This window comes from Sylvia atricapilla, chromosome 1 (assembly GCF_009819655.1).
Source record: "Sylvia atricapilla isolate bSylAtr1 chromosome 1, bSylAtr1.pri, whole genome shotgun sequence".
In the NCBI taxonomy this organism is placed as follows: domain Eukaryota; kingdom Metazoa; phylum Chordata; class Aves; order Passeriformes; family Sylviidae; genus Sylvia; species Sylvia atricapilla.
The window spans coordinates 47067411-47208615 of NC_089140.1; the positions used below are offsets into that span (position 1 = coordinate 47067411).

The 141205-nt window shown below is 40.6% G+C and overlaps 1 protein-coding gene across 2 annotated transcripts; it reads left to right on the forward strand.

Moving 5' to 3' along the window:
• The first annotated feature begins 41011 nt into the window (after window positions 1-41011).
• SEPTIN7 (septin 7) lies at window positions 41012-102163 on the forward strand. 2 transcript variants are annotated; one of them, XM_066321867.1, is made up of 13 exons: window positions 41012-41114; window positions 74425-74531; window positions 81231-81331; window positions 81961-82095; window positions 85063-85180; window positions 86897-86989; window positions 88222-88318; window positions 90338-90389; window positions 91302-91427; window positions 95555-95575; window positions 97844-97979; window positions 100455-100594; window positions 101141-102163. In XM_066321867.1, exons 1-13 carry the CDS (start codon window positions 41105-41107, stop codon window positions 101178-101180), a joined length of 1176 nt encoding a protein of 391 aa, XP_066177964.1. In that variant the 5' UTR covers window positions 41012-41104; the 3' UTR covers window positions 101181-102163. The 2 variants fall into 2 exon arrangements, with proteins under 2 accessions (XP_066177964.1, XP_066177974.1); XM_066321877.1 differs by lacking the exon at window positions 95555-95575.
• The last annotated feature ends 39042 nt before the right edge of the window (window positions 102164-141205 follow it).

Sequence of the window (141205 nt, forward strand, 5' to 3'; positions counted from 1 at the left end):
TAAATACAAATTGAACTAAACGTTTTTTTTAGTGTGTACTGTGATTTCCAGAAATTACTAGATTTCCAGAAATTGCCTTTTATACCAACTTCAATTAAGAATAACTCAGGTAGTAAAATTGTACAGCCACTTTACCATCTTATAGCTTGCAAACTTGTCTTCCCAACAATTTATAGTTCATGCCCTCCACAAACATGACAAGGGTCAATCCCCAGAAGTTAAATGAACTACATCCTCTGTGAATATACCAGCCCCCAACCATCTGCAGAAGGTCTGAGAAAATAGAGCAAGTAGTGTAACCCAGAAGGTCAATAAACTGATTCTTTCAGATCTGCACTATTTTGGATTTGGAGACAAAAGCCAGGATGTGAGCTTTCTGAGGCTGATGCTTCTATATGTAGAGTGTGTTCACAAACTTTCTGAAGACAATTCAGAGCTATGTTAGTCTTCAGGTTTTCACACTTATTGGATATTTCCTAATTACAATTCCCCTTGACGATTGGGATGATTGAAATTCCTATGATTCCTGTTGTAGCTATTTTGCAGGCTTCTTTTATCTACATAAACATTTCCTGTTCTGCTTTTTCATCCTCCCCCACTGTCCTATAATGGCTTCCTATTGTCATCTTTTTACTCTTTCTTTCACTTGAGTCCAAATTGGTTTTCACTGGTGACAACTCTGTGTATGATATTTCTTGGCTTAGAAATACATCACAGCTTCTCCCTATGTGAAGAGTTTTTATGTGCGCTACTAAATGCTTTAGATAAAATGTGTAGTGTAGTGTTTAAAATTCTTGACTACATCTTAATTTGACCAGAGCTACAGCACAACTGGGTCAAGTTCTACACCTTACCCTTTTGTAAGGGTACTCCTGGGTAGTTTATTATTTTTACTACTGGACAGTTTATTATTTATAGGACACCATAGGTGTAATTTAGCTACTGCACAGGTGCTGTATTTCTCTGTGATTTATACTTTAGCACTATAATTATTTACTACAGAGCCTGCAGTCTGACTGCAGACCACACAGCAAAAAACAAGGGAAAGACCAATGCTGAACAGCACCAGTGTTCATTAAAGTCAAGTCAAAGTCAAGCCAAAAAAGAGGAGTCTTAAGGAGATTCTTAAGTCTTTGTTAAGTGGAATAAGGGATGCACCTGAGGAAAGTCTGGGAAACCAGCCTGAATGATATTTGTGTATCCTCACCCCCACTGCTGTGCTCTGACCAAAAATACATGCCTCCAGTGACTGTTTCACCCCTCTCCTACTGGAGACCCTTAAATCACATTAGTCACGTTTACAGCCTTTGCTTCTCATCATCTTCCTTTCTAGCCATAAAACTTATGAAAATCCCCAGATACCACCACTGGCCCTGTCCCCTTACTAGCTTTACTAGTCCCGTGTTTTTTCTCTGCCTCTCACTCTGGATATCACCCTCATGTGCACTTAATCTGCAGCACATTTTGCTGCCAAGTCACTCAAACCTGACCCACTCTACAGCCCAAGGGATTCTCCCACTAACACTTAAGGGTGCTTTGGGCTCTCGTTGGTGCTTTTCATTTCAAAAATATAGAAGCTTGGTTCTTTCGCTTTCCCTGAAGGCCCTTCATGAAATACAAGTTTTCTTCTCTGAGATGGTGAGTGACTCCATCCTGTACACCTGGAGATCCTGTTTCATTAGTGGGTCTCAGTTCTCAAGTAAGAGTGCTCCTCATTAACTTGTATGAATTCCCTCATAATTGTCATCATTGTGTATGGCCACCACATAAAATATTCTGCTTTACTCCAACAGGTGGGCCATTTTTTAGGGTTCTGCATGTTGTTTAAGAGGAAGATGTTGTAAACATGGCTTCTCTTACATCCAAGAATTTTGCCAGTTTGTCCTCAGCTGGAATGTCTCTCCGATAGCTTTTGTTCTTTGAGAAATTAGTAGATATAAGGTAGTTAAGAGAAGAGACAAGGGAGATAATTTAGTAGGAAATATATCCCTGCTTCTGTTGAAGGAAGGTTTAGACCAGAATATAGAATATTTGATATAGAATATGTAGAAGATAGAACAGAACAGAACAGAACAGAACAGAATAGAATAGAATGGAATAGAATAGTTCAGCTGGATAGGACATAAAATTGTCATCTTGTCCAACTGCCTGATCACTTCAGGGCTCACCAAGTTAAAACTTGTTATTAAGGGCTTTGTCCAAATAAATGCCTCTTGAACACTGTCAGTGGTTGCACATCAACCATCTCTAGAAAGCCTATTCCAATTTTGACCACCTTCTTGGTAAAGAACTGCTTCCCAATGTCCAGACTGAACCTTCCCTGGTGCAACTTTGAACCATTCCCATGCGTCCTATCACTGGATCCCAAGGAGAAGAGATCAGCAATTCAAAGGATATGCCTTCCTCCCCTTTCACCATCTTTTGTGTCCTCTGGACTCATCCAAGGATCTTCACATCCTTTTTAAGTTTTGGGGCCTAGAACTACACAATATACTCAAAATTAGATTGCACCAGCTCAATACAGTGGGATAATTATTCCTCTTGCCTAGTCATTCGTGCTGTGTTTGATGCATCCCAGGATGAGGTTTGCCCTCTTGGCTGCCAGGGCACACACTGCTGACTCCTTTTGAGCCTCCTGTCAATTGACACCCCCAGACCCCTTTCCATGGGGCTGCTCTCCAGCCACTCCTCTACTAGTTTATACTTGCATCCAGCAGGATTCTCTCCCAGGTGCAGAATCTGGTATCTCAGGTGGCTAAATTTCATCCCATTAATCATAATCCAATGTTTCTGTCTGTTCTGTCTTCAAGGCCACTTGTCCTTCAAAACAATCAACAACACTTTCCTGTATCCTTATCATTAGCAAACTTGCTGATGGTGCATTCAACTCTTGCACCCAAATAATTGATAAATATATTGAATAGATCTGTCCCCAGGATTAAGCCCTGAGGAGCACTGCTGGTGACTCATCTCTATCCAGATGTAGCCTCATTCCCTACAACACTTTCAGTTCTACCCTCCAGTCACTCCAGTCAGTTAAAGCTTGAGTAAACAATATGAACCTTGCCATCTTTTTTTAAAAAAACAAGCAATGATCTGCCTTTTTTTTTTTTCTTTTCCAGATGAATTTCTGGAGCAAGTGTGTGTTCTTCATACTCTGTATCCTCAACTGATTTGAAGTGCATTTCAGTCAAGACAATTACACCATTCCCTTTGAGCCAAGTACCCCTGGAGTGGTAAGGAGGGAAATACAGTCAAAAATAGGGTTAAACCCTATCCTGCAGAAGGCCAAGAAGAAAAAGATCACTGCTCTGATTTAAAGCAGTGGCTGAATGGGGAATCACTAAGCTGCAGCGACATATGTTCTGAGCTGTATGTATTTGCCTTTGCAGCTCAAGAGATGCATAGCTGTACAGTGGACTGGTTAATGCTTCTGAACAGCTTTCTGGACATTTCAAAAGATAGAACATTCCCATCTTCCATTTTAGAAATAGATACAGGGATAGATGCCCCAGCCCCAAGAAGCAGGTTGGATTAAAACAGAAGGTGTGTAAGATGGCTTCCTGGGTGTTCAAACACTTATCAGAATTAAGTCTTACCTGGGTGCTGACATTCTTGATACTCTCTTATATATAATCTCTCCTTAGCAACTGATGGAGGAAGGGGAAAGTCGTGATTTCCTTGAAGTGCTGTACCATCTGTCAGCTCTACTCATCTTTTCTTGAAACTTATTTTGAGATAGCTTCTTTTCTCCTTCTGACAATCTCTATTCCCAGGCTTGTCTATAGTTGGATGATTGTTTTGTTCAGTTACAGATTATGAGATACACACAACTGTTCACTTTAGAAACCTAAGGTATCTCATCAAGTGACATCCCATTGACACAAATGTTGACAACCAGTTTTCCTTGAGCAGATGTGAAGCAAGAAGATAACCAGTATGATTTTCTCAGATATTTCTGCAGAGAGTGTAGATATAGCATGACCCCATTGATCCTAGATAGCTTCTGTACAAAAGCTGCCAGATCTGAAGTTCATTTGTGTTGAGAACTGATTATAAGCCTTGCAGACTTTTACCACAGATAAGAGGATCATATTCTGCGATGGCCATAAACCATGCTAAGAAAGGTTTGTATTCCAGTGAAAACTGTGAATTACTGAACATGGCTTTTTCATATTTTTCTTGAACTTAAAAAATACAGTGATTATGCAACACAATAAATAGATTCTTTTATATTTAAATGTGATTCGTTTATTGAGTAACATCTGGATCATGTATGTGGGAAGAAATCATGCATATTTTAAAAATCTGTTCTGATAATTTTAACCTTGCAAGGACTGGTTTTTGGCTTTGAAATTTTCTTCTTGCTGTTAGTAGGACTTTATTTTAGGGTTTTAATTATTTTTACTTGCCCTCTGCAGTCTCTCCAACAGAGCATTAAAGCAGAAGAGGATAAAATTACAAAGGAAGACACATCCTCATACAATCAGGATCCTAAATTCAGCTGAGCAAAGCAATCAGAGTGCAGATGCAAAACAAAAATAAAATATGCAGCAAACTCTGGAGTGAAAGAATAAAGAAGTCAGTATGGCAGACAGTGAGAAACTAAGCAAACACACTGAAAACACAGCCCACGAGAGAAGCAAACACACACCACGTATAATGAGGAAGGAAAAGTCAGGCTCAGGCCATCCCCACTCATTGGCAACACATGAAGAGAGTCAGCAAATGCAGGCTGTATGGGTTTCTCTAAAAACAAAGGCTTGATTTTCAGAAATGGAATTTTCTTCTTCCCATGAAACAGCAGATCACTTTGTAAAAGTCAGTCCCTCCAAAAAGTCATTGCAAATACCAGAATGTGGTTTAGGGTTTTGTCTTCTGGGGAAATGTTTATCCACATTAACTGGGGGTAATTGGAAAGGAATCATTATAAATTATCTGTGTAACTTTGAAATTTATCTCTTGCATTGTGTCATGTTTTGGCAGTAAAGCAAAAGTAAGTTAATGCTGGCAGTTCAGGAAAAAGCTGGAGCAGGAAACATCAGGAAAAGCAAAGGCAGTGAGTAGCTATTCACAGTATCATTTACAACACATGCATGTTACACACACACCTGGAGCAAGATGTGCACATGTACTCACGTGTGTATACAAACACACACACTTTGCAGACCAGGAGGCAGGAGGCAGAAAGACTGAAGCAGAAAGCAGCTTAAGTACTCCAAGCCCATGTTCACACATGTTAGACCTCTGTCCCAAGGCCACCCACACTGAGCCCTTTTTGTTCATTTTGCTAGTCTTGAAAAATGTGACGAAGAGCCCTGGCATGTGGGCAAAAGCTAGTGGTTTGCTAAAGCTCTTTTGGGTTGGTCTGCTTTTTTAATCCTTTGTTAAATGTGATTGCAGCTCAGAATTCGTCCTTTTTATGTTTTGCAAATTGAATCAAAAATAAATAAATTGCTAAAAGGAGCTTGCTGGCAATTTTATTTTATCTGTGTATTGTTATAATCCAGATAGAAAACACTAAGTTTTTCAGAGAACATCCAGGGCTCATAGCTTAAAAGATCAAAAAATCAGAAACAAAGCAGCAAGGAGCTACATCCTTTGCCACCAGCCCAACATCCATTACTAAGATTTTTATTACTCAGTCATATAAAGGTAGCAGTGACAAATTATGAGCTCAGGAAGATCTCATATATCACATAGATGGAACCAACAGAATTTTAAAATATGTGTCGTTTTAAAGGGTAACGAACAAAGATAAATGTTTCTTGCTCCGTACTCCAGAAATAAGCAGCTATTCAGAATGGGGAACTGAATAAACCTATAGTTTCACATCACTTTCAATTCTTCTACCATAATTTTCACAGACAGAATAACTTAATGGGAAAGTGACACAGGTCACCGATGTAATAAAAAGCTGAATGTCAGATGGTGAGAAAAGATCCTCAGTGGTTTTAACACTATCAAGAGTATCGGAGGCTTGGCTTTCCTGAAGCCACGGCTATCTACAACCAGCTCTCACAGCATTTGGACTGGGGGAACTGCTGGTGCAAACCAGGCAAAGCAAAATGAAGCTCAAGTAAAGACCTGTTTCTGAAAGGTGGCAAGGTCTAAGCATGACAGACGCCTCAGCTTCACAACATGAATTCTGTAAGGGCTCAAACAGAAAGGGGCAATTACCGCCTTATGCTTGAGCTCTAATCTTAAATTATAGGATAGTTTCCTAATGAGGGGGAACATTGTCGGAGACAGCTGTGGTGGATGGAAGGGAACACTGCTGTAATTACAGATCCTTACACATCAGTGACAGAAGTTCCCAAACTCCAAGGGGAAACACCTTCATAATGTTTGTTTTTGCAGAATCAAATATTCTCAGTTTGCAGTGGAATGGAAACATTCAAGTATGGGAGCCTTAAAACTGGATTTGAGCCCTACATGATGCATGTTAGGAGCTGGACTGCATTGGCAGAGGTGAGTTAGTGTGCTGAGATCTTAACTTAAGCTTGGGTATGAAACAATAGCCAATTAGAGAAATGCAAGGTTTGTCAGTGGCACTGGAGAGGGAGAAAAAATCCCCAAAACCAGCAGACAAGTCTTAGGCAGAACATTTGATATGGCATAATCAGAACAAACTTGTTCATTTCTTTCAAGATGACTGCTAGCAGCAAGGGTGTTGAATGTTTCATACGCTTTCTTGTGACACAGAGCATGTTACTGGATAGACTGAAAATGTGACTCGTGGTTTAACACTTTTTTTTGCCTTTGTGAGCTATACAGTCAGACAGCAGTCTAAAACGTGGTCTGCAGACTCCCAGGGTTCCACAGATTACTTCCAAGGGCTGCAGCAGAAATAACTAGAGAACAAGCTGTTGTCTAGTCACCATTCAAGGATCTGCATCTCTCTAGTAACGTTTACAGGGATCTACAGATAAAGAAAGCTTAATATCTTTGCATTTACTCTATTACTATAACATGAGAAGAAATGGATGATATTTTTCCAATTAGTACTTCCATTAATGACTCAGCTCCTACTAGCATGATACACAGCTATATTTTCAGAGTATCTTTGCTTCAGCCAGTACACAGAACAAGACCTGATTATGTAACTAGCAACTGTTCAATGATTTGTGTTCTACTGGTTGTTTATTGGGGCTTCAGACTTTACTTTGCTGTATTCTTTTGTAATGACAGAAGGATTTTTTTGTTCCCCAAGATGCTTGTTTATTGGCATTTAACAGTATAACATCTGAGATTTTTCACAAATATTTTTTTAAGAAAACCTGTGAGGTGAGTGGAAAAAAAATGGGGGGGGGGGGGGATAAAATAACATTGGCAACCAGTGCGAGATATTAAAACCTGATCCTTTTAGGCACTTAATGTTTGGGATTTTCTTTTTTCATATATGAAAAACATAGCTCCCATTGACTTTAGTTACAGCTCTGAATACAGCACTTTCTCACATCAGGAGTCACACTGACCACCAGGGAAATTAGGAGCTTCCGGGTAAACATATACAAAGTTCGCCTGGAATGCAAGGAGTTCTGGAGCAGTGGGACAGAGTCCAAGGCAGCATTTAAACCCCAGGGGCCATTTATCCATACCACATCTTCTCTTTGCCCTCAGCTTTAAGTCCCTGTACGTCGGATTGATCCAGTCTTTACCTCTGCTCTCTAAACTTCCCACCCAATCCTAATCTTACACAGCAAAACCTAGGCCTTAGTAAATCCAAGATTAATGGACCACAGACATCAGGCCCATGTACAGCTTGTTTCTTAGACCAGCACTGTTCTCCCTCTCCTTGTCTCAGCATCAGTGTTCCCATTGCCCTCTCCTTTTCTACTGTGTCACCTCAGCCAGGTTCAAACACGAGTCCTTTTTGTGGGTATTCCCAAGCTCTGATGGTCCCTTCCAGCTTCTGCCTTGCACTTTACTTCATCATCAGTGTTCTTCCTCTATCTTTGATTCTGGTTTAAAACTTTCATCTTTCTTCCTGCCAATTTTCACTATTCTGAGGCTTCTGCTGTGCAGCAGCTTCCCCTTTCCTCCGTAGTGCTAGTCAGAGGAAGCTGGCTGAAAACTAGGCTGTGCCCCTCTCTCAGTTCAGATCTCAACATTAGGTGTGACCTGCCACAGAGTCAGCCTTGTAACAACTGTACAGGGGGAAAAGTTACCTTAAATTTGGATAGGAGCATGCTCAAGGAAGACAAGTCATCAGGGAGGTTAGCTGCTAAACGTGTGAAGGTTTCTGTTGAACATTTGTGAGTGACAAACCTTCAAGGGCCTCTCTCTGACTGAGCAACCCGTGGCTGCGTTTGCTGAAGGAGTGTAAAAGAGAGTTCTTTCAGGAAGACCACCTCTCCTCCTCCCCCCAGCCCTCCTGACTGCAAAGCCCAAATCTCCACTCCAAATGCCTTTGACCTCAACAAGCCTTTTAGGCTGTATCTGAAAATTACAGACACACTTCCGTAGGTGTACCTAGTAGAGCCAGACAGCTCTGAACAGCTCAGTTCTAGGAGCTGAATTCAGAAGAAATTATAACTGGCTGCAAACAGGGCTTTGTGAGATGTGCAGACAATTTTAATAATACCTGGAGCCACCAGCCTCACCTACAATGACTGATTTCATTTGGAGAAATCTATACAAAAACTGTTTTGGTACAGCCTACAGTAAACAAGCTTTTGTTTTATCCTCCTCCTCCCCATGTTAATTGTGACAGATACAGCCTGACATCATTGTAATCTGGGAAACAGATAGTTAGGAAAGGAATTGCAGCCACACCAGCACCTAGCTTTCATCTGACTTCTTTCTGCTCTTTGATCTCTTAGCTGGCTAATTAAGAAGCTTGAATCAGGACCCTACCAAAAGAGGTTGTGCCTGTTTTCCATACCTGTGACCCTCAGAAAGAACAATCAGAGTACTCACGTTCAGTGAAAGAGGCATTGCTTATGAGTCTTTCAGCTCTGTTCATTTAGGTGACCATATAAATGTGTGCTGTGTTCTACTGTGGACCCTCCTCTTTCTGCATTTCCTATTTTAAGGTGAACTGAGAGGGGAAAAAATATAAGCTTTGACATCACATTTTGCAAAGGAAGCAAATGTGCTCCTCCCTAAATCTAAATGAATGGCCTTTTAAGGTGACTGCTGAATTAAATTCCTGTATGATTAAATCAACAGGCATGAGAAAGTTCTTATTTCCGAAAAAGAAAAATGCTGCAGAGAGAAAAAAAGCAACCCACCAACAAAAAAATCAGCCAGTATGTGATTGCAGGGCTGAGAGCTGAATAGGAGCTGTTTACACTGGCTCAATAAAGATACTTTAACTCAGCTTTGGTAGTAAGGCAGCTTCACAGGCTGAAGAGAAATGGGGATATACATATTCTGAGCCTGCTAAGCTTCTCTAATGCAAGACATGTGCATTTTGCTAAAGTCCTGAAATACCTCATCTAGAAGAAAGATGATTGAAACCCCAAGAACATCTTTCTGTTTATCATACATTACATATTTCTGACATACTTTGATTAGTACTTTATGCAGCCAACATCAGTCTTTATATATATATATATATATATGCCTGTAAGGCATGCAGCTAAAACCTAATTTCTGTGAAGACCTAAAATACCCTTAAGACAGAGTAAAAATAATCTCATTAGGGGAATGGGGCACGTCTGGACATTCTCAGGATAAAAACTCTACCCAAGCACAAGTCTGTCGCTTTACCCTCACAGGCGGAAATCACAGGGAACCAAACCACCATGAAATGCAAAAATTAAACAGTCTCCCTGCAAACTTGAAAAAAAGAGCCAGAGACCTCCATGAAGGCCACAAATTTTGTAGAGCTCAGGAGGTCACCAGTGGTTGACTAACACTACTGAAGCGCTTTTCTCTCATTTTTTACAGTGATATTGCAGAAACGTGAGGATACAATGGACATAAATCTGGCTCCAGTTTTTACCTCTCCTTACCTGCCTCAATGTAACCCTAAAACCTAGGTCCTTCCTCCACTTCTTCCATTGTTGGGACTTCTCCTGTGGCTGAATTGTTGATAGAAATAATAGCTTTAGGGCAGGAGAGGTCCTTTAAGATGTTGGTATTTTTATTATTATTCCATCACCCAGAATTGCATTAATTAAGGTTAGACCAAACAGTGATAAAACACTGATGTCTTATCTTAACCGTTCTCAGTGTTGCTACAGGCAATGGTGCTACACCAGAGATAACTGAATGTTAGGGAAGGGTGGCTATTTTAGACAAGACTACGTGTGCAGGAAGGAAGGGAATGTGACACCTTGTTATGGATTTAGTTTTAAGATAAATTAAGCAAAAAGCAATGATTTTCCTTTTTCAAACATAATTCCTCCTATCACAGATTTACAGGCAGTAAATTAATCACTTGGGCAGTACAAATAAGGAATGGAGAAGAAGCTGAATGATGGCTTGAAGTTACTCAGAGGCGAGTGACTTCTATCACTACAGGCAGGGGAACACTGCAGTCAAAGCTACTTTCTGTGTCATAATCTGGAGCTAACCCTGAAATGGATGTCTCAGCAGGGGACATGACAGCACTACACCCTTTTAATTTCTCCTGTATTCTTTGGTGTCTCTCTACTAAAAGAATGAATTCTGAGTTTTGGACCCTACATGTATCTTATCCATAGCAACCACAACACTTCCCTCAGGTTTGCTAAAATGCAGGTCTGAAATTTAGATGAAAGAAGATGGATCTTCCCCCAATACTCTTAGTTCTGAGCTTGACTGAAATTCAGAAGTAAACATCTTTGTCAGCATCAGGGCTTCCTGATGGCCCTTCCCATCTTACAGCCTCCAGACTCTGGCTTGGCAACCCATGACCTTTGCTAGCAATCAGTGGGAAAGCACTGAAGAAAAATTGCTGAGTGATGACTCACTCTACCAGAGCTTGGTTGCTCTATCATTTTCTAATGCTGCTGATGGGAAGATATTTTCTATTGTGAGAGGCTTGTTTTCCTGCTCCATAGGAACAATGATCCATAAGGATTTCCTGAGGAGCTACTTCTTAGAGTAAGCCTTCTTGTCTCTTAGAGCCTGGAAGACTAACTGAATTACCCCATTACCCAGTTACTTAAAACCTTCCTGCATTTTCAACACCTACTTTAATGCAGAAGACTCCTCACTGGATATAGGCACTTGGGAACAGGGAGCTAATGAAAAACTTGCATAAATCGGCAGAGGAGGTGCAAAAATGTAGGACCGACCAGAGGAATCAGGGGACCCATGTGGAATACTGCATGGGGGATTGCACTTGGAGTTGAGCAACACAGTCCTGGCAATGCTGCAGTGTGAACTCTGGCTTGGAACAGCTGACCCCGATGACGGTCGTGGCAGAGGACTTCTTTCTTCTCTGATCAGAAATAGCACTTGGGGTTTCTTAAGAAAGCAAAGGCACAACAGCAGTTAAGGTTTATCTGTTTGGGCAGAAATCCCAAAGCCACTACATTCTTCTCCTTTTATTTACAGCCTTTGGTGATGACTCCTCTCCTCTGATGGCTGCAGACTGTAATGTTTCACTGCAAGCACAGCTGGCTGTTTGGGGTGGCTGACACGCAGAGCTGCACCTGCTAGAATAGATGCAAAGAAAAGAGATGTGTTCTGAGAGATACAAAGGCATTGTCTGACCCATGAGGGACTGCATAGGCAAAAGAGTTTGTTAAGAGCATCCTGTGTGACCTCCTGCATTGACCATCAGCTGGCTCCTGGTTGGGTGACAGAAAGCCTTTCAGGACACTACAAAACCAATAGAAATTACTCTGATCTGATGGTGAGTATTGGTAAATATGTGTGTGTGCGGCTTTAGATTGGTGGTGTGGAAGAGATGTCAGTCACACTGCATAGCTCACTATTGTCCCTTTTTCTATTCCCAGGAGGCTGGGAGAAGCAGCTGTACTGCAGAGATGCCAGCCATCAGCAAAATACAGCAATTGTTTTATGAGTTTAATGCTATTTATCTTCTTATTTATTTACCAGAGATACATGTAATGCTCAATGAAAGCCAGTAAGCCAGTTTGCTGAGGAGAGAAGTCTTTAAAACACCCTTCCATTCGCTAATGTATTTTTCTTTTTAAATAGATTTTTTTGTTTGTTTTAGAATATATAAGCTTCATTAAAAAAAAAATAAAAAAAAAAAAAAGAAGAAACAGGCAAGTGAGGGTGGAGAGCTCAAGCTGAGAGAAGATGGGAGCAGGCAATGGAAAGCAGGCCAGCCAGGTGGGTCTCATCTTGTTTCTAATTACTTGCCCTGCCAAGGACAGGGGCCCCGTTGCCCTGGAAGCATATGGTTCCTGCTCGAAAGACTCACATGCTGAGGGGTGAATGGTCACTTTGTGTAACTGTGTCCGAAGGAGTTCAGTCTGATCTCCAGACCAATGTGAGAAAGTCGCTGGCTTGGTATTTGCCTGCACAGGTACTGCAATCTCCTCTGTGTTTGCTACAGGCATTTGTAATGGCTGGGACCCCATGGCAAGCACTGCCGACCTCTGTACCAAGAGGAATTAATTGCAGGATAGAGGCCCACTGTGGAACAGATAAGAGGGATCTAGAAAAATGATGGAGGCCAGACAGCATTAGATAAATGGTGGTGAGAAAGCCTGCATTAACAGCAGTAATGTAGCTGTGTTTCCTGAAAAGGGAGCAAGAAATGTCCCTAGTGTGGACATACTTCTTGCTGGCCAAAACGCATTCTGAATTCCTCAACTATCAAGCAGGAAGTGGAAAAATCCATCAGACAAAATGAACAATATGTTATTTTTTCCAACATTAAAAATATATTTTAGGTCATAACTATTACAGAAAAAAACCATCTTATGGCCAATCAGAATCATTTTTTCTGCCATACTGAATTTTTCAGTGATGTATAGTAAGTGGAATTTCTATACACAAAGATATGTTTTAGAAGCTGTTTCCATACAGATCAGTACTTTACCTAATATTTGCATTATTAAAAAATACTCACTGCTCTTTCAAAGATTTGTTCAAATAGAAATTAAATTTTAGTAGCTTCCCAGTCAAGTAACCAGAGAGAAAAGCATAATAGCCATGAGTTTTGTGCTTTGTGTAAACAGCTGGAGTTAGGTAATTTCTGATTTATTTTTGTCACTTGGTGTGATTTTGTCTACTTTGCACCATGAGTGAAGTCACTGTCGACTCTGTACGACAACAGGCCTACAGCCTTGTACCTGCCTTGCCTTGGCTGGCTGTTCTGAGACCCTCCTACCAAGATTTTCTGTTGCCTCCATTTTAGAGCAGTTCTGTCTTTTCCCTGACGACTGGAAGTTAGTAAGACCAAGAAGATGCTGCTGCCTGAGCTCAGTCAGCAGAGTAACACTATGATTCCTTCCAGCTTCTTTGCTTGTACATCAAGAGGAAGGAGGATGCTAACTTTATAACTTCTCCCCATTGTGCCCCAGAGGTTAGGCACCTTGCCATATACAGATGTTATCAAAAATTGAATCATTTTATAAATAAACTGTGAATTAACAACAGTCTACATAAATGTATGCTTTGGTTCAAGACTGATGTATTCCATTCTTTGAGAACATTCTCTAAATAAACTGAATGTTTTCATTTTATACTTCGTTATGATTTATCACATTGTGGTTTATTTAAGGCTTTCAGTGCTCTCTCTTCCATTTGCTGAACTTTAGACATGGAATTAAAATATGCTTGACTGCACAGTCTTCCTTTTTATTCAAAGAAGAAGCCATGTAGCTATCACAATGGATTCAGACATCCTACATTAAAACCATGTCACTTTTGCAACTGCATTTATGCAGTTGGACAACAGTAGCTAATGGGTCCATCTAAGACATTGAGTTGAATGGACAATCTTTTCGTAGCTGTGGTAATTATGAATAGTCTGAAAAAGGCTGCTTTGCCAGTGGTATCCCAAGAAAATTGGATACTGTTCCGTTGCAAAAAATGCTCTGCAAGTATTCAGCCATCTTATTCCATTACATGCCATTACAAAAAACAGTGACTTGTTTATTCATTGGAAGTTCATACACATACACTACATCTTTTGACAGTCCATAAATACTGCTTTAGCCTGCTTTCTGTCACAGAAAGGCACAGGCTCAAGCTAAGAACCTTTCTTAAGGATTATTGCTCCATTTGTCCACTATGGACAAACCATAGCACTAATAGACACACGATTCCGAATTTAAGTGATCCCCATTCTTTCATACAGTCCAGCCACCTTTGCTGTCTGGACTCAGACACAACAGAGTTATGGGGTGATCCACGCATCTGCAGGAAAAGCTTTTCTTTTGTGGGACATCTCCCAAAACATCAGGATCAAATTTTTAAGTCGGTCCAAACCAACTTTTTCAAGAAGTAGGGGTTTCCAGGAAGAAATATTAATGGCATTGAGGTATCTTCACAATAAAATCTTTCTATTGTTACCAAACCTATCAACTTCCATTTGGTATTTAGTTATGCCTTAAATAATTTAATTACTGTCTTGTAATGATTCATATAACTATATAGTGCTGCCAAGTGAATTCCATTACCATGGGGACATTTGCAGACATTTTAAATAGTTGAGATAAATACAATAAATTAGAAGAAACCACCAAGAAATTAATTGATATGAAATAGGAGTTTATTGGCTCATGAACTGGCATGAAATACACTGTATTTTTGAACCAGCTAGTCAACTCAACAGTAACTGCACAAGTTGCTAAATGATTTACTAGAGGTAGAAAAATACTACATTCTTTCTGCAATAAAATAGCAAAAAACCCACTTTTTAAAGAAAGGTAATATGGACATGTATTTGCTTCCTACAAAACTGAACCCTCTTTTGATAACATTCAATCTTCCAGCTAGGCATTTCAAGGAAATAAAGAACTGGTATGTAAGTGTCATGTCCAATAGACTCTTTCTATCACAGTATCTTTGGCAAAGATGAGTAATATCTGAAGACAGTAGTATTACAAATACTACTAAATTAATAAAACATGAAGTCATATATCTAAGCATTTCAGGTCTATCTATCTATCTATCTATCTTTTATTTAGTATATTATGTAACAGAGGTATTCCCATGCACTCCATGAGCACAAGATTAACTATCAGAAAGTGCTATCAATATAAAACCAAATAGTAGATGCTTCCCATATATTTGACCACAGTTTTTTACCATGGTTTTCACAGGACTTTGGGTATTACATTGTATTGCTAAGGAAAAAAAAAAAAAAAAGTATTGGCAAGGAGTTTAGAAACATCCTGTGTAGGAAGAGTCCATGCTGCCAGTTTATTCAAGGAGGACACTTAATGAGCTCATGACACAGCAGTTGTTTCAAAAAATACATTTATGATATTATGCAAATAACTCCAACCCTTATTTTTCCACACTTCCAGGCAGATTCTGTGTTTTGCATTAAAATTTACACACTGTAAGGATTGTGTCTGAAATCTGGCTCTGTAACAAGCACATAATTTCTTCAAAAACTCTGTAACACTCTAACTTTCTGTTATTACAACAACAGAAGAACTTTCCCTATCTGGAAACTAAGGATAAGTTTTGAGTTATGCTAATGGATCTACTTTGAAACAAGCTCTTGAAATATTCTTGGCTTATATAGGGGATTCATCATCAAAAAGACCATTATCTCATGTTATGAATTCCAAATGTCTATATAACTGATTCTTTCAGAACTGTGCTCTATTTCTAGTATTGCTCAGTCATCATAGCAAAATCACTAAGTACTTTTCTCCTTATGCAAAATAGAAGTTCAGAATATTGCAATTCAGAATATAAATACAAAGAAGTAATCTGAATTAAGTTTCAGCAATTTCTTTGTTCTATGTTTCTAGGGTTTTTTTTCCCCACATTATGCGTCAACAATTTAAGTGGATTGAACCATGATGCATTTTGAGTATTTCTATACTGTTATATTCATATTTTAGCAGTTTATGGTTCTCTTACAAAATATAGTTTTGAGATTTTTTTTTCTTTAATAGAGAGCTTTGACTGTTCAAGATTGTATAACCCTTAAATTGCAAAATTCCCACTCTCACCAATGGCAGTAGCATTCAGTCAGACCTATGTGACCTATGTGTAATCAGGTTCCACTTGTCACACATAGTTTAAGTAAAAAAAAAAAAAAAAAGAGTTTGCATTTTACTTACTGATAAGTATTTCATGTCACCTTTTGTTGCAAAAGACAAGTGAGTCGCTGTACTGGATTAACTGGAGCTGTATGCATAGGTGTGTTCAGCTTAATGACTGCCACTACATAAACTATCAGCAAAGCCCAAAAGACAGGGACAAGCAAGACATCCTCTGACAAAAGCAGGCAGTGAACTATAAAAGCTTCTATTCATTGATTCTAGCCCAGGAGTTCAACGGCTGGTTTAGGCTGGAACCTAGAGATCAAATGCATAAGGAGTACCTGAAACTGAAATTTGCAACTGAGTGTCTGAAAAGTGACTCTCAGGAGGTTTTGTAGGGGTGATGCTCTGGTGCCGAGACACCGATAATTTTGTTCATACAGAGCAGCTACTCAGAAATACCAGGAAGGATGGTCTGACTACCTTGGACAAATTACACGTTTGTGTGGTAGATTAGACAGCAGTGGTGGTACAAGTCCTTTTCTGTGTGAAATCCTTTGCTCCTAAAGGTCATGCCAAGCAATTAGTTTTGGTTTATCAATTCATTTAAGTGCCAGGTGCAGCCTCCAAGGGCAGATCTGGGAGCCAAGTCACGTGCTGAGTAAGCACAGTGGCACAAAGGGTAAGTGCACTGGTGGACTCAGGACCTGCCTACTGAGAGGGAGCAAAGTCCGGGCTGGTCCGACTTGAGTCACTTTGGAATGAGTTTGGAGAGGGTTCCAGATTGCAGGCATGCCAGTAAATATAACAGAAGCTACAGTCACATTTTTACAGGTAAAGGAAACATAATGAAGTAACAAAGTGATTAGAATGCCAGAAAGTGGCACGATCTGCAACACTTGGCTTCAGCTGTTCAGCGTTTGTACCCGAGTCCTTGATGTGCACACTGCTACCTCAAGTCTAATGTCAAGTACTAGATGTACTGCTGCTTTAGTATGTGAAAAGACAAAGCCTGATTCAGTGCTCCTAGGCTGATGTAGATGTCCTTTAATCAAAAAGGAACAACTGCAAAATACAAAAGCAGACTGCTGGGGCCACAATGGCACAGGATACACAGTACTTGTTTTCCATCAGAGCCTGTCATTCACTTTACCTCTTATAGAAACAATGTCCTGGTATGAGTAAAGAGAATAAAGAGCTGACTACTGTATATACAGAACTGATGTTTTAATTAATTCTGTAATATTTGATTTATTCTCTAATTTTTTCCTTCTGGAATTTAAAAACCCCCACTGTCTAGCATTTATGCAAGAAATTAGTTTTTATCTCATTAATTAATTCTAAAAAATATATTTTTCTTTGGGAAAGCATAACTCCTTTCCCGAAATTTAAAAAAACAAAAAGGCAATAAAATGTCACATTGCATTACATGCCTAAGTGGTTTTTTTTCCCTAATCTAATATGCAAAGTATGACAGCAGTACCTTATTCTAGGCTAGGAAACGCTTGCTAATGTGAAAAGGCAGTGAGCCCAGTTGCCCAAAGGCCTCGCTCTTGCAGCAGTGACAGCCTGAGCAGCCCCTCGGTGCCCTGCTCAGACACTACAACCGCACTGCTCACTGATGATTACACATCTGGCTATAGGGAAGCTCGTAAGGATCTACTGAGACCTGCCCAACCCCAGTGGGGTTTACTTATTAACAAATAATCAAACGGAGAACTGGAATTACAGGACACGTGGCACACACGATCGCCTTGCTCCTGGTCATACCAGCAGTTGCTGCTACTGCCTGCAAGTGGAGGGGTGGAAGGGCAAGAGGGGCCTTTGCTCACAGCTCTGATCCTTTGCTCAAGGCTCTGATTCCCTGGCGTAGGAAATGTATTTTTCAATCTGTCAGCTCACCAGCTTGCATTTGTACAAACAATGCATTAGATGGTGCATTTTTCGAATAGTTAACGCTACTGGAAACCTCCTACATCTCCCAAGACACGAGTGTTTCACATGGATGAAGGAAACTGCCATGAAGGTTGTACCTCACCTCAATTAAGGAACTAATCGTTATTGGCGTGAGTGTGGGGCTAAGGGTTAGGCTGCCTTCCTGCTTCCACTGAGCTATATTCCCTGCTACACCACTATAGCTGCACAAAGCAACCATTTTCTACCTTAAACAATAAGTGCATGTGTGTGCCTCTCACAAGGATCACATCATTGGGTCGTAATCTATCAAAGCCTCTTTCTTTAGATAATTGAAGTAATGGATGTATACCAGGACGATACAGTAAACACACTACAAAACAAGAGATGCTGTATTTTTCCTGTAGCAATTGTTCAATAGAAGCCTGTGCTCATAACTTTTATAGCATTCACTTGCTGGTGAATGTGGCTTTCTTATTGCTGCAGAGCACTTTTTAAAAAAACCAAATGGCAAAACTTAAAAGGGGGCCGAGAGGCGAACATTTTATCTTGCTTCATTTGCATATCTGCAGAATAATCTTGTCAGTGACAGCCAAAGACAACAGTCATGACGCTGAAGTAGTGATAGTTAGGATAGAATAATAGAATGGCCTGGGTTAGAAGAGGCTTTTAAAGATCATCTAGTCCTAAACTGCCTGCCATGAGCAGGGGCATCCTCCACTAGACTGGGTTGCTCAGAACCTCATCCAATATGACTTTGAACCCTTCCAGGATGGGGCAGCCACAACTTCCCTGGGCAGCCTGTTTCAGTACCTCACCACCCTCACTGTAAATAATTTTTCCCATATATCTAATCTAAACCTAGTTTCAATTTTAAGCCATTCCCCCTTGTCATGTCACTACATGCTCCAGCCTCTTCCTTGTAGGCACCTTTCAAGTACTGAAGGCTGCAATCAGGTCACCCTGAAGCCTTCTCTTATCCAAACTGAAAAAAAACTAATTCTCTCAGCCTTTCCTCACAGGATAGGTGCTCTATCCCTCTAGCTGGTTACTGTGCTGTTTTTTGCAAGGGTTGTTTCATGACAGCCCGTCTCCTTTGAAAACAGAAAAGTGCCATAAATACAGGCCTCACTCTGGAAACATTTATTCAGGCAAATGACTGTACTGACTTGGTACATCCCCCAAAGGACAGGGTTGACGAACAAGACATATGTGACACCTGATTCCTCACATTACTGTCAGCATTTGTATTACTCCTGTTTCTTGCAAAATGGCAGTACTTACAAAGAGATCATCCAATATAAGGGGTGACAAGTGTCCAAGAGGCAATACAGTACAAGGACAAAAGACACTTCTGGTCAACATGACAAGCAGGGGTCAAAGATTGGTCAAGATGCTGGTAGGCATTATTACAAATTTGAAACTTAAGGATTGGTTTGAAGAAGGATGCTCATTATTCCTCACTGAGCATCCTCAGACTCCTATCTTGCAAGAGCTAGACTGTAGAGAGGAATTTAGGGCTTCACCCAGTTCATACCAAGTGGGTTGATACCAACAACAAACCTGGTTGTTTCGGCAAGGCATTGCTTGGTGCACAGAGATCTGTCACACTTGCACTGCAGCTCCAAAGGACGGTGCATACTTTGGACTGTCTGAGCAAGCATGATTCAGTCTGGAGATGCACCATATGTGCTACAAACCCAGAAGGAATTGGAGTTGCCGTGCAGGAGCAAGTCAGCAGACTACAAGCACAGTAATTCCACCACATCTCATGCTGGAGCTAACACTGTGTGCAAATTCACCTAGTGAGTCAGTCTGCTTCCATTAAAAGAAATACACAAACAAAATAGTCTTCCTATGTCTCACTGGCAAGGAGAAACTGAAACTGGCTAGGCTGGTTGGAAACCAACCTGGAGGCAACCCTAGTTAGCAGATTTTCTAAATAAGGTGAGTGGTTTTTGTTTCTGTATCTGAAGACAAGAGGGACGGAGATGGGGGTTGAGTTATGGCAGGTAGTGTCCTACATTTAAGTTTGCAAAGCTTTTTATTAATTTCACAAAAAAGAAGTCACAAAATTGTATCTTCCATATTTGAATCAAATAAATAGAATCTACAGAATCCTGAAATTTACTTGCTGAGTTCATTTTTTTTAAAGTTCAATGACATATTTAACGAAGCCTTTGCTTTTGAAGAGGAGAAGCAGATCACTACAGAAATGAAAAAGGTTTAGATTTATTATATTGTACACAGAACAGAGTATTTTTCAAACCTCAGGGATCCATTTGCATTTGCTTTATTTCTCAAAAGGAATACAATTTTGCAGAATCTTCAGAAGCCTGTGAATTGCTGTATGAAAAGAAACATCCCCCCTACACTGCTATTCACAACCCAGAAAAATGGGACATTAACCTCACATAAAACTCATTGGCTTGCGCCTTGCTTCCTCATTAAGCCTGTGCTGGTTTTGCAGTAGGTTTCAAAGGTGCAAGCTCACTTTTGTTTTTCCAACAATCAATCCACAAAGTAGTGTTTTACTTAAAATGGAGTTCCCCAAAATCATGATTTCCTACTTGAATATATCCTCATTTTCTCTATTTTCTCAACATTACATATCTGAAAACCAAGATAAATGTTTTTAAGCAATGTGAAGCCCTTACTACAAGAAAGAAAACAAGTACTATCAAGTACTATTCGTGCTGTTTGTTTTCCCACAATGTATTTTTATGGGAGAACTGTGGGGACCATATTTTGCATTCAGTGAACAACTTCTGTGGTGTAGAATGTCTCTCTTTGTTGTTCAAATAACCACAAAAGCATCTCATTGCCATGGACATCACCACCTAAACCAACCAGAATGAAAAAAAGGTTATTTCTTACCTCATCCATTGTGAAAGACATGAATTTATGAGATAACATTTGGCAGTCCTGTGACCAATGATAACAAAAATCTCTTTCCCTTGGGCACCCAAGAACCACAATATATTGTAACACTTCCAGCTCTTAAACAGTGCTGAACCACATTGTGAAGGGCTGCATACCTTTCTGAAAATATTATGCATTTTCCTTGTCGTCACAAAAAGTATTTGTTTATCAAATGCACAAAAAAAAAAAAAAAAAAAAAAAAAAAAAAAAAAAAAAGGAAGTACATTAGACATGAACTCTGTGAGAAACAAAGGCAAACTCAGTGTCTTCATTGTTGCTCCTGCCCACCTGGCTGTGACTGCCTACAGAAATATTGCATTATTGAAAAATTTCCTTTTGCTGCCGAAATGAGAATTGCTATTTTTCATCCTCCCAGTACCAGGGCAGGATGTTAAGATGTACTTTTAATAATGGCAGCAACAAATGACATAATAAACAGTAAATTAATGCATTTTTACCTTTTTGCTAACCACCTTTCCCTATTAGAGAAATGCACTGTGCCGCATGTGAAAGAACAGGCCAGGAAAGGACCATACTTGAAAATCCCTGACACGAAAGAAAGTATGCTAAGTTTCAAATCACACATCATAAATACAGGTCTCCAGTATTCCAGTTTGGGCATAAAATATCCCAGAATTTAAAAGGCTCTTGGAGCTTTTGGACAGATACCTATCCAAAATGTAAAATGGAAATACAACATTGAGCACCCGGTTGGAACACGAAAGGCATAAGACATGTTTCCGCCTCTCTTGGAATCCATGTTATCCCATGGCACTTCTGTACTGCAGGGGACGTTTATCTCGGCTGGCGGCAGCTTTTCCGAGGAGCCAGTTCAGGGTCTCAGGGATGTACTGGACCAGCCCAGGCAACAGGGTTTGGCAGTGGGATTCTTAGGGCACCCAAGCATCCCTTCGGCCCGCTAGAAGGATTTCACCTAGTGCCTGCCAACAGCTGCCTTCAAATGGTTCGGCTGTGTTTTGGTTAGGTTTTCTTTCCACTGAATGCTCATTCATTACGGGCACCCGATGGTGGCTATGTGGGGGGAGCAGCGAGCCGAGCACCGCAGTGCCGCAGCCCGAGGCTCCCCGGGGATAAGGGGGGCTGAGGGCCTCGCTCGCTCTGCCCATCCCGGTGCCGTTCTCCAGCCACCTTCTCCCAGCGGCCGGCGTGGGCGGCCGCAGAGGCCCCGTCCCGCCCCGGGCCCCTCCGGGCGCGCAGGGAGCGGCGCCGCACCGAGCCGGCCCCGGCAGCAGGCGGGCCCGCCTCGGCCCGCGCGTCAAGCCCGGCGGCCATCTTTGCTCCGGGCAGGGCCGGGCCCGCCCGCCGTGCGGCCTTGGCGCCCTGCGGCGTGCGCCCGGTTCCAAAATGGCCGCCGAGCGGTCCCTCTGCTCGCCGTCGCGGCGCGGGAGGAAATAACAGCGAGCCCGAGCCCGAGCTGGGAGTGGCGGGGGAGAGACGTGGGGACCGCGCCGGGCGGAGGGGCTGAGCCGGAAGCCGCTGCGTGCTCGGAGAGGCGGGCGGGGAGCGTGTGAGGAGCTGGGCGGAGGCGGCGAGGGAGAAGGAGGAGGAGCAGGCGGAGGCGGCGGCGGGAGCCGAGCCGCTAAGTCCGTCCGGCCGCGGGAGCGCGTAGGCGCCGTGTGCGGAAGGGCCGCGGCCCCTCGGCGGAATCGGCGTAGGGGGCGTTGGAGAATCGCCGCCGGGTTGGCTGGCGGGAGGCGCTCGGGAAGGAGGGGGCGGCCCGCTCGGTGCCGCCGCGGCTGAGGGAGGCAGGGCGGGAGGACGAGCAGCCAGCCGGAGCCCAGCGTCAGCAGCGGCAGCCGCACCGCCGCCGGCCAGCGCCATGGGTGAGTCTCCAGCCCGGGGCCGAGGCGCGGCGGGGGGGGCCGTGACAGTGCGAGCCTGCGGCCGTGGGGTCTCCGCGATGGGTGGGCTGAGAGGCGGCGGGGGAGGGGGGTACAGCGGGCACCGCCGAGGCTCCCATCCCGGCGGCCCTGCCGCGGGGCCCCCCGTCCCTTTGGCCGACCCCCGCCTTCCCCGTCCTCCCCCTCAGATGCGGCTCCAGCTCCCCTCGCCGCCGCCTCTCCCCCCCGCCCCCCCTCAGTCACTTCCTGCCTCGCCGAAATTGTATAATGCCTGCGCGGGGCTTGGGGAGCCGGGCGGCGAGAATGCCGAAGATATTTCTTCTCCCTCGCTTTTCTCCCCTTCCCCCTCCACCCCGCTCCCTCCTCCCCTTTTTCTCCTTTTGCGCCCAAATTTGGGAGGGAGGAATTTGCTGCTGCAGGAATTAAAGCAGCCTTTCAAATATGCGGGAGAGGAGCGGGTGGGACTGGATTCGCGGGAGGAGGGGGAAGGAAGGAAGGGGGCGCCCGTGCGCGGGTGGGAGCGTGTGCGGCAGCGGGAGCCCGCCAGCCGCCTCGCTTGCTGCCTTCTCCTGCTTTTTTCCTTTTTTTCTTTTTTTTTTTTTTTTTTTTCTTTTTTTTCCTTTTTTTTTCCTCCCTTCCTCTTTAGGGCTTTTTGGAGGGATATATCTCGCTTGAGTCTGGCTTTTATTGGCTCCTGCACGGGTGCCCGTCCGCGCTGCCTCACCGGCCCGGCCCGTGCCCCTGCAGCCCGAGGTGGCCTCGGCCGGTCATTTGTAGAAATAGAAAGTAGAATTTTCAGTTTTCGAGCAGCTGCCCCGGCAGTCTGTATGAAACGCCTTTTTGAGCAGTTTCTGTCGGATCCGCTCGTTTAGCGAACCAGTCTTGCAGAATAAATTGGAGGGTGCCTGGGAAAAGGGGAGATCATGCACAAAGATTTTTTTTTTTTAAAATGGGTGACTTAAGGAAAAGCAGCTAAGCTTATTTTAGCGTGAAGTTGTTGGCTTCACGCTGAACCAGTTATGTGCAAATATAATTCCAAGAAAAGACAGCGTTCAGGAATCTTCTGCGTGCAGTTTGTGTGCCGCCTCCTGCAGATGTAATATCGCTGTACAGAAGACTGTCAGAACTACCCATTCACTGAACGTTTTTTTCTGGCCATTGTGATCTCCCTCTGAGTGACAGTTGCTTCAGGTTGTGCTCAGTGAAAGAAACGCTTATGTGCGCAGAAATACCTGTGGTCTGTATTAATATCATGTCAATTTGTGTAAAATATGCGGGTTTAATTCCCGTGAAAGTTAGGTGGGCCACTGCTGTATATCTGAGCTTAAAAGGTAGACTATACCTTCTTACAGCAGTGAGGTTTTTTTGTAGCAGTAGCTTCTCAGTGCTAAATGATAATTTCATTTATGACTAAGACTTTCGCTGAGATACTGAACTAAAATTATTCTTTATAATTATATATATATAAAATAAAGTTTACCTGCTGAAATGATAGGAAATAAGGGAAGATGTATTTTTGTGTAATGGTTGCTATCTTTCACTTGATACCTGCTTAGTTTGTAGGATTACTAGCATCTTTATCTGTTCATTTGTGAACGTAAGAACAGTAATTCAATCTGACTTTGGATGACTGCATTTTTTTAAGCTGCCTTGAGAATAAAAAAACCCCCAATAAATAGAATTTTTTAACCTTAGAAGAGTGGGTTTCAGGAAGCCATTGCTTTAATGGTTAATTACTGTCTTGTCTGTGTTGAAACCTGAATTGGAATCCAAGAGTGTCACCTGTTCTGTGTTTGCTACTATGGAAGAAACGGGCTGTTACTGAAGTCATTTTGAAACTGAAGCAGCTGTAACAAGAACAGTGCATATCATCCATACACTGGTAGTAACTCACAGCATTTCCTTCTGTTTACCCATAAGGACAAGTAACTAACTGGTCGCAGTTGAAACAGTGTTTCAGATACATACTCAGTGCATGTGTGTTTATGTGGATAAAAATTAGATTGTTTATCTTGTGCAGAAATGAAAGGTCAGATTTGTCTGCTTTGGAAGCTAAAATACAAGAGGTTTTGCTTTTTTTCTTGCATAGAGATGTCTAAATGTGTAGATCAGGTTGTTGTTTTTTTTTTTTTTTTTTTTTTTTCTTTTACTGGCTGTCAACTTAGTGGTATTTAGTCTCTTCCATGGGGCAGGCTCATACTTCGTGTGCTTTATTTTCTTCAGTTCTAGTAGCTCATTGCTGCTGCGGTGGTGTTTTTATTACTACTTTAAAATACCCATTAAGATGACAAATAGTTACAAAATACAATGGCTGCAGATTCAAAACCTCATTTTAAACGTAAAGTCAGTGGAGGAAAGTTTGCCTCAGAGAAGGTGTAGGAGAGAGGACTAGCATGACACACATTTTTAGCTTCAGTTTATTGCCAGACTATTCACTTAACCTGTCTAGACCAGAGATGTCTATGTATGAGCGACGTTCTGTTTTCTGTAAGTTGGTGCTCCAGCTCCTGAAATGATCTAGTTAATTGCAAATGTGCGCTCTGTAATTAGAATGGCATTTAGTCACCATTTAAGTAGTTTAGTTAAGCCTCGTTTAAATTACTAATTCAAATTTGGGGTAGTGTTAAGCTGTAGGCAGTCACAAACTACTCCCTAGGAGGGTTTGAACGTCTTGAGCTGATGTTTGTGGCATACATGTCCTGCAGAAGTGGGGATGGTGGCACAATGAGGTAAAGGCATTTCTCAACTGCAAGGGCCAGGAACTCAGGTCACAGAAACCAGTGATTTCCTGTTCACCTTGCCAGAGTGAGTTTCATGTATGTCAGGGATGAGTCACATTTTTTTGCAGCCCTGGTTTAATGGCTGCATACTGATAACTCTGTAATGCATCAGATAGCTCTTTTCTATTCTGTGAGGTTTTAAAATAGGAAAGAATCAAGTCAGTACTTACCTTCATGACTTAAGTTCAATGTGGCAGCCCTGTAAAACCAGATATTGGCTTCATTGCGTGGATGCAGCTGTGGAATTCCTGTAAGCCATGGCATCCCTACTCTACATTAAAAATCATAAAGTAGCCAGTAGGTTCATAAGTACTGCAGAAGCCAATATGTATCCACTTTCCTTCTGACAGAGTTTGAGTTAGAGCAGTGTAAAACACACGCCTGACTAAACCTTGTTCTGATCTATGTCCTGGACTTCCTTCCCCCAAAAGCCACTTAATCTTCTGCTTTTTGTGCATCGGTGCTATTCCGTGCTTCAGATGCGCCTTACAGGAACCTGCTGCTTGCATGGGCTGGCAGGGCTGCTGCTCAGAGTCACTGCCCGGCAGCCCTTCTTAAAGCCACTCATGGGGAAGAGAACACTTCTGTATCTTACTTTTAAATGTCTCTTTGTGTGGCTGTTTTCACGCCACATTTCTGTCATTTAACACAGTGATAGTTCAGTATGCATTTGAAAATAGTTCTGGAAGCAGAATTGCTGAACAGTGTCACTCTGGGTGTTACATTCAGAAGCACTTAAACTAAAATAGAACTGAATTATTTCTTAGTCTCACAGAATATTTAGATTTTCTTTTTTTTTTTTTTTTTTTTTGTCAACATTGAAAATAATACCTCCAGCTTTCCTTAATTGCCTTTTTTTTTTTCTTTAGTATTATTACTCTTATTACTTAAAGCTCATAATAGTTGTGTGCTTCTTATTTTTATTTTTTAATCTTAATACTTATGGTGTTGACTTACAATCAGTGGGAGAATTGATTAAAACATCAGGTAGATTGTTTCCTCCCATGACCCACTGTAGCTCTAGGAGGATCAATATTGAGATGTAGAAGATAGTTTTAGTCTCACACTTTTAAAATAGAGCTTTTTAAAAGGTTTTTTGAAAGGTTGCTTTATACTCACAAAAGATGTGAGACTTGGAAAAAAAAATCAGTTTAGACTGCTCTTTTGTTTGATGAAAAAGAGAAAATTATTACAGCAGTCTTTAGAAGTGTACTCTTAAAGCAGAGAATACCCCAAGTGAGCCTTCTTTGCAGTGCTGTGGGGTAAAGCCTGACAGGAGAATGACCAGAAAAATAGAAATACAAACTAGGTATGTGATGTGTGCTCTTCAACATGGTTGGTCAATGTTCAGCTATGAAGTAGTAGTTAATCAAATTCCGATCAAAACGGTCTCAAATATACAGAAATCATATATTATCATACACATCACTATCATACAGTGATGTTATTACAGAGAAACCTTTCAGAAAGGCAGCTGAAGTCCTTGATGGCTTGATGGAATTTCTGGAGTGATATTAGTCTGAAAAAGCATTTTAGGTCATCGGAGTTGATGCTGAGAAAAATGTAAGATGGCATGATGGTTGGTACTGCTGCCATTGATTGTCACTGAATTATGGGCAGGTAGATTCTTAGAAGAGTAATGCATTCAATATTGCCTATTTTTTTATCTTGTACATTTAAATTAATTAATTTTAAAATTCATGTAATGATTCATACTGAACTTTAAATAAAATGAAACTTGATCTAATGAGGTGGTCAGAATTGCCAAGAATATTTAACATTAGCATTAACATAAAAGTTAAATTAAACCTTCAGTGTTGACCAGTTGCAATGTTTTGATTTCATTTATGTGTATAATTCTATCGCAGTGTACAGGAATTTCTAGTGTTCAGTGTCCTCTGCTTTCGTATTTGTTCTTTCGTGAGAACCTTGCCATGTGATTTTATAGCCTAGCCAATATGTAACTGGACTGCAGTTGGGAAATCCTGTCTTGATTGAATATTTTTTCTATGCACAGTGTAGAAAAACTTCCAGTGTTCATATGGTGGTATGATTAGATGAGCTTGCTGATGTAATGGAAAGTTAACCTTACATTAGAGTAGTTTTCAGCTGGGCGCGTGAGCTAATCTCACTTGTTTGATATGCAGTTATCAGGACTGATAGGAGGGCAGCCTGAGCTCACCCTGGTGGTGCAGCTCCTGGGTGGATATATTGGCCAGCTGCTTAAAAGGAGGCAATTCTGCTCTGCCCACCCTGGTGCCTCTTTAGCACAATAGTGAGTCAGTTCGTGGAGCTCAGCTCTCTGGGTCTGCCTGGTTTTTCTTCCTCAAGATGACTTTTCTTTCTATTAGCTGAGCTCCCTGAACCTTTCATACCATGTGATCACAGAAGTGTTTGGAGTGGAAAAAGAAATGCAAGTGGGCTGGAGGCAAGAGATGGAACGTCAGCTGACCATTTGGGCAGTAGAGAGGTACATGCAGCCTTGGTTTAGTGTGTGCTGTAGACTGGTAACACAGCACTGCTGCAAAGAGAAGAGAGCTTGATTTTCTGTTCCCACCCAAATACTGAATCTTAACGCAGGCTGGCAGTTGCTGTGTTAGCGTGCCCAAGGCAGCAGAGATACGTGGTAGTTGGTCTAGTTGTACAACTTGTTTATTTGCCCTCTACCAGAGGTTGAGATAGGGAAGGAAGAAGACTGTATCCTGTTGGAAGAATTAGTGCTAGTGGTTGAGAATGTAGTACTCTCCCCTTGCTGAGAGCTTGTGACTTATCTGAGGATAAACACAAGTGGGCAAAGTTTAATGGCTTTTGTTTCAGGTCCTGTCGCTTACTCCTTGATCACTGAATGGGTGAGGTAAGGCTTTTTATTACAGGCTGTTGAATAATTGCCTGTGACGTTTATGGGAATATTATATTAGCATTAGGACTTTTCTAGAGTGATTTGCAAAACCAAGGCCCTCATTAATGATGGCTGCAGACATCTCACAGTGCAGAGGGTCTTGTAGCCAGATCCTGACTGTGGTGGTATCTTGAGATACCAGTTTTAGCTGACTTCCTGTTAAAAAAAAAAAAAAAAAAAAAAAGAAAAAAAAAAAAAAAGGCAGTTTTGAGGCATTAAAAGCTGTTGCTGGAGAAATGTAGTTCTCTGGAAGCTTTCTGACAGCAGAGGCTTTTCTGAATGTGTGATCTTACCAATATGCACTGTAGTAAAATTCCAGATGCTGGCTTAAATGTAATTTAATGCTTTCACATTTGGGACAGTTAAAAATTTCAAAGTAGACCGATGCCAAGAAACCAATCCTCTTATTTCTCCCCATCCCTTGCTTCTGGGAACAACATGTCTTAATTGTAGTTAGTAAAGGTGTATTAACAAACCAAGAGATTCAAGATTATCTTTTTTTCTTCGTGGGAGGCTTTGCCAGATGGTGTGAAATCAAGGTCTGAGTAATCCCTTGATGATGGGTAAAGGGAAGCCATCCTGTTGCCTTCTGTGTTCTTCATTTTTGTAGCGCTTAGTTGAGGGAGAGCTTGGAGAAGAGCAGACTGCAAACTGCTGCAGTATGGCACTGAAGTTCACAGTCACCTCCTACTGTTAGCTGTGCCAAGTATTGACCTTCAGTGCTCTTATTTGCAATTCTGTGGGTATCTGCAAACCAGTAAGTTCTCAGAGCAGTGGAAAGAACCTGCAGTTTCTGTGTGAGAGACTGAAACAATGAGGAACAAGATCTTAAAAGAGAATGAGGCAAAAACCATAGTACGTGATTGGTTGTTGTACAGTTGAGGATTGTGAATAAAAGGAATCTCCTTTTCAATCAGTTAGAGAAAAAGACGGCTAAATGTTACAAAAGTTCAAAACATTGCTGAAGACTAGATGCTTGAAGGGAGGAGAAGGTAGGGGTAATGAGCCCCCGTCCCATAAAAATTTGGCAAGGAAAACTGAGAATTTCAGCAGGGAGTTTTTCCTTACCAGCAGTTTCAAATTTAGCAAGTTAATTTTTGAGCTGGGTGGTGGTGTTCCTGTTCATGTCTTTAATAACAGGGACTCTGTAGAAGGTCTTTTGAGGTTTGTTGTGTTCAGAATTCTTGAACAGTTGAAATTTTCAGCTGGGAAGTTAAGTATTTTATGCAGACCAAGTTAAGTTATTTGAATGTCAGTATGTTAGGAATGAAGGGTTACTGGTGTTGTTTGTCCAAACACATGCAAGGGTTGATTTGGAGAAGACTTTGACAGTGATTAAGACACACCTTCTGCAAGGAAGTGTTAATGGTTGGCCTCTAACCTTGTCGCTGAATGATTTTCACTTGCCTCTGGCTTTGTGAGCTGCCTGCAGGGCATCCAGTGTCCCCCTAAGTAAACTTGACTCTCTTTTGGTATGTTCCGTTCTTTGTCACTGTGGGCATCAACAATGATCCTGGGTTTCCTGTTGCTTTGAATTGTGTTTCTGGTCGTGAATCTTGCCTGCTGAGTATTCCGGTGTGGCAGCAAGGTGTGGAGAGGATTTAACTCCCACTTGAAAATTTGGCAGGGCTAATCATGCAGGATAGCTGCTCAGCTGGTGTACATGTTGGACCATGTAATGCATGCTCTTCACAGCCAGCTTCCTCACTAAAGCAAAAAACAAAAGGATTTGGGAAGTTGAGAAACCAACAGCTTTGGTGCTGTTAATCACTGGGATGGTTTGCAATCGAGCTGCGGCTTCACTCCTTACAGTCTTCAGTTTTGTCATCCAAAGCAGTTTGACTGCTGGTAATTTGGCTGCTCTCAGATGTATTACCCTTCCTCTTTGAAAAACGCACACTAAACACCAAGTTAAAAATTAAATCTTTGACGTAGAGTAAATGAAATAAAACTTTAGGATTTCTACATGCCAGTCTATTTTACCAATGAATGGTAGTTTTACCAACTCTGTATTGTAATAGTCTCGATATTGAACCTGGATTATAAATTCTGCTGTAGATGTGGACCATTTTTTGTATCAGGTGCCATTGCATCTCACAAGAAAACAATGTCTTCTTAACTTTTGTCTTCCTTACATAGTAGTTATAATGGGTGCTATCTTTCTGTGATGTCTCTAGCTTAAAAGTAAAGATAATTAAAAACAATGCAGCCAGCCAGCTGTGTTTCATAACAAATAAATTTAACACATGGAGTAGTTTTTAATACTTGACTTGGCATAATTCTTTGAAATAACACCTGGGTCTTTTTAAAATCATTTTGGTCTCATTAGAATTCTTTGTATTCTAAATAGAGACCTCAGTGTGGAAACAGTAAAAAGGGGAAATTATTTGAGTATTAGTAATGTAAAAATAACCCTACGGACCTCTCTCAAGTTTTGATGAACCTGGTAGTAGAGGTATTGAAACACAAAAATATGATATCGGTATATCATGAAAATTAGAATTAAAATGCCTAAATTCTGTGGTTTTATATCATTAAAATATGCACTTACAGGGCAAGACAGGAGCATGTGCCTTAAAATTTTAGCTCAAAATGTCTGCTGGTGAAACCAGCAGGACTTCTGAAAGCTTCTCTATGGCAGAGGGTGAGGCGTTCAGCATAGAAACCAGTATAGGAAAATACGAATATACAGAAAACCAGATGACTTCCATATTGGAATGAGTTGCATCCACCATACAAAAATGTGTGGTAGAAGCCCTTCACTCACCCTAGTTACTTCTCAAATGAGAACTGTCCACATTAACAGAAGAATCAGGATGAAATACTGTAATTTCTATCTTTAAGGGGAACACACTTTGTTTAGACTATGTTGAATGTACTTGAGTATTTTTTGCATGGATGATTCACCTCTCATTAGCATTTCTGCACCTACATGTTCAAGAAATTTTACTAGATCTCATAGTAACCTTTTGGGCTAGAACTGTAATAATGCTATTTCTTTTCCTGCCATCCTTTCAGCTGCTTGATGAGGAGGGAGAATGGGATGTGCTGCTGGGGAGTTCACTTCTGTGGGAATTTCAGGCGTTGAACAAAAGGAAGTTCAGGCGCTGAACAAAACCTGCAAATGCCTTTTTTGGAGTCCCTTGGTTGAAATACTGCCAGTTGGATTGCAGCAATCTGTTCTTCCTGAGAAACTCACTTCTGCGTTTGAGATGTATGAGATGCCTGTGCTGTGTCTGTCCCACACCAGAAATTTGGTGTGGGAATCAGTTGGTTTGGGTTTGGTTTTGGGTTGATTTTTTTTCCCCCTCCATTTTCTGTTTTTGATCATTGCCTGCTGAATCTTTCAGTTAACTGATCAATCTGTATGCAAATTTTGAAGGAAAATGCAATGTTAGGGTGAACCTGAAGGAACTGAAAAAGGGTATGACAAAGGATCTGAATGATACATTGCAGCATGACATATTAGTTTGTTTCTTAATACTTACTGTGCTTTGTCACTTATTTCCTTATGTGTTTCCAGTGCTGAGTGAGACTCTTGAAATGGTCTCTGTGTAGAGGCACTGAGCTACAGTGCCTTGGGTGAGAATTCTCACCTTGAGTGAGAATTTCCATTTCTTTAAAAATGTCTCAAAACCATAGCTTAGTTGTTGCTGTAGGAGATGAAAATAGTGTAAGACAAAACTGTCTGAAAGATGCTGCCATTTTGGTATCAGTTGGTAAGGTTTTTTGGGGGAGTTCTAAAATTATTTTAAATTTTTTTCTTTGATTATTTTAAAATCTTTTATTTATGCGTCTTGGGAAATACCTGTATGCTCAATAGACAATGAAATGTGTTAAATGGGAAGTGTAATAACAGATTGTTTTCATTCTTGTTGGAGTTGCTTATTTGTGTTTAGTGTGGTTTTTTTCCTTCGAGGCTTTGTATCTTCCATGGTTAGGTTTGGTTTTTGGGGTGTTTTTTAATACTTTCTTTTTTCTTTTGCATCTTTCATCTTCAGCCCTTGGTTCAGTGTTTGTGTTGAAATAAACATTCAAGGACAGCCAAACTGGGGAGGAGGCGTTAGGGACGTTAATGGTGGTGATCGACTCACCGAGTGATGTGTGGTTGATGCTGCGTGATCTGATGCTGTTCTTGGCACGAGGTCCCAGCTGCCATTTCATTTCGACCCTGACTTTATAGAGTGGAAGATAATCGGTCACTTCACTGTCAAATGTGATTTTAAGTTAGTCGTTTCAGTTGGATGCAAGTTGATGTGTGGTGGTGGTTTGTGTGCTGCTCTCTGCAGGGAGACTAAGGGTTTTTTGTTAAGCCAGAATAAAGGGGGAAATGCACAGTCAAAAGGCTTTAAGATAGTATTCTTGTACTTCAGAATTCCATCTAAAATTCAAAAAAAGTTTCCTTTATTTTCAAGGAATTGATTGCCTAGCTAATTCTAGTAGAGGTTGAACTATTACAAAAATATTGTCAACCTGTGTGGCTAGTCTGAATTATTCTGTAGACTCATCATGGGTAGGGCTTTTTAATATTGTATGTTTTAGTTTTACAGGCCTGCTTTTATAGTTTGACAGCCTTCCTCCCTCTCTGCCTCTTCACTCCCCTCATTTATCTATAATTAGTTTCGTTTTTCTGAATACTTAACTGGCTTCATTTTCCCGTAGCAGTCTGCCTTCCTGCACTTTGGCTGCTCAAAGAAGTGTAGCACTGTGTGTGTTGGCTGTAGCTGCTGTGCATATTTATTGTACACTGGCTCTGAAGTCTCTCAGATTTCTTTTTATTAGACAACTCAAGGTTTAGTGGTGTATCTTCTACATCCTGTTTGTTTTTCTTCAGGGTTTTCTGCTTTCCTGCTGGACATGCTGCCTGTAGCTCAACAGCCAGATTATACTGTCTGGTCTTCACAATGCAGAGTCCTTTTGCTCTTAGACATCACACATATTTCAGCACTATTTTTAATGAGCCGGATACTAGTGTCTGGTATGGGAAAAAAGAGGGAAGCCTCAAGTTCGTTCTTCACCTATACTCACTCACTAGTGAGATTTTGAGGAACAGCTGAATTAGTGCATTCAGTGGATCAGTGCTTGAAATTATTACTTGCTAACTTATTCAGCTTGCTACTAGAGGCTGAAAGAGATCCTCATTTATTAATTGTGGTTATGCATTGAAAGGATTTTCTTTTTTTAATCCTTTTTGAAAATAGTTTTTATTTTTTCTAATATAGGCCATACCCTCAGATCACACTTGGAAATCAAGTTGTTGCCTTGCAAAGAAAGGCTGCAGCTGATGTATGTTTGAGGGACCAGAAGTGCTCATTTCCTTTCCATCAGTGGTAGACTTCTGCCGTGCAGATTACAGCAGATGTTACTGACCCAGCAAATACTTTTACTTTACTTTGAATAGTGAAAGGACAAACGTGTTCATAGATGTTCGGCTTAAGTTTAACTTTGCAAATAGATCTGATGAGTTTCTCTTTTGTATTGTTATTTCCACACTTTGTTCTTTTGTTTTTTGGATTTTTTTTCTGTTGTTTTTTTCTTTAATATGGTTTGTGTTTATCTTAAGGGGTTTTGCAGAGAAAAAAAGTCAATGCTGAGGTACTACATATTATCTTAACAAGTGCTCATGGGTTGTAGAAGCGTTATTGCGTTAAATACTGCTACCTGAAGCCTCTGTTTTAAGAATGCAGTAACAAAAACGGTAAGTTGCAAGATGTGCAGTTGCTGCCTGAGATGTAGGAGGACAATATGGGGAGGTGTCCTACTTGTTTTCTTTATGTATTGCCTCCATATTGACAAGTTGGAAAAAAAGTGCAAAATTTGATAAACTGTAGAAAATTTAGAGGCGTTTTGAAGATGTTTGTAAGGCCTTCTTGCAAGTTTTGGAGGCTTCTCTGTATTGATGTGGAGACTTCAAGTAACTAGCAGTGTTAGAAAGAAGATAAAAAGTTATGTTAGGGGTAGTGGAGGAAAAGTAAACAGTGTTTATAAACCAGTCTTTATGCATAGAACCAGAGACTGTCAAACTGGTCATACTCACAGCATGACGGTAGGATATTGCATAGAAATACTGTGGCTAAAGAGTTTTCAGAAATTCAGCTAAAAGTTCTAAAAATACTACTTTCATTTTTGAAATCATTGTTAGAGCAGGTGTAAATTCTTGTGTTTTAGCAGCACTGATACTTTTTCAAAGTAAATTGTGTGTAAAGAGAGTAAATTGTGTGCCCTATGTCTAGTTATGTTACCGAAATAAATTGACACCATAGGAAATGCAGACTAGAAAAAAAATACTGTGTTCAGAGGGTGCTCCTGGTTCCAGCTGTGTGAAATGCGTGAAGAATGATCAGCTTTTCTTTTCATTGTTGATGACAGCAAACATTGCTATCATATGCCAAATGCAGAGGGTATGTGCCCTTTCTGATATCACTTTGTATTGTGGTCAGATTTCAACAATTTTTGGGTTTTCTGTGTGCTTTTAAAAGCAGTATTTCCTAGGAGGTGACTAGAGGAAAAATAAGTATTTCTTTCTCTTAGAGTAGGTTTGATTGAGAAGCACTAAAGCAAACTTTGATTGGAAAGGACAGTGACTCCTCAATGTCACACTGCTTTTCTGTTTGCTCTTCTATTTTCTCTTCAGCTGTCTTCATTAATATTTGCTGCTAGTTTGGCTATGTCACAAATCCTCCAAGAGTTTTCATAACATCGTATTACAGGCTGTTGGTTGCTACCAGTGCATAGCAGCTCCACTTACCCATGTTGAGTGTGAGCTGAACTTCCAGGTTGCACATCATAAGGTAAAAAATGGCTTTAGCTTGGACTTCGATCTCCTTTTGATCAGAGGAATAAGGTATGCTTTTTTGTCAGGTGCTGGACCTTAGGCCAGAGACTCATTTTTTTGGTCCAGATGGTAATACGTGAAGAATGGCTTTAAATTTATCATTCATGAACGCAGTCATCCCAGAATAAAGGAGAAATGAGAAGTGTCTGGACAAGAACAAAGATGATAGAGATTTCAAAAGAAGGGATTTTTTTTTTTTTTTAAATCAGTGATCTCCCTTAGATCCTTGATGTCTTGTTTCTCTTTTCACTCATTTGCATTGTTAGAGCAGTTTGCTGCTGGCTATTGATTCATTGAATCAGATGATGGATCCAAAAACACCAGCTCTGCAGCTGGTTTATGTGGGCTGTGACATTTTGCTTGAGGGAGATGTACATTAAAGCAACATTGAGTACAGAGTGGATGCACTGGAAGTCATCTAAGGCCAAATTTATAATTGTATGGCTTGCCTTCATTTGTGCTAAGTTAAATTGGAGATGGCTGACAAATACAAGAGCATGAAAATATTAGAAGACTATATAAAATGATAGCTGGAATGCATCGGGGTGAACATAAAGTGGCACACGTGGACTGCTGTGCTGTATGCTCAGTGACAAGCTGTGAACATTCTTTAAAGCTCAGGAGTGAGGTCTTGTGTACAGTTGGCAGTGTCTTCAGTTCAGTGCTTGGAAGGAATCGAATAAGTTACATGTTGGGAGTTGGTAAACAGGTCAGAGAGTAAGAGAGAGCACATGATCTGACTTTGGATCTATGTTTTACCCCTTGGATACTGTGTGTAGCTCTTGCCCTGGCCTCTTCAGAAGAGTACTGATCTAGAGTAGAGTTACATAAGAGCAGCAGGAGCAGTCAGAGACATGAAATGGCTTCTTTTGAACACAGTATGTTAGATCATTAGGACCATTTTCCAATGAAGATAATACTTTGCAACAGTTAAGCTAACAGGATGTAATTTTGAAGTGATAGAGTCCTTCTTTCAACAATGTACAGAGGGAGTCCTTGCTACAGGGACTTTTGTGGATGCTGTTTTTGTGATTATAAGAAGAATGTGTGTGGAAGAGAAATTGGACAAATGCTAAGGAAGAAATACCCCCATGCTAAATGTTTGCAAGGTAGATCTTTGGTGAGTGTGGAGGTGTTAAGAAAGACACTGCTCTGTTTGTTCTGCTGTATGTGCTACCTTAGATGTATGTTAGATGTATGTTTCTGGCCACTGTTGAAGGCAGGAATTTTGGTGTGACCCATGTGGCTGTTCTTGCTGGATGATAGATTTTGAAATAGTATTGCTTTTGTCCAGGGAAGAAGGCCCTCGTGTGCACTTGGTGAACTTGTGCTTGATGATACTACCTTGTTTCTCAGTTGAAAGTAGTGATGTGCAACATGATACCTGATAGTAATATGGTACTTATGGTGGTTGATACTAAAATCTTTGAGTACTGGGACTGCTGTGGGATCTGTAGTATTAGTTGTATTCCAGCCTGTGCAGCTTGCTGCAGTTCTGCTGCATATACATCTGTCTTCCATCCCAGAGCATGTTGTGCCACCTTTCTGCAAGGCACAGAGAAGGACTGGCATTGATCAGCAGTACTTTGCTTTTTTTGTTCTCTCAGAAGAGTACAGCAGCAGTGTACCCAATGTGCTGAGCTGTTACGGCTCTAGATGCTGAAAGAACATGAAGGGGGCTCTAATAACAGAAAGCTTATATTGCATTAGGTAGAAAGGCGAAAGGGGTCTTAAGTGCCACTTTGAACTGCAGTTTTCATCACAGTGTAAAGTTTCTAAAATGGATTCAGTGGGATTGATTAAAATTTAGATATTAAGGTGCAGAAGCATCTTAGCTGCTGGCCTAGAATTTGTTATTAAGGGGTTTTTTTATTTATTTTTTTGGTATCAGTGTCTTGAAATACTGAAGCATGGGAAGATGTTTCGTGACAAACTTAAAGGATCTTTGTGGTACAGCTTTGTATTTAAGGTATTATAAGTGGTGTGTTGGAGAACCGTTGTAGACCTCTTGTCATGCACAGAGTTAGATGTTGTTGAACAGACACTTAACTTGTGCTCCCTACCTTGTTCTTTGTTTTCTGGCTGTTGAACCATGACAATTGTGCCCAAGGTTGCAGCAGTGCTCTGATGCTCAGTGTTGCAAATGAAGTGAATTGACGCTGTTCACTGAATGTATAAAGTGGCTTAGAAATACAGAATCCTGGGAGACATTTGCTGTGATGATAACTTTGATCTTTGTACCTTTTCCACGCTGAAAGATACTATGCAGTAGTGTGGTGAAATGAGATTGCATATTCTAGTGAACACTTCAGAAGAAGAAACACCCTGAACACATTACAGGTTCAGGTAGCATATGGCAAACAAAAAACATGCTGAATAACTGAAGTAAAAGAGTTACTGTGTAACTGTTTGTATTGATCATTGGCCAGAGTTCATGTAGTGTATTATCATAAAATTCAGTTTTTATGTATAATCTGAACTGATTTATAGTTAGCAACAAAGTAAATTAAGGAAGCCTACAAGTAAGCTGAAGAGGGAATTTTAATGATGGGATGAAGTGAGAGGGTATGGGGAAATGGCATTAAACTGACAGAGGATTGGTTCAGATTAGCTATTAGAAAGAAATTCTTTATTTTGAGGGTGGTGAGGCACCACAACTGATTGTCCAGACAAGTTGTGGATGCCCCATCCCTGGAAGTGTTCAAGGCCAGGTTTGATGGGGCTTAGGGCACACTGACCTTGTGGAAGATGTCTGTGACAGGGGGTTTAGAAGTCGAGGATCCTCAAGTTCCCTTCTATTGCAAACTATTCTGTGATTCTGATTAAAGTGCTGCACACTAGATGGGAAATACTGTGGGTTACTTTGATCAAATGTAAGTAACTTTTTCTTCTTTTCCTTTCTTTCTCACACTGCCCGTTCCTCTCTCTGGATTGCGGCTGCACGTATATGGACTCACTGCAATGGTTCAAATTCATCATTCTACTGGTCTACTTCTGGATGTTTTCTCTTGGTATCTTCAATCCCGAAAATGATGGAAACGTGTTGTTTACAAAGTAGCTGTAAGTATTGCTTTGATGCAGGTGTTTTTCAGATAGTGTGGGAATTAGTAATGGACTAAAATTGTGCTTAGGTAGCAGCTGGTTGAAATTCAAAAAAGGATAAAAGTTAAGGGGAAGGTATTGTAAGTATTAAAATCATGAGGTCTCATTTGGCACCATGTTCAAGACAGTGGAAGTCAATTCTTTTACCAAAAAAGTACTAAGTTCTTTTAAAAACTGTTACAGGAATTAAAATCAGTTCCTAATTTGTTTTGGTCTCTTTAGAAGTAGCAAGTTAGGAACAAAGGCAGCCATTTAAAAAACAGTATGTTGAAATCTTCAGTTTTAATTGGTATACCAGAAATCTGAATCTGGCATCCAGCTGCAATTTTTAGAAAGCTCTTTCCTATTGATGGCAAATGCTCACATTAAACACAGCATTAATGGCCAGTGTGACATTTCATATATCTTCATCTTTCTGGTTATTGCCATATATATTTTATTACCTAAAATTGTGGGTGTGATTAATGTAGACCCACTTAATAGAGTAAACAACCCAAAAAATGCCATCTATTATTTTTTAGCATTTCACACTCAGTGATCTAAAAGTTCATAGGAGTAAAACTATCCTAAGTGTGGAGCTCTTTATGAAAGGGAAGGGAAAAGAAATAACTTTAGTTCAAAACAAGAATTATATGGAAACCCATTCTTTTAAGCAAAAGAATTAGCTAATCAGGGGGCGAACTGTTTCTGGTAAGCATGACACACATTGAAAGGTATGTAGACACTAAAAAATGCAGGTGGTTGACAAGTAGAACTATTAGGAGCGTCTGACTGTGATTAGATATTTCATATCTGGTAGGATGAATAGGAGTTCCACATCCTTAATGGTTATTAAGGACCTGCACTGTTAAGGAGCTCTTTTATCTTAAAAAGCACTGACCTGCATGTCATGTAATATCTCTAAAGCATTGGCTCCTGCTCAGAGTTTTAGATTATGATAAATTCCATTCCTTGCATGTAGTAATGGACTGGGAAATTAAAACAAATATTTGGATTTTGAACTCCTGGCTGATTTTTAAAATATTTTAAAATCTTTAAGATGAGATTATAGCTGCACCAAGGGCTATATTGAAACAAAAAGCTTCTTTAAAAAAGTTCCTTGATGACTTGACACAGAGATTCCTACATTTAGGGAAGTAATAACATTTGTTGCATTATGGGTATTTAAAGTTGAGCCTCTAACTTAGTCTTTGCAATGGTATAACTTTGAGATTAATAGTTCATTTGCCAAATAGAGAAATCATTTTGGTGACTAAAAGCAGAGTCTGTTTATTGACTAGTGATGTTGGACTGTCAAGAGGTTAGTTCTTGCATTCAATGCTTTAAAGTGATAGTGGTTTTATATCCTTGCTTTAATTAAAGAAATATTTTTAATGTAAAAATTCTGTGAGTTATTACTGCATTGAACCTATTCTGTCAATTTTAGAAAAAATTTCAAGATAAATAAGTCAGCCTCATAACAAACCGTACTGTATGATACAGATAATTTCTCAGGCAAGAGTGCCTGTAGCAGAACATTTTTTTACAAATTATTTTTTAGAATTCCTCTGTGCCCTTGAAGATAATTTTAGGGAGTGGGATTTAAACTTGTAGACAGCACTTGAACTGTTTAGATGTGTACCTAACCTCTTAAATTCTGGAACTGAGGCAGTACCTCCCTCACATGACATCCTCTCAGCTTTGCATGGACATAAACCCTAAAGGCTGAAATCATTGCTCCATGACAAGCAGTTTCTTGTATTGCTTTAAGCAGACAGTTGTCTCAAGACAGTTTTCAGTTTTTCAAATATATTTGTAAAATAACTAAACTGTCCTGTCTCATAAGACAATCTTCAGTTCTGCTACATTAATAAACAGTTGTAGGATTGTGCTGGAAGAGCAGTGTCAAGGTAGCACAGTTGAGCTTTGAAAGATTGCTGGGTCCTTGTACCGTAAGGAGAAGGTGTTTTAAGCATCTGCAGCGTTTTCATTAATGTGGTAAGAAGTGATGACTAACACCCAGAATTCTTCTCTTGTTTCCCAGTAGGCGCTATTTTGGGTAAGTTTTTTAGAGTACAAGGCAACTGAAGTTTTGCCTGTATGGAGAGTTTGTTGCAAGGCATGCTGCAGTAGTGTAAGTCTGGGTTTAACAAGAATGCCTCTGGTTGTGTGACAGAAGCAGAGGTGTCAGATTTGTTCCCATCATGTTGAGGCAGTACCACCATGACTTGGAAGTACAGGATAGGAGCATTCATACTGCTGGCCTGTGTTTCAAATGGGCATTGGTACCAAGTTGTTTATGTTTTAATTTGTTTGCACTTGCACACCCTTGTGCTTGTACAAACAGTCATAATATGGCAATTGTATTTGCTCAAAATACTTTTAGTCTAGCTGAGTTGCTGTGCCAGTTTTTTTGGCTATCCAGTCAAAAAAATATTTTTTGTATTTATTGCTGCAGTTCATTGCACTGTCTTGAATGTAGACAGCTTGGGCTGTTGAGAGGTTGAGTAGATGGCACTTTTCTACAAATGTGAAAATGAAGTGAATATTTTCAATAACTAACAATGACAAGCCAACTAAGAAATTACATCTTTCCTTTTTAATTTTTCCCCCCTAAATATCTCTTGCTTTAGCAACAGAAGAACCTTGAAGGATATGTGGGGTTTGCAAATCTTCCAAATCAAGTGTACCGGAAGTCTGTGAAGAGAGGATTTGAATTCACTCTCATGGTAGTAGGTGAGTTTCTTTCTTTGTTTTGACTGTTGGTCGATAGAACTGTTTTAGCATAGCTCTTGAAATCTGTGATGATGATGTAAGTATGTTTTGCATGATCTCAGGAGAAAACATGAATCTTCCCCTGCTAGACTGATAAATCTAGGTTGGTTAAAAAGAACATGTCTGGTCTGCAAGTTGATGAGGAGACAAATGATGAGAACTGTATCGTTCATATGGTCTTAAGAAATCAGTTCGTTGTGGATCTGGTCTAAATTGCTACTTGCAACTATGACAGATAATTTGAACTTGATTTTCATTTGAATAAAAAAAAGAACTGTTTTTGTGGTTGAGTACAACGTGGCAAACCTTGTACATAACCAGGCAGTAGGATCCAGTCTATCCTGCACTTCTGTGGCCACAAAACTATGCTACAAAATCAAAGCTTTAATTTAAACAAACCTTTCTAGTTTGTATGGTTGCAAAGAAAACCAAATGTCAACAGTTTGTTCCCTATGGACTACAGAAAATGGGAAATTGTATTTGGTTTTAATGAATAGTACCATTCAGAACAGTTTATTTAGGCTTCAGTGATGACCCAAATTTGTCATCCTTCCTGCTAGGAAATCTAATTTTTTTCTTGCTCTTTTGAGTACTTTTATGATAATAGACTGTTGGGTACATTTGTGTGTAACTGATGCTACTGGATATGTGACCCAGTATGCTTATGGGTCAATGGCATGCTCATCAGCAAAATACTGATAATAATAATAGTTTAGAAAGTGTTTTATAATAGCCATCTGTCACTTGGTTATCTAGCTTTATCTTTTGTAATTTGGCTAGCTTGTTACTGCTTTGTTTTGTCATCAACACAAAGAGTATCTTGTGCAGACTTTATGTGCATTTAGCATGTAATATAATAGTACTGTTGACAGAGTTACAAAATCAAGGGCAAATGGGTGCAAACACAATGTATAGATCTTGTGTGTTTTTCTTTTGATTACAAAAGTGAGATAGAATTTTAAAAATTGAGGGTTGCTTTTTTCGGCTAGAACTTGATTACAGGTTTCATTATAGTCTAGCATCCATACATAATTGATTATTTGGTACAAAACTGTTAAGGCTAAAGTAAAATTTTGTTTCCTGCTATCTACAGGTAATGAAAAGGAGCAAGGAATGAAATTGTCCTCATAAGTGGTAGATGTAGGGATGTGTTAGAAGTTATAACTGGAAAAGGTCTGCAAAATTACCTCAGTGTTCTCTTTGTTTCTGTAGTATAGTTTAAAGCAATTCATTTAGGAAAGCAGTAGAAGATTGTGACCCTCAAGAAGAAAAATTGGTCCAAAATTAGATTGAAAATAAGATGTTGACTAGTTCTGCTATTTTTGTGCTTACTACTAAGACTTTTTTTTGCATGGAAATTTGTGCCGCTGTCTGGAAGCTTACTAGGAGAAGTGTCAGTATTTTCCTAAATTGAAAATGCCACTAATTCTCTTCTTCTGACCCCCTGGTGTAGCAATCAGATACTTGAAAATCAGTGTTTAAACAAAATGATGGCTGATCTTTTAGTACCCGGGGGACTTTTGGGGAGGGGTGGGGTAGAGAAATTATTTTGTTTCAAAGTTAAGTGCCTGGTAATAGAATGCCCTGAAAAAATGTGTTTGTTTTTAAATATGAAGATGAAATAGTTTGTTGGTAAACCCAGTAATCTGCAAATTGATTGTTAGGATTGTAATTATTTGTTGCTGTATTCAACCTGTAAGGTAGTGTACTCTGACTTGATCTGAGGTCAGTGAATGGAATTATCTATTATCTTCTTGAGAAATTTTAAAGTTAGAATATAGTGCTTATCTGTGTATGGTCAGTGCTGGAAAAATAAGAATACTGGATGTATTATCTCTTGGAGATTATCTAAAATATTCTATTGCTCTTTCTACTAGTTAGTCATGGGTGCATGGCTACCTTTTACTGCAGATTGCACAACTACTGATCTGCTGGCTGTGCTTTATTTGGAGGTATTCGGTGTCGGTGTGTTACCCATTTGTTCTGAAAGGAAAAAAGAGAAAAACGATACTTGTGGTTGCTGAACAGGCGCAACGAAGAAACCAACTCGTATTTGGGATCTGTGACCTTTGTGTCCAGCTCTCTTCAGGTGTCCATGAGGCTTGACATTGCAGCTAATGGAGTTGTATTGAAGCTGTTTTCCTGTTGTATATTTAGTCTGAAATTATCAGTTAAATATAATGCATGTGCACAGTATTATATCTAACTTTTTTATCTTTGGAATGTGTAGTATGAGAATCCACCAGAGCAGTGTTTGGGGGGAATTTGCCAGTATGGTTGTACTATTGTGTGTTTCTGCTGCTGTAGACACAACTCTGTTTTAAGTTTTAAAATGTAAGATTTTTGTGAGCAAGTAGTAAGTACAGCATCAAACAGATCTGATATTTCCAGTAAGAATTTTTGCAGGGAGGTAGATTCATTTTGCAAAACATTTCCTGTGCCTAAACTGTGAATGTACTCCCGTAAAACTCTACTTCCCCAGTCATTGCCCTGGAATGATGGAGCTGCCCACAGCAGTGTATGATGGCTTACTGCTCTTCTTTGTGCCAGTGAAGTTTGAGAGTGAGCTTTTAAATATAGGCACGCATAAGGCCAAGTAGTTGTTGAATAGCCTACAGTTTCTGCAGCAGGGACTCTCCTCCTGAGCTAAGTTGGTTGGTGGCATTGCCTTGCACCCATGTGGATGGTGTTCTGTGCCGTAACTTGGTCTTCTGAGTCAGGGCTTGATAGCATTCATGTATTTGAGGTTTGTGATGTTAGCGAGCTCTTTTCCGTAAGTGTGGTTGCTGATTTCCAGGTGTTTGGGTGTTTACATTAAGTAAAACTAAGGGTGAAGTGATTATGAACTGCACGTGTACAAGTATAAAAAGAGGATGTCAAAATACCTTTTTTATATCAAATGTTTTAACAATCACTGAAAAGTAAACTTTAATAGAAACTGGTGCTACTCTATAATACTTAGCCATAATAAACATTTTGACATTTCTGTCTGAGATTGTTTGTTTTCGTTAAATTGTATTGATTCTTTTGTTAGTGTTTATAAACTTTGCTTGAGAAACTGAAGACTGAGATGGCCCTTTGTTCTCCTTATTAATCAGTTTTCATTGATTTGTCTTTAATCTCTGTGAGAATTTCATGTTAGTTATATTCTCAAAGGCTGAGCAGTAGTCGTCATCATGCTGCTTTGGCAACAAGTTGGTTTTTCAGAATAAAAACTCACATGCACCTCCTCTGAGGATATGACATAAAGTGAGCAGAAATGTACATTTAATTGAGCTCCATTCTTGATGCTTTCAAAGTAAGACATTTAAGTAGTGGTTTAAAGCAACTGATTCTACACTTGAAGTATTAAATCTCAGCAGGGGAAAAAATGTTGAGTTCGCCTTGGTAGCCTGCTTCCTTTATAATCTTGTGTAATCTCTTCAAGTATCAGATAGTTGTTGAAACACTTGAGAACCCGACATAAATATTTAGTCTGTCTGAAATCCAAAGAGTATTCTCTGTATTTCTCTGCTGTATGGTTTTTTGAAGGAAAGTACATATTTAAGTCAAATGCTTAAGAAAAATTCCAGAAGTAATACCACTGTGGTTAGTAACTCACAATTAAAGAGAGTCTTAATTGTGGAATTGTAGTTCTGTCTGTTGTCTGTTTGTTAATATAATTACACTTGCTTAAGTAGTGGGTGTGTGTTTTTGCTTTAGTGAATATGAAGTGTGGAACAAATAGTTATTTCTCAGTGTGTCTTCCTTCTAAACACTAAGTCAGGAAATCCCTCTTTTGTTGTTTTTGTATTGAAATGATGCTGGTAACGGGATTTGAACCAACACCCAAGTTGATGCAAAGTCTTAATTCTTAAAAATTCCTTTCCTCCTGTAGACCTTATGTACTTAAGAATATGTGTCTGTGGTGACCTTTCCTAGAGCTGTATATTTCAAAGTGTTCAGGCCTCATGAATCACACGAACAGTTTGACTTTTAAGTTGGTTTTGGTTTTTTTTTTTTTTTTTTTTTTTTTTTTTTTTTTTTTAAAGTCATCTGATTTCCAAAGTACAGAACACTTACAGTTGAGTGGCTTTCCAGAGGACCTTTCTACGCAGTTCCTAGTTCTTGAGCAACTGTTTGGGAGCTTTGACTTCGAAAGCTCTTTTGAAGCCTCACCTATAGTAAATTGCCTGTTTTGTTTCCAGATTGTTCCTTTAGCCTTGTAGATCACCTGTGGATTACAACTGAAAGGAAAATGCCATGCAGTATTGTTGGCGTGCTTCATTTGTAATTATATGCACACTCAAGTGTTTTGGTTTAAACATGGTTTTTTGGCATGAATGCAAAGAAGAGGACTGTATTTTGCAAGACTTGAAGTTAATTCAAAGAAGCAGCACACCCTGATTTGAAAATGCTTTTATTGCTCATTGAAGAAAGCTTGGACTGGTTTAATACTTTTATCTTCTGGTGATGGATCATGTTCTGATTGGAATTACCCCCTTCACTTGTTCCCTTTCTGAAGCAATTTATCTATCAAGCCAACCAGTGGTACCAACTCAGCTACTCACAGATACTTATTCTTTACTTGCTGTCAATTTTAATGCCAGGAACAAAATAATTTATCTCAGGATAGAAAGAATAATTAAATGAAAAGTAACCTGTGTGTGGGCAGTACAGCTAAGTAGGAACAGTTTGGGGATGTTGCCAGTTCTTGCTGATCTGCTGTGATTTGAAGCACTCCTAGTTGAAGTTTCAGTCGTGTCTCTACTACCACAGTATCTGAGTACATGTTTGGCCTTTGGTGTGACCTTCATTATCTGGTTTAGGATCCTGCCCTGCCATTGCTGAGTGTGCAGTGCCTTGTGCATACAGTCAGGGGAATACAATCTCATGTGCAGGACCGGAGTAGAATCCTCTTGTTTTTCCAAAGAAAAAGCATGTGATGGAAAAGAACTAGCAAGATTTCTTGCAGGTATCCTATCTCCATTCCCCCTGTAAGTTCATTTCTTCAGAGTACCTGAATTCATCTGAGGTTCTCTCAACCTCTGAAAACTGCCCTGTGTGCCATTGTATGTCTTCAGCTGAGGCTTGTTTTGGGATACTTGCATTGGTGACTGCCTGTCTCCTGCTGCTGTGCCAGTGGGCTGGGGCTGGGTTAGACAGTAGTCTTCCAGTTCTCAGGGTACTTTTTCTATAAAGAACTGTTGGTCTGGGTTCAACTATTGTGGTATAGTGGAAATAGCTCCTTTAGAAAACTAGATAAAAATAAAATTAAGTTGTAGGGATTCTGTTCACAGGATTATGAGGTTTCCATGAAGTATAGGTGTAGAAAATGTTGTTATTAAGGTTTCAGAATTCTTTAAAGAAGTAATTTATTGTATTCCACTGATGGTGCCTACAAAGTACAAAGTATAAAAATTGATGGATGAATACTTTAATATGTACCTGATGGGAATGCAAAAGCAAAATGGGTTGAATGTAGGAGAATTGGCAGAGGTAAAACCAAAGAAAATTGGAAACTGGTGGAACTCGGAGTGGAGCCAGTGTATGCCTACAGATGACATGCTCATCTGGAGTGATCAATAGCCTGTCACTCCTTTTTGTGGAAAGAGATCGGTAAAAATTTTTTGAGAGGGAAGAATAGGTGAATTCTGAAAGTCTTTAATGAAGAAATAAGTATCTCTCCAGGATGTGAAAGATCAGTAACTTAATAGTGAGTTTACTGGCCTGCTTGATTTTTCCAGTGAGTGACTTTCAGGTGGGAGCTTGAAGTACATATTTATGGAAGTACTTGGCTTCAGATAGAAAATCTTCTCTTATACTTCTTTCGTTGGATGAAATTTTTTCTTAATTTTCCCCCCTCTTCTTTTGTAATGCAGTGAACTACAGTTTGTAACATACTTGCTGTTCTTGTCTCTTTTCTAGTATTTTGCTGTTCCTTTTTTTTATTGATGGGGAAAGAAACCTGCACAAAGCCTACAACCTGATGGAAAAGAGAAACTTTTTACAGTGGGTTATTGTTAAAACTTACTGTTAGGAAATTCAGTTAATCTACCTATTTGAGCTTATCTAGAAACCATAGCTTTTCAAATACTTTCACAAGTTGCTTATAGCATAGTGGCTTTTAATTACTCAATAGGGAAAAAAAATCTTAGTTTTTGTTAAGCTCATTTTAAACATTTTCTTCTCTGTGCAATAGCTTAAAGGTTCTAATGAACAGAACTGAAGTTGGCATTTAATAGGATTGATCTTGAATTTTCAATTTTTAATTGTTTGCAATTACAGCATTAATTGGAATTGTACTGCTTACTGGATAACTTCTAAAGAGCCTTTGGATTTTTGTTTTCTTAAGTGTTTGGATACAAAGCTTCTTGAGTAGATTATATGAAAGCCAACTACAGTAAGGTACTTCTTATTGGATGCTTGCTTACAAGACTCAAGTTCTGACAACTAACCTTAAGTACTAAATATTAGTATATTAAAATATTGCTTGGAAAAATAAGGAAAATATTTTTGTAAAGCTTTGATTGTAAACATAACTGATTTGTTTCTCATGGGGCAGTATTTTGGTCAGACCCTAATTTATCAATTAAAATGCTTTGTTTGCTGGCAGAAGTTTTTATGGGAAGAGATTTATTCTCAAGTTTGTGGATGTGAACTCATAATTTGGCAAAAATCTGCCTGTAATTGAAATGGCTTTTATTTTTTTTTTTTTAAGTGAGGATTCTGTTGCAAACAACTTTTTTTTCTATTCCATATATTGCTTTCTTGTCAGTCTCATAACAAATGCGGTGAATTATTTTACCAGGTCTCTAATAGATGAATTCAGGAAATTTCACAAAAAAATATCTAATGAGAGACTGTGCTCTGCATTGTTTAGGTGTCATCTTCACTTTTGAAGCTTTGTGGATTTTTTGATGGCTCTCTACATGATCATTCCTGTCACAGTACTAGCTGTCTTCAGACCATCTTTGCTGTGTTCCTAATTACATAAATCTTTTTTTTTTTTCTCCTGGTGTTTTTTCTTCTCCTACCTTACCATTTCTTTGTTTTTTTCCTAAATAAAAATGTGCTTGCTGATTTTACACATCCAGATATGTGCACACATATTACTCTGTTGATATTTAATTTTTTTGTAGTAAGCTTGTTCATTATGGTGAGATCAGCATTTGAACCTGGCCCTTGTTCCTTTGATGAAAGGTTTGTAGGTCACAATTTAGCTGAAATGAATGCATCTGGCATTTTGATATTAGAGTAAGGATAATTAGTAATGTGTGAACCTGAAAACATCTTAGAGATGGTACCAAACTAATGGATGTTTTATTTCTTAAAATTAATTATCAGGTGGCCAGCGCTTGTTTTGATGCTACTCAATAGATTGTTGAGGACACCCAGTCCTGAGCTGGGTGTGAACTCAGTGTTGCACATCTTGTAAGCAGTGAGCCATTAGAAGTCACATTAATACTGTTTCCAGTTCCTTAGCCTAGGATAATCAGGTGCCAGGATACTGCAGCACTGGTTTTTGAAGCCATCATTGCTACAAGCCCAGAGTGAGATTCAAAGGAGGAGCCATTTTTTTGTATAGGTAAATATGCTGTATTAGTTTAAAACTGCTTCTCATTTCTTGTTGGCTGAAAATGTTAACATTGCTTGCTGTATCAAGAAATGCTGACAACTTTTTTAAGGAATAGGTTCATATTGTAACCAAAGTGATATTCTTGGACGGAATATTTGTGGTCTAAATATCCAGTTGTAGTAAAGCCCATGTGATCCATTAAATGGGATTCAATATGATTGTTTTCCCTCTGGCTGATTTTACAACAATCAGTTCAGATCTTCCTTGTCAATCCATTTGAAACAGTTAGTTTTTCTTTCTTTTCCAGTATTTTTCTTTATGTAGTATGGCTGTTACATGCAACTGTTTCATTTTGGGCTTTGGATATTTTTCTGCTGAGGTTCTGAGCAAATTTACTGCTAAATTAGAGTTTATACCATACTCTTGTCATGAATTTCTGTTAATAAAGACAATGAGCATCTTCTGATAATACTTTTTCTCACTTCTTACGGTGTATTTGATGGTATTTTACAGTTATTTTTTCCATAATACAGTACGTAAGGCAGGCTATTTAGATTTATCAGTGGTTGGAGGGGAGAAAGGCTACTGAAGCTGACTGTCCCATCAAATTACTTTTTTCTGTTTGAGTTCTTGTCATCCTTTACCTTCATCATGATTTTTCTCCTGTAGGTAGTTTACCAAGAGCAAAGTTAGGAAACTCACACTTTATCTTGAAATAATGCTAAGTTTCTGACAGTGTTGATTGAAGACGCTGTTTTAAGTTTGTAATACTGCCATGTGGTGTAGTTCCTACCCTCTGTTAAATTTGAAGTGAAAGGGTTTTCTTGAGGGTCCTGGTTTCCCAATTTCACAGTCACTTCTAGCTTTTTATCAATGAAACTTTGGTTTTGGTCAAAGATGGAACCCTAAGCTAGATACCTTGCACTGATCTCTTATGACTGGGACCATGTGTCTGTCAAAGTTAATGCAAAGTGCATCATTCTGGTCCTTCTGCTGATGAAACCTTTCCTGTGAAGGCTAAACAAATGTGTTTCATGGGGCAGAGGCTTCCTTGAAAGGGCAGAAATGGTCTGTGATTCAAGGGAATTAAACTCAGCCTTCTGTGGAGTGAGAAACAATGCAGTGGAAGGACACAGATAAATGTAGGCTGGATAAAAGCATCAAGTGTCAGTTCTAACAGCATCTGACTGTGCTGTTTTACTGCTTGGGAGATGTGAAGTGGTGTTGCTTTCTGTATAAGGTGATAATTTGCAGCTTAGAAAAGAATCTGGAGCATTCCCAGGTGACATTTCAAACTGCAAACAGCAGTGCCTTTTAAAATAGCAATTTTGCAGTCTGAGGTCATTACATGTTGAATTTTGAGTTTATGGGCTAATCCAGAATTGTGGGTTCATTTTCTGTTGCTCAGATAGTGAAAAAAACCCAGTAATTCAGTGGTCTGAAGTAGAAAGAAGTTGTTGAATGTCTGTGGAACTCTTCAGTACAGGATCATGAGCATTGTGTTAAGCTGAACGACTGTGAAAAAAACCACTGCTGAAGTGTGTAATTATCAGATCAGCAGCTGCTGATGCTTGATGAGATCGAATGGCATGGAGGAAGAATGAAGGACATTCACTGCACACCATGCATTGGTGTTTCTTGCCTTCGTGCACATTGCCTGTGCTTTCTGTCTTTCAAGACAGAAATATTATGTGTTGTATTCACAAACGTGGTAGGGAGGAATCTCAGGAATATTCCAAGTTTGGCTCTTGCAAGATATGAGTGATTCACCTGTGATATAATCTGGTAAAGATCTAGTTGATATTTCATTTATAACTATCTCCTTGAACCCTGTGATGTAAATCCGTAAAACATTTACTTTCTCTCTGGGTTAAACTATGATCCATTAATTTGCCTTCACATCTACTTGATTTTTCTGATGACAAGATACTGTTAAAGTTTCTGTCCCACACTGCAGAGTTTAAAGGAAGCTGTAGGTTTTCTCAGAGTAAACTTTGTCCTGAAAGTCAACAATTCTCTTTTACCATCTGTTCTTCCTTGGTTTGATGAATGAGGCAGTTTCTTGTCAGTTTCTGGTTCTATTTCCCTCTCCTGTTTTCTCTATTAGCTATTTTCATCTGACATTGATGAAGATGATTTGGTTTATTTTCTTTTTGTCGTCCCAGAAAATGCTTTACGTGCCATTGGCAGAGTCTGTCAAAGAGGCCTTTGAGCAGTGCATGTAATACCTTGCAGTAAAAATACCCTCTCTTCATGTAAGACTCAACAACAAAAAATAACACAAGGGGATTTTTTAAGGATCTGAAGATGAGTTTTCTTGGCTCTTGGAGCAAGTGTGATGGTGCTTTGCTTAGTAGGTTAGCAACATAAAGTCATGTTCAAGTTTATTGTAATTATTTTTAAGAAGATGTCCCTTCTTTTAAGGGGATGTCCCCTTCTGTCTCTTTGGTCACCAGATTCTAACCTTGTATCTCCAGGCTTCTGACCAAATACTTGGGGAATGTAGAAACCTTTTTGATATTCGCACAGGTTTGTGATTAACCATTCTTCAGTGCTCTCAGCAATGGTAGTTATGAAAAGACGTCATTTAATCTGTTTATATAGCTTCAGTGTATGACACTCCCAGCTCCTTAAAAGCCAAAGGTAACCTTATTAGTATGAACATTCTGATGCAGAAAGAAGTAGCTTTAAACAAAATCACATGTACCCTGAAGCCTGTGAGGGAACTGGTGGGAACAGAGGTTGGTTTGAGCCGGACAAAAGAAGCCGCTTGTCCCAGACCCCACCTGTGTTCCATGGCAGCACCGTTTGTGGCACACGGGTGAAACTGCCGAGTCAAACCTTGAAGAGCATGATCTTGGTTGCGCTGTCAAAACTCCTCTGATATGTAGGGTACTGTGTCAATAAAAATAGTATTTTATATTTGCGTCTTCTTTAAAGTTGTGCTGGAATTTTTCAATTTTTATTCTATTACTATCTTTCAGCATGTAAAATTTTTATTCTAATTATTATTTCAAGGATATATATATATATAGTCTCCTATTTCTTCCTGAGCAACTGAAACTAAGAAAACTAAACCAATTGCCACTGCAGGGCAGCATTTTCTTTCAGTGATTTTGCAAGATCAATACCCACTTCTGCTACAAGACAGGTAGACCTTAATCCAATAACACACGGTGCTTACTAATCCACTTAATAGACTAACACTGTCTAGTGGTTGGAAATCTGGATTCATGTTCTTAAGAAGAAAAGCATGCTGTGTTTCTGAAATACTGTTCTTGCTCTGTAAGATTGGATCCTTTTAGCCACTATTGTTTAATGGTGAAGTCATTCTATGATCAGATACTTCTTAGTGACTGAATGCAGAGAAATTAGTTGAGACCTGGATTGGGCCAGATTTTATCTTTAAATGTTTGTCAAATTGAAACAGTTTGGCTTGAATTATCACACTATTTCATTCTACAATAAGTAAAAGGATGTGATTTTATACAGTGTTTGGCTGTGGTTTGAAATGAGGACAGTGTCCAAAATTTTATTTGACTGTGAATTTATCTGCTTTAGTTGATTTCTGTGAAATGGCAAGCATTCAGATAGCTAAATAAAATAAAACTGACTCAGAGGAAGTATTTGGTGAGCTTTGCAGATACTTGAACTGTTTGAGGTTCAAAAACAGTTTCTGCTTTAGTAACAGTAAATGCATTTATTCTACAACTAGTTGTATAACATTTTTACATACCTGTCTAATTAGAAAGGAGTTAAAACCTGCCATTCAAGGCAGCAGCTGTGCTGCTATGTAATTAACAGACAAACTTACAGGGGTTGCGTGTGTGTGTGTGTGTGTATATATATATTCATTCTTGTTCTCTGTTTTGGCACTCATCTGAAGTTTTCTATTTGGTCTTTTTCCTAAAAATAAATTTCATTTATAAGAAGTCATTTGCTTTTAGGGCACAGTGTAGAGTGCTCCGATTGTTTTTCTAGTGCCTATTAAATGGTGTTGAGTGGCTGACTAAGACCAGGCAAAGATACAGACACCAGGATAAGCAGGAAATCAGAGGGATCATCATAATGACAGTAGCTGAAATCATGTCATGGTAGTAATTTGGAGAAAACAACTCTCTGTAAAGATGGATGAAGAGGTCTCCAGTTATATGCCTCCTGCAGTTCCTCAACTCTTTATCTATAGAGCTCTTCTAAAAGGCTTTAAAATAGCCCTCCTGCAAATAAATATTAAGCAGCATTTCTTGCTTGAAATTTGTGCCTCGCTGAAGTCTGTGCCTTTGGTTTTTGAGAAATAAATTCTGAGTGTAGTAGTTGTGGGCCTGGCAATTGATAGTTTCTTGTTTGCTATTTATAACTTTTCAAAAACACATGTTGTAAAGAGATCAAAATAAAGATTACTGTTGACTAGTACCATAAACTTTGGGAAGTGATATTTCAAAGAAGCATTGCTGTTTGCTTGCATGCCTTTTTACAGAATCATGGATACAGTTTGGATGGAATCTCTCAAAAGTCATCTGGTTCAGCCCCTGTTCAAAGCATTTTCATGTGGTTCCTCTTGAATATCTGCTTTTGTCCTCTCTCAGGAGGAGGATGCTGAGTTAAATAAAATAAGCAAGGTCCCTTTTTGGAGTCACACTTGATGATAGTGGTCTGGTGTCAGTTGCGTTCTTGAACTTGTGGTGAGACATAGGTTCTCCAGTCTGATTATTAAAATTACTTGACAAACATTTGTGTCAAATCAATTTTCAGACTCAGTAGTCCAAGCCTTTCCAGAGGCAGCATTGTCATGTAGAGATTCATCATATGGATGAGATGCTGCAAAGGTATCTTTGCCATTCAGCTTTCTTCTTTTACCATTGAGGTGGTTTGTTTTGCCTCAGAAAAGGCTGAACTGCAGAAATGCTTTTATACCACTTCAACCAGAAGTAGAGCTCAGGAAGATGAAAGATGTTGATGGTTTGATAGGACTTTGAAATCTTTGTGAATCTAATACCTTTTAGAATCTATCTGTGGTTAAATTTGTGTTGCTAATGAGGTGAAGTTAGTCCACTCACATTATTGGGTTAGTGAGAAAATGAAAATATTTTACTGGAAAGTAGATTTTTTTAGCCAAAGATGAAATTAGGTTGCCTCACAATTGATGGAAATAAATAGAAACTAGCATGTGATTAAATGGCATAAAATGACAGTTCTTATTTGAGTTACACTAATTTGAATATGCAGAATGTGAAGACCTTTTTTGGTGTTTTTCTTCTTAATAAAGTGCTGCAGGAAAGATGATGCAATTAATGAGTAAATCTGTAGTTGATTATCTTATTCCTCTAGCATCTTAAAACTGAGACATTGTTGAATCTTTTGTTGGATGTTTCTTTGTGTCACTGAAAAGCAGGGCGACAAACACTTCCCTGTTACTAGCAAGATGAACTGCTGGCAGATACATTTTTCTGCTTACTCAAATAAGGCTGTTTGTCAATATGTGTACTTACCACTTTGCTTAAAACTCCTGCTGTCATCCTAAAAAAACAAATTGATTTATTGCATGTTGAACGTGATTAATATTTAAATAACTGAATTATTACAATGAAATAATAATATAAAGAAAAGCCCATGCTTCACTGTGTCACTAAACATATTGTGGTTTTTACTTGTTTGCAAAATTCTAAGTGGTCTGGCGTAGATATGTCACACTAAGGTTCGGATATCCTCCTTTGTCAAATGCAAAAATAAGCTGTCAGGTTAGAGCTCCAGACTCAGTAAAGGTGATTATTTTCTTACTGCATTTGATGGTTTTGGGGAGACTTTTCATAATTTTTATGTGCTCATCGTATTTATGCTTTATGGAACACTTTTATGGATTGTACTCCTTCTTGAGAAAGTGCCCATATCCAAACACTCATAAAGTGATGGGATTACTTTTTGTTTTGCCTTTTTCGTGTTGTTATTTGTAGGTTTTTAATATGGAGCAGGATACTCCTTCCTAATTCTCCAGCTGCTGAGAGCTACACCTTTGCAGGTTAAGTAGTAGAGTCACATCCTAGAGAAGTATCACATCTTGAGCTCCTTGGTTTTGTTCATGCAAAAAACCGCAAACCTACTGTTCTAACAAACCTGCTAACCACACACTCTAGATGCAGCTTGAGGCTGGCTCCTCTTGAGCAAGAAAAGAGAGCCTCTTAGCACTTGTAACTCAGCAGAAAGATAAGAGATCAACGTAGACACAGAAATACTGCAGTTTGCGGTGTCCTTCAGAGAGGTGGGTATATGCCAAATTGAGATTGGCAGTAATTGCTGTGTATTTCCTCATAAGCTATCTATCCTGTTAAAACACCTGGGTTTTTTCCTGTCAAATATTGCTGTCATATATACTAAGAGTATTATGAGTGATATGGACAACTCAGTTAATGTTACCTATTTATTACGAAGAAGCATAAATATGCAGTTTCTCTTGTAGTAATCTGCAGCCTCAATTTGCTGATTCCCCTTTTTTGGTTTTTGTGTAAAGCCTCTTTGTACTTGAAGTTCTATGGTAAATTCTGTTACATGGAGATGCGAAAAGATGTAAACTCAGCTGAGTTTTCTTGATGTAGTGTGAACCTTTTAAATGAAGTGTCATTAAAAAAATACTAAAAATACACCTAAAAAAGGAGGAATTATTATTTTTCTGCTAAGACTAAGATAACTACAGTGATAACTACAGTTTTTGTTTCTATAGATGTTCACGTTTGACTTCTTGGTTAAATTGTATCTTGAATATGTTTATGCTTCTGACAACAGAAGATTAAGGGCTGTCTCTTGCACACCTATCTACCTGTTTAGTTTAAGCTGCTGTGTCATAGCAGTACTGTTGAGTGTATTTAGCGTTCTTTCATGCCCAGTAAATTGTAGTGCTCTTGTTTCTGATGTTTCTGGCTGCAGTTTTTTTGTTGATGCACTCTGAATCTTTTCCGGAAGGCTTTTTATTACTTACTGTTCAAAAACCATTTTTAGCTCTTTCCACATATTCTGGCAAAGTGACTGCATATGTCAAAACATATGTATAACTTCAGAGTTATCTGCTTCTAGCAGCAAAAGCAAAAGCTGTGGTTCTTTGAGCTATTCTTGGAGAAAGTGAGGACTTGATATACTGAGTGGGAAGGTGGGGAAGTACCAAAGGGGAAGGTGAAGACAGGAGACAGTGGAAACTTCTTGTATTGTTCTTAGTGTTGAGATGCAAATTTTGATTTCCAAAATAATTAGTAATTGAATTTCCATGGATAAAAAGGTGGAAAAATGTGACTAGAAATACCTGCTGTGTGCTGCCCTCTTGGTTTGAATCCTGTGATTCAGATTTAGCACTTGGTTCTCCTGAAGAACTGGAAACCGTGTGACTGGCTGGTGATAAGGTGGGCAGAAGCAGCAGAGAGCTGTGGCTCATGAGGAGCCTTCTTCCTTGGTTGGATCTGCTATCAGGTGAATTTCTGTTCAGCCTTATGCCAGAAGAGGTTGTCAGATGGTACTTCACAAGAATTTCTCTTATCTTGGATCTGCTGAATATCACAGCAGTTTTTCATCAAACTTTGCAAACACTTTGGAATTGGGAAATTTTGTGAAGTAGAGGTGGTATGTTCCATGTTTCCCTTAAAGATTAGGGGGAATGAGTTGCCACTTACCAGGCTGTTACAAAGTAGATTTGTCAGGGGAGACTTGTTGCCTCTCTTGAGTCAGGTGTGCCTGGGATGCTGTGCACACTGTTCAGAATTAATGCCATTCCTTATATTCCACTTGAGCTTTTTGGGAATGCTCTAAATACTGTATCATGAGGACTTTTTGAAAGCATGAAGTCTCTCTACCTCTTTCATCAAAAGGTTGTTTTTTTTTTTTTTTCTTCTGCTTTTGTTATTAGTGAGCTCATTGGGTGTTTGCTGTTGAAGCCTTAAATGTGTTTTGGTCCCGTCCTTTCTGTCATCAAGTACCACTAAACCCATGCAGTAATCCTTGGGGTAACTCTTCATCTGACTCGTGTGATTCATGTATTACAAAGACAGGCACTGTAAAAGGTAAAGTGTGCAGTTGGTTCTTACACAGATGTAGTGATCCATTGGCTCACGTTCATTCTGTGGACGTGTTGACCATTGCTGTTCTGAAGGGTTTTCTCACTTTTTGCCTGGTAACTCATTGAGAATTTGGTTCAGTTTACTGCTTTCAAAGGGTGCTTGAATCAGAAGTCTCTGTCTAAAACTACAGATGCCGATAGGAATGCAAAAGAATATATAGAAGCTATTTTGAAGCCCTCATTAGCTCTTGAGTCATGTCATTCTAATCTCATTTAGTTGTAGAGACCTTGAGAGTAAGAGCTGAATTTTGTATTTTTTTATAAACAAAACCTGGATATGGAAATTATGGTTCTGTGTTTTGGCTGTTTTTTAAGAGTCTTACAAAGTAGTAAAAATAAAAAAAAATTGAGTAATTTGTTAGTAACCATGTTAATATAAAGTATAAGTTTTGCTAAAATGCAGTAAAACCTTCCATTTTTTATTTACTTATGTAAGTTGTTGTATAATCTGTTTTTGAAAGGTTTTTGGGTGTTTTTTAGGATTTTTTTCAGCATGTCTCTATTTGCTCTTGGCCATAAGTGAGTTTATGCATAATGACTATGACTTGTACTGTGTTGATAATTTATCTACTCAAGCTTGTCTAAACTACTCTAGCTTGCCTTTCAGAACAGGCTTCTTTATATCTCAGTTCTAATCCTGCTAATTAGTAGTCAGCCTTGACCATAAATCAAAACTTTTGAGCACTATTGTGTATGCTCTGAACAGGATGAATTAAAAAAAGCTTTTTGCCTTGTCACAGGCATGTTTTTCTTGGCGCTTCTTGTTTGAGGATATAAGAAATGTAGTGGTTGTCTACTGTTGATCCTTCTCAGTTAAATGCACTGAAGTTGTAAAACAGTGTTTTTCCTATGCTCTGGGTCCAACAGTGACTATCGAAAGAACCAAGTGAAAAAGGTAAAGATGACTTAAAAGCTGCAATGTTGTGGGATGTTTTAGTTTTTTCAGTAGTACTGATATATTTATTTTTATATAAAACTTGTATGCAAATGGGTTCTCAAATGTGTTGTTTTTTTATGAAGTCTCATGAGATCTGTTATATAATGACGCATTTCATGTAGGAGTATGTTTGCTGCATACTGTGTCATCCTTCATTTTCAGAATTTTAAGATCCAGAGATACTAAATTCAGTTTCTTTTAAGACATTCATGTATACTTGCCAAAATACTACTTAAAATAGTCTAACCATATTCTGCAGCATATTGCTGCCTGGGTCAATGGACCAATGTTAGAATTTTGAATAAAATGTATTCAGTGGGCCGTGAAATCTCTGAGGGTAGAAATGTGGTTCCCAAAATTGTGTAGTTTTATATAGACTTTTCAGGTTTATTTTCTTGAGTGGGATTCATTAATAGAATTGAATAGAGATAATTTCTCATCCCTCCCTAATAGCAGAGTCAATGGGTTGCTCCCAGTAATTATATTCCAAGGCACTAATATTAGAGTTCTCAGCTTTGACTCTGGAATGGGAAGCATCTCTGCTGTGAATGCTGCTGCTTTGGTTGGCAAACCAGCACTGTTTTGATGGGGTCAATGAAGTATCTCTTGACTCACTGGTGGCTGCTTTAGGTTATCTGAGGGGTTGAGGACTAAAAAGTGCTTTTCTGCTGTAAATGAAACAGTGCTTTTGCACCTGAAGGGAAAAAGGAGTAAACAGCAACAGCAAGGCTCCATGTAAGGAAGCTGGAGTCAAAAGCATTAATACAGATATATATGAAATAGAATATAAGGAAAAAACTGTTTTGGGTGTGTTCCTGTTTGGTTGAATAAAGTTTACTTCCTCTCTCCCCATTCTGGGTGTGGGAAGTCAGACCCTAAAGTTTTGAGGAAAAGGGGAGAAGGGAGGTTTGTTTCCTTTCTGGATGGAAGATAAATTATATCCCTATAATTAGATACTTTATCTACAAAAAACCAGCAACAGCGATCATGCAAAACAGCTGCTTGAGACTGGGAAAGTGTTCTGGATTCAGGTTTTAAAATTACCACTTTGATTGCTTGATTCAGGATTATAGATGTTTCTATGAAGTATTGGAGCTGTTTTCTCCCTACACCTTTTGCCTGGTACCAGAATACTTGCTATTCTTTGTGGATTATTATTCCTTGTGGATGGAATTCACAGTGATCAAGCTGCATGTTCTCAGATCCCTTCTATTCTACCACCTCTCAATGACTCTCACAGTATTTAAAAAGGTGCTGAAGACTAGAAATGTCAGGTAATTATATAGTCACTGTTACTATACACTTTTTGCAGAATTGTGTGACTTTCTCTCCCTGGGAGAGAATGTAATTAAGCTTTTTTTTATTCTACATTTGGTGTTAGTTGGACAATTAGTTAGCCCAAGTGTTACTGACTAGCAAGTCTCACCTGTGTGCTAGATGGTTGCATGTGCAATTCAGTTTTAGCTATGATTTAAATCTATTTTTTCAGTAGATCTCCCAGTTGTTCCATTTACTGGGCTTTCATTCATACCATGGGTCAGTCTGGCAGCATGTGAACTCAGTTTCTTTCAGAAAAAATACTAAATCAGAAGGTCCTGTCAAGGATTACAGGTAATAGGTCCATTTGCTGATTAGCATTCGGTCCATCTGCCTTGAGGCTTTCATCTGGGAAGAGAAAGAGTCAAGAGGGCTAAAAGAGGAACCTGTGCTAACTGCCTGGTGGAAGGGGATGGCCACTGGTGTCTAGAGAACCAAACTTGGTTTTGTTAGTTGTGGAACAATGTGTGCAATAATAGAATTTATAAACATTTTTATAAGTCTGTGCTTGCAATTAAGCCCATAACTGCTTACAAATGAGGGCAATTTTTCTGGGCATAGCTGTTTTCCAGTAAAAGTGTAAGTGTGGCCTTAGGTGTAGTAGTAAACTCTTAATTCCTGTAGTACAACTTTTTATGCAAATTCTGCAGTGTTTGGCTTTTCTTGTATGGAGGAAATCGTTCATCTTTTCTGTTAGGTGAGGCTGGTTTCTCTGAAAGGATAAAAGGAAGCAAGGTGTCTAGTACAAGCTTTAGAAGTCTGAGGGATTTTTATGTGGAAAAACCCAGAGAAACTATAAAAGCCTGTAACGTGTTTAACATGCACAGTGTAAGCTATAACTTTAACATTTCAAGTTAGGTTGAATTAGCCAAAGCAGTTCTGACTGCATTTTATTGTTAGATTGCTTTGTCAAGTGTTTCAGACTTCTCATTGGTAAAAGCTTTGAGCTTGTTCATCTTAATTCAAGAAATGTCAAGATGCTTAGCGTAAACAGGTAACACTTCAAGGTTTGCTGTGAGTTTGCTGCCATTTGTTTTTCTTAATGAGGAAATTAGCAGATAGTTTTGTTTCCTTGGATGGTGGGATTTTAATGATTCCCCCAACCCCAGTTTGGTCTCATTTGTGACATTTCAAGATGGTTGAGTAAGCATGAAGACAGATGCAGGAAGATATGTGTGGTGTGTCTGTAGTAGATTTGAGGAGCTTACAAATATTTGTTAAGTCAAGGCCTATAGTCATAATGATCTTTAAGGGAAGGAAATTGATTCTGACAGCAAAAAGAAGCCAGTGAAAACCTTTTTGGTTGGTATGAAAAGTTGGTATTAAAAATGTAACCAATTTTTTTTTGTGCTGCTGTACAAATGCTGTGAAATGAATGTAGCTTGGAGCAGGTCTGACCTGATTTGAAATATCAAATTTAATGCTAAAAGTGTATCTTGTATCAGAGTCAGTACAGCAGAAAATAACTTTTCTATTTCTTTCTGTGCTGCAGATATCACTGTTGTTTATCACATTAGAGTTCTTAATATAGCTCTTTGTGGGCTATTTATACTTAAATAAGAAGTTTAAAAAAGACATTCTTCGGTATTGAAAGATGCCATCCAGGTCACTTTGTATTTTCCCCCAGTCATGGTAATTACTGCTTTTAATCATTGACACGAAGCTTTTCAAGTTAAAAAACACTGTGGGCTCCTCCCACCAAGAAAAAACCCAAAATATCCAACCTGGGGAAACATGTATTTTGTTGGAGTACCTTTAGTACACTTGGTACAAGGACTTCAGGAGTGGTAGTTGAAGTACTTTAGTTGCCAAGAAACATTTCCGTTTAAATCTTCGTTGTTTATCTTTTAAATGGCTCCTTTCAGAATCAGAGCTGAGTAGGTTTTAGGAGAAATTTTGACGCGGAAATATGCCAACTTTGCATCCAATCATTCAGGATTGTTTCAAGCAACAGAAAAGGCATAAATTGTGATATGGGGAGGACAGGAATACACATCTCATTCTTTTTGCAGGGGACTAGGGACCTCCTGGATACTCCTTTTCCAGTAATTGGCCAATCAACTTACAGAGGATAATTTTTGCTTCTTCTTGAATTTACTAGTATGGTTGAAAGAAACAATACAGCATTCTGATAGAGATGACAGCCCTGCAGGTCCAGTTGAGGGGGTAGAATGTGTTGTGAAATGTAACTCTGGTGTACAAGTAGGAAGTTGGGTCATTTACAAATAATTTCTGTTGGTCACATCAGTACCTGAATTAGTTCTGGAGCAATTTAGGCCTATAATTCAAGTGAAGCATTATTACAGATGAGTGGAGAGAAAAAAATAAATCCTAATAGAAATTTGGAAGAAAAGATCGTGTTTTGAAGGGATGGTAGTGCCAACCGTGGTCTTTATTTTACAGAATAGAAGAATTAAGACAAAACTGTAAAAAGTAGTTAACTTGAAACACATTACAGAAAGAGGAAGTTTGTTGTTGCTCATGGTGAGTTTATTTTTGGAAGGAATGCTGTTGGGAGCAGAAGGCTTATTGATGTACACTGTAACACAGCTCATAGTGGAACATATTTTTGCTGAAGTGTAAATCTTGCCTAGAACCATTTTCCATGACTTTCCAATTGATTTTTCTGCAGGACTGTTTCACTGCAGCATATAACTGGATGCTGGGGTGACTATTGCTGATCGCCCAGTATTATACTTTATTTGGGACTCTGTCCTTGTTTTTTCTCTGGCCACTGCGCATGACCTAGGTGCTTCACTGTTGAGAAGTCTTGTTCAGAAGCAACATAGATTTGGTCTGCCTATATATTGTAACTGCTATTTCCAGATATAGCTAGCAGTTTATTTTTCAGTTTTATTTAAACTGTCTTGTACTTTTTGAACACTTAGCAGATTTCACTTCACAGTTCTCTTTGTTCCAGCCTCAGGTTTTTTGTTGATTCTGGTGTTTACCTGCATGCTGATTTGCCTTTGGATGGGTATTGATGTTTGAGACACCTTACAGTGCAGCAGAATGACTGAATCTGCTGGCTTTATATTTTTAACTCCCCGTCCTTTAGGCTGCTTAGTTACATCTTCATTTTTGTGGTGCTGACTTGGCTGTTGTTTGCCTGTACTTTTGAGAACAGAGTTCCCAATAACACCATAGGTATTCAAGTACAAAAAAACCCCACCCTGTTTTTCCATCACGGTAAGTTTGAACAATAACTGATGTTATTGAAATGGTAAAAGTCCCTCTATTCCCCCCTCTTTTTGTAAGGCTGTTATACTACTAGTCATAGCATTTGGAAATGGCTAGGAAAAACCCAGACTTGGATCTTTTAAAAAGTATTAGAATCAGTGGAAAGTCCTTTTCAGTCAGTGCCTTACATACAACTCTGTTTTGGAGCTCTATACGTCATCTGGCTGCGCTTTTTTTTTTTGTTTTTTTTCCTTCTTCATATCAATACTAGTGGATTTCTTTGACATGGCTGTTTTTTCCACCAACCAATGTGATGGTGGCAGACTGTCTTTTTTTCTAGGCTTCTTTCAATCACTTTAATATTGGTAGATCTGTAATGTGATCAGCATAAAGTTACCACTGGAAAATAACCAGAGCTGCTGTCTCCAAGACTGCTGAATCCTTTGAGAGGTTTCCCATCAGAACATGGCAAGGATGATGAGCATCACAGATGTTAGTGGATAAAACTGTGCAGAAAGAAATCTACGTTTATATTGTGGCACTGGGCTCACTATTAGACTTGTTTATTTCAAGGTCCATGTTCTCCTTATTTTCTTCTAGCTTTTTAATAATTGCACATCTTTAAAAACTATAAAACTTGGATGTATATTTTCATTCAAGTATCATCTGCTTGTCAGCTGCTTTTCCTAAACCAGGTTATGGTGGCTTTTAGGAAAATGAGACTTGAGCACTTTCCATTGCAAAATAACCCTACAAAACCAAAACCCAAACACAAAAAAATACAAGCACACACAAAACAACCAAACCCACAAAAATACACCCCAAAACATAAAAGATTTGCTTGTTTAATGAAAAACAGAACAAAGTGAATAGGAAAAAATTGCACTGTGCATTCCATATGTGGTCAGCCTCCTTTTCACTCATTTTTTTGTGGAGCTTTTTTCCTTTCCCTAAGTCCCTGATGTTTTTTACAGATGCTGGAATTCTCTTTTCATGCTGCTTATTAATGTGGTGGACAACCCTTTAAAGATGCTTGGATGGGAAAATTTAGTTGATGTAGAGGGTGTCAGTGTCATCAGTGAGCAAATGGAAATGATTTTTCATAATTTATAAGTACTTGAAAAATCATGATATTCTCAGTGGTGTTTATAAAGTGTCCTTCTGGTTTAATTAGAAAAACTGTGATCCAGCAATAGCAGCTGTTCCTCTAGGCTGAAGTTCAGATTTTTAACCTGGCCCAAGTCTGTGCTGCTGCTGAAAGAACTAATAGCACTTGGCCCGAATTGGATTAATGTGCAAATCCAGCTGGACTGTTTTCTGGGAGCTGCAATGAAGGTTAGTCTTCAGTCTGCTTGCAGCACAGCAAAAGAATATCTTGTGTCACCACAAAGGAGGAATGACCTGGAGGCTGGGATTTAAGTTTTTTTTTTTGTTGCAGTACTGGTTGATATGGCAGTCATGAGGCATTTGTTTCAGAAAGTTGTCAAACTGAGCCTTGATTGGATTGAATTAATGTTTTGACTAAAGATCTTGAGCATTATGTAATGTTGTGGTTGTTAGGAAGGATCTGTGTTTATGTCTGAGATACTTTTCCTTGAAGAATTTTGATTTCTCTAACTGAAAGAGCAGCTTATCCTGTGGATAACTTCCTACTGAAAATACTAAATGAGGCTATGCATAAGTCTGTCTTGTAGGGTGAAATGAAAAAAGATTCCTAGATAAATGTTTAAAAACTGTATTTTGTGAATTCTGTGCATCTGAGATTTTTGAGACCTCATTGGAAGAGCACACACAACCTGTAGCACTGCTCAGCTTAAGTGACACCTCAGATCAGCTGATACTAGTGGATGTAAATAACTCTTTACTTTGGCAACATGTTTTCTAGTTGACACTTCTTTTAAGTGCTGGTTATTGCAGCTGCTGCCCGGTGTGGTGTAGGATGAAGGCAAATATTTGTTCTTGGTTTTAAAAGTGCAGCTTAAATGTTTGTAAATGACACATCCTTTAGCATAGTGCAGTCTTAGCTTTAAATTAGTTGTGTGTTTCCAAATTAGGATGTGTGTTTCTAAATGAAACATTTGTGGAGTATGGAAATCCTAGTAGTATGCATTTTCAGATGGCTCCCCAAATGGGGAGCTTTCACATATAAACTGTCAATAAATAACTACATGTTAATCAGGTCTATCTTACTTGGACTTCCATGCATCACTGAAGTTTAACTTCATTCCCCCCCCCCCCCTTTTTTTTTTTTGAAGTCTCATTACTAAAACAACTGTTTCAGGAGAAATGTGTATCTAATATAAAATTTTGGACAAAAACCTTGAGTAAGAATATGATAATTGCTCAAATTAATTTTTAAAGATAGCACAATAAATCTGGTAAGATTTTTACCATGAGAGTGCAACATCAGACTCCTTCAATTCAGATTCTGAAGTCTGGATAAAACAAAAATTCATAGTACTGCAAAGGTGGTATCTTTGTATCCTAATTTAAGGAATATAGCAATTAGTAGATTGTTTCATATCCTTCTAGCCCTATAGAGGCAAATAACTTTGAAATCCACAGTGAAACTCAGCCTTGGCATAGCATAAATATTGATATAAAAGATGAGATGAACTGTGATATTTTGTATTTAAAAGGTTAATTTAGAGGGGTACCACTGCATTATAATGGAGAAGAAAATGCAAGATTTCTTTATTTTTTAGGTCTTGGAGACATACACTGCCAGTAAAAGTGTGGAATATATATGAATTTGCTAACTTAAAGGAAATTGACTATTGACAAATATTTGTTCACCATTTTGCTGCTACATCAGTGCCAGGCAGAGCAGAAAACAGTAACTGCAACTCAGCAGGCACTGAGACAAAAAAGAGCATGTCAGATTTTCACTTACTTAGATGGGAAGGAGGGGGGGCGTTTTTTGCATTATATTTGACTGAATGATTTAAGAATGTATGTGAAAAAATAGTTTAAAAGTTATGTTTTTTATCTCTTTTGACTAAGCTCATTGTGTATCATTCTCACCTTATGTAAAGGACAAGCCTTTGACTTAACAGATTTAGCATCCTTGGCTCTGGGCTGTATCCTGTGTAGCTGGCAGGAATTTCAGGTCCACCTAGTCCTCTTTCAGATGTATCCATTGCAAAACATAGCAAGCACTCTAGACAGGTCTTAGGATATGACCTTATCAGACCTGTCTGTTTTCCTTTCCACTTGGTAAACGGATGCTTCTGTTGGCTACAAAAGCAGCTCAGTTTTCTTCGAAGTCATTATTAGAAAATTGAACAGTGGTGGCAGCAATTTGGGAACAGTGGCTTAGCACGTAAGCAAAACAGTTGTTACCATATTAAAAAGGGTGTAGTCTTGCCAACACAAGTTTATTACAACTTCCTCACCCTTTTTTAGAGCTAAAATACTCATTTTTACAATTCCAGTGGAGGCTGTCTTACGGAAACAAAAGTACATTTTGCCAAGGTTTCCTAAAAGTGGTAGTGGTGTATCCAGGGGAGCGCCCCTCTGTGATCCTCTTGTTCCTTGGTTGGCTAACACCAAGCCAAAGAAGCAGAATTATCCTGACTTGGAAACAACATTGCCCTAATATCTGGTTCCTTATTGCCGCAAAAATCGTAGCACTGGGGTGAATTTTCAGAATTCTGTCTAGCTAACTGTATCTTCCTCTTGCTGCTTGTGCCAGTTCAGGGGTTTGTCATAACATAGTTTCCTGCTATAGAAAGTGCTTCCAAGGATATTAAAGAGAGAGAAGGCATCAAGAGGGAAGGTATAAAGTACTGAAAGAAATTTTTACTACCTCTAGAAATGTTCTAAGTGAAGTCCTCTGACAAAGTTTTAGGGTTTTGCTTAATAGCAGAGTGTCCCATCTGGGATATTTTGAGAGCACTCAATATACTTCTAGTATATTTATTCTGATATTTATTCTGTTTGAGTGTAAATTTTCAAGGGAAGAGCTGATGAAGTGTTGAGTAAGTCAATTTAAGTGCTCTTTGTATTCTTCTGTAGAGTAAGTAAAAATAATTCTGGTTTTTGTCCTGAAATTTTTTGTGACACTCATGCCTTAGATGTATCAGTTGGGTGGCTTCTTGAGGAAGATGCTGCCTAAAGTGCTTCACCTTTTTCTCCTTTTGCTTGAGTTGAAGTGTAGAGCTTCTTGTTCGTGGGTTGCATGCGTGCCTCACTGTCTGAGATGTTGACCCTGTAATCTGTATCAAGTGTTTTTATCTGAAAGATTAAATAAACACCATCACTCTTATTTTTTCATTAGCATTTTGATAGCTTTGCCAGTTTTCTGTCCAAGTAATAAAAGAGCCTACTGTGACTAATCTGTGATCTCTGTTCATTAGTATACTATTCGTTCTTTAGTCAGCAAATGTTAGCTGTTATGTATTGGAAATGCTGTACAGTTGATTGTCAGCAGTAGTGTAGAGATGACAGATTTAATGTTTCTATTAATCTTTCCCTCTCTTTTTTTTTTTTTTTTTTCCCTAATAATGCATATAATCAGGGAATTGAATTCTATTTATCTCTGTACTTGCCTCCAGAGAGTAAGTCCAGGTCTGCAGCTTTCTCTAAATATATAATTCTTTCAGACCAAGCAGTGGTGGTCTCAGATGTTTGCTTTCTTGCCTTTAAAAGGAGCATCCTGCTTTATCATTTTTCACAACAGTTTCTGTTCTCTGGCTTTGATATTTGAAGGAATAATTTTTTTTCTTTTGAAGGCTCTTTATTTTGGCTTTGTCAGAGCCTGTGAGGATTGAAGGTATATCCTGGTTATGACATTTTATCGTAGAAGATTTGTCCCTGAACTCTGCAGCTTCTGTCGTTTCCAGTTGAATTTTTTAACCCAATTACTTCACATAGAGCTTGTGCATTCAGATTTTCCATGTAGGTCAGTTTTGACAACTTCTTGTTGCTTGTGTATCTCTATAGCTGCATTGCAGTATGACTACAGCTTAATCAGACATAGGAGTTTTATTTCACCTAACACAGAAAACATCGTGAGGTAAGCTGTGGCGACTGGGCTACAGCTGCTAATGGTGGGCTTGTAATTCTGAAGCTCAGATTGTTGCATTTCATCTGTTCTTGATACTAGATAGGAGTGGACCAATACCGTGGAGTGTTTTGTCATCTGCAGTAATGGTGAAGAACTTAAAGTGAAGAGAAACTTGTAGTTTTGGTTTCTTGGTTTTACTGAACTGCAAGTTGTTGTCCAAAATGCTGAAAGATTGTTTCCCATGCCTCATGTTAAATTAGGTAATATGTCCTATTTTAAGTGGTTGCTTTGCAGACATGCTGTTAATCAGCAGCAAAGCCTGTATATGCTGTTAGAGGAAATACCACTTTCTTCAGGAAGTGCCACAAATTCTTTGACCTGTGAATTGTTGGTGGTTCTTTTGTGACACAGACGAGATCTAGTTTTAAAAGCAGATTTTTGCACTTACCCTTGTTTCCAAAAAGAGGGGAGAGTATTTGACTTAGTTCATCTGCCTGGTATCATCTCCCCCTCATTTTCCCGTCCTGAAGCCCTATGTGCCCTAGTTTGCTGGGCCACTTGCCTCACATACTCTGCACTGTGAATTCTAGTGCAAGAGTTGGACTGGCAGTAGGGGACCATTTCTCTTGGCAGTAGCCAAAATTACACTTGTGAAGTTAAACCATTGTTTCATGGCAATTTTAATATGTCAGTTGTAGAAAGCTAGACCTGCTTCTGCTTTGAGAGGAAACAATAGTACTTGGAAAATGCTATGTAGAATCTGTTGCAGTAGTCTTCTGAGGTATTTCCCATCCCTGCTAATGGCTTTTCTGAATTATTTAAATGTTGTCTGTGACAACGATATGCCAAGAGTCTGCCCTCAGTTATTGCACTTTAAATTCTGCTCTAAGAAAATTGATTAAATTGTCTTTACTGTATCCTGAATGCTGAAATTTATGTTGTTGTTGATGCAGTTGCTGACAGGCAGAAATCAATTTATTGCTGCTAGACTTCCCTGTTCCTCTGTTTTGCTAGGAGCATCTTTGTGGCTCTAACATATATTGCTTCCATAATTTATGCTTCACATTCAAGTTGTGAAATGGTAGAGCTTTGGGGTTCTTCCACTTATAAATGTCTATAAAAGTCGAAGTTGATAATTTGCAAGATTTCACATGACACCATCCTAAACAGAAAAGTAGATATGTGGCAGCAGCATGGTCCTATTCCCATCCTCCTCCTGATGGGTTTTATTTGGATATTCTTACATGTTTATGGGAATGTTGGTTTGTATTTTGTAGAGCACTGAAGACACTGAAGCTTTTAGAAAAGCTTCTAAAATCAGACTTGAAATTAAAAGCATCTTGTAGTCTCCATTTTTGTGGTTGTCTATAATGACATGGCAGAGCATCATTCCCCATTGGCAAGAGGATGGTTCCATCACACCATTCACTGTAGTTCAGACTCTCTGATTATTCATGTAGCTTCCCTTCCATATAAATGCAAAAACCTGCATGTCACAGTGCCATCAAAGCCATTACACATTTGCATAAAGCTGCAAGTGCTGTCGTGCACATAAACTGTGAATTGTGCAAGGATGAAAGAAGATGAAATGTATTTTTATATGCCTTTTGACAAGCTTTTTACTCTTCTTTGAGTCACCAGCATCAAACTAATGGGATTATGTTTTAAGCAAAAACTGTCACAATAATTAGAATTTATAAAACTGAAGAATTCCATGAAAAAACTTGCTCACTAGCTAAAAATAAAATACGCTTTGATGTAAACATTCTGTATAAGTAGGTTGTGGAGAAGTACAGCATTTTTCTGTTGAATTTGATCCCTTCGTAATAACTCTCTGGCTATGAAATGTGCTATCAAATGCACTTCATCACAGAAGAAATGTATTGTTTGGTATCTTCATTCTGAAAAAGCAGTGAAGCAACTGCAGCTTATGCTTGGCTGTATCCATGAACTCTAAATACAGATGTCTACTTAAAATGCAGTGGAACCTTTAAAAGCTTCCAAAAACCTTGTGCAATTCGTAGAGACCTGGTTACCACAAAAGTTACTGGTGGCTTGTCCCTGATGAGCTACAAGTCCCACTGGGATGAGTTACCTTCTCTCAGGAATCAGAATGAGCAGTTAATGCATCTTTTCAATCTGAGGTTCTTGCTGTGTCTGGTTAATAGACACAGTGACAGAGAGACTGGGCCGTCTTCTTGGAGATGATACACGAAGCAAATCACTTTGAGTGGTTTAACTGAAGTCTTGGTTTCCAGTGCTGCAAAGCATTTTTGTTGCTGGTGGGTGGTTCCTTGGCAGTCTTGTAGTCCCACCTGGAGCTTGGGAAAGGAACTTGAAATTCTGGAGTGCACTTGTGTTCATGTTCCCAGTGATGCAGTTGACTGTCACAGGGCATAAGCATGAAATACTGTTTCACTGGCAGGCAGCCAAGTAATTGTTAGTGAAGAGTATAAAACTTGTGGTGATTTCTGCAAGAGTAACTTAAAATAAAGAGGTAGGAAGTCATGCAGAGAGCATGCTGAGAATGTTCAAGATTGGTTACTCACCTTGATTACTTGATATGTTTAATGAGCTCTCACATGAGGTCCTAAATCTAAGAATGCAAGTCATGCTTCTTTCAGGGCTTGAGGTTAGAAAACAAGATCTTAAAAATATAGGAGAAAAATGATGCTGGATTTTCAGAATGATGTGGTATCGGAAGATGTAGCGTGATGCATTATTGAGAGGGGCAATATATGAATGGGACAACTGTGGTCTCCACCAGAAGTTACAAATAAAGCTGGAAGAAAGCTATATTGGACTGGACTTCTTGTCCATGTTTCTCATAGATATTTGAGTATGAATGGCAGAGGCTGGAAAGTTGGAGGAGTTTGAGAATGTGGCACATTTCCAATGTGCCATGGCAGTGAATGGTGAAAAAAGCATCATTAAGGGTAACAATTCACTTCTGTTGTCACAGGGAGCAGATGCTGGCAGTTTGAGGCTTTTTGTAGTAATAAAGTCATAGCAAGAACTGATGGAAACAAGTTAGCTATGAGTAGATTTTCTAAGTGATTATCACAGATTAGGATTTTTGGTTCATTTATGGGGAGGGATTTGGAAATGAAGATGAAATGTATATGTAGCTCAATTGAGCTACATAAGTTGAGATAGCTACATATTTTTTTACCTGAGCACTGCTTTCCCCCTTCACATGGATTGCACACCATTGTTCCAATTTCTTAATGGTTCATTTCCTTTACTTACTTGCTTTAGTACTATTGTGGAGACTATTTACATGGCTTGCAAACCATTCCAGTGGTTGCCAGTGGTCTGCTCTGACCCCCAGAAATATGTTTGAGATATATATGCTTGAGATATAGGAGACTGAATGTGTTGTTTTTTTGGGTTTTTTTCCTTGGTTCCCCTTCTCATGTTACAGCTAGTCTTATATGTGTAGGAAAAAAGGAAAGTACTTGATCAGTGTTTGTTCACAGAAAAGAAAAAACTTTGCTATCCAAGGTTAATTTAAAGTGATGTGCTATGGGCCATCTTTATAAAGATAATGATGGTCAAGTGGTAATTGTTAAAGCCAAGTCTACAAGCAGAGTTCCACTATTGGTACATCCATTTAGAAATTTGTGGACTTGAGAAGAGTTGAAACTTTTGCCAGTCCCGTAAGGGCTCACAAAAGGTCTTCCTTCACACAAGTATGTTAGTAAAAGTACGTGCTTATTTTCTACCAAGAGTGCTCAGCTCCATGTGTTCGAATGCGACTATAAAAACAGATTGATAAAATGTTAACATTTGGAAACACTAAGTTGCTGATAAACATGAGATGCAAAATAATGAAGAAAAAGAGCAACATTCAGAAGAACTTGAAGTCTATGTGAAATATTTAGTGGGAGAGCAAGGGCAAGGAAAAGCAGTACCTGGATACCAGAAATAATTTAACTTTGGGATTCAAAAAAATGTTTTGTGGTTTTTTTTTGTTTTGTTTTGTTTTTTTTTTTTTTTTCCCTTCTTTTTAAAACCAATTTCTAAAAATGGCTCACTCCAAATTAGGCACCTAGGTCTAACTTCATCATAATTCATTAAGTGATTGGAAGTTATTGCTGTTGAAAATTGTATCATTTTGCTAGTTCATGCAATGGTCAAAGGGCAAAATCTCATCAGAAGTGCTTACTGAAAGTGGGAAGATGGATTTTATTTGGGGTATATCCTTTTGTTTCTGTAAAGGCAAATTAAATTTCATTTGTTTTCCCTTCTCTCTTGTGGTTTTGTTAGTCATAGTCATAGCTTGTTGCATCTGTGGAATCTGATTTCCCAGCCTTTCCAGTAGGCAATCCTTTTAGGTAATTTTGGGAAGGACAGAGTTTTGTTTGGCTGTGGAGTTAAGGGTGTATTGTGTGTGTTTGTTTGGGGGATTTGGGGGAGTTGTTTTGATTGGCATTTGATTTTTTTTTTCTTACTGTATTTCTAATGAAGATCAGAATATCTTAATGTGTCCAGAAAGGCTCCTGGAATGTTCAATTACAGTTATCTCTCTAATTCTGCTTTCACTGTAGTCATCAGAGAAACTCCTGTTTTTTATTAAAGTGGAAAAGCAGCATGACTTCCTGTAGTACAATATTAAATGTTCCAGATAGTTTTTACCTACAGTTTCAGTGCAGTTATTTGTTATTATAGCCTCTTACTGCTGTTGCAGATGTTGACCTTTAAATGGTCTAAGGCACAACTGCATCCAGGACTGATGCAGACTCTTACATGTAATACCTCAATTACTGGTAGCAGATAAGCAGTTTAAACTCTTATAATCTGCACTGGCTGATTAAAGTTAGCATGGTGGGTAAGGATATCTGGGATGCTGGGCACCTTTGGGAACAAGATGGAGCATAAATATCCTTAGCATACTTTCTTTTCACTAATTTCAGCTCATATTTATCTTCACATCCTTGCAGCTGTGAGGGGGTGAAGGGTGAGGAGGGGAACAAACTTCAGATCTCTCAGGGTGTAGTGTTTCAGCAGTTCAGGGACTGCTAGGTATGGAGTGCCGCAGCTGCCTATGCCTTCTAGGGCAAACTGGTGGTTTTCCGTCACATTCTTTTGAAGCTAAAAACCTTATTTCCGTATGTTGAATTTCAATGACAACTTGACAGGCACTCATTTTCAGAAATGGTTGTTTTCAGTCCTTCTGTTAATTTCACCTGAAATTATTAGAAGGGAGAAGATGGGGCAACCCTTCTTTTATACTGAAGTAGAATCTGATGCTGAAATATTTCTTCAGCACCCTAGTAGGGTGCCTTTTGCAAGATTAAGGTCAAGTTAAAAAGCAAAGGTCACTGATAGGAACTGTACATTTCAAAATCAGAGCCACCCTTTTGAGGACTTCAGTAGGGTGGATAAAAACCTTTCAGTTTAACTGGAATGATATGCGTCTCCTGAGTGGGATTCTGAGATAAGAGGTTAGGCTTTAACTGGGATGCATCTATGAGATTGGAAGGTTGTGCATTTCAGAAGCTTCTTTCTCTTGCAGAATTGGTGGGAAGGCCTCTCGGCTGCAGCTGAGCACGCCCTAAAGTCTTGCCAATGCGGAGTAGAAAACCTGTGTCCTCCTTAGCCAGACCCGGCGGCAGTGTGTTTACTGCATATTCCTAAGTGTCTCATGCATCTGAGCATGGAAAAAGCAAAATCTGCAGGGCAGTGATGAAGTCTTGTCAGCAAACATATCCCAGGCTTGCATAAACCTGTCCTGATGGGGTTAGTGCTCAGTTGCTATCTTGATGCCTTACCCTTTTCCTTGGTTGCCGCAGCCCATCAGCCTGTGGGCAGGCGCTGCTCGAAGCACGGGTTAGCTCATCTGTCCAAGAGGGTGGGGTTTGACTGAGAGCGCAGACAGCCGGCAGGAGCTCTGGTTGCAGTGTTTCATCAGCTGCTAATCCGTTTACAGTGTAGCTAATGAGATTGCTCTGCTCGGTGCTGCAGACACTCTGTGCTACACCGCTGTAATCGAGATGGCTGCTGTGTATGAGCCGGCTCGTGTAGGAAACCAGATACCTATTACGGGGGAGACAATTCCTAACTACTTTCTGCTGTGTAACTCTCTTGTATTAACCCAGGACATTTATCTCAAGACGGGGTTCGAAGTTTTCTCAGTTCAGTCTCTAAATCAACGCAATATTTGTTGGGGTGGACTGATTCGTGCCTTAGTTAAGCTTTACCTTTCAGTTGTGGGTCCAGTTCAGCTCATTTTCCTCCCTCAGTGAAAGTACATAGTTTGCCCTCAAATTTGTTATCTTGCAAGCAATTTTCTGTTTCTGCTTAGGTCAGTGTACTGACAGACTGGATATGCAACTTCAACAGAAAGAAAGCAGCATTTTTTATACCTTTTGTCCATATTTCTCTTGCTGTGTGAATTGTTGTGTTGAAGTAGTTTCTTAACAAATACAAAATAAACAGACAAACAAACCCTTTTCTTCTAAAATACTATAATGAGTAGTTGATCTGAAATTCTTGCCCGTGTCTCTGTAGAGCTGTAAATGGAGGGTAATCTTTGGTGTGGGCTGTCTAGCTGTAGTTTCTCCAGATTCTTTTGTAAGAATTATTGACTTATTGTTGCTCATGAACAAATCACCAAAAAAAACCCCCAATAAAATCCGCCCCTTCTGTGCCCCAACAACAGCAAAATTCCCAGGCAAACCACGTAGTTTAGAACTTCATTTTATCTCTTGTGGCTTTAATAGTTACAGCAAACTAATCTGTCTTCCCCTCCTGCCCCCCACTCCCACCTGTGCTTTTTTCCTTCTGTGATAATAAAGATTCTCAAATAAATAGTATTTAAAATAAAGGAGACAACTTAAACTGCTTGGCATTATGATGAGTTATACCAGGAATATCTCTTGTGTATAAAATTTAGTGTAATACCATATTTGTGTGTTGTAATGGGAGCAATGGGAAAAAGTGCTGAATGCACTTGATACTTAATATGATCAGAAAAATTAATGCTTATAGAGCTCAACAGTGACAGTTGGATTTGAAAGGTTTTCATTGAAATTGGAAAAGATGATAGATTCTCAGAGTCTTAGAGTGCAGTACATGTTTTCAGGTACCATGTTTAAAGAGCTTTTGAAATATAGATGTTTATATTTGATGTGATACTCCGGGTTTTACTGAAACTGTTTTGTTTTCTTCTAGGTGAATCTGGACTGGGAAAATCAACATTAATCAACTCATTATTCTTAACAGAACTGTATTCCCCAGAGTATCCAGGTCCTTCACACAGAATTAAAAAGACTGTACAGGTATGTCTGGGGGAAAAAGGTACAACCTGAATATTGTAACTTGCAATTTAATAATGTAAGGTGACATACAGTTGTCACATAAGCACCTGAGTCTCAAGATACGTTCAGTCATGATGTGAACCACTAAGAAATATTCACTGTATCTTTCATTGTATCTGAACAACATAACTTTCAGGTTCTCAAACCTGTAACAATGTGGGAGCCCTGAAGTGTTTTTGTGTTTTGCCTATAGATTAAAAAGCACATATGTGTGCAGAATTGTTTGAAAATGTAATGTTTATTATCAATTAAAATAGTGAGTAAATCTATAAAAAAAACATAGATGTGCAGTAAAACCTGTCTGTTTAAGGCAGACTTTTAGAGACCAAATATTAAAGGATTTGACAGAAGTGCGGGAACCTCTGTATAAAAGTATCTGAGTCCTCTGCAGACTGCTTCGTGGTGCCTTGTTTGCCTGTTCCAAGTTGTTATTCTGATACATCAGGGACTAGAGTGATCCTGCCTAAGGCACTAGACTTAGGCAAAGACTATGTTCCTGCAAGTGCATGATGCTACTGAAATATTTAGTCAGAGACTGGAAAACTGAAGCTGATCTATTTGATTTGTGTAATAACCTGCTACTGATCAATTATATTTTCTCTCAAGAAAAGAAACATCTTTTCTGTGTTATAAAAAGATTGCTACAAATAACAGTTACCTAACGCAAAGAAATAATAATGCTATGGGTAGTTCAGGAAATCATTGTGTTTGTTAGGTACTTTCTGTCTCCGCAACTGAGCAACAAAGTAAGGATGCATAAGCTCTGCTTACCTCTCTTGATGTGCACTTGCTTAAGACTTTGGTGAAGATGGGTTGTGATAATCTAAATTTGTACAGGTGAGGACCAGGGGTGCTCACCATTGCTGCTGTTGTCCAACAGAGTTTCTCCAGCTGCAAAATTAAATTGTAGCTGAAGCAACTGGGCAATTGCAGAGTTGTCATAAAGTGATTAAGCCCACTGTTGAGTTAGGAGGGTGTGCAAGGTGCTAAACAGAAGCTCTAGAATGGAGTGCTTTTTTACTCCCTGGAATCAAGTAATTAAGCTCCAATGCCATGAACTACTGTCCTTACTGCTTTGTGCGACCTCAGGGGTTTTTTTGGTTGGGGTTTTGGGTAAAACATTTATTAATCCAATGTCGGAACACAGGATAATTACCACAGTAGAAGGAAAAAGTCCATATTGAGAAGTTTAAATTGCATTAGCAGTTAGCTCAACATTATAAAGCTTGAATACTATTACAAAATGGATTCATTGCAAAATATAATTTTTTCTTAATTGAGGGAAAACTTTTGAACATCCAGAGTTTGATTAACAATATATTAATAGTTTCTAAGCTTTGCTCATATCTTTCAGGCTGTTTTATCAGTTTAATGTAAAACTGTAGTGACTGAGAAAATGGGCTTGAAAGCTTGTTATCAGGGGTGTCAGACCATTATTTGAATTAAGAGTTGAGCTTGCCTGTTTTGAAGGGATGTTAAGTGGGATGGAAGAGGTGTGCAAAGAGTTAAACTCTCATATGATATGGTTATTACTGAGCCAATCAGTGGCTGTTGGAAAACCAAATAGATGGGTGACTTTTTTTTATTGGAAGAGTAATGTAGCATGATTTCATTACTGATGATTACATTTTTGTTTAGCAGAAGCTAAACCAATTCAGATTATGAATTTTAGTTTAAGCTGTGGGATGGATTCCTTGTCATTGGAAGATTTTTGGGTTTTTTCAATTAGGGAAAATCTTTGGAAGAATTTTTACACAATCTAACAAAGAAAAAACCCAAACCAAGACATCTTTCAAAAATAACTGGCTCCCACCAAAGGTGCATCAGTGTAAGAAAAAATAATATGAAACTGTGTGGAATTTCTAGAATTTGAGTTAAGTACTGTCATCTGTTAGGTGGCAAGATTAGATGATCTGTTGTTCATTCTGACTGTCAAGGGTGGTTTGATTTGTCTTGATATACTGCTTTTAGAAAAGGACACATAATTTTCAGAAAGCCTCACTTAGTGAATTTTTTTCCTTTGTAAAGCTGGAGAGGGGAAAAAAAGCTTGAGCAGAGCTCAGGCTGAAAAGCCATTGCATTTTCTTCTACTTCGACTGTGCGGGCTAAAGCTTGAGGCCAAGAGCTTGCCAGAACTATTTTCAGTAGTGAATTGGGGTTTGAGAAAATAATATGTTGAGAATAAAATAAATTTAAATACCTTCTTCCCCTGTAGAAACTACTACTTTTATCTAATAACTGCCCTTTTTTTTTTTTTTTTTTTTTTTTTTTTTTTTTTTTTTTTTTTTTTTAATACTTGCAATGCAACTTTGCTTTCAGTTCCTTGGGATGAATGAAAACTCAGTGTAGCATTTTAAGAAAGAAATTGAAACTATCTTATTTCATTGTCAGTGTGAGGCTAAAATTATTTCCCCCACAAGCCTGAAAATTGTGTGTGGTATATCATGTGGAGGTGTTTCCTGTCAAATATTAAAGAATAAGCAGTGGGAGTTACTGGATTTGTACTCTTTGCCAGTGAAAACCTTTTTAAGTTGAGGATTGATAAAACAGTTTTGTAGGGTAGGGATGAGAGAAACTTCCTCACTTGAGCATCCTCAAATCTTGTTTTTAATAATAACCTGTTCTTATATGGTGGGAACAACTTATTGATCAGGAGTTGTGTAAGAGGCTCTTGCACAGATAAGCCCCAGGTGTGGTTTGGGCTTGAAAACCATGGCAGTTTGGAGTTGTTTTGTGAGGCAGGTCCTTTGCATTAATATCAGAAAATGCAGAAAAACAGTTAAGGGTAAGTGATTTGGCGTCAGATGAATTCAAAGTAAACATACTCAGAAATGAGAGGGTATTAAATGGGTTTTCTCTGATCATTATCTGACTGCCTTAAATGCAGGATGGCAAAGGCGTGTTTCATCCAATAAAAAGCAGTCGAGCTGTAACAAGCACCAAGGGATGAATGCTCTGTAGAAACTGCCGAGGAGACTCTGTGACCCAGCTGACTGGAGTGCATGGGAAAATGTCTGTTCAGAGGAGACTTTTTAAGAAAAGTCTTAAATTCCAAGACTTGAACTAATGTTTTCCATGAATCCCTTGGGAATACTTGTAAATCAGATGATGGGATGCAGTTGGATGCTTAACTGTGAATGACACTAGTTTACAGGGATTTTCTGGCTCTTTTCCAGATGTTGCTGCTTTCTGTGCCTTTGACCATGTATGGACACATCTATTTAGGTTAGAAAAATGCAGCTTTGCAGAGGCTTTGTGGCAGGGTCTTCATCTACTGTTTTATACCAGTAGAGTCTACTGCTTACAATATATCCTGAAAGTGATTGTCCACAGCACAAGCATAGGACATTTAATTAATCGGCTAATATTCCATGTTCTGTAGGTTTGTGAAAACCTGCTGTCTTGGTTTGGGAAGACAGGTATCTGCCAGAGAAAGCTGGAGTTTCCCTTGGAATGGAGAGTGTAAACTACTCCCACTTTTTCCAATTATAAATTTGCAGTTAGAGGCTTTCAGGCAAAGATTTGGGAATGGAAATAGCAGTTCTTCGCTAGTATGTATAATAAAGCAAACAAAAAAAACAACTACAGCATTAATAACAAAACAGTACCAAGAACCTCGAGAGCTTTGCTTTACAAAAAACCCGGGGCAGTTTGGTCTTGGTGCCCCCTGTAGGAACTTCAGAGAACCAAGCTGGAACAGTGGAAAGTCCTGGGCTGGTCGCTGGAATGGCAGGATGTCCCTGTAGGGCAGCGGGTGCAGGGTCACACCATAGCAACAGGAGCAGTGCCAATAAAACCGCGATGGTGGGGCAGGGCTGGCCCAGCTCCCGCAGGGTGAGCAGATGATGATAGATCTCCCAGGACTGGACCCCTCCAGAGACAGTGAACTCCTCTCCCAGCAAGCAGCAACCCATTCTCTCTCCCCGAACGTGAACGCGGAAAAAACCAGAGTGCCCAGCTGCCTCAAGCTCTGTCCTTTATTTGCCACAAAACTCGTGTTATCTCCCCCTCTGAGCTTTGGGCACCCCTTTGTTTTTGGGTAAGTAGTCTTAAGTATCCAACGCTTAGTCTCCTTAGTAACTTACAGGGAAAATAATTCTTTACAGTAAGAAAAAAAACGAACAAACCTTACTGCCAACACCTGCTCTGATAGCAAGATACCTACATGAATTTTTAAAAAGTAAGAAAAAAATCTAAATCCTCACCACCCAGTAATGTATTAGCACTCTCTGCAGAGATTTGGTTGCTGCAGACCATTTGTCAGAAGATGACTTCACAAATTCAGCCACACTTAGATTTTATTTTACAAGCATGCAGAATCAGAGAAAATGTTAGGCGTGACATTTCCGAGGATCTCCTGACCTTTCTTTTCCTTTGTTATAAACATATGTTCAAAATAATGTTTTATTAATCGCTTCTTTCGTAAAAGCATTCCACCACGAGCCCATAATAATTTAATGGCTCTTGCTGGGAATTTTTTTGCTGGAGAATAAAGCTGATACCTTGTAGCTCTTGGCAAGAGTGCATCTCTTAACATTATCATTTCTAGTATTTTGCAAGTGTTGTGGGTTTCTTATGCTTGCAGAGATCTTGGTAATAGGAGAGCTATGGGGTTACTATATGCAAGATAGCCAAAAGAATGCAAGGAATCAGAAGTTAATCTCTTTTGTGCTAAAGCTTTTGAGTAGTAAACTTTTGGCTGAGTGACTATGGCAGGGGATTACTGTCTTGAGTTCTGGTATCAATTGTGTACAATAGCATTTCTTAATAGAACTCTTGAGGATGAGGAGAAATGCTCTCACCATAATTAAAATGTACATTTCTAAAGCAGTGCATGTATCCCTATGTTCTCATGGCTTTCAGCTGCATACTTTTAGAAGAATGAGAGTTGTATAGTTTGTGAAAAAGTAACTAGGTGGCAACTTAGGCTGGGGTGTGTACAGTTTTGTTTGGTTGGTTTTAATTCCTGTTTTTTTACACATTTCTAACCTTGCAGTAAGGCCTGTTCATGTTGGGAGTTTGAATTGGGTGGTCTGGAGGTCCAGCCCAACCTGGATACTTCTGTGACCAGTATCCTGGTAGCCATTAACTCTTTGAGAACTGGCAGCGAAAGGGATTGATCCGACTTGGGTAGGCTCTCTACTGATGAGTGGATAAAAACAGCATCCTGCATACTCAGAGGTTAAATGTGAAGCTCTCTTTGTAGATAATTACTGTGTTCTGTGATTCTGGATAGTCCCTTCTGAATTGGAATCAATGTTCTGCTTGTGCAAGAGGGATTTAGTTCAACTTTCTGCAGCGTTAGTTTATCTTGCGGATTTACATTGCATCACATACGTAAGTGGTGATTGCAGAGTGCAACAGTGTTCAGGTGTGGCTGTGAGAGTCTGTTTCAGTTATATAACAATTAGGGATATGCAAGATCTTAAGTAGCATTAATATGATATTTCTCAAACCTTGAACTGGTCAAGAGATGATCCAGATAGGGTTTATTTTAAATAGAACTTCCTTTTTTCTCCCCAGTTAGGATTTGTGAGGCTTGAGGAATATTAAGCAATGAGCAACAAGGTAGCATCACCTGGAGTCTGGCAGCTCTGGTGTGGTTCTGGAAAAATGGCTTACATGGCTGATTTCTTGAATCCATATCTAAAAAACAGTGTCACTAGTGATTTAATAGGAATTGTTTTAGTGTCAGGGAAGAAAAGGATGATTCAACATCTGAGCAATTGGAAAGAGGCCAACATGAGTTTGTCATTTCATACTGCTGTGCATCTCACTGATAGAAGAGTGATGTTCAAAGAAAGAACAGTTTCTCAGCCAGATGGACCTGACATTGGCAATATCAATAATTACTGAAATATTAGCAGGAAAAAGGCAGTAGCAGTCCATGTGCTGCTTCGCCTAGATCTTCTGTGTCATGACATGCTTAATCTCTTTGATGACATGTTCATTGCAAGCTGCCTGGGCTGTGCTGTGGATGGGTGGTCACAACTGGAGGCATGAACTCCCACACCCAGATCTTGCATCATTCCTTGTGCTGAGGCAGTTGCCTTCTGAGGCTGGTTTCCATCAGTGACTTGAGCTAACAGGAACCCAATCTATTACAGTCACATCAGGTCTAGCTCAGCAGATTGCAGCCAGATTGTATTACTTTTCAATATAATTCTGTTTGTAATAGGAAACCATCACTTTGTGATTCTATTCCCAACCATTCTGCTGAAGAGTTAATGTATTTTTAAGAATACATTAAGAGGACTAGAAGTGTCTAAGGTGCTTGTGGGGAGGATTTGGAAAATCACATCTTGTGAGTTTTGGAAAGTGTTGCTTTCTTTGAAGTGACCAAAGTTTGCAACTTTATTAAGTTTAATTCCTGGTTAAGGTTTTTCCTCTTTAATCAGGAATTTAAATACTAAAATATCTCTCATACTTAGAGGGTTCTTTTATCACTGACTTTTCTTAAATAATGACCTTTTTCTTAAAAAAATTATTAATTTTAAAAATTATTGCGATTTTATAAGCAAAACACAGACACAGTGTACCTCTGAAGCAGAAAAGTTAGCAGTTCTTTGTCAGACTTCTTATTCATTGCATTCTTTTCCCAGTGTTTAAGATAGGTGACTAAACTGCTAAAAATTTAATCTTACTGTATTCATTTCACAGGTTGAGCAGTCAAAAGTTTTAATCAAAGAAGGTGGTGTTCAGTTACTACTTACAATAGTTGACACACCAGGATTTGGAGATGCTGTGGATAATAGTAATTGGTAAGACATTCTTCATATGTTCTCCAATGATAATTTTGCATTGTGTTTTGTGTGTGTGTGAGATATAATACCTTGTGACATATTTTAAAATGCAGGCTTCAGTATTCAGGTAAAATAATAATGCTTTCAAACACTACATTTAGCTGAAAACTTCTAACTGCTGTAATTCCAAGTGCCTTTATAACTTGATGGAAGTGCTGCCAGCCTTTCCCCTGAAACTGAATGGTGCATTTGGCTCTTTATCCACACATGCCGTGTGCAGAGGCATCTTCTGTGCTGTCACAAGATGTGATCAGTGGAGCGTATTCCTTTAGCTACTGTTCTTTAGTTGTCTGTTTAATGCTTTTACAATAAAGGTGGTTGTGTTTTTTTCTGTGGGACTCACACACATTATATCTCCAGAACTATGTAACTCAGTTTTAGGTTGAGGAGTTGGTCAGTTGTAGTGTTGAAGTATCTTAATTAAAAAAAAAAAAAACAACAAAAAACCAAAAAAACCAAACCAAACAAAGCAAAAAATGCCCCACCCCAACCTATGAGGAAATTGTGAACATCTATTTCTTAGCAAAACCAGATTTCTTTATGTAAAATAATGTAACTTACAGGTTTTTATTCTGTAATCTCTGCAGCTGGCAGCCAGTTATTGACTACATTGACAGTAAATTTGAGGACTACCTGAATGCAGAATCTCGAGTGAACAGACGCCAGATGCCAGATAATAGAGTGCAGTGTTGTTTATACTTCATTGCTCCTTCAGGACACGGGTTTGTATTAGTGTATTTTATATTTTCATTTTCTCTTATCTCAAGATAAATAGCCAAATCTGTCAATCTAAGTTCCAAATTGGATTTTCTTAATGGCCTGCAGATCATGCTTAATTTCAAAGATATGTTTACTTTGGCTTGTCAAACATTAGCGAGCCAAACACCAGAAAATATGATTGCACATTAATTGCATAATGAGAGAAATAGAATTCTAGCAGTGAAAAATGCTAAGACATTCACAAGTGCGAGGTCTGTTTGTGATCTGTATGTCTTTAGATCACATTAGGAGAAACTGGTTCACATGTCAGGCAACAAGATTTTTCCTTTCCATTCTTCCTCCCTCCCATTAATGTAAATTGAAGATGGGAAGTCTCATACATCCTTGTAAGCATGCCATAATTCCCTTGGTGTGTAGTATTTTGTCTAGTGGCAATTCCAGTATAGGCATTGCCGATTTTTTTCAGTTATTGTGTTATCTTCCAGCCCTGCTTAGTTTTTACTAGATCAGGCTTCTATCTAGTGGTAGACAGGGAGAACTGCATTTTCTAGGGTGTATTAGGTACATATTAACTATCTGAAACTGGCTGTATATCTTTTTTATCATAGTATCATGATTAAATTGGTCAGACTCTTGAATTGTACCTTCAAAATCAGAAAGAGGTGAAGATAAGTATAGGCCTATTCTGTTGTGTCAGTCAAAAGCAGTAAAACTTACTGAAGGGAGTGATCAAGGAATTTGAAGTATTCCTTAGGCAGTAAAAAAATACCAGCTATTACACTTAGCTTCTGTAGATAGAATTGGAATGGGTCTAATAATTTTGAACTGTACAGATACTTCCAAATATGGAAAGAAATGTCAGAGGGTGGAGTCTTTCTTATGTAGACTTGCCTTTATTAAGTATTTTGTTGTTCAACAGGCACCTTTTTAATGCCAATTTTGCTCAACATGCATGTCAATTTTAAATGCAAACACTTGAATTCTTGACACACTGTTTTACTAGTGTGCAAAATCCAAAATCTAACTTAAAGGGAAGATGATTCCTTGTGTTAGTCAGTCATTCTGAGCTAATTTTCAGATTCTTCAAAAAACATGTCTTTCTTTCACACGACTGTGTCTGTTAGAACTTCCTAAATCAGTGGGAGGTAAAAATTGCTTGTAAGGAAAAAGAAAAGTAATGTTTCTGATGGATTAAGACTTAGTCATTAGATTTGTGAGGCTAAAAGCTGTAAAAGTATATTCCTTTTGATATAACAGGTATTTAATGGTATTTTTAGGGGAGGAAAAGATGTAAAATCATGCTAGATATGCATACTGTTTTTCAATTCCTGGAATAAATGCTTAGAATTGTCATCTGAGTAAGGAAGTTAATGAAGAAAATTGGTGCTGTTTTTAGCATTCATTTCCTCTTTTAAGATGCTGCCCTATCTGAAAGGACAGAGCTCACTTCCTACCTGGTTTTTGTGGTGATGCAGTCTTTACTCCTGTTTCCTGTGCAGTCAGCAGCACATCTAACCCACCAAGTAGTGTCCTCTTCACTCTTAATGCATGATTATATTTTTGTTGAATTAAGGCATTTGTAGGTGAACTTAATTCTTCTTGTCCTTTTAATACATTTGTAAAAGTCTGCTTTAGAAATTTAGAAATTAGACCCAACAGTTGAAGTCCTTCCATTTAATGCATCCCACCATTTCTAGCTAGTATTCCCATAAACACCTGAAATGATTGAATTGGTTTCTGTGGAAGCAGGGAGAGAGAGTGGAGGGGCAGGAGGAGCCTTCCAAGTAAGTGGGATCGGGTGATGATGGAATTTACCATCTTTCTGCATTTTGGTATCTTTATGTAAAGCTTTTCTGCTTCAGTCTCCACTGTAAACTCTCAAGTCTTTAGGTGAGCAGGCCTTGTGAATAACTCTGCTTTGGCAGCTGCCCTTCAACCCAGTGTTGTTGCCCTAGGCAGCTTTTTGAAGCAAGTAGAGGGAAAGCATAGTAAGGTGAATGGATAACCAAAAAAGTGCTTATAATATAGATGTGCTTTAATGTTAGCTATTTAATGGACACATGCTGAGAACTGGTGAAATCAGTGACAGGTGAAAAATGGTAAAATGAAGTTAAATATGTATTTTTGAACATTTTCTTCATTCTTTTATGTATGGTCTTCAGAAATTTCAGTACCAAATTAATCTGGTTTTAATGTTTCTAATGCTAATTTGTTTTAGATGAAGAATAATCTTGTTAAATCCTCTAAGTGAATCCTTTAAGCCTGACTAAACTTGTTCTCGTTAATGCATCAAAACCTCTCTAGTTTTGCTTCAGGAAACAGGAAATACTGACCACTTTGATCCACATAGATGGTGAATATACTACCATGCAGCCACCCTATCTATACCCATATGATGGTTTAGTTTTTGTCACTGTCATCCGCTTTCATAACTGTCTTTTTGTTTTGCATACCAATTTAGAGATATTTCAAATTAATTTGTACATAGGCCACAGAGCATCTTACGTGTAGGCCATCTTCAGCAATCTTAAGGTCTGAAAAAGTCTCCTAGCCCACTCTCCAGAAGAAGCATGCTGAGATGTGGCTTTCAGAACCTGCAACTGTATGTGTGAACAGAGCATGATTCACAACTGTGAGCTCTTATCAGTCAGGCTTTAAGTGGGATTATCTTTCAGCTAATAACACAAACTTTACTACCTTCATAGGAGAGTTCTTAATCTCTTGCTTAAATGAGTGTACTTTCAGCTAGCAGAAGACTCGTGACTGCTAGTAATATTAACTTACCACTTTCTCCTCTTATATTATACAATTCAGGGGATTTCCTGTAATAATTGCAGGTAGCTTTTTCATTTTCAGTCATCTCTCACTCATAAATCAGTGTCTTAAGAGTAGTTGTCAGAAAAAATCTCATCATTTGTATGATCTTGTTTAATTAATATAAATTGCAAAGCTCTAATGCTGTGTTTCAGACTTAAGCCTTTGGATATAGAGTTTATGAAGCGCCTGCATGAAAAGGTGAATATCATTCCACTTATTGCCAAAGCAGACACACTTACACCTGAGGAATGCCAACAATTTAAAAAACAGGTGAGTTAAAAATTAGTATTTACAACATAGGATAATTTAGTTAGTTGATCCCTGTGGAAATGGTGAGATTTAATTTACATGCAGAGTTTAAACCCTGAAGCAATAACTTGAGACAGCAAAGCTGAGTAATTTATATCTCTAGATTTAATTATAATTCTTGGTGAAATAATCTTGTTTCTGTCCTCAGGGGAAGATGTTTCAAGTATAGTATGTTTCTTGGCAAGTGAAATAATTCACTGCTGAGATAAAAATCAGTAAAGAAGGAAAGAAGCTTTCAAGATTTAGGTACCTAACCAGAAGTGTGTTAAAAAAGGAAGGTATTCAACAGTATCACAGTATTACTGATTGCATTGTGGTATTCACTTCTATGTTGATGCACTGTAATTATTAAAGATACCTCAGGTATTAGATGAGAATCAGTAAAACCTGTTGACTCTTGGGTGTGGTAATGCATTTTGAAGATGGTGAGATAAATCTAACATTGATGCAAGTGATATAATGTCTTTGTATTTGTAGAATATATTTGCTGTGACTGTCTAGAAGTGGATTGTGTTTTATTTTCAGCTACATGATCAGAGTAGAACAGTTAAGCTTTGTAATATTGTGTGAAGAGGACAAGGAGGATCCAGAACAAGACAGACATACAGTTTATCAAACTCTGTCCAGTTCTAGTTTAGAAGAATACAGAGTTCCGAAAAGGTGGCATTAAGAGCTGTGTGTAAAATGCTTGATTTAATTAGATAAGAATAAAAATTAGATTACAAAATGAAAGCAAAAAGGGTAGAACACAGAATATTTCTGAATATATATGCAGCTTTATCAATGAGTGGATGTTAAACAGGGGAGACTTTCCCAAACCAAACTTTGATAATAAGTCTTTGCATGATTTGGAAACTTAACTTCTCTTAAGATTGCAAACCCGTGAGCCAGAAATATTCCCCAGGGCTCTGCAGTGCAGCTGTCAGCTAAATGGTCTAATATTTTTCTGTCCTAAAATTCTGCAAAACTAATCAGCTTGTTTTTAAAAATACCCTTCAGACATACAGAGCATCAAAACAGGACAGTCACTTTCTTGGTGACGCTCTCAGTTATTTTTAAATTTTCATTATTGGTTGCAAATGTTTTTCAATACTACTAACTGCTACAGTTAGTCCATCAGTCACAAGCTCTTTTAAAATAGGCAGGTGATCCTTCTTGAAGCAACTGATGCTCAGGTATGCTAGAAACAGAAAAGAATAGGAGTGACAGCAGTAGCTATTGTGAGAACTCAAAGGGATAAAATGTGCCTGCAGTTACCTATTTAAGTATCTGTTGTTTTTTTTTAATTTCAGTACTGGTCTGACAATTTGTTGTATTAGGTTTTGCACCTAATTCCATGCAGGTAGAATTCTCATTAGAGTGAACCTCTTGTTTGTCCTGTTATAGAAAACTGGTATTAATTTTTGCTGCCCTTGTGTTGGTGGGTAACATTCTGGTAGCTGGGAGGCTCTAGCTCTGACTGTGTCTTCTCTTGGCTAAAGAGAGATGGTCACACTGTGAACTCCTTTGGGGTCACCTGAGGGTGTTAAACATGTGCAAGTTCTACGTTGTAATTTAAGTCACCATAATCTAAAGGATTTTACTTATCTAACAAAAGGAAGACAATCAGACTGCAGCAAAAAAATCAGGCTGTTACAAGGTATGAAATCCTCAAACAAATAATAATTTTGTTTCTAGATAATGAAAGAAATCCAAGAACACAAAATTAAAATATATGAATTTCCAGAAACGGATGATGAAGAAGAAAATAAGATTGTTAAAAAGATAAAGGTAAACTAATTTTCTTTTGAAAACATGCTTATGGAGGGGCCAGGGGGCTTTGAGTTTGAAAAGCATTGTCTTTAATGCAGAGCCCACCAGTGTTTAGAAGATAGAAATCAGATGTAAAGCTGTCCTAAGGGTCAGTGTTCCTTATCAGAAGCAATGAATGACATTATTAAGTCATCTGTCTTTTAAGTCCTTCAAAGACTAAAATTCAGAATGAGAGCACTGGATCACATGCTCATGAATGAATTCTTAAAGATCACTTTTTAAAATTCATCCTCATTTGACTTGTATCCACCCTTCACGCCCTACCACTTTTTTTGTTGTTGTTCTGAGCTTTGAAGGAGGCAAGGGTTGTTCTTTCAGACAGGGGTGTGCAGTGGCATGAAGTGTGTGCATTACAGCTGATAGCTCTCTGGCTGATTGGTACACTGAAACCCTAATGGAGATAAATGACTAAAGAAAATCAAAAGGAGTGTCAGGCTGTTGAAAGGCTTTTTCTTAGTTTACTCATGTTTTCAGTTTGTTCTTTCATGTTGGAGTCCATGTTGTGTACGTTTCTTGAGCCTTGCTTCTGTTTGTTCAGCAGCTATAACAGCTTGTAAGAGCTTTTAAATTTTTTTGTTACTGGAGAAATCTCCTAGGATAGATAAACACAAGTAGGACAAAAAATGGAACATATTCTGGGAATAAGCTTAGAGAAGAACAGAATAAAAGCAAACACAAAAGTGAAAAATACTGAGCTTTTTACTCTCTTCCTTTCTGCCCCTTGAAGCTGCTCTTGGGTCCTTTGTTGCTTGTTACACTGGAGACATTCTCAGTTCAGCTGAAAACAAGAACTTGATGTAGTTCTTTGTCAAACCCTTGAAAACTGGGTACAAGATCCAGTCAAAGTAACAGCCCTTGTAGCCAGTGGGTATATGACTTGGTAAATAATTGTGCAGTTGAGTAAATAGGAAATGGTTTGCTTCTTGCTTAGCTTACTAAGTAACAGTAATGTCTGTTCCTTAACTAGATTTACAGAATGAAGCAGCATAAGGAATTCAGAAGGAGTGTGTGTATATAGAAGTCATTAAACTGGGCAGAGGTCAATAAACATCACTATTCTTGCACTTTCAGCTTAGCTGCATTGCAGTGTTACAGCACTGACCTAGCTTATGTCAAGTTGATACATGGGCATGCTTTCAGTATCTTTTGGCAGCAGATTTTGATTTTTAAAGTCATACTTTATCTTGTAGGACCGTTTACCTCTTGCTGTGGTAGGTAGTAATACGATCATTGAAGTCAATGGCAAGAGAGTTAGAGGAAGGCAGTACCCATGGGGTGTTGCAGAAGGTAAGGCTTTCTTGTGATTTTTTTTTAATCCATTTAAAACTTACTAGATGTGAGTCTGTATTTGAAGTGTTTGAAATGCTTAATTTGAATGGTCTTTGGTCTGGAAATTAATTGAATATACCATTTTGTTATTCTGACAATATTGAAACAAGGTAAAGGTTTCAGCAACGTGTAAGTTCGCGAGCAGATTTCTGTTCAAGTCTCAGTAAGAAACTGTAAAACCTGTAGTAATGTATTCCAGGTAATGATGTGATTTAAATTACAGCTGTTTTCTAGCTTTTTAACCTTAATTAGCTTCATCTGAAAACTCTGTATTAAATTCTTTCTAGGGCATTCACATTATAAATATTAATTTGATCAGTTCAATTGTCATAAATACAATTTTCCCAAAGCATCTAAGTGCTGGGATGTAGCAACAGAAAGGTACCTGGTAATGAATAGAGTACTTTTAATTTTTTTTATTTGTTTAAACTTACTTTCTATTGCTATAGAGACTTGAAGATAACTGCATGTTTTTCTGGCAGCCATTTCTTGTGCTTTAATGCCACTCCTATATTTCAAATGCCACATAGCATGACTTGCACCACACTCTGTAGTAAAGAAATCACTATTAGACTGTTTTTCCATGATCATAGAGTTTTTTCCTTTGGTGTGCATGTATTGAATAAAGAGAATATTTTTTTTCCTTTACTATTTTTGCCTTCCAAGTGCAATGGGCTATAAATTGGATGCAGTGTAAAACAGACAAAAAAAACCCCAGCCAACAAGCAGTGTATGGACCAATACTTTAGAAAGGAATGCTGTAACACTTTGAAGTGCATGTCTGGCAGGAAATGAGGTTTGGCAGGAAGTGAAAACCAGCAGCATCAGAGAAGATCAAGCTTTATTTCAGGCTCTTCTGTTGGCATTTGGAGATGTGCAAAATGGTGCTGCTTTCCTTTATTGTAAAACAAATTTCTGAAAGGTTTCATGTTCACAATTGTATGACTTTTGGAAGGGAAAAGCTAGCCTAACTAAAAGGAACCTCTTGGAGTGGGTTTCAGTCTGTCAGCTAGGGACAGAGATGATGCTTTTTTGAGAACATGACTTCATGTGCCATCTGCGCAGAATTTACCATTCTGTGTGAAACCATGGAATAAAAAATAATGCAGGAGTGCAGATACAAGAATGAGCGCACAAACCTGCAATGTTCTGCATTTTTCTGTAGGATTCACTGAATTTACTTGGGCTATTTTAATTCCTTCATCCTGTTTTTTCCCTCCTTGCCATGAAAAATGTCTGTCTTTACTTCAAAGGCACATTGGAACCTGCCCTATGCCTTTCTTTTGTGTGCGCTAAGAGCTTTGTGTGTTGCCTTCTCTGTCTGCAGATCAGGGAGTTCTGGAGTGTGCATTTTTCTCCAGTGTCATTTCATGATCTCACAGGGAAATGCCACTCACAGCATCAGCCTCTCCTACTTTAGTGGGGTGATAGGCACAGTGAAATAGGTGGCATCTACTGACAGCTGGCAGTTCTCTCTTGATCTGTAGGTGGATTTATCAAGTTCAGTACACAACCTTCCTTTGCTTCATTAATAAAGAACTAAATCCATATTGAAATTAAAATGAAGACTTCTGCAATTCATTGGGTAGGGACAAGCAATTCAGTCTGTCTTTTAAAGGTTTTTGCATCTAGCTGGATCTAGACTGAAGTCTTCACTTTGTGTCTGATCCTTACAAAACTGCTAGCATGCAGCTGAAGAATAAAACACTTAAACTGGCAAAACTGCTTCTGTTGTGGTAGCTTAATCTGCTGCACTGACTCAGAGTACAGTTCACCAGTATGGCTTAGGGGAGCACAGCAACTCTGCGAGTAAAACACATTAATATAGTTATGTTAATGCTTTCCTTCTGTTAACACATGTTGTTTGAGTAAGGGAGTAATTCATTGTTGGAATGAGTGTAGATGGGTGACATCTTACCTCTGTGTAAGACACAGATTTTGGATGACATCTCAACAAAACCTTGCTTCTTCTTGCAGTTGAAAATGGCGAACATTGTGACTTCACAATTCTGAGGAACATGTTGATAAGGTAAGTAACTGACAAGTAACATTAAGTTTTCTGATATGCCTGAGAGATAAGTAAGTCATATACTGGAGAAAAAAGAATTTGGGATAGTGAGTACATATGGATTCCCTTATTTTTAATTGTAAACAGTTATCATATATTTTATGATAACTTGTTTAACCACATATTTAGCTTAGCAAGAAGTGGTGTTGGTAGTGAATTTTTTTGTGATTACTTGTTCTGTTACTTTTTACTAGTCCATAGGAAGCTGAGTTGTCTGTTAGTGCTAATGTGTACTTAGTTGTAGCATTTCCTAAAAACTTCAGCGCGGAAGATTTACCTGGAGCAAGACTGCCTGTGCTTTGTTGTGTTAGGTGCTGAGTCCTGTGCTCCTAGCAGTCCACTAGGTGACATCTGCTGTAAAAACTGTTAGTTTCATTCCTAAGCTTTGTTTTTCTCCAGGTTGACAATGGAAATTTGTGAAAATAAGTGAATGCTTTTAGCTTAGTCTTGAAGTTAACATTTAGCTTTTGTAGAACTAAAAGGTAGAAACTAGGAAATTTTGACTTGTTTTTTCTTGCTGACATGGGTTTTCTCACCTACTACAATAGTAACACACAGTTTTCTTATCTACCTGTCAAATACCTGCAACTTTATCCACAGAACTCAAACTTTCCAAATACTGGTCCTGTAAGTTAGTGTTTGGAATGTTGCAAGCTTTAGATAGTTTGACGCAAAATTATCTGGTATTTCTGTGCCTTTTCTCTCTTGACAGCTCCAATTTAAGTGGTAGGGTAACAACGCTGGGGAATGGGACATTAATAGAGGGATATGATATAATTTAATTCAAGTCAATCTGCAAAATGAACAGGGACTGATTTTTCAGATAGTATTTTGTATTTGTGCACTAAGCTGATAAATTACACTTATTGACAGAACTCATATGCAGGACCTGAAGGATGTCACTAACAATGTACATTATGAGAACTACAGAAGCAGAAAACTGGCAGCTGTTACATACAACGGTGTTGACAACAACAAAAATAAAGGGCAGCTAACAAAGTAAGTTCCTGTTAAGGTTGTACTGCATTTTACTCTTCCATTGGTTGACTGGTTTTGTGAATATATGGTGGTATTTTTGGTTTGGGGTTTTTTGGGGAGCGGTGCTGGTGGATTTATATGTATATATAGCCTTCAGTCAATTGCCCCTTTGTTGTGTCTGAAACTATATGCTTCTGGTTTGCTTGTAATTTGGGATCTTTTTCCTCTTTCACTAAGATTTACACTAGTTTCACTGAACACATTAAATAATAGATTCAGTTTTGAAGAGAACTGGTACATGTACTTGGAGTTTTACTTCCCTGATACTGCAAAGTTTTGGTGCATTAGTTTCTATTTTGGTTTATATGTTACTTGTGGAATTATTGGTTCTTCTGCATGAATGATCAATACTCTGTCGGGGATGTTTTTGAGAAGAATGGGTTAATATTTGTTTAGAAACTCTGGAAAAGCAGACCTGCTATATCTTTGAAATCTCCTCTGGCTACTCCTGTGGCTGTTTATCATGGCTGGGGAATTATTGCAACATCATTATCTTTTGTGAGAATGAGTTGCAATGCAGTCTTTGGGGGCTTTTGTAGCTGTTTTTTCAAACTCTGATATGTCATTTTAATTACCTCTGACAAGAAGTTATTTCCCAACCTGATGAAGTTATTGAAAGATGTAAAAGTAGTCTCTACTGTATTCTGAATTGTATAATGCTCTTTGAGAATAGCTACATTCAAATATCCTGCTCTGCATGTAGTAACTGCATCAACAGTAATTGGTGATTAAATAATTAATAGTTAACAGTGCTTTTATTTGTACTATATTTAAATACAAATTGCTCAATGAAAATATAGGGTACTGTTCTTTTCAGCTAATGATATGCAAAGTTACAGCTGTTCTTCCTAAAAAAAAATCCCTGAAATCCATTGGAAATACTTGCTCTTTGCATCCATATGACAGCTACAAAGCCATTTTTCACTAAAGAAATGTGTATTCTACACTCTCTTAGTGCTTTAAAAGTTGTGAGGGAATGATTTAAGTGGATGTGATTTAGTTTCATCTAGTGTGAGTCTACATGAGACTTCCCTGCTCAGCACTGACAAAAAATGTAATAGTTTATGTCAGTTATAACATCTCTTCAGAAGTGTACTTGCATTTCAGTAGAGTTGCTTATGAGGTCAAGTCTTAAAAATATTAGTTTTCAAATATATGTGTCCATAACACTATGGTTGCTTCTTCTCATTGTCATGTTTCTTGCCATCGTGTTATCCCTGACTCGCATCTTGAAGCTTATGACTGCACATAGCAAATATGTCAGGTGAAAATGTAGTAAATAGGAGTGCAGAAGAGAAAATTCTGCATTTTCTCCAGGACTTTTACTTGCTATTACTATGCTTTTTACTGTACTATTGTTTGCTATTACCGTACTGAAAAGTGAAACTCCCCCCCGCCCCTTGTTACTTGGGATATCAGAGGAAGTTGTTTCCATTTTTCTGTGTGTGTTGTTAAATACTGGGGTTTCTTATATACCTTCCAAAATCTTAGTATGTGTTCCTTAGATTTTGGAAAATCTGAATTTTAGTGACACCACTTTGACCAATTTTGTTTTGTGCCTGCTTAAATTTGTATTAGTTTGCAGCTACAAATTCAGTCTATTACCTCATCTGTGTAAGGACTGGTTATTCTGCATCCTTAAAAATAACAACAGAGTGACTATTTAAAATTATTTTTTATTCCCATATTGCAGACACAATAAGACGTTATTTTATACAAAAATACATCTATGAGTAGGCTTCAAAACGTTGTGACCTTCATTCACTCCTCCACCCTCCTCAGTTTCTGATAGCATTACTGATACTTCTTTTTGAGCCAGAACCTACACTACGAGGGTCTGGAATTACTTTGCTTTCTGAAGCATGCTCACTTTGCATCTCCTGTCGCTTTAGATCATACTGCTGTCCCACCTGAGTATTTCCAGGTGAATGTGCCTTCTGGAACTATTTTCTCCATTAGAAATCTGTTGCTTGGAACGCTGCAGTACTGCACTTCAGAGATGAATAAATACAATTTGTGCTCTTTGCTATCAGATTTTTTTAATCTTCGAGAAAATGAGTAAATAATTGCAGTTTGATTCAGGCATCTGAAAGATGGCAAAAGTCTTTTTTTATTGCAAACTTACAAAGACTATTTTGAGGAGTTTGTTCTCCAGAACACAGAGTGACTTAATAAGTAAATACATGAAATTCTTGAATGCACGTGCTGGTTATGAAGCGGTTGATGCTGTTTTTCTGTTTTTACCTTAACCATACATTGAGTTGCAGTTTTTTTTGGTTTTTTGTTTTTTAAGCTTTAACATGCTTTTTTGGCTTCTATGTGTTTTTGTAGCTTTTGGTTTTTTAATCTAGTATAGCTGAAGCAACATAGAGGGAATCTTGCTAATAACGATGTGCCTCCTGGAAACTGAGGGGGAGGAACAGATATTAACAGTTTATCTGTGCCTCCCCTTAGGAATTTTATGCTTGCCTGCTGGCCTTTTGAAAGAAGTGTGTGTCTCAAATTCGGGCAATATTGGTTCTTGCATGGGAGACAGATCCTATATATCTGTGTGAGAATGGAGACGTGCTCTGGTGCTCGTCTGGTGGTATTACAAGCATATGGTTAAACAGAGATACACCCCCTGGCTCTGGAAACTCCTAAGCTGCTGGGTTTGGAGAGACTGGGAGGGCAGAAATACCAGGAGACATACAGTGGTGCTTGTACTTTTCCAAAAGTATCTCCTGCTGGCAGCTGTTGGAGGCTGGATTGACCTTTTGTGCCTTTAAAACAGCTGTATTTTTATGATCCTGGCAGATCTGTTTTTCATGCAGCTGTTAACATATTTCTTTAGGCAGAAATGCTAACGTGGAAACAAAGAAGTATGTACTGCAAATTTTAATAATACTGTGTAGATGAATTGAAACATTTTTCTGTCGAGTTAATAATCTTAGCTCTGATTTGCCTCCTTTGATTTGGTGAAACCTGGCTGTTCTGTAAGTAACTTGTTAACTTAGGAGCAGTCCAAGGCATGTATTTTCCATGGTTATAGAGGTTTTTTTTGGTTTGGTTTGGTTAGGGGTTTTTTTGTGTTTTAGGTTTAGTCTTTAGATTTTTCAATATCATCCTAACCATTAAAAAAATAAAATGTCAGGGTAGTCTTCACATATGTAGATAACCTGTCTCTTTGAATTGTGTGGTAATTGTAATTTCACGTGTGTACTAATATGACATGTGAGAGAATTGGCATTTGCTCTAAAATTCAGAAGTTGTAATTTGAGAAATCGTTTTTGTTTGCTGTATGAAGCTGCTATTTTCAATTAATTTAAAAGTAAAATCTTACTTTTATTGGAAGTCGTATTGTACATCATAAAGATGGGTCTTATCCATCATCGGTCCAGGGTAACAAAATACACAATGCTTGAGTCCCTCTGATTGTTAAGCCCAGCACACTTCCAGCTCCTTTTTGCCTGTATTCTTGGCAAGTTCTGTGAAGCGGCTGTAATGCCAGGAAGCCCATGTGAGAGGATGGTGAGATCAGAGCTTGTTTTCTGCCCATTTTTCACTGAGCCGGGGCACGCCGGGTGCAGCATCCCGGTGCCCGGGGAGGTGACGCTGCAGCTGAGCCGCCGCTGAGACCTCTGCTGGCCGTGGGAGCCAAGTGCTCCTCCTGCAGCGTCAGGACATTCTCGGGCCTTCAATACACTGCTTCTGCTAGCTGACAAATTATAAACGAGGAGATAAGCCTCCAGGTGGCATTGGTTTCCAGAAACTTGTTTAGAGCAAGTGGCGGTTCATGTCACTGAAATCCTTAAAATCTTTTAAAAAGCATCGATGTTGTAGGAAAACTATTCCTGAAAGAATCTGCACATCAAACCTGTGTTAATATTGACATGACAGTAGTGATCAACTAACTGACTTTGAAACAAATATAACAAGCTTTAACTAACAATTTTTCCTTTTAGTGTGAAAAATTTGCTTTTGGGGGAAGCACATAATTAGCTTTAGGAATCTAATATTACTGAATTTACTTTTTTAATTATTGCTTTTTGGTTTTGTGGTTTTATTTAAGCATGCTAAGCTAAGCCTCTGTATTTTTTGTTTTTTAGATTTGACACAGTTGAAGGCATGTAAGTGGTCATTTAAATTTTTCCAAAAAACTTACGGCAAAAATTCTATAAACACAAAAAGGATTTCACTGTTTGATGTTTCAAATTTAAAACAGTTTCCTGCTGTCCCGCTCTTGGCATTGTTTTTTCCACTAGAAGCTGGTTTGGGTTTTTTTTCCTAAAGCTGTGCTACTTGTGAACTTTAGGAATTTATAAATACAGTGACAAATACCTCTGTAAAAACCCATCCTCTTTAGAAACCTTTTGACTAAGATTCAAGTCAAATTTGGCCAAATTTCAAAAATCGGTAGAAGCACATAAATTATGGAATTCCCTCAGTTTCTGTCCATAGCTCAGTCATCTTTATATAGATGCTTATAACAAATCAGTGGAATTTTAATCCTTACCTGTAAATTAACAGTTCTTCATTGAATTGGGGATTTAATAACTTTAATAATTTCTGGCCATGGTTTTATCTTATTACCTGCTTGCAGAGGTCCTACTTTGCACATATCTAGAATAATTTTTAATTTTTGCAGAATAACTTAGAGGACTCTTCTTAGGGTGCACGTCCTCTGAAATCAGTTAAATGTTTTATATCTTTGTTTAGTGATTTGTGGGGTTTTTCCATTCAGCTTGCCTTTTTTTTTTTTTTTGAGTGTGTGTTGTTTGTTTGTTTTGTTTAAACCCCTTGTTTAATTTTGTCCCAAAATACAGGGTGATGCGCTTTTACCTGTATCACATACTTAGGATCTTAGTAAAACCAGTTGTGACTTACGTTGTAGAGCTCTCAGCTGTAAATGCTCGCTTGTCAGTTAATCAGATTTTCTGTGCAGACTGATTTTTACCACTTTGTCAAATACAGCTTGCATGGCATCCCCAGTGGATTACTAAGTTTTCAACCAAAGGACAGTTCTGCACCCCTTTCAAGTTAAAACTGCAGCAATGATTTCATGATATTTGTTCTACTTTGCAATTAATTTTTGAAGAGCAGATGCATTTGAGAACTTTACATCTCTAGAAAACAGTCTTGTTTTGACAGCTGCTTAGCTTCCACAAGTACTGCTACTCACCTCTTCTTTCACTTCCTTAGTATTTTTGTGCATTATTGTACCTCACCTGTGTTTAACCAATAATTTTTTTTCCCTTTTTTTTCCTTGTAAGAGATTGCTAGTAGTTGGCCTTTTGAAGAACTAAAGTAAAAATTAATCTGAAGATCTATTTCAGTTTTGTATATTATACAGCTTTTTACTCACAAGTCCAAGCGTTGCAGCTATCAATTCAGATTCAATTCGATATGTACATTAGCTATCCTCTGCTGATTGATTGTAACAATTCCAAATATAATCAGTTCTTCATTTTTACCAACACAATAGTTAAATCTTTGTCCTTTTAAGCCATAGATACTCAAAACTGAAACAAGAGGAAAATGATTTGGTTTGATTGCTCTTTGTGGAACAGCAGAGTCTTAACAAAACTCTAGCAATCATCACTAGATCTCAATTATTCTCTTTTATTAGAATTTATAGTGAAGCCTACTATTTAAAACCCATATCGCCAGAACATGGATAGCAAGCTTATACAGCTTTGAAATTTAAGTACAGTCCAGGAATGTATAGCATAAAGTATATGGAAAAATCAAGAATAATGTACATGATTTTTATACATTATGTTTATTAATAGCTTTCTAAAGGAAACCCTTCTAACTAACACTTTGAAATACTGATGTTCAGTTGCCCAAACCTTTTCTTCAAAGCTGATCTCTCTTTTAAACTATGACCAGAGCATTCAACACAGCTGTAATGTTAAACGTCTCTTAGGCTCACTTGGGAACAATGAAGATTTAGAGAGAAAATAGGACCTTAGTCTGCAATGCTCCTAATTTTCTTATTATGTCCATTAATTTTTTTAATATATTTGAATTATGGGGAAGAAAAAGATGCCTGAAGATCACTTCGAAAGTGCTAATTTTCTTGTTATAACATTGATTTCTTCTCTTCCCATGACCAGGTGGTTCTACAGATAGAAAGTCAAGAGTTGCTTTTAACTTAAATGTAGCGTAAATCAATTGTGGGGGAGGAAAAGACATTGTATGAAGTACCTTTTTGAGTAAAGCTTATCTAAACAGTTAATATAATAATGCAAGTTGAATTTAAGCTAGCAGTGCCTACAGCAATGTGTTTATCTTACTGCTTCAGCATTTTTATCTTGCCTTTTCCAGATGCCCTGATGTAACAGACAGGGAAAAAAGTTCTTACTAGCTAACTGCTTCTTCTGGATTTATGGCAGGAGCCCGTTGGCACAGATGGAGGAGGAAAGGAGGGAGCATGTAGCCAAAATGAAAAAAATGGAAATGGAAATGGAACAGGTGTTTGAGATGAAAGTTAAAGAAAAAGTTCAGAAACTGAAGGACTCTGAAGCTGAGGTAATCAAAATGTTTTAAACACCATTAGAGCTTGGGGCTTGAACAAGTGTAGAGATGGGACTTTTTGCCAAGCCTTTGCAGCATAATTGATTCCATAGTTGGTTTGTATATGTCAAGACAACACCATTCTTCTTCTTCAGCTCGTGGCCTTTGCTGAAATGGTATAAGCCTAAACTTAAACTGTAATTTTAATGTTCCTTCTCCCTTTTGTTTGGAATATTTTGTGCTTATTCTTCTATGTGATTTTAAAAGTTCTTGAGGCTTCCATGGCTTTCATAAACTAATACATTAATGATCATTTGCTGTATGTATTGGAAAAGCATTTCAGAAATTGGACACAATGACTATGGACATCACCTAAATGAGAATTACTAGGCTAAGGAAGAGTCAGGGATTTGTTTTTGTCAGTGTTCTGGTGTCATTTGAACAAATTTTATGGATACTTAAGTCTAATTTGTGTTATCTTCAGGTGAAACCCTCACTGTGAATCTGTGCTTTTACAGTCTTCAAGGGGCTCTGAAAGTGATCTTTTTAAGGGACCTTAATTATAATTGAAGTTTAAATACAAGTAAAAAATTAAGTTATTTTTTAAGTTTTGGGAAAGCAGTTTCTCAAGAAGCCTAATAGAGAAGTTCAGAACTTTCAAAGTTCCTACAGAAGGTTTGTCTCCAAATTTGAAGAAAAATGAAGAAACTTGGAAGGGTAATTGAAATGCTTGGCAGCCTAGGCACTGTAAGAGGTGCCAAGGCATACTGGATCAGAGGAAAAAAAATCAATGTGAATTTTTTTTTTTTTTGAAAACTGAATAGACAGGGATATGAATAGTAAGATATACCAGTCAGCAATTGGAGGACTTTAAAGCTATATGTTTTATCTGGAGCATAATCTGGATGTTGATTTATCCTTTCCTCAATTTCTGTCTTGAATCTTTTTGAGCCCTTTCATACTTCGGGCCTCCGTGTTCTCCTTGTTATGTGAAAACCAAAATTTTTTCTGGTTTTCATCCCTTCTAGTACTATCTCTTGATTTTTTGACTGAGTGTATCTTGTCATACCAGGTTTTTTTATGTTCATGCAATTAACTCTTTTTTTCACCATTCATGGCTTTGTAAACTTCTATTGTATTCATCTAAACATAGAAAAGTAGGCAACAGACAGTGCCATGTAAAAATATGTAAAAGGAAATAGGTTTTCAAGGGTTTATGTAAAACAGTGTCTTGCAGGAGAGTAAGGAAAGAGGAGGTTTTATATCACTTTCTCTGAAGTGTGGACATCAGAGCAAGGGAGGGGATTTTGCCCCTCCGCTCTGCTCTGGTGAGACCTCACCTGCAGTGCTGCATCCAGCTCTGGGGGCCCAGCAGAGGAAGGACATGGACCTGTTGGAGCCAGTCCAGAGGAGGCCACCAATACAGTTAGAGGGTTGGAGTTTTTCACTCTTGTGTGAGTGAAGGCTGAGAGAATTGGAATTGCTTAGCCTGGAAAAGAGGAGACTTTGTGGTGGCTTAATTGTGCCCTTCCAGTATTGAAGGGACCAAATAAGAAAGACTGAGAGGGACTCTACAGGGGTGTGGAATGACAGGACAAGGGGAATGGCTCTAAACTGGAAGAAAGTAGGTTTAGGTCAGATAATAGGAGAAAGTTCTTTATTATGAGAGTGGTGAGGCACTGGAACAGGTTGTCCAGAGAAGTTGTGGGTGCCCCAACCCTGGACATGTTCCAAGGCCAGGCTGAGTGGGACTTGGAGCATCCAGGTCCCCGCCCTTGGCAGGAGGGTTGGAATTAAATGATCTTTAAGGTTCCTTCCAACCCAAACCATTCTATGATTTAACTCAATTTAAAAAAATTACATCACACGAAAATAATCACTTCTCCTGACAAAAGTCTCCATATTCACATACAACACATTTGATTGTCCATCTGTCCCATTAACTTGCAGGAGAGAATTCATACTCTGTTTTGGAATGTAGACAATTCATTTCCTCAATAATACTACTTCGTTTAATTAGTGAATAAATTCATCCACTTAAAATTTTTTTCCTAAAGAGATCCACTATGTAGTTGATGCTATAAGATGAAATCAGTTTGGTTTTTTTTACCCCAGAGTCAAAGATGGTACTCTTTTATGCATTAGTGATGCTCAAATGCTCTGCAACTTGCTTCTTAATGTTTGCATCAGATACCAGAGGATTTTTTAATTTCCTTTTATTTGCCAAACATAGCTGCTTTCAAATCCTATTTGTAAATTGGGCAGCATTTGGGGCATTTTCTGTTAATTGTAAAATGAAGCGACAGGTTTAATAACCTTTTGGTTTCTGTTACTGGCGATACACTTCTTAGTCTGAACTGCTTTCTCTGAAGAAAAATAGAACACATAATTTTGTTGCTTTAGTAAGTTTAGCTGCTGATGTTTGTTAGTACGGTTCCAAAAGTTGCTGTGTTTTCTGCAGCTGCTGACTCTGTCTGTAATCTTCTACAGCTGCAGCGACGCCATGAGCAAATGAAAAAGAATTTGGAGGCACAACACAAAGAATTGGAGGAAAAGCGTCGTCAGTTTGAGGACGAGAAGGCAAACTGGGAGGCTCAACAACGTATTTTGGAACAACAGAATTCTTCCAGGTAAACTGGAGTCTTGTCCTGCACTTCACAGTGAAAGTTCTGTAGCTTTACTGCTCAAAGGCAATTTCTGAGACAGTAATGGTCCATCTATGGTCATTGACCACTATGGAGACCACTTAAAAGCCAAGAAAAATCTTGAACTGCTTTTAGTTGCAAATGACCATATTTCAGCAATAATGGGAAGATTAGCAGCTTCTGAAGCAGATTTTGGCCTGCAAAAAAACATAGTAGCTACACATAAATACATTTATGTAAAAAAATATATGTTTATAATAGATCGCATCAGACTTCTGGGGATGAAGAATTAAAGCTTTGAGAATTAATATATTTAATTCCTCTAGTCCTTTGGAGGGGAAATCTGATGATAACTGCATTGCTTGATTCACACAGAACAAGTACTGTGTACTTAGTAAGTTTCATTCATTGTGTTGGAACCAGCAAAGCTTTACTAAAATGCATTTTTAAAAGGTGTATGTAATTAAAAAAAAAATCAGAACATGTATGTGATATTTAACAAACTTTTTTTTTTTTTTAACGTCATTTTAGAACCTTGGAAAAGAATAAGAAGAAAGGGAAGATATTTTAAATGCATCATTTTCACCACCAGTTATGTATTAGTTGCCAATATGCCAGCCTGGACATCAGTGTTTGTTGGATCCGTTTGACCAATTTTGCACCAGTCGTATCCATAGTAATGGATTTAACAGCATGACAAATTTTTGTTAATTTTGATGGAGAATGAGATGCCTTGAATTGTCTAGGGTGTTGTGTACTTGGAAAAATAACAGCTCTAAGTACCTTTTTCCATTATTTTTTTTTTTTTTTTAAACAGATGTCATTTTAATGCAAAAGAAAACATTTTACTGTTGTACAATCATGTTCTGGTGGTTTGACGGTTTACAGGATATCAAAAAATGCAGGACTCAAGACGGTTTTTAGTGAGGATGAATTGCCATAATATGATGCAAACAATGCTTCTCTATTATTATAATACAAGAATTCCATTCAGTGCAGCATATACAATAATGTAATTTAGTCTAACACAGTTGACCCTATTTTTGACACTTCCATTGTTGAAAAGGACACATGGAAAAACAAAAGCTGTAAGCTTACAGTGCACCTAAGCTTTTTATAACAACCCTTTTATGTTTTGGATTCTTTAAATATATGCTATTCTCATTTAGTAACTTCTTTAGCCAGAAGGATCTCATTACTGCTTCATTTTTTGTAATAACATTTAATTTAGATATTTTTCCATATATTGGCCCTCCTAAATAGAATATAGCTTCTTTCATATGGTAGGAACCAGTGAGTAAATCTTTCCTTTAACTCCCTTTTTACGTTTTATGGTAAGTAGCAGGAAACGCATTTATAGGTCATTTCTAGGCAAAATTGTGGAGTTAACTACCAACATGTTTCTACCTGTGTGCAGTCTTTATTTTACTAGAAATTGGAACATGGCCACAAGAAAAACATCACCATTTTGCATTTAGCTGTATTCATATACTGCATTTCTGTATTTTTGTTTGTATTGTAAAAAGTTACATAATAAACAATGTTGTGATGTAACACGCTGCTGTGTCAGGAATTGTAATGGAGTTGAACACCTGAGCACTTCTCTGGAAATGTGTGAACTTTTTCTCTGACTGACGTGTGTCTTTGATTCATCTGAGGAATCAGTTTGAGGTGTAGAAGACCCTTTTTCCATGGCCATGCTCTGAACTGGCTATACAAGGATCTTTCTGTCATGCCCAGGAGAGGGCACCAAGTGCCTGCACACTCTGTACTGTGTCCCACCAGCTCCCCTTCCGACAGTCCTGCTTTTCCTACTGGGCTTACTGCCTTCTGCAAGCTTTCAGGAGGATCTGGTGGATGGGTGGGAAACAACACACTTGTAAGTTGTGAAAAATTGATGGGGATTTCTTAGGTCTGTTTGTCTGTGGAATAATGAAGAATATCTCATTTTTTTCATATGTTCCCTGTATTTTCCCTGTTATCACTCTGTTTCTGCTCATTTTTCTTTTAAGAGTTGTGATTACAGAAATACGATTTATTCAGCTAGCTTCTCAAAGAAATTGCATTTGTAACTCATTTCAAATACTCTGCCTATCTTGTTTTCAGAGAAGACACTGAGTATCAGTAAGTGGACATTGCTTTCCCTTGCAGGTAAATAGAATTGCAAATTCTGCTCTGTGATACATCTGAGAGGATGTATACTGCTTGCATCTGCCCCTCAAGGTTCAGTTTAATTCAATAAATTGAGTAATTTAATAACCAGGTAACAGTTACCATCTAAGACAGAATTCTGAACTGCTTTTTGGACTCGTCAAAACTGAAGATGTAACTGTGTGGATATATACTGGTACTTTAGCATCCCCATTGACTCTGAAATAGAGATGTCATTTATCAGGAAACTTGGTTTCAATACAAGCACAGGCTTGTCTTCATTCTCCCCACAGTTACTCTGCAGCCTTTCACACACACTCAGGATGATCAGAAACATCTATAAGCTAATGAGGAGTTTTGTATTAATCGTAGAATCTTGGAATGGTTTGGGTTAGAAGGGTTCTTTAAGTTTAGTTCCAGCCCCCACATCATGGATAGGGACACCTTCCACTAGACCAGGTTGCTCAAGGCCCCATCCAGCCTGGCCTTGAACACTGCCAGGGATGGAGCATCCACATCTTCTCTGGGCAATATAATCTATTAGATGTCATTAGTATTTGGGTGAAAATGCAGAGGATGTGTTTGGAGTTTTCTTCTGAAATAGAACATTGCCTTTTTGGGGAAGACTTCTGTCACCTCAGCTTTTTTTTAAATGCTTTGGCTTTTCATGGTGAGTTTGGGCTGCACCAGGGCTTTGGTTTTAAAAATGTGAAATTGAGAATGATGTGTGAACTTCTGTAATACAGTAGCTGTGTAGCCAGTACAAAATCTGTAAGCTAATGAAGTACTGTGAGACAGCCTAGGTTTGTATTCATTTTTCTCCCACTGAATAAAGCATAATTTAAATGTGTTATTTCTGCAAAGCCAAAACTCATTTTACTTGCTAATATTTGGCTACTAAAATTTCCCTGAATTAGTGTCACAACTCTGAGCACATGCAGGAGACGTTTTGTGGTGTGTATGCTGATCAGCCAGCAACCTATTGCATCCGGGTGTCACTGGATAGTACTGGGCTTGTCTCCTGTTTCTTTTAAAGTGCAGGGAAACACCACCTGCTCTGCAGAGGCACAGAACAAGAGCTGTTCATGTGCGATTCTGTGCAGCTGCTGGGCATTTCTGTGTCAGGAGTTGATCCAATAACATAGTCCCAGGTAGCTGTGAGGCTGGAAGTTTTGCTGCTTTTGTATGAGAAGGAAGATCTCCATTCAGCTTAGTCTATGCTCTGTGAAAGGCAGTGAGGGAGAGAGAGAAAATAATCCTGCTCCTGCCAAGCATGGCACTGCAAACAGCCCTTTTGAGTCTGCAGTTGTACTTACTTATGGGTGGCTAGATATATTTCATTTTAGATAGATACAGGTATGAAAATGCATCTTTATATGTAGTGAGTAAAGACTGCAAACCTGGGATTTTCTTCTGATATAAAATACATTCCCACACTGGGTAGCTTATCTGGCTGACCACAATGGAGCAACAGCATTCTGAGTATCAGGATGCTGAAATTGCTGCTTCTTTCCAGCATGAAAGTTTTGAGGGAATGATGTAGTTCTTTTGGCTTTCACTGCAGTTTTCCCATTTGATAGGCAAATGAGCTTCTGACGCCCTGACTCCTTGAAAGGCCACATGTTGGACCTCTCTGGTTCAGGTGACACACTGTCACCAGAGTACTCTTGTGGTCAGGCAGCCAAAACCATTCCTCAGTTGGGCACCTCAGGAAATGAAGCAAATCTAAATTTCCCCTTCATACTTTTTACAGTAAGCATAAGACATTCTTAGTTGTTTGGGGATTGCTTTGGTCTTCATTGATTCAAGAAAACCCTGGATCTGACTTAAATATAAACAGCTAAAAATAATGCTTTTAAAGGTTTCAATACAGATAAATTAATGTGGAAGTCAAGAATTGGGGTGGATCACTGGTTCGTGCTTTGACAATAAGCAGAAGATGTAGCTGAAGTTGTGGAGCAAGCCAGCACATGAAGGCTTCATCTTCCTGTTTGTGCAGTATTGTCAGGCCCATTTGTCTGTGGGTGGTGAGGGCAGGCTGTGTTGGTGCCCAAGGTATGGAGGTACTTTTCCCCACAGATGACCTGATGAGGTTTCTTTTGCACTCAGTTCTTGGGTTTCAAACCCCTAATGTTTACAAGCCTCTCTCAATGCAGTTGATGTTTCTCCACTGCCAACATCTGTTTCCTGACCTTACGCTGTCTAAGGCTCAGCAAAAGCAGTTGTTCCCTTCTCCACAACCCACACCTACCTCATCCCCCATTCCAGTGAGTATCCTGTTCTGCCTGGTGGCTGGTGAGTTTGGTGGCCAGCCATCAGGATAGCCTGCTCCTCACACCAGGTTCTGCTGTGCTACTCTGCCTGAAAATGAGCTTCCCCTGCCAGCACCTTCAGGGATGGAGCACTTCTGGAGCTTTGCTCCATGCTGTGGGTTTACCCACCCCTGCCTTCCTGTTGCCACATGGTTGCTTCTCCCGGGAACTACTCAGCTTGTTCCTCTTGGCAGCTTCCCTTGCTTCTAACTTGTCACAAGTGTTCAGCATTAGAAGTGTGTGTTAAAAACAGCACAGGTCACCTTCAGGGGATGCCAGTGGGATTCCTCCCACACACACGGATCTAAATACCGTCTGGTGCTGGAAAAAAGCACTGTTCACATCATCTTTGCTTGATGCAGGTTATTGGCTGCCTTTGGCTCTGGGCAACAGAAAAGTAGCCCAGTGAACAGAAGGCCTTCCCTTACTGTGGTCCCAGGAATACGTAGCTATGAGACTGGAGAGTTTGATCCATTCTTTGGGAATCCACAGCTGCCTGGGGTGCCTCTGCATGAGCAGGAGGGGATGCAGGAGGGCAACTGAGACTACAAGTTGGAACCCAGCAGCAGCACTGGGGGACCTGCAAGTGGCCTGGGGTGCCAGGCAGTGCTGCTGTGGTGGCTGCAGCTGCAAATAATTCATGCATTTCTGCACCCTGTCCTCTTCCCTTGCACTATTAAAAGGTCATGACCAGTGGAACAGATTTTTGAGGAATATCATAAGGAACTGCTGACTGAGAGGAAAACAAGTCAAAATTTTTATCCATTCCCCTTCTGGTTGAAAAAGCAGCTCTGGTTCTGTAATATATCACCTCTGCACTGTCATCTGGAGAGGTTTCTGAGGCAGCCAAGATGTTTGCTTTGTGCAGACAGGGCAGTTTTTTGATGAAGGTGGTCATATTTCAGCTTGCCCTGGGACAGTTAGACACACAGGTCAAGATAAAACCTGCATTTTTGCTTTACTAAGGGAATATAATTCCTCTGGCTTCTTGGATACCCCCTGACCCAGTCTGCCAGCAATCATATTCACAATGAAAGGAAATGGAAAATGCAGTCATGTCACGGTGACCAGATTTTTGTAGTGTAGCAAGATTACAGAGACAAGAGGAATCCCTCTTCTGTTCTCAAGACCTTCTCATTTGGTAACTAAGAATTTCTTTCTCCCCTTTGGGAGCTGCTGAATCACTTCTCCCCGAACTTGACTCATCTGAGGTCCTGCATGTGTTGGGGCATTCCTAAGCAAAATACACGCTAGGCAGAGGAGCAGCCCTAAGGAGAAGGATTTGGGGGTGCTGATGGATGAGAGGCTGGGTGTGATCCAGCACTGTGCCTTTGCAACCCAGAAAACAAACATGTCCTAGGTTGCATCCAAAGCAGTGGCCAGCAGGGAGAGGGAGAGGATTCTGACCCATTGCTCTAGATAGACCCCCACCTGCAGTGCTGCATCCAGCTCTGGGATCCCTACAAAGGAAGGAAATGGACCTGTTGGAGGAAGTCCAGAGGATGCCACAAAGATCGTCATAGGGATAGAGCAACTCTGCTGTGAAAACAGGCTGAGAGAGTTGGGGATGTTCAGCCTGGAGAAGAGAAGGTTCCAGGGAGACTTAGAACACCTTCCAGTACCCATAGAGGCCCTACAAGAGAGCCGGAGAGGGGCTTTTAACACAGGCATGGAGTGATAGGACAAAGGGGAATAATGGTTTTTAACTGACAGTAGGTTTAGATTAGATATTAGGAAGAAATTCTTTGTGAGCGTGGTGAGGCACTGAAACAGTTTGTCCAGAGAAGTAGAGTGTACTCCATTTCTGGAAGTGTTCAAGGCCCTACTGGATGAGGCTCTGAGCAAGCTGGTCTAGTGGAAGGTGGCCCTTCCTGTGGAAGGGGGGGTGGAGCTAGATGGACTTCAAGTGTCCTTCCAACCCAAACCATTCTATGGTTGCTGGCGAAGAGGAAGGCTTACTTCGTATGTGCCATGCCTGAGAACTGTTGACAGCATCATATGACTAGTAAAGACCTCTTGAGAACTTTTGGGAAAGTCACCTAAAATTGTAGTTTTCCTCAGTTTTCCCTCTGGAAACAGAGATTTGTGCCTCCCTGCAGAAGCAAAATTTTCTTTACTTGGCAGGAGATGTAGGCAGGGTGACAGGTCTTGGCAAAATAGTTGGAGCTAATTTGGCCAGCTCCAGTGACTGAGTGTCCTGCCACCTGGCATGGCATGAGCTCCCTTCCCTTTCTGCTGCTTCTGTTTCCTTCACGGAACTGGTTGAGCCCCCAGAAAACTAACCAGTTGCAGAGTAATTTCATCATGTCTGGAAATGTTACAGAAATTAAATTCAGATTAAATCAGCACGATTCCCAAGGCTTTGCATCCCCATTCCTGTGCACCAGACCCTGTGGCGTTTCTCCACTGTCCCCACAGTGTAGCATAGTTCCTGCTGTTCCTTCCTGGCCACAGCCACTGGTCTAGCTGTGCAGCCTTGTCCCCAGTATCCCAACTGCATCTGCAGCTGAGGCTCCTTTCCAGATGGTTGTGATTAATAGATTTTTTTTTTTTCCCCAGAGGCATTTTACCAGGGGGAACAGCAATCCAATGCTGCTGTTTCATCAGCTCTGACTGCAGAGCAACCTAGGCTCATTTTCTTTCATTTCTCATTGTCTGCCAAGCTACTGTCTCACAGAAACATCAGCATTTTTATTTAATCCTGCACAAAGAATGTATGCTCTAATTCTCAACATTACAACCTAAGTCTTTGAATTGCAAATAAGGGCAGCAGTTTCACTCCCATTCCTAGTGTGTGTAGGCCATACACTTTTTAACAGTTCTTTGAAAATAATTTTTAAGTCCTTTCTGTCTTTAAGTTGCTTTTAGGTGCTCAAGATTTGGCTCTCTCCAAAGGTTTGCCCCTCGTGCTAGGTGGCACCAGGGAAAAAGTGGCAGCTAAGTACACTGCTAGGCTGATATGAATACTTTTCAGGTGGTGCTTGCTTGCTGTGGTAGTGCACCTGATGTGCAAACCTGATTGCAGTGAAGAATGCAGAGAAATAAGTGTTTTGTGGTCTGCTGTGTTTGCCAGCAGTACAGTGGAAGAGGAGTTTCTGGCACCTGAGTTACGAGCAGAAAAAACCAGTCTGTTAGTCCCTGGAACATGCACAAAAATTCAAATCCCAGGAATGACCCAAACCACAGGGAACTGATGTCTGCCCTTATTTAAGCAGCAGGTGGCAACATCCTCTGCCTGATGAAATTCATCTTAGGTTTTTATGAAGGGTTTATTTTTCCTTTTTTTATGAACTGGAGAAACCTTAGCCTCAGAGTTTGCAGCCTCTGCCTTTCTTGGGAGCACCTTGCCAGTGCTTCCAGAGGAAAGTCTGCAGAAGCACAGTAGGAAAGTGTCTTGACTTTTATGCTATAGTTCCTGTTTAGAGAAGATGTTTCTTCCTCTGTGGGTTGAATGGCCTTCACTGAGCATAACCCGGAGGCAATCAGTGGTGTGTGTAAGGGCACACAGAAATCCCTCCACAGGAACTAACAAATGCTTTCTGTGAGACTTTCCCTGCATGGTAGCTTTAGTAGGTTTGGGAAAGAGAAAAAAAAAAAAAAAAAAAAGATTTCCCTAAATACAAGAATGTGTGCAGTTGTGTGTGTTTTAATGGCTTCTCAAATTAACAATTGAGAGAACCATCTCCACTTTCCTATTCCCAGCATTTCCCTGCAGAGCAGCTTTGTGACCTCAGGATTTTCCTCATCCTTGCCCTTGTTTCCCCAGCCTCCTACTTGCCTTCCCTCTGGTCATGCCCTGATCCTCCTGCCCTGACCTCTTCTTCTGCTCCTACTGTGACTGTTGTGTCTGTGGAAAAAGACCCTACAGAGTTGCCTCCTCCCCACCCATCCTGCTCTTCTCCACCTCCCTGCTGTCCTCTCCTGCCATTACCTCATCTTTCCACACTGTGCCCACAACAGCACCTTGTACTGAGGGTTTTGTTGCTCCCATAAGCAGGGGGTTAATGAGGGAGAGCCTCTTGGGAATGGACTACTGCACTGGGCAAGCAGAGCTCAGCCCTGATGTGCTCCTGTTCATGGCTCCTCATGCTCTCCAGCTCTCCACCTTCTTTTTCCAGCTGTTGGGCACAGGGACTGCTCAGCTGTCCCAAGGCTGGCTCTGGCCTGCAGGAAGAGGTGCCCTGAAGCTGAGATGGGAGGAAGCAGAGCTGTAGTTCCATGTGTTTGGGATACATCTGATTGCAAGCTGGGCACCCATCCTGGATGACATTTCAGAGCACAACTCTGTGTGTCTTGTTCACACTGCTTTTAATGAATCATCAAGTCTCTTGTTTAAAGGGTGTTGCTGCTGCTGTTGTTTCTGCTCCCACTGCTAAATCTCAGTATGCTCCTGGAGTCTTGTGTGGGCATTAGTGGGCCACAAACAAAACACTTCCACATATGAATTCAAGCCGTAACTTGAAATATCCTGACACCACTCTGATGTCACAGTGGTTAGGCCTAAGAAATGGTGGCTTTATTGCAATTCTTGGGATCACAAACTCATAAATAGTCCATAGCCTAACTCAGGCATCTTTGAACCTCAGCCTCTCAAAAAAGCTTCTGTAGACCCACTGACCCAATTCACTGTTTGTTTCTGTGTGCTTCATCCACCACCTTGCTCAATCTCAGTCTGGTGGGATGTGGAAAGACATTTGGGGTTTATCTTTAAGTGGGGAAGGCTAAAGCTAATTTTTAAATGAAAGCTGCTTGAAGAAGCCTAAAATTATGATATTCCTGGCGTAGGAGGGCCCAGAGTCCAGAAAAGGTGGTTTAATTGATGATTTTTAATGAATCAAACAAAGAGAACTCCAGTAATTTCTTCTATGTGCTGTCTTCATCTTATGTCTGTGTTCTTATGAAGCATATTCACTATCTACTTTCAAACCCTTCTTATTGATGGATAATCTTGAGGGCCAGAGGTAAGGTTATATGTTGTTTTAAACACAGAGGAACTAACAAATAAAGTGAGTCTATTATGGAGAAAGAAGCAGCCAAAAGATTATGTCAGATCACAAGGTCATGGTACAACACAGTTTATGCCTGTAATTGTGCAGACAGTAAATGCAGCCCAGAAATTCCTGGAAATTGTGGAAGCGATACACATGACACTGATTTAAGAGATACTAAAATATTTCTGTCTGTAAAGACAGATGATCAGCAATAGATGCCTGGAAGCTCAGGGGATTTCATTTGATCTGGGTGAGGAGGCCAACTTATGAAGTCACAAAGTGATAGTAAGCAGTGAGGATTGCTATGGGCAGTGGCTATAAACCTGCTTCCACTTTCTATTCCACCTTCTGCTTTTGTTGTGGTTGTATTTCTGGTGCGTGATTCATACTGCTCTTTTCCATTTGCCTTAAACTTTTCCTTTTTGAAACCTCCTCTAACCATTGTTCTTCCTAAATTCCAGGTTTATATGGCTTCCTGTCTTTCCGTTTACAGGGACAATCCCTAGCCACATGAAGCTAGAGAAATGCAGTTGCATGGAGAAGGCATGCAAAAAAAATGGTCTTGTGTACTTAGAAATTAGATTTTCACATTCAGGTATTAAACCTGCTCCTTCCTACTTGCTGTAAGGGGGAAAGGACTAACTCCTGGGAGCAAACCTGGGGAAGGACTGGCCAGGGAGCAGTGCTGTGGGAAGTCCTGGGGGTGGGACAGGAGCTGAGTGAGCTCTCACCCCTGTGGGCAGGAGCACATCCCCCTAGGTCGAGGGAAGGAGTTCTCTGCCTGCACTCAGCATTTGTTAGACCACATGTGGATGCCACATTCCTGCTAATACCTGATGGATGACAATGAACTGCAGCGAGTTCAGGGAGGCCCCACGGTGGCTGTGCAGGTGCCCAGGAGGCTGGGAGGGCTCCATCCCTGGAGGTTTTACAGCCCAGCTGGATACAGCATCCTGAGTACCCTGCTCTGAGCTTTGAGCGGCGGGTTGAAATACAAACCCATCATGATCCTTCTGCCTGTCTTACTCTGTGTCCCTCTGGTTGCTTCAATGGGAGTGGCAAAGACAAAATCCCTGAGCTGAACTGGCCTGAAATCCACAGTCACACAGAGCAGCCCAGGCTGGCGGAGCATTGCAAAATAGCAAGAAGGGACCACCTGACTTGCTGTTGCTCTGCAGTTAAAAAAAAAAAAAATAATAAAAACTCCACAGGAAACCTAATTGCCTTCTCATGACTGAGAAACAAGGAAAATTGACGGTGCTTAAAATGCTAATCAAGAGCAATGTCCTGCGTGTCTTTATTTATGTGAGTTTATATAGAAACACTGTGTTTATATACGGGACATAAAAGATTGGCCCGTGGTGAATGGGAACGTCCCTCAGCAGCTGGTGTCCTCCCTGCCTATGGCCCTGTCCCATGACTAAGCCGGGTTTCCTGAATTCCTGTGCAGCTCTTTTGGATAATGCCTCTTTTCAGGCAATTTCTGCCAGTTTCCCGGGAATGTTTGCTCCCGCTTGCCACTCCTCCCATGGTGCTGCGATGGCTCACAGGTGACCGACCCAGCGGTCGGCCTGCGGGAGGGCAGTGCCCTCCGAGCAGCCACGGCTGGGACAGGAGCACGGCACAGGAGCACGGCACAGGAGCACGGCACAGGCCAAGACAGTCTCCGTCCTGTGCCGAGCAGCCCCGAGCCCCTCGGCCGCAAGGAGAGAACAGATGTCCAGACCCCCACAAGCTGCGTCTCGGGGTGTTTATGTCGCAGTGCCTGAGTGGAGCCTGTGCTTAATCCCGGCAGAAAGGCAGCTACGGGGCCAGATGTTCCGGCTCCGCTGACCTAATTCGGGATCTGGGGGCTGGCGCCTGCCCTTGCTGCCGCATCTCCCCGGAGCAGCAGCGGCAATCACCGCAGGCTCGGGCCCCTGCAGAGCGCCTTTTCCCGGGGCGCCGCTGCTGTGCCCTGGAATGTGCCGGCCGCAGCATCCCGGCTGTCGGCTGTGCCCCAGCGCCGGGACGGGCACACGCCGAGGTCTGCAGCGCCCTGCGCACCTCTGCTGCGCGCCCTGAAAGGACGGCGTGCTGCTTTCCCACTGAAGGCTCATTTCCCAGAGGAGCGGTTGCTGTCAGGGATATTAACTCCCTGCTGGTTCAAGCTGACTGCTTCCAGTGGCTCTCAGTGATGTCTTAAAAATAGAGATAGCCTTATTAATATAGCCCAAAGACAGAAAAGGTTCTTGTTCTCCAGCAAAATATGCAGTCACCCTTTCCATCCAGCACCATCCTTCCTGCCACAGCCTTGCTGGCATTTGGTTTTGTCTGGATGAGTGTCCAGAGGCTGCATCCTTTTCCTCGGGATCATTGCTTTGTCAAAGAAGGGTTTGGCCTGATTGAACCCCCAAGGGTTTTCATAGACCTTGGCTTTATTTTGATGCCTCCCAAGAAAGCCGATGAGTTACACCCCGCTGTTCCCCCCACATCAATCTGAATGAACTAGCATCCAGTGGGCTGGGCAGTACCTACCAAGGAATAGGTGTGCAGAGAGACTCTCACAGAATCATCAACATTGGAAAAGACCTTTAAGATCATCCAGTCCAGGTGTCCACCCAGCACTGCCACTGTAACACATTGCCCGCATCATCCAGAGCCAGAGGGAGGCCTTATAAACACCCCGGGGATGGTGACAGCACAACCTCCCTGGGCAGCTTATTCCAATGCCTGACCACCCTAACACTGAATTGCTTTTCTAATCTGAATCTCCCATCCCATTTTAAGGCAGTTTCTTCTTGCCCTCTCACTGCAGGCCCGGTGGAGGAGACCGGCCCCCACCTGGCCACAGCCTCCTTTCAGCTACTTGTAGAGAGCGATGATCTCTCCTATCCTTGAGACTAAAGAAGCCCAGCTCCCTCAGCTATTCCCCACAGACATGTTTTCTGAACCTTTGAGAGCCTTGTTGCCCTTTCCTGGACATGCTCCAGCACCTCAGTGTCCTTTTCAAAGTGCAAGGCCTAGAAATGGCTACAGCACTCAAGGTGAGGCCTCCCCAGTGCCGAGTGCAGGTGATGATCACTGCCCTGCTCCTGCTGGGCCTCACTATTCTGATGTTTCTGTGAGGAATCAGCCTTGCAAGGACCCTTGCAATGCATGGTTTTCTCTGTCACACCTAGGGCAGCAGCATGGGGGCAGGGAGGCTGGATTTGGAGGATCTGGAGTGCAAAGTGCTAGTTGAGGTCCGATCCCCTGCCTCAGCCTCTGGCTGTTTCATTGGCCAGCTCTGAATCTGGATGGGTCCATAAGAGCCCAGCTCTAGGTATAGGAGCTCGGGCATGTATGGGAAAGGGCTCTGCCCAGGGAGAGAGCTGTGGCCAGCCCTCCCATATCGTTTATTTAAAAAAAAGTCCCACACGACTTTTCACTGTTTTTGTCCTTAATTCACTTTTGCTGCTCCTCCTAATCTTCTCTGCTGTTGTTTACAGAAGCACTGGGGGAGTATTTCAAGCATGCTGCTGTGGCTCTGACCCCAAAGACTAAACCCCATGGGGAAATGGGGTGGTTGGTTCAGCTGTGGGGTCCCAGGCTGCTGGGAGCTGGAAGTCGGCAGTCCTGGCAGCGGGCCCAGCTGCTGGTCCTGGCTCACTGCAGCCACCAGTGACTGGCTCACACTGCAGAGGCACCAGCTGTCCCGCCTGGAATGCAGAGGGAGGAAGGTAAAAATACCTCCTCAGTCACACGCTTGAGAGATTCCCGGATGAAAGATGCTAAAAACAGCACGATGGGTTTGGACACGTTGGGTTTCTTGGCAATGCTATCAGCAGTTACTCTTCCTCCTGGCTTTGCACCGAAATGAAGTATGGGGGATTAGGGCTGGGAGAAAGCAGCACTACCCTGGGGTTGTGTGCTGGAGGATACATGGGTGGAGCAGCCTTTTCCCAACTTTATTTCTGCCTTCATACATCCTGGCAGAAGACCTTCATGGACAAAAAAGGATGCCCTGAAATCATGGCTCGATCAGAGCAGAGGCAGGGTGGGACCACCCCCTACTGGTTTATAATATCAGTGAGTGTCATATGACAAAAGGCATTGTAGTGGTCAGACCTGGGCTGAACAGATGCATGTAGCACAGGGAAATCCTCAAGGGTATAACATAATGGGGAAAAAGCTGGGATTTCTCTTCACAGCCCTGCAAACCCTGCCTGTGGCTGCTCAGAGCCCTGCAGCGGGCTTCCCCACAGTATAAATGTAAGAAGATTTGGTAGGTGTGCAGCCAAATAAGCCCTGAAGCAGCTGGGTTATGCTGAGACCTCAGCGCCTGAGACATGGGCAAAGAGGTGCCTCTTGGCAGTGCTGCCCCAAACCAGTGATGGCTGTTGATCCCGTGCTGTGGTCACTTCCCAGGCCTGACAGGGAGCACGGAGCAGTGAGAAGTATCGGAAGGTTGAGCTATTAGTAGGCAGCTTCTCGTCAGCTGCTGGAAGAGGAGTGTGTCCCTCTCCCCAGCCAGCAGGGCTGCAGCCAAGGGAAAAGTGTGCTGAATGCCATATTCTTGGCAGCCCTGGATCTTGAATTATTACCTCAGGGAGGAAACAGCCTGTGAAAAATCTCTTTGAAAACCAGTTGCTAGATAATCATTGGGTGAAGCAAGATGCAGCTTGAGTCACCTGCCTTTGGGCTGAGTACCAGAGCTGCTCTCCACTGCTCATCCTCACCCAGCAGGTGCACATCTCCCTTTCCAATGAGCTGGGGGCATAGCCGGCACTGCTGCGGGAAGTCCAGCTCCCAGCATTGCTGCTGCTGCTGCTCTTCATTCCCTCCTTGGGAGCCTAGCTTCCTGCTCCTCATGCGGGGAAAAAGGTCTCTTTGCCCAGTGGAGGCAGTTGAGATACTCATAATGGATGAGGGGGAGAGAGCACCACAACCTTGCTCTGCACTTAGATGTGAGGTTTCTCAGCAGTGCTTGCCCTGGTTATCTTAACTAGTGTGCATGGACACGGGAAGCCAAATAACTTAAAAAATATCCATCTACATGCTAGGCAATCTCAGCTGGCTGCTGTCTTGGAACAGCTGCTCTGGAAAGTTGTCCATCCCAGCTCTCACAGTGCAGGAATGACCCTGGTGGATGGGAAGTCACAGGAAGGAATAGTAAATCAGGAACCAGCACCCTTCCCATTTATTTTTAGCAGCAGTATCCAGTGGTGTTTCTGGGAATTTCCTCCTCTTCCTCTGTATTCCTGTTGACTTCCTTCTCAGTGATGTTACAGCTTCAGTCAGCATGACCTACAAGCAGATGCAAAACAATCAACAAGCCCTTGCCTGGCCATGGGGAGGTGTGGGATGAGGGTTTCTGGCATGGTTACTGGTGTGGGATGTTTCCATCTTCTGTGTGACCATGCTTAGCCTGAATGGCTTAATCCTTGGTGATGCTTTCCTCAAGTCAGACCTTGCTGAGAGTTCAAATCCTCCCTCTGAAACTGTGAATGTTCCTAAATCTCCATCCCCACCTGCCTGTAGGAGGGAATGAGCCAAAGCAGTGCTGGGGGCAGGAGCTGCTCGTGCCCTGGCCCTCAGTCACTGCTGGCAGGTGATGCTCCATGAAGATGCTCTCTCCAGGCAGAAGTGGAAAAACAATCACCATTTTATGATGTGTTGGGTCCTGCTGGGTGTCTGTCACGTGGATCCAGATCGTGCAACTTCAGTACCATTTAGCAGCACAGCCTGTTTAATTAGCCCACCTGCTCAGCAGTGGAAAAGAGATGACATTCACAAGCCTTGTACATCACCTTTTCTGGGCTCCACAAAGCCTTTAAGACCCAAGAGCTGGCAGGGAGCACACCAGGCAGCAGGATGATTCTGCTTTCCCTAAACTGGCAAGCCTTGCCTTCCCCCTCTACCAGAGTATTCTGCTTCTCCTCTCCCTTTTTGGCACGGGTTTGGCATGGGTTTAGAAAACCCATGTACACCCATCCCAGGCATAACAGGACATCCAAATCCCTCCTCAACCCATGAGGGCATCAGTAGGGCAGCCGGGCTCCCAGCCTAACACACAGATCTTTCAGAGTATCATGATGTCAGTCATGATTTGCTATTTTACCATCTATCTGGTTTTACTGATCACATAACCCTGCCTGACTTTGCCTCCTGATGAGCTCTGCTCTAGGGGCTACAGAGGGAATAGACCTAGGGCACAGAAAAATCCAGCCCCATCCCATCCTGGTGGGGCCAAGGCTTTCCCCTGCTGCTTTTTGGCTCAGTGCATCCATCCCCTCCTGACACAGAGATCCCAGCACCTTCCTGAAGTGGAAATAGTGAGTTACTGCTGACTTGCAGCTGGGGCTTAATCTCCAGCAGCTGCCAGTTGTGGGGCCAAGTTATATAGGGACCTGAAGGCCCTTTCCCAGGTAAGGAGTTTGAGGTTGTTTTGTTACTATATTTCTAGTTTATTCCACATGCTGTTGTACCAAGGACCTCAGAAGACATTTCAGTGTCTGAGAGCAGGGATGGCAGGTAAGTCATGCTCCAGAGAGGAAAGAAAAGAAAGGTTTTAAACAAAGCATACTGCTTCTCATCTTTATTTCCTATAGATTAAACCCTGAAATTTTAGGTGCTCGTGTTCTTACTGTGCTTCTTCATAAAAGTGTGAGGCTGTAAGCTGTTTTGTTAAAGCTCCTCTCACGGTATGCTTTACCTTCTGAATATGCCTGTGGGTTGTTATTGCTGCGGTGGAAACCAAAAAAGAAGTGGTGGTCAAATGAAGCGGTGAGGGTTAAGGTTTTAAATTCCCTGCTGGTGGGTTAGCTGGTGCATGGCTAGGAGAGTTTGTCCGGGCAGATATTGGGAGGGAGGGCAGGATGGTGTGGTGAGATGCTTTGTGGCTCACCTGGAAACCATTTCAGAAAGATGTAAAGGGTGACAATTTTCTGTACGCAAGAGGGGCTGAAAATAATTTTTCAGAAAACAGCTTTGAGAGATGTATGGAACCCTAGGAATGCAGTTTGACTGAAGGAGCACTTGGAGAAGGTTTTGGCAGCACTCCTGAGTGAAGGATGTGCAAGAGCTGTGTACCTGGAGGCTTAATTCTGCGCAGCTGAACTCAGGAAGCCACTGCTTCACCTGAATCTGGCCCAGCTGATTCATGCACGTGTGCAAACTCTTGGTGGCCTTTGGGTCTCTGGAAGCTTCATTGTTCCCTTCTTCATTGTTTAATGTGTTTTCATCACATTAAACCAGTAAAAGAACAGCTTCCAGCATGATAGTTTGAATGGTGAAGAGTGGGTGAGATTTTGGGGTGAAATTCTTTTACTGGTTTGAGCCTTTGAACGCAAGCAGTTGTGCTGGTGTTCATGGCTGTGACTCTTTGATTACCTAAGTTTTTGCTTACTAGGCTTGTGCACAGCCCAGCTCCAAGACTCTGGCTTGGGGTGATGGTTTTAAGCTGCTTTTAGAACAACAACACTTACCAGCTGCTTGGGGTGTTGTGCAGAGGAGGGGAAAAAGAATCCCCCTTTTCCAGTCTCCGTGGAAAGAGAAGGGAGCAGCAGTTTGTCTCTATTCAAAGATTGCAAGGACAAAGCTTGGTGCTGCAGTAGGCAATGTTTGTGTGCCGGCCCACTGGGAACAAGGGCACATACAGGTTGTTTCATGCAGTTTGGAGATGGTTTACCAACCCTTTCCTTCAAGTGGTTTGGGATCAGTCTGTGGGAAAGTTGCTACTGTTTTGAGGACAAGGGACTTTGAAAGACCCCGTGCTGAGGTGAGTCCCTTCCTGACTGAGAGGGTGATGAAGTGAGCTGCCCCTCAAACCTACTCAGGGAGACTCTGATCAAACATTGCCTCACCTGCTGTGTCCACGGGACTTCTGCTGCCCTGCTCCAAAAAAACACGTGCAGGGCACCAGGGAACCTTGCATCTACCCTAAGGAGCCATAAGAGCAAAACCAGCCCCTGCTCCTAAAAGCCTTGTCTGGGCAAGAACCAGAGTCCTTCTGCATCTGTCCCACTCACTGGCTCCTGGCATCTTGTTGCCTCTCTCACGAGCGAGCTGCACAGCCTTGCTTTTCAGAAAACACTGGTGTTTTGTAATTTTTTGGCAATTGAGACAAGTTCTTAGCAGCTATCTGAACTTTGCATTTGCTTATGAAATTTACTGCCATGTCGCTCAGAGGGGTCATTTGTTCAACGCTGAATAGCTGCGGGGTTGGAGAATAAACATCAGCCTCCCCACTCTTGCCTCCACCGGGTATTGGCCAGCTGTGAGTGATGCAAGATGAGCTTAGCTTTGCCCTGTTCAATGAGTCAATGAACCCTGCATCTCTCCTGACATATGGGGTGACTTCTAAAAAGAAAGCAAGTCTCCCTGGCCTGCCCATTCCCCAGGCAGCAGGAGCTGTGGCTCCATGCCTGCCCTGCAGCAATGAGGCAGAGTTTGACCCTGAGGTGCCAGGGAAAGACAAGGTTTCATAGTGGTGTCCTGTCTCCAGAGGCTCTGTAACATTTGGGTGTTTTTATCCTAAAGCTGCTTTAGAGATGGTGACAACCAGCACCATTGGGCACTTGCACGCAGGAGAGGCTTGTGCCAGAGCCATAACCAGAGGATCTCTCTCCTTGCTCCCCAGCCAAGACTGATTCCCTCTGGGTCTTGTGGCTCTCCTTGCCTCACCCAGCAGCCTTTAAAATCTGGAGGAAGTCTCTCTTATCCCATCCTCCAGGACAGAAATGAAACCTCTTCCAAGTATGTAGGGATACTCAGGTCAGGGCTTTTTCTGAGACACAGGGAGAGAGACCAGATGAAATATCTTTATCCATGCAATGGAAATATCACCAACTAACACAGGGGGATGTTCACTCTTTATAGATGTACAACATTGCTGAGCACTCTTACTAATTCCTAGGGGTCAGGCAGCTTTAGGACTGGTGAGGTGTCCTGCTGTTTCACCCCAAAACCAGCACAATGGCATCACTCAGAGCAGTCAAGGCTCCTGTTTGCCTCTAGTATAAAGCTAGTGGAGCCCTGATGAAGATGGCTTCTGGGCTTAAAATAAGAGGGATCCACCTGAAGCTGGCAGGCTCTGCTGGGCAGCCATCCCCACAGCTTTGATGGTGCAATACTACTTGCTGGCTGGCAAGAGGTGTTTGTCAGGTTGGCAGCCTCTGTGCATCCCAGCCACGCTGCAGAGCCTAAACTGGGAGTTATGCTCTGCGCCTGAAAAGTGAAAGACTACCTGTCCTGACCACTGCCAGGCTGCTCAACTGATTTGCATGACAAGAGGATGTTTGGCTTCCCAAAATTATCTTTAGTGCATCTCTAAGGTTTCATTTCCTCGTGGCGGCTGCATTCTCAGCTGCTTACACTTCCACGTGCATACGGACACATCGCCTGCCACAGCAGCCAGCACCCCATCAGCCTGGGCTCTTGAGGCCTGGAGCCAGACCTCTGGCTTTTGTTGGAGCAAGCCAAAATTTCTGCTTTGCACTGTGTCCTTTTGCTCCCTTTTGTCACTTTGCTCCCCTGTCCTACGTGGGGACCCAAAACCTGCAGGGCACTGCAGGGGAGGAACAAACTCAAAGCCTGTAAAACCCTCCTGGCTGGCCACCACTCTTTGCTTACAGCTTCCTTGTGGGCTCATGAAGCAGTGGAATGGCAGCATCTTTGCAGGAACCTCTTTGTACCACTTGCAGTGTTGTGTCCTATGTGTTTTTAGCTTTTCCACATGGTGCAACACAAAAGCAATGATAAAACTTCTTTAAGGATGCATCAAAACAGGGCAGAAGCTTCACAGGCCCCTTTGCTCCCTGCAAGTGGCTGTAAGTAAGATGCCTGTGATGGGCAAAGAGGAATTTGTGAGATGTTGCTGACTCCTGTGGAATGGCTTTGACAAAGCTGGGGTGTGTGCAAGATCTCCCCATGCCACCAGTGGCAGGATCAGAGCCTCCACCATGACTTGGGGCTGTGGAAAGAGTTCAAATCACTGGCTGGGTGAGAGCTCAGGCTGTGCTGAGTCTCTTGCTAGGGCAAGAAGGAAGTGACGTGAACACTCACCTCATTGAAAACCTCAGAAAAAGTCCCAAATTCTTTTCTAGCAAGACTGAAACCCTAATGTGCATAGCACAGCCCCAGCCTGGCACATTGCCCGGCGCTGAACTGGCAGGAGAGCCCCTACCCCCCAGAGCATCCCTCCATGCAGTGAGAGTCCTGCAAGTGAGTACAGCCAGCTTTCCTGCTGTCTCCATAGCATGTGCATGTGTCTGCAGCACTTAACTCCAGGCCTTCAGCTTCCCACATGCCACAAACAGGAGCCCTTGGCTTTGCCAAAGAAAGGATGTTCTGCTCTTGCATGTGGTAAGCTGGGGTTTCTGTTCCAGCCTTGGTGGGGCTGGTGACTCATGATCCTGCTTTGAAAACTGTGACTGGATTAGCAGCAGCAGGCTAGTTGTTGTTCTCCCCTGTCCTTTGTGCCTCATTTACCAATTGATTGCCTGGTCTGAGGCTTTCTCTTTATTCCCGCCAAGCCCTTTGTTCCTCTCTTCCTGGCTTGTCTTTTCCTTGAAAAATCTCATTTACTTGTTCCACTCCTGTTGACTCACATCATGTCTTCAATCATTCCAGACAAAACTAGATTTGGGGGCTTCTAAAAACCTTTCTAGGAAAAAAGAAAGGGAGCTGGAGTGCACCTGTCCACCTCCAGCCCCACGCAGGGGCACGCACACACCCCCAGGCAGTCCTGGCAGGGAGTGTGGGGAGTTGGATGAGGCAGTGCACTTGCAGGGCTGTCAGCAAGGCTGCTTTGATCATGTGGGGTTTAGTAGCAACCATCACCAGGCTTGCTGTGCTGAGGAAAATTTGTTGGTTTTGTTTCCACGTGCCCCTCCCCCTTGCCAGGTGATGTCCCCTCCCCTGCACCACCTCCTCTGTGGCTGTGGTGGCAAAATGAGCTGTCGTTTCATCCTTCAGATTCTCCTGAGTGTAAGGATATGCCAAATCCAAGATGTGATGTGATTTGGGAAGAAGAATGAGGCCTTTCTCAAGGGAGTATTGCAACCCCTCTTCATGAGCAGCGCTGCTCGTGTCCAGCCAGCCCCACGGTGTGGTTTACTATTTCTGCAGAGTAGGAAGGGGACAGCAGGCCAAAGTGCTGCTTCAGAGAGGAAAAACTTGTATGATTTAAAGAGAATAATAAAAGAAATTAAGTGCAATGATTCATCTGGGGGGGGGTCTAGTTCCTGCAGAGACAGCAGCAAGAGCCAGCCTATGCTGTCCCCTCTCTCCAGGACCAAAGACTCCAGGTGCTGTGTCTTGTTCTCCATCAATGGCTGAGGCAGGAAGCAATGGAGGTGGTTGCTCAGGATGCTGTCATTAGCATCCCAGGGCTTGCCAGGGGTGTGTGCTTTCTACCTCCAACATACCCATACTTGAGGTACCCTACAGTGAACAGAGTAACTTTTTGCAGTAACTTTTGCAGAGAAGCTGTTGTCCTTGGTCTGGAGCATTGCCAGTGTTCAGCTGCAGCTGATGAATGAGCTGTTAGGGAGATAAATGTGCCATTTGGTGGCTGGCCAGAGCATTATTTACCATTTATGTAGGGAAAGCTCAGCCCTGCAGAAGGTGGTGCATGACTGGCATAACCAAAAGTGCAGGGACAGCCAGACACAAAAGGCAGAGCTGCTGGCTTTGCCTGTAGGAGGTTTCTTTCTGAGCACAGCTGGCAGAGCTTGGACAGCTCGTGCTTCCCAACAGACGGGATCAGAAGCAGTGAGATACTGGATTTGCAAACATGATGCAGGGAAGCAGAGACCCTTTTAAGCTGACTTAAAGCTATGAGAGAAGCCAGATGCCTGTGGCAAGGTTTATCAAGATTGTGTTTCTTTATTTCACAAATGCATGCTGTCTGAGAAATAAGCTACGAACTCCCCAGACCCACCTGTATTGTCACTACTACTGTGGTGATCCTCCAGAGTTTCTAGCTGTGTGTAGCTCTGCAGCAGCAGAGCTCAGAAGTGCTGCAGCATAGAGGAGGGTTTCACAGATGGGAAAGCTGAATCAGGCAGGAGTGCCGGTGCTCAAGGGCCACTAAACTCATCTCTCCCATGTCTCTCTTCTCAGCTCGATGGGCTCCTCTGCTGTCTGCTGCTCGAGAGCCAGAGCAGCTGTTGCCTGTCATGGGAGCAAGAGAGTGGGGTTGGGTACTGATGCTTCTTAATTAACAGGATTGTCTGAGTTTCTTTGCTGGCATCAAAATGTATTCCTTACATAGCTGTGCTCTCTGCATTGCAAAATGGACACTGCTACTATTTTTATATGTGTTTTCCCAACTGTTTTTCATTTTTCTGTGCATCTGTTCCTTGCATGATCTTGCTGGGTAGCCAGGAGTGAAGATGAAGTAAGAAAAGAGAAAACACTGCAGTTTCTCATTTGGGCAGCCATCTGGAGGCTTTCTCAAAGCATTAAGAACCCCCTGAAACTTTGATCTTTTTGCAGTGTTTATGCTGGGCACCCCCCAAAATGGCATCATCTTAAATCACAGCTATCTTTGAAACATGAAGACCAAGCTGTGGTGGTTGGCAGAGACAGCAGGCACAGTATCCAGTACCAGCCTCCCTCCAGAGCCCTTCTGCTTCTCCCACTTTCTCCTTGCTCTTCTCCACCAGCTGCTGCAGGGTGGGGCGGAGGCAGGCAGAATTGGATGTGATCCAGTTAATATTTTGTCCTTGCTCACAATGACTCTCTGATGTGACAATTTGCTCCTGGCGAAAGGAAGAGCTGTGCAATGCAGGGCCTTTCTGTCCATGCACTATGTCCCTGTCCCACACCACTGCACCCTGTCCCAGCATGGTTGGAACTGGGCTTTTGCCAGGCACAAGATGCAAAACCCTTAAGCTGCTGCCTGTGGGGAAAAGCCACCCCAGCAAGTCTGTGCTACCCCTTTCTGGACAGAATGGCAAAACACAGAGAGGCCTTCTTCCCTCTCTCTTATTTTTCCCTCGTGAGGGATTTAGGTAACAACCAGTATATACAGTATTTCTTCAGTGTGATGGCATTTTGTGGCTGGCAGATCTTGACCCCTTAGATGTGTGAGTGAATTGAGCTGTTCCTCATTCTATGTGAGTATTTACCAGACAAATATTTTTGTCTCAGGCTGCCTACAGGTACAGGGCATACTGAGGCGACCTCAGTAGCTGATGGAGAAATATTCCTACTGGACATAATTCCTGCTCAAAATCACATTCTGGTCTATTTTCTCTTTAGCAATGATGATCCTTCATTGATGATCCATGAGAGATTAAACCAATCTCTAATAAGAATGATTTAATCTTGGTCTCTTGGACCACTTGTCTTGGTCTCCTTGACTAAATTCAGCCTCCCTGTATTCAGGAGGTGCCCCTTAGTAATTCCATCCTGGTGATGTGCTGGTGAGAAGTCATTGCAGCAGAGGCTGTGGCACAGAGTCAAGGCACTTGGCTCCTTTGGTATGGGGTGGCAGAGATGCTGCTGTGTAGATAAAACTGCATGGCAAGAAAGGCTGAAGAAGCTGGAGGTGGAGATACAGGTTGTATGGCACTAAACTCTGAAAACTGTTTGTAGAGTGCAGGGAAGTTTTGTTTTTAGGCACCAGTGATGACAGCTGGAGAGAAAATGCTGGACTCTTCTCTGCAATTCTGTCACCCTCTGACATTTGGTGGGGAAGCTATTTCTTCATCCTGTGTTGCTATCCAGACTTGGACTTCCAATTTAATTCAGACTGAGTAGGAAACCTAGACAAAATGCTGAGAGATGCCTTAGCATAACCCTGATATAATATATATATATAAAATTTATATATATATATGTATGTATATATATATATGTATGTATATATATATGTATGTGTATATATATATTTGTATGTATGTATAATGTAATATAACCTTACCTGATAATAATCTCAGGTAAGCTCAGAGATGGACTTTCTCCCCCTGCTCTGCTTGCTGGGGGGTTTTGTTGCACTCCCTGTTGCAGAAAACTGTTACAAAGCGTGCTCAGGTTGCTTTCTTCCCTTGTCCCTTCAGAGCTGTGCACTGAGTCTGGCTTGTTCCCTTAAGACAAAAGGACAAAGGAACTAAAGTTCCTCAGCCACAGACCATGTACAGTGTCTGTCAAACTCAGCTTTTCCCTTGCTGGTATTTCTCATACTGGGTTTGGGCTGGTTCACAAGCCAAAGCTTCAATCTAGGTTTTGGTCCCTGAGGAATTCAGCAGTTTAACTTCTCACTGCCTTGGAGGGAGGGAACAAATCCCATCCTTTGAGAGCCAGGCTGTGCAGAGTTCCCCATATTTGGGGTGTTAAGGCAGGATAGGATAGCATGTTTCTAACCTTAGGGAAAAAGTTTGGAAAGCACAAGCCATTGGCTGGTTCCACCAGAGTCACGCACATAACTGCAGCTGACCTTTCTGGAGACAGTGTTCAGCAGTTTTGAAAAATCCCACTCCTTTAAAACTATCTCAGTTGGGAGCATCTCTGTCCATCACAGAAAATCCTTCAAGCCTTCCCAGTCTAAGAGCAGTGAGTAACCTGTGGTCCCCACGGTCATGGGAGCGCTTGAGGCTGGTGGGTTATATGCTCCTCTCCATGAAGCATGGCAAGAGCTCAGCTCTGGATGCTGCAGGGCTGGTGGGGCTGAACAGGGTCTGCACAAAAACTGCTGCCGAGGCTCTCTGTGTCTGAAGGAACATGGAGGACTCACTGTTTGGCTGAAATCTTTTCAATTAACATCAGGCTGTCATGGGTTGCCCTATGAAGCTGTTGAACATGCCTGCCATCATGTGGGCTGGGGAAGGCTTGAAGGTGTCCTTGAGCATGGCACTTCTGTTGGAGGAAAGCAACCCAACCGTGCAATGTTTAAAGCAGGAAGGAGGAAAGGGGAAACACTGCTGCTTTGCAAGGAGAGTAGACTTTTGCTGGGCTTTATTTAATTGGAAATGATTAATATTCCCGTGTTGCTATAGCTCCTCTGAAAAATCCTGTCAGGATTTTCATTTGGCATGTTTTTAATGCACTCTTTGCATATCTGCTATCACATCTGAAAGTCACCCCTGCAATAAAGAACAGGCAGGTGGAGGAGGAGGAGGATGGAGAGGAAGGAACACTGATGCGTTTTCAGCGTGCACTGAGTGCTGTCTCTGGAGAAGACCTGCTGGCAGGTAGTGCTGGGAAACTGCTAAGGCTGTGCCATAAGCCAGCAGGCAGGGAGTTGGGAGGATGGCAGGCATTTCGGCGTGTAGCAGTTGACATCTGGTGCAGGGAATGAGTGGGAGGGGAAAAGGCAGCCTGATTTCTCAGAGTTAGCTGCCAGCTTCTTCACCCTCACCACCTTGCCAGCTCCTGGAGTTCAAAGTCATGAGGCAGCCCATCCTTTGCCTGAAACTATGTGTTGTTGTTACACAGTAAAATCATCCTAATCTCCTCAGCTAGAAAGCAATACTAAATGCTTGGCTCTTTTTGGGGTAGGGGTAAGGGCATGTTTTCTAGTACACGAAAACATGTGATAAGTGAGAACTGATGCCCTCCCACAGTGGTCATGGGGACTGAGCTGCCACTGCTGGGATGCTGCCTGTCAACTGTGGAGGCAGCAGAGATTTCAGGCAGTATGTGCTCCATCAGTGTCCAGATCTCTCACACTTTGTATGGATGTTTTGGGTTTGGATGGCCCCAACCCAAAAGTCTGGCATGGTAAAACTCCTGTCATATGTTAGCTGTGCTCCAAGCAGGGATTGAACGGGAGAATTGTGGCCTCGCTTCTGTGTTAGTAATACCAAAAACAGTTCTGACTGGGTTTTGGGTTTGCTTTTATATTAAAATTTATCTTTGTTCTCAATGAAAGTTAAAGAGAAGAGGATTGGGGTTTTCACGTGTTTAGGCCTACCTACCCTATTGTGTTTTGTTTCTAAGTAGTAAACACTCCTCGATCAGCTGTTCCTGACTGCTGCCACCTCCACATCTTATGTTGCTAACACCTGTCAGCTCAGCCAAAATCTGTCAGCAGAAGTCCAAGTGCACTTCCTGACTTGCCAGCCCACCCAAAACATCCCAGCCACCCCAGCTGGCTTTCCTCGACTTTCACATAGTGCTTACCAGATCAGATAAATCTTTTTCTGTTGATGACAAGGTGTCTATGTCATCTGTGGGTCATCTGTGTACACCTTAAAATTATTAGGAAAAAACCCTAAAAGCCCTGTGTTGGCCACTGGGAGAAAAGAGGTGTCTTGGTAGTTCCAGGAACAGTAGTGCAGCACTCCCCATTTGGAAGAGACATGAATGGTCAAATTTGTGACCCCAGCACAGGATTGTTAACAGGGCCTGTCATCACCCTTTCCCACTCCCTGCCAGCAGAGACAAGTCAGGAGGGCTCTCCACTCTCAAATGGAATGTGTCCCATTTACATATAAAACTTTTTTGATGTTGTAACTGTTTCTATGTGGATCTTTTCACCTCCTTCAACGTGTGCTGTATTTTAGCAGATGCATTTTTGTGTTACAACCCCCTTTTGCATACAAACCCCAAGCAACACACAATAAAACAGATCTGTTCAGCAGACCCTCTACACCACTAGAGTCTAAGGCAGCTTTAGAGAGAGACCAAGAATATCTCTGTGATGAATCTCTTTTCAAAGGATTTGCAGCCACCTGTAAGAAAATCACTGATAGCCTTACATTTGTCATTGATTTCTGGGATGAAATACAGAGAGCAAAGATGTGGTTCAAGGGGCCATGATGGTTACAGTTGTTTTGTTGGCTACAAGCTGAAAAACAAGCCTATTTTGTCAGTCATTAACCAGAAAGGAGAAAACAAGAGATGGTTCATTCAAGAGGCATTTTATGCTCACTTGGTTGAAACAAATGTCCTTATTTAATTTCGTGAGGTAATTTTCTAAGCAATTAGTTTCATCCTTACCCCTTGTAGCTGTGATATGCTGACAAATATTTTTCCACTGCCAAGGATACTGCAAATGGCTTTTCCATAAAAACTCAGCTGGTCTTCTGGGAATTTTGTTTTGAGAAGAGGTGACAGTTAAGTGAAATGGGCTTCCCCAAAACTTTTTCCAGCTTTAGCTTTGTTGGGCACCCCTGCTGGAGATCAGAAGTTTGGTCATTGTGGTTTTAAGAATCTTTGCAGACATGAGCTTGAGGCACAATGAGTCAGTTTAACATGGTTGCACCCATCAGAACTACCTTCTGTTATTCTTGTCAGAACTTTAAGATATAGGAAGAGATTTGGGGCTTTTCAACCTCAGTATAACCCTTGAACTGAATAAGGTCTCGGAGTACTGAAACATCTGAAAATACTCTTAGACAAAAGTGTTATTAGTAAAAATACGTAAGGTTGTGTTTAGAGTCAAGGCTCCAAGAAACATTTATTTCTAAGAAACCTGATTATGGAGCTTTGGAAACTCAGAGTCCCTGTCACACAGAGGACACTTGCAGTCGTCTTAGTTACAGTCTCTCCATCAGAGGCATTCTTAAAGGTAGCCTTGTGTTAAAATGTTGTCTTGGATCAGGGAAAAAAACACCAAGGAAAAACATTTTTATTACTGAAGACTGTTGCAGGAGCTGTTGTGGGGAAGATGCTTTCACTGAGAAATGTGTGTTGTATGAAAATCATGGTTATGGCAAGGAAAATGTTAGTTCTTGCAGGCCAGACACTGGTGCTGCCTAAGGGATAGTGGCCTTGTCACAGGCAGTCTGTTGAATACTGATTGTATGTTAGCTGAGGCTTCCTATTGATCTCGCATATCTGTCTTTTAAAGAAGATTAGATGTGAGCAATTTCAATGGAGGAGAGCAGAAAAGAAAGGCTGGTTCCAGCACTAGCAGCCTTTCTCTGTGCAAATTTTAATGTCCATGATTCTAGGAAACTATTAGCGCTGTAACTTTGCCTCACCTAGAGGCTGGCAAAGACAGGACCTGTGAGTTAGAGGTTTGCAAGGCTCCTAAGAAGAAAAATTTACAAACAAGATGGTCTCTATTTCTTAAGTTTGTACCAATAGGAAAAAGAGACAAACACCTTGATGTCTTCCTGACATTTGTGGTGGAGAGTTCAAGGAAAAAAATCCAGCCCCATGTCTGCTAACCCTGCAGGGGTGGGCAACTGCTAGTAGCCAGCCAGGATGGATTTATTCCAATGGCATGATGAGAAGAGGTGTCGTGGACAATGTGGTTTGAGCTCCTTGCTGAGGACCCTCTCCTGCACAGCTTGGCTATGGACGTGTCCCCCACCTCATTCCCCAGCCTTTCCCTCTGGCCACACTAACTATGACCATTGAGTTACCCATCTCCACATCCCTCCATGCCTGGGGAACTGTGATTAGACAATGATGGCTCTGTAAGCGTGATGAAGATCTATTTTGGGGAAGCAGGTCAGATTTGAGTGTGAGTGCGTTGGTTCTCTGCATGCGTCTGCCACAGCAGAGCCCACGGATGGGCTGACATTTCAGTGCATCCTGTTTACACTGCAGCCCAGACAGCAGGAGAAGTATTTTTAAACAAAAATGCAGATTGCATTGTAATCACCCCATGTTAAGGAAACAAACATTTGCTCAAGATTTAGGATTCCTTTCCCTTAAGCTATCTGCAAAACATAAACTCTGGCTTTTTCTCTTTTTTCCCATTAATTTCCTCACCACTGTCCTGTGATACATTAAATGGAGAAATGTTTGCCATAGGTAACAGTTTCACATTTTTGCATTTCATAGCATGCCAGGAATTTGGTTGCTGAGCATTTTGTGTTTTGAAATGTCAGGCGTGTCTGTCTGAATCAACTGACTGCAGTTTGCACTGTGAGCAATGCCTGTATTTTGACAACATCTTTACACCGAAAGAGAGGGGAAAAAAAAAACCCAACGGAAAAGCACAGGCTAAAAATTACCCTGGCTGCTAAAAATACTGAGGACAGAAATAGAGAATTCACCACACTGTTTTTCAGACTCACGTGTGCTTTGAGTTTGTTACAGGATTAGAGCTGCCAAACTATTTCGAAGGCTGCAGTTCAGTTTCTATTGTAGGTCTGCTTTTTGGCTTCTCCCCCAAACTGTGAAAGACTTCATATAAGGGTGCAAAATCCATAGGTAAGAAGCCTTTAGGATAAAAGGGTAGATAGATATAAGGGAGTTGCTTTGCTTTCTCCAGCAAATTTTGAAGTGGGGTGTCTGCAGCAGCCTGGCTATTGGGAGCATCATTCCCTGGTGTGTGCTCTCCTGGTGGCCCCTGGAATGGGGAGCAGCTGCTGTTGGCCACCTCGGCTTGGAAAGAGCTTGCTGTCACTGCAATGAAGGGTGGGTTTTATCTCTCCCACCCTCACTGTGCAGAACCACAGTGGCAGAACCGCTTGTCTGAAAACTCGTCCTAGCAAACCTTTTGTTCTAGAAAACCTTTTTGTCCTACCTTTGTCCTCCTAATGCTGGTGAAGAGGCAGGTGGGACAAAAGAGCCTTTTGTAGAAGACATTTAATGGGGAATAGAAGTTAAAGACAGCACTAGCATTTAACCAAAATCATATAGCAAAAAACCCCACCCAATCCATTGCTGCCTTTTCATCTGATAGGGATTTGAAGGAATAAACATTTCAAGATGAGTTCCAAGCAGGGTTCCCCTTGAGGTACTACACTGGGCTGATGCTGCCTCATCATACCTTCCTGCTTTCTCTTCTTTTTTTTATTGTTTCATGTGGTTTTATTCTTCAACATGCAGAATACGTTATTTTGAAGAGCTCAGTCTATAAAAAGCAACAAGTAAGTTGGAGCCTTGACTCAGCTGGGAGCAGCTCTGCCACTCTGAGTTATCAAGCGCCGTTTGCAGAACGTGTGCTGGGAAGGGAAGGAGCAATACCCGAGGGGACTAACCCAGATAATTGGAACAGCCCCGTCTCTTTTGCTTCTAGCAGCAGAGAGTGGCTGCTGCAGGTCATTACTGTAAAGAACCAAGCAGGCAGACAGGTGCCATCAGCTTTCCAAGTGCCAAAGCTGCACACAGAGGTCAGCTCGTCACCCATGCTGGCACCGTCGCGTCTCTAGGTCAGGCCACATCTGCGACGCATGAGTGGAAACACCTTGCAGCTGGCAGTAATGATAATAAGGCTAATAAATAGACTGGTTGCTTGTGAAATGATAATTTGTTGCAAAACAGTCCTTATTAATAGCCCACGGATTGCAGTAGCTGTCTGGGACCTGAGCTGTGCAAACTGCCGTGAGGATTTGCTCTGCAGCTGATGGGGAGCCACAACTGCTGCTGGTTTACTCCTAGGTGAAATGGATGTGAAAATGAGGAAAAGTTTCTTTGGGGAAATTTATTTCCAGTCAAAGCATCTATTTATTGTTCTGAATATTTTATAACATGGTCACTAAATGTGCAGGAAGAATATTGACCCCTTGAGTACAATATGGCTGGCTTCATGAGACTTACTCCCTTCACAAACTTAGCCTGCTTTATTTCTTAGTGACATTTTTGAGCTAATTAAAACCCTTCATGCAGATAGCTTGCTTCCCAAGCAAGAAGGGAAAAAAAAGAAAAGAAAATTCTTTGAGGCATCCCCCAAAGGTCAAGCCACAAGCTGTGATGAATGTGTCCATTTATCACCTCGAGTGTGAGGCTATCCAGAGCTGTGACATTTCCCTGGTAAAAGTCAATAGCCAATCCTGAGGATGTAGCACAGTGTGCAATTTGCTTGCTTTTCCTTTTTCCTTCTCCCATTTCTGTTTAAAGGATGTGATGGTCTGTAGCAACCCCCATCCCTGCACCATGATACCAGTTGGTCTCAGCCATGCAAGGAGCTGCAGAGCCATCCCAACAAGGGAGATGATGGGACTGAGGGACCAGCTCCAGGGAGAGGTCAGATCCAAGACTGCAGGAACCATGATCTGCCCAAGCTGCGTATTAGCAGCAGTACAGAGCTAAGCCTGCTGTCTTTGTACTCGACCCTCCTTTTCCTCCAGTGCAGAGATGCAAGTCTGAGAGTGTGTGTGTGTGCCTGCCTGCCTCCTGCTCGCCCGGTACCTTTGTGTGTTGGGATGTGAGTGCTGGATGCACCTGCAGGGTACTTTGACTCTTTTGACCCAGGTGCCTGGGAAGGAAGCCAAATCAGAAGCTGAAGCTGCCTCCATGTGCACATCAAAACTGATCTGGCTCCATCCGGGGTGGCCCAGGCCAATTCTAAATCCTTGTGACAGGGACACTGTTGGGGGGACCAGACCTCCACTGAAATAAAACCTTTGAACCGCTTATAGCGCAAGGGCACCAGCTGCTTTGGATCCACTGATCCATTCCTAGCATACTGAATGACTTGCTAATTATAGCCAGGAGGCAGAACTTTCCCCCTGCCCTGCTGAGCTATGCTGGCCTCCCAGCAAGCTGCAGGGAAGGTTCACCCCTATCTGTTACCACCAAGTGCAAGGACTTCACCCTAGCACACAGCTGGCTCTGGCTGCTCTCTGCCAGCAAAGACCTTTGCATTTAAAGTTTTAGTTGCCAAGTTTTAGTTTCAGAAGCAAAGGCTGAAGCTGTGGTATCGTCCTACACACTCTGCTTTTTCCTGGCTTGTGGCTTTTGGGGAGTCTGAAGAGGGTCACAGGGAAGCCGTGTCAGAAGGGGAGACCAGGTATCTCCACCACTGTTGGTGCAGGATAGGGAGGGGGAGAAATTCAATGGCAAGTGAGTCATATGGAAGCAAATCCAGAACTGTTTCGCTGCCCTCTCCCCTTCTCTATACTCTCCGTGACTGTTTTGGGAGATGTTAAAAGATACAAGCTCTTCTATAGTTGAAGTCAAAGCTGTCTGCCAATAATAGACATGTTCTTTCCCTTTACTTCACCCACGCAGGTTGATCTGTGGTTTTTATTAAAATTTATGGAAGGCACTTCAAACTTATAATGATTGAAAAAAAAAACCCAAAACTGTTCCTTATGTTGTTGTTATATTTGGGAGTTTATTTGGCTCAACTGTATTTTTGGCTTGGCTTAGAAATTTCATGCTTGCCTGGTCTGCTTTTATTGGCCTTTGTGTGACTATATGCTTTGTAGATAAGGAGAAAAAATAATAACAAAATGTATTTTCCCCTGAAGGTTCTGAACCAGGTGGAAGAGCCTGTGTTTTGTTCCTTGCAGTGAGAAATGGGTTAGCTGCTGCAGTGAGCTGGCAGGAGGCACTATCTTTATTTTCCCTTTCTTTCTGTGGCTGCTGGCTGTGCCACAGGTGTAGAGAGCTGCTTTGGGACACACAGCACCCCTGGGAGCGGTATTCAGAGGAGTATCAGTGGTGCCCAGGCAGGGAGGACAGGAAGGAGAGAAACTGGGGAATGAGGATAGGCAGGTGAAGTGAAAGGAAAGGAGATGTGGGTAGGAGGATAAACAAATGGGGAAGCTGGAGCTGCACACCCTGCTTCTAAGGTGAGGCTAAAGGAGGTGCCAAGTAGACAAATATATGCAGAAAACTACATATAGACACACCTGCAGATGCATACAGATAAAAATGTTTCTTAGGAGTTTAGAAATGATTTAAGCAAAATGTAGCTCTGTGTGTGTACATCATCTAACAACAATTGACTTCTGAATTTGGTACTCTTCACTGCTCATATCAGTGCTGATCTATAAATCCAGCACAACAGATCCATTGTTCTCTAAATAGACTCTTAATTTGAGTCTGCATAAGGTCTGCAAAAATCAGGAGGCAAAATGTAATGTAAGTTAAGTGAAGCGAATTGCATAGGAGAGATAAATAGTGTCCTTCAGGGCAAGTGCTAGAGGGAACTTGACACTTGCAAGTCTTTTTATCTCTGGACATTCTGAGGAAGAGGTTTCTAATTGCAATGAACACTTTGTGAGGAAAAGACCTGTTGGGACATTAGCTGGGCACTTTATTCTTCCCTGCTGAAGTCTGTTCTCTAGCAGCACACCTAGTCCAGCTGAGCATCCCTAGTCCCCTTGAATTAGAGAAATTGAAATAATTGGGGGGGGAAAATAGCAAAAAGGGAAAAAAGGAAGTGCTAGCCAGGCTGAACACACTCTTCAGATATTCTCTGGTATTTGCTGACAAGGAGTTATGTTAGAAAAATGTGAAACGAGGAGCCCCAACACATTTGCAGAGGACCCTACAGTAGAGGCAAAGGCATCCCTCATGGGATGGGCATCCTACACTGCAGCTGACATCCATTCATAATCAAACAACCGTCAATTCAGTAGGATTTGAGTCCTTTTCATAGGATCTGAGGAAACTCCCAAGGCAGTACTAAATTGCTCCTTAAAAATTCAAAGGTTTACTATTTATCGCATGTGTCACAGTAGGATGTCGGAACTCTGCCAGGGCCCTCAGCAAGCAGAAAAAAAAGATGGCTTATACCTTACATCAAGATCTTATCTGGGGGTAAAAATTTATTGCTATATGCAATGTTACCTGGGAAGAGCTACAAAGCCCCCAAGAAGTTTAATCCCAGTGAGTGCAGAGTAAATGCTATAGGAAATGGAATTTTTTTCCATATGTTTTCCTTAAGTACTGCTTTCTGTGTATAGAAATTATGTGTCTTGGGGACTTGGTGGATTCTTGGTTCTAGCCAAATGGTTTCACAGCAGTGCTTGAAGAAAAGACTGAGGCTCAGGGTGTGCCCCACATCAAGAGCCCCTACAGATAGGAAAGCCAGTATGGGGAAAGAGGTATCATCTGCAGTGGGGTTTGAACTAAAAATTGCATTGGTTTTGCTTTGTCAGCTTTCTTTCTTTGCAAAGAAACACTCAGATTGAGGACCTTTTGTTTCATTTTGCTAAAAACCTGAGTTCTGATTCAATACCTATTTCTGTAGAGAAGGAAAGGCTGATGCCTTTATCTCTTTACCAGTTGAAGGCAGCAGTAAAACATTGAAATTAGACTGGAAATCACAGGGTACTCCTGACCCAGCAGCTGTGTGTTTATCATGAGAAAATACATGAGTTTCAAATAAATATGAAAGGCTCCAGTCTCTGTAATCCTGTACTTTAAGATTTCTAATGTATTTTTTAAAAATTGTTTTTAATGCCTGTCCAACTCAATCTGTCCCCTTGTTTTTAGCTTTTTGCCCATGGGTCAGCATTTCCCTTCTGGCTTGAAAGACTGATGTCAAAAACTGGGCTGCAGCCAGGTAATCAGGTCAGCAAGGCAAAATTCAATCAAGTGTTTTTTTGGCCAGTGTCACTGTGGCAAGGACAGATGCTGGACTCACAGCTCCCTGACAGCCCATGTCCTCTGATAAGCTCAGAGCTGATCTGCACACCGTTTTTGGCCCGTGTTTAACTCTTTACATCTTGCTGGGTTCATTTTGGGCTTGCCTTGCTCTGCTTGTGCCCATGCCAGTGGCTGGCTGCCAGTGTGGTCCCCATTTTTGTGCTGCCCTACCCTGGTGCGAGTGCCTCTCCACAAGTATAAGGATGGGGTGTTTTATGGGTAGTTCCTGGCTCTCAGATGCTCTGTCTTATGGGCTATCTCACCATCTTTGCAGTCCTTGTGAGCTGGGGTTTTTACCATGATCTGACACAGTTTGGTGAGCTTTGCATGAAGGGCTGCTTCTTTTTCTTAATTTTAAACCTGCCAACTGCATTTAATATTAAAAAAAAAAAAAAAAAAAAAAAAAAAGGCAGCAAAGGGGCTGCAAGGGTTCTGTGGCCCAACAGGTTTCAAAGCAATGTTTTCTTCTGCTGTCAGTTACCAAGTTTTGCTCTCAGACTGGCCCTGTCGGGAAAATGAGCTTCTCTTGATATTGTCTAATCCAGAGCCAAAGCTGAAAGATGAGACAAGTCGATTTTCCACTGGGTGCGTCTTAATATTTCATTGCCAGCACTGCACAAGCAGCACTTCCTCTCCACTATAAAATGGCATAAGAAAGATGCAGAATCCCAGAGAGAGGCATTGTTAATTTACATCTTACAAGTGTTGTTTGTCAAATACAACCGTTGTAATTGCTTACTTTCCACTTCTAAAATGTGCTAGCAATAAACTGGAAAAAAAATAAAATAAGGGATACACATATTTGACAAGCTCTTTCCAGGGTTTTATATGAGTCCACTGCTGGATTCAATTACAGGCGATTTGAATGTTTTCACGCAATGTCTTGCTTCTTAAACATGTCTCTTTTCAAATCAAAACCCTCAAAATAATTTGGGAAAATTATCAAGTTGTTTTAAGTTTTCTTCCAAAATTTGTCCTGTAGTGTGAAATTGGATTTTTGTGTTATGTGGGAAATGTTGTTCTTCTTGAAATAAAACTTCCCCAGCATTTCTGTGTAAATGGGTACATATTGAGCCAGAGCAAAATGGAATTAATTTTTCTTAATATCCTTCTCCTCTGATGCATTGGACTAAAATTGCCAGTCCATACCCAATTGCCCTGCTCTTTCCAGCTTGAGATCTGTCCAGGTACATACTTCCCCAAATTAATTCCTATGGCACCCAATGGTGACAATAGAAAACCAGGAGCCTGTCACTGTAGGACAGCTTCTCTAAGGTTTGAGGATCTTTCACTTACCAAAAAAACCCAGTGGCTGCTGGGATTCTCAAAAATACTCTAACTTCTTTTGCTGAAATAGATGGTATCACTGGAATTGTGCATTGGGCCATGTGGCTGTTTATCCCAGTTCCCTGACTGGGGCTTGGAGGACATGGGAAGCATTGTGGTCTGCTTATCCTTCTGTTTTCCCTTCTTGGGCAGACTTTAAGTTGAGCTCCTTTCTTAAAAACTATGTTTCAAGCGAATGAAGCTGTTGTTACTCATCCTAATTGATTTTAGCTGAAGTCAAGAGTGCTAATTATCTCTTACACCTCCTTCCTATTTTTATCCACTGCTACTGAAAACAGAGGAGAAGCCATTGTGTGAAAATCCTGCAACATGGTGAATTTCTCTGCTGAAATCTCTCCCATGCAACGAGAGGATTAACAGTACGTGGTATTATTGACTGTAAATCTCGGTCCCCAGGCTGGCTCCACTTCAGTACATGATTGAATGTCCCCTCCTCCTGCTCAGTAATTTCTGTCTGATGCCACCCCACCCGTGGCTGATCCTCTTTTATAACGGGGCTGTCAGTCGGGGCAGCTCTGGCCACCAAGGGTGTTTCACTTTGCAGCCCAGGGCCTGTGCCAGCTCTGCGTCTCTCCAGCTCTGGGCATACAGCACAGCTGTCCTTATCACTTTGCTTGGTAGCCCTTCCATGCTTGGCCACCACCAGCTGTGCCCCACAAGGCTGGAGTGCTATGAAAACCTGTGCTTCAAGCTGAACACATTCTTCCTTTACCTTTTTCCTACCACTGCCTGGTTATATTTTTAAAGGTCACATGGGCACAGAGTGAAATACAAGCATCCTGCCCGTTGCAGCTCTGCTGCAGGAGACCTGTCATTTCTCTCTGGGGAAGGGGAGGAGAGGAGAGGGGAGAGCTGCAAACTTCCCCCGTAAAAGTGGAACCACTTGGGAGAGAAAATGCAGGGAAAAGACAAGAAAAATAACATAGCAGCATTGCAGAAATATAGCAGCCCTGCAGAGACAGTTGGTTCTTGTTCAGCCTTCATTTGCTGATTGATATCACTAGTGTTTCCCTGATGGGATATTTCAGTTTCCTACAGCTCTCCCCATTCATGTGCCATGTGTGTCTTCACAATTTATCTTCACAGATGTGGACTCAAAGGCAGTAAAAGGTGAAATGCCTTTGCTAAGGTCATGGAGCAGATGCAGGAATTGGGAACAGGTGTTTTCCCTAATACTTTCTCCTTTTAAGGAGGACAAGGCAATGCATTTTGGCCAAGGTCCTCCAGATGGTTTTAGTAGGGCCAAAAAGCAGCTACAGCTCTGTTACATTCTTCTTGCTTCCATTGTACAACTTTCTGAGACTCTGAAAGAAAGGGTAAGAATAAGGACAGTCCCACAGGCACAAAAAGGACTATCACAGGCATCTGGAAAATACAACTTTGGGCCAAATGTTGCAGGGCTTACTGGTCCCTCCTGAGCCTCATGCCAGGTAGGACACAGGATCCCATGTAGTAAATGGGGGCTCTGGGCATAGGACATATCCAGCATACACCAAAATATTCCAATGGACAGATTTGGAGAAAAAAGCTTTGAGTTTTTAGCCTCATGACAGCAGCACTTTGCCATATCACAGGCTTAGTTCTTTAACTTAGTCTCCAATAACTTAAAAAGAGTGTGTCAAGGAGCAAAATGTTCGGGGAGAAGGATCGCTCCATTGGCTCAAATGGGATAGTCCATAAACCATGGGCTGTTCTGAAACACATAGAACAAGCATTCTTTCACAGTAGTAGGAGTAAAATGTTTATCACTGAAATTAAGCATACTTAATAGAAGTGGAAAAACTTACTCAGAGAGATGAACCCTTGGTGTAATTCTTCCCTGAGGCTGCCCCTCAGGTTTTTTTTGGTTTTTTTTTTGTTTTTTTTTTTTTTTTTTTTTTTTGTTGTTGTTGTTGTTCTTTTTTTTTTTTTTTTTTGGTTGTTGTTGTTGTTGTTTTTTAGGGGGTTTTTGGGGGGGTTTTTTGGGGTTTTTTTTTGTTTGTTTGTTTTTTTTTTTTTTTTTAGTTCAAAGCTCACACACATGTTTTGGACACAGAAAAACTGTGATGAAAAGAAGGGCAACATGGAGAAACCCTGTTATCAAACTGACCTTTCTTGGCAGAGATTTGGAGTGACAGAGGCTGTAAGAACTGACCCCATGACTTTGACCAGCTAACCTCCATGGCTTGAAACTAGACTTTGTGCACCAATTAGGGGAGTAAACTTCAGTGCTGCAAAGCCAGCAGGTACTTTTCAGTTCTGATGTTAAAGCAGCATTCAGACATCTCATTAAGCACTGGAATATTTTTTGTGTAGTTTCTGTCAGATGTAAGGGAATTTTTAAAATCTAGTTCATGGATACATGGGGAAGTACTCAGGACATTAAAAATATGTTAAAAAAATTAGGGTAGCTTCCTTATCCTGTATCTCTTGTGACTACACAAACGTGCATGGGAGAGCAGGGAGAGGGTTGAAATAGGCACCCAGGGCTTTGAGGTTGGTCCCACCATATCTGTTCCACAGTGTTGACATCAATGACTTCCCCTTTCTTGTCTGGATGCTATAATAGTACAAAGGGACAAATATCTGCCTGAGAGGTCACTTGATGTGGCTTCGTAGAAAAAAGGGCTGTAAGGACATCAGCAGTGTAGAGGTTTCCACCTTTTGGCACATTTCTGAGTCTGGTTCTTGGAGTTGCAGGAGGGAGAAATGCATGGTTGGAAATCTTGACCTACATCTCTCTCTGGGCTGTTTTCATCCCCTCATGCTGCACTCTGAGGTCAAGGTCTGTGATTCCACAGTTTGTTGAGCAGGTCCTCCTTAAAACAATGTAAGTTGTAAAGAATTTTAAAAAAGAGAGAATTTGCCAAGTTGGGCAATGCCTTCAAAGATTTATTTCCTTTTGTCCCAATGTTAAACATTTTCCTTTTCACCCACTTTCACTGGACTGCCAGTTCCAAAGAAGAAGAACAGGAGCACTGTAGGGGAATAACTGGCAGTAGTTTGAATCTTCCTTTACCTTGCATGTGCTGAGCTTAAGAAATGGTGACTTCCCATCATGGACCTCCTGGCTCCTTCAGTTGGGTTCAGAAACTAATGTAAAGCTCAAAGAAGGATCCATCTCTGGAAGATATAAAAGCTGTGGAAAAATGGGAGTGAGGTGGAAGATACCCGCCTCTCTATATTTAGAAGTCAGAGTATGTGTGCTATCCCAGCAGCTGTGAGAAATAATATTATATGGGGAAAAAAACCCCAAAAAACTGGCCTAATGGTTTCCAGCCTGCCTGTCATGGTACTGTGCTTTTGAATAGCTATGGTATGAATTACAGCAGCTCCAAAATTTCATCTATAACCCAGGGACAAGCTGGAAATTAGCAGGATGTACTGAAAATGTACAGCCATACATTACCAAACTCCAGTTACAGAGGCGTGGTTCTGGGGTGGGGAGGGTAAAGGAATTTAAAAATCTCACTGAGCAGATCACCAATGGCCAAAAGCCACCAAATTTTATAACTCTCTATAAATGAGAATCTTTTATAACAGGATAAATGGTATTTGAGTAGTATCCTTGGGGCTGAAGCAGCATCAGGAGCCCTTGAGCATGCATAAGGATATGGGTATCTGCAGGATTTATCCATCAGAGCACCATGGGTCATTAGAAAAGCACGTAGGTCTTTAAATATAGTGGAGCACAAATGTTGTGTGGCTTAAAATTAAAAGGTCTGCTTTTATCTAGGAAAGGGTAAGCCCTGGAGAAATGAACTGTGTGCTAAAGGAGGAATTTAGGACAATCAGTGCTGGAAAGAGACCTAGAGAGAAGAATTTCCTACTTGCCTAAATGAAACTTTACACACTGCCGTCTGCCCAGGCAGACCCATACTTGAGGCAAGTGTTAGAGCACAGATCTCCCTTTTAACTTCAGTTTCTTTCATCAGAAACACAAGGCTCTAACAAAATATATTTTGGAGAAAAAGATCTCTGGCATGCAAGAACTGAAGCAAAATTACTTCAATCTTTTATGCCCTCTGTTTCTAAAAATATAGATGACTAATGGAAATAATAAAATATTCACATAATCAGGAATCATGTTTACAGTTAATGCTGAATTACATCCAAAGACATTTTTAAATGGGAATTTAATGGATGTCTTTGAACAGAATGAGAGTCTTTTTCTCAGTTCACTCCTCAGAGGAGGAGCTTTGGGTAATCACTTTGGAAAGCCCATCATTGGTGGCCTTGCCAAAAGCCATCATGCAATCCTGGGCAGCATATCCCTCTGTGTCTGCAGAGCACTTCCCCTGACAGGAGCTGGCTGCCTCCTGGGATGGTGCTGTACCGTACCAGTGATTTTGGCAGCATGCTCATTTCCTGCTATCCAGGAATATAAAATAGCATTCTTCTTTTTTTGGTAGATGTAAGAAGGGTTTTGTGTCAGGGATTCACTGGAGGAGAGATTGGGAGAAAGAGGCAGGTCTGAGGTCCCTCTCCATCCTGTGTGGCCCTAGAATTGGTGTGGGATGGGAAGGGCTGTGCTGCCGAAGGGTCCCAAGCAGACAGATGAGTACAGCTGGCTCTCCTGAAGCAAGTTCCATTTCAGAGCAGATAACACTGACCTGGTCTTGAAAAGCCTGGGATCTGACATCCACTTCTGTCCTTGGCCAGTGGAATATCCTTAAGCAAGATGTTTCAGTTCACCACAACTCAGTTTTCCACCTGAAAAACCTATCTGCCTGAGTTCTGCATTCCCTGGTTGGGGTAAAGAACTGCCCAGAAATACATGTGACTTTGGAGCAGGTAGGCAGCCAGCACTGCCCTGGGTCAGCACACCTTGAGGAAGCAATTCTGGCCCAGGACTTGCAGATATTGGTGAACAATAGGAGGACTCTAAAAAATAACTTTAATAAAAAGAAGAAAATGAGTGAGTCTTCTATGGTGACAGCATGGTGAAATGGTGAAATTTTCTGCAGTTTCCCAAAATTCTGATATTGAAAGTAGATATTGAGGAACACAGAGCTTTACAACCTGCTCAGTATGCTTTTTGAAGAGGTTTGCAAATCTACCTGCCTTTAAAAATGTTACATTAGGGTTTCTAGGGTAGTCCATTAATCTAGATTGAAAGCGTGCTCCAGCTAGGGAACAGAAGATGATCCAGGGATGAAGTAATCTTCCCTCTTCCTTCTGAGAGCCAGTATATTTTCTACAAGGCTGCTAGGGACTTATTAAACTGTTTCTCTTTCCCATCTTAGCTTCTAATTTCATAATAATTTTTATATTGTTGGCTTCATGGGCTAACTACCATCCCCCCTTGAATTATTTTCTTCCTGATTACCTTTTTTTTTTCCACTCCTAGAAATGCATGAATCTAAGACGGGCTTTTCAATCCATAACACCTGAGGAGACCTGAAATGAGGTCAGAGATATTCACCCATTCCTACAGGAAAATCCTGCTGGTCTCCAGCATTGCTGGATGTACTGCAGGACTGATAAGAGAGCTGGGGATGCATTAAATGGAGACAGTCCAAGCACAGGAAAATCAACAGGAGTCCTGTTTGGCCACCCCCTCTCTGGGAAGAATGTGGTGTTGGACTTCTCTGATTTCCTTGCAGTAAATCTGGAAATGA

What these genes read in the sequence shown, in the direction of transcription:
- SEPTIN7 (XM_066321867.1), top strand. An exon ending in CCCATGGGGTGTTGCAGAAG is followed by an intron (nt 88,319 to 90,337) that starts GTAAGGCTTTCT and finishes TTCTTCTTGCAG; the next exon opens with TTGAAAATGGCGAACATTGT. An exon ending in GAACAACAGAATTCTTCCAG is followed by an intron (nt 100,595 to 101,140) that starts GTAAACTGGAGT and finishes ACGTCATTTTAG; the next exon opens with AACCTTGGAAAAGAATAAGA.